Genomic DNA, 127,724 nt, shown 5'->3' with positions numbered 1-127,724 from the left:
TACCAGCCCACATATAATTTATGTATATTTTAGGAAAATCTATACATTTTAATATATTATTCTGTTATAGGACCTTGACAATTTTTGAAAGTGTCAGTAATTATTGTGACAATTGTAGACTTTTTCATCTTTCTTATGCAGAATTCTTCTGCTCTAATTATAAAAAACTCCAAATGCCCACTAGTTATGTCCATAAAAGTGGCATTAGACTAGTTTGGAAGTAGTGATCCAAAGAGATAATATTTAATAATGTTGTTTCATTTAGCCAACATGACATTGATCTGTTTCCATAGCTGAAGGTGCAGCAATCACAAATTCAATTCTTCTTGTTTCCCTTATCGCAGGGAACTTTTGTACTCCACGATTAGTTCATTTGTTCTCAATCCTACATGCACTGAACTTAACAGCAAAGTGCCCACTGACTTTAATGATACAGAGGTATAAACCACAAAGGTTTCCTACTTCTCAAAAGTGAGGCATGCTAGCAAATATCTAACTGCCATGCAATTTTAAATATTTCATCCCATGTCTATAGATTTACTGAAAGTATAGCAATCCCAGTTGGAAATAATTACAGTACTCACTGCAGTGCCCACACTGAGCTCTGCACCACCCTGGCTGTATCTGCAGGCAGTCCACTTGCTGCGCTCCACCACGACATGGCTCCTTCCAGGTTGTGCAAGCCTCTGTAAGAGCCAGGGTTCACTGGACAAAATGGTAATGCAAAAAACATCAGTGACAAATAAATCTTGATGTGCAAGTATTCATAATTTTAATGCTGGCACAATCTAGCTTTGTTTCAGAAATATTTTTATTTTCTGAATAAAGTATGCCCTCTTCCTTGCAGACAATTTTCACTCCAGTGATCATTACTGGATACCTGAAGTTCTTCATCAGAAAGAACAAATACAGAGCAGAGAGATTTGGATCCATTTCAGACTATACAATACCCACCAATAGTTCTCCAGCCAAATTAGCTATGATCAGTGTCAGGCCTGAAGCCAGTGGTGCCAAGACAGACCCAAATCTATTTTTATGTTCTCCTGAGGGCCCCATGTTCAGAGTTGCTGAAATACGGAAACCAGCAGCAGCCATATAATCAATTTATGTGAAATCACTTGGAAATTATTAAATCAGTGATTCAACAAGGTGGTATCAAAAGAAATTACTAAATCTTTCCCTTATTTCTACGGGAGTAAAATTGAATTGGACTACTACATCTAACTACAGTGTTATGGGTCCTTACTAGCATCTTTTTAAGAGACATGCTAACTCAGTGCAGCTTTGGGCTTTAATCATTCCAAACTTGCATTTGCAGCTCCTCATTCATTAACCCCCCTCAAACCTTCTAGATTATGTTTCCACAGACCTCTGCCAGCCTGACTGCCAGAAGAAATGGCAAGTGATCTCATGGGAGACAGCAGGAAAAGAGCACATGGAGGTCACTCTATCCTTGCTGTCTTGGACTAGGGGCAGACTTTGGCCATGGCAATCAAGGATGCACCTTGAATTAACTGTTGCCTCAGTGGTTTGTTTTGCTGCACAGTTAATGAAGTTCATGACACAGAGACCTCCATATCTTTTTGGCTGCGTGGATTCTTAGCTTCTTGAATTTGTCAGTTAACACTTCTTCATTTTTACTTCTTGAACATTTTTTTCTACTCAATATGCAAACTTTACATACTCCAGTTTCATTTAAGGATTTTGCTAGAAATATCTTGAATAAATTTCCTCAGTCAAAAGAACAGGATGTAACATGTTGCGGCACCTGAAGAGTCTGCACAATCCCAACCATCACCAACCCTGCAGGTGCAGTTACAGGGATTCAGGACACCGTTAGTCTTGCACTTTAAATGACATTCTACTAGAAAGCAAAAGAATAAACTTTAGAACACAGCTAATGCAAATACTGGATTTTGGTAGCTTTAAAGTTATTGAAATAATGGCACATTGGTAGCCTGCTTAATTAAGATAACACATCGATGTATATCTATTACATACAAGGTTAACCCAAGCAACCATGAGAAGCCCTGAGTAAAAGAGCACAACCCATACTGCAGGAAAAGCTGTTTATCTGGGTGAGTAACTCTGTTTTTACTGAGCATGATGAGTAAGTTAAAATGTTCATTAAGAACAAACAAAAAAATGCAAAAAAAGGTATAGTTCTGAAAATGAGAACAGAACCAACTTAACATGTTGTCAATTTTTATGTTACTGACAGTAAATATTTATTCTAAGAAAAAGTACTAGTCATATACAAAAATAAACATGCAAAGTTAATTGATAGTTTAGATATTTTTCCAAATATTAAACCGAATCCATAGTAACTAGGAATATTAGAGTATTTTATTTCCAGGCTCTGATATTCTTTTATATACATATACATACACACATACATACATATATAAAAAGTAGAAATATCAAATGAAATTATGAGCATTTATATTATTTGCTCTTACCATAGTTTCAACCATTAAATGTTACTATCGAGAAATATTACTAGGCAAGAACGATTTTAATATATATATTGTACATATTAGAAAGCACATCTGTTTAAAAAAAAAAATCATCCAGAAACAGTATCTACACAACCCCTCTGTCATAAAAAAAATCGCAGTTCAGATAAGGATTTTAAAATACGAGTTGTGGTGAGGCACCATCAGAAGAGCCGAGCACTGAACGGCTCCCGCTGGGAAGGAGGGAAGGGCGACGCACCGACGGCACCGAGGCCCGTTCTCCACTGCCTCACCAGCTGATATTAAAAATACCCCTGTGTATTTCAACCGTAATCGTAACTACGGCTGTCTGAAGGACAGGAGGGACTTAATGCGGCAAGGAACGGACGACGCTCCCTGCTTCCAGCGGCTCAGGCGTTGCCTTTCCAAGGCCGCCCAGCAGCGACGGGCTGTTGGCTTCTCTGTCGCTGCCGAGCGCGCTACGGCCTGGCAGCGGGCTCTCGAGCAAGGCAGTTGCTTTTAGAATAGTTCTTGAAGGGAAAACGAAGGCTACGTACACATAGCAGAGGCTCAGGCAATGTTTTACAGGCACCGTTTATACATCCTTTTGCACGGACACGCGCGCCTGCGCACTCACCCGTGTTCCCTGCGGGTCCCCCTCCACCTGAACCGCACTCGGAACAGGCGTCTCCCTCACGCCGGCTGCACCGGTTTCCAACCGGTATTTCCCCTCCGCAAAAACAGGCTGTAAAAAGCCTCGTTTAAGTATACACGCGTGCTTATTAACCCATTTATTCATATCCTGCTGGAACAGAAATACAAGGTTAAGTTGAAAACGTATTCCCTTGTAATGGCCTCACAGTCTAATAAATCCAAATTGCCAGCGTGGGGGGCGCACGCCCGCGCCGCAACGAGCCCGCCGCCGCGCCGGACGCGGTCGAGGGAGCCTGTGGAGCGCGAGCCGAGCGGAGCAGCGCGGGGAACACCTCCCGAAGGCACCGCTGCCCCACTCCGCTCCTGGTCCTGCCGATCCCAAGACCGCGTGGCTAGAGGATTTAGCCTTTTGGAAGAAAAATCCTCAGCTTTGCTGTGGCCAGGCGCACAGCTGTTAGTTTGGGAGGTAACCGGCTCCCTGCTTGAAGGCTCTGGGGCTTCGCCCCGAACAGCCCACGGCAGCCCACGGAGCCCGCGGAGGCCGCGCTTCGCCTCTTCCTGTTCGCACACAGAGAAACGAAAACTCAGATCTGAGCGGGCCCGTACGCGAGCTGCGGGTCTGGCTGGGTTTCAGGGTTTCACGTCCGTGCTCACCGCCAGCAATGCTCAACCTGCTCGAGCCCGCCGGGGCCGCGGCCAGGAGCCGCGCGACCGCGGTCACGCCTGGGTACGACTGCACGGCACAGGCCGGTTACGAAAATCTCCGGAAAATGATTAGTCACAACAGTTCGGGAGCTGAGGATCTTCTGGAGCAATTCTTGACACTTTTAAGGAGTGTCAGACACCGCATTTTTACGTTTTCACAGTGTTTTTTATATAAAGGCTAAGCTGCTGAGATGTTGCTTTACGCCTGTACGCTCTAACAGCGCCTTGACTGGATCTCAGTAGCTGAATTCTTAAAAATGGGTTAGTTCTGTGCCCACAGTTTGGCTAGAAATCAAGAATGGGTAAAAAGATGGAATCTCATCAGCTGTCTAGTTAGTGTGACAGCTTTTTTAAAACGTACTTACTAGGGCAACTTAAATTTATTACCCTGTAACTCTGTGTAAACACTGCAAATGCTCTGCTCAAGCCAAACAGGGCAGTGCGACGGATGCTCTCCCTGCCTCCAGCGCCCACTTACACACACCGGTCACCAGCCAGCGTCCAGGCTGCGTCGGCTGGACCCCAGCACGGGGCGAACCCGCGGCAGGCTCGGACAGCAAAGCTGCTCTCTGAGCTGAGGCCTCGGAAAAGGCCTTGGCCTCATCCAGAGCTCTGTAAAGCAGTATTAGCTCAAAGTTTAGTTTCCGATCTCAGAAAAAAATACGTATTCTCATTAAGACACATTTGCTGCCGAGGTAGCTGCAAGGAAATCAGTGCTGTTAGACAAGAGCTCTGCCTGACTGTACGCTCACAAGGAAAATACGCTTCCTTTGCTTTTCTTCCTCAGCTCAGTAAATTACCCACCACCGGGGCAAAACACGCAGAGCTGGTCAGACACAAAATCCTATTCTAATTGTATAGATATAGAGAGATAACTCTTATTCATAAAAATATAATGTTTAGCACTCATAAAACCCCCAAACTACGCTCTGTTCTATTCCGACAGAAAGCGCGTTATTAGACGAGTTGAAGCCGGCGCTTTCCGGGCCCGCGAGCCGGTCGCGGGAAGGCCACGGGGCAGGCCCAGGCCGAGCCGCCGGAGCCTCGGCCCGGCTGGCAGCCCGCACGGCTTGCATCTCAGCCCGACGAGAGCGCGACAACGGCAGGCGCAGCACAAGAGAAGGGGATGACATACTTCATTATAAAAACTCTTTCTACATCGTGGTTAAATTACGTGCAGGTAATGCCCACAGAAAGGGCCTGAGCAGTCGCTGCTCTGGAAATAAACCACTTGACTTCATCCCACCAAGGTTTCCAAGGCTGGTGGGGTCGAGCTTCCAGCTTAAACAACGCCACAGCGCCTGGCAGCGGGGCTTGCGTTACGCTGATTTCACCTCCTTACGATTTCAGAGGGTCTTTACAAACCCTTTGAACAGACATGGTTATGCTCTCCACTACGTCTCTTGCCCAGCCACAATCTCGTTTCAGCGTTCTTCTTACCCTACTTAAAAAGGCTGCAATTAGCCCCAATTAACCATTCGAGGGATTCTGCCTCTCTCCCGAGTAGCTCAGTGTCCTGTCTGAGCTCCGGTAGTATGCTTTTAGCTTGCTAAGATCCCGTCTTCCCTGATGTTAATTTGTTCCATGTGAAAGAGGGAATCGTTATGGGAGTGTGTCTTAAGAAACAGAGTATACAACTTTTTTTTATCACAGCCGTTTGAGCTTGCTATCAAGAAAAAGCTATTTTTACTATTAGAAAATTTTTTTTAAGTATTTTCTAAATACTCATCGTAACTACCTGTTATGCTTCCCTCTTCTTAGGCGGTATCAAATACAGTATTTACACAACTTCATATCCCGACAGAGAAATACTGGCCTGTTTTCCATACATTGTATTCCATACATTTCTTTAGATAAGTATAAAAATCTGAATAGTTCATAAGCCTCTCACACAGCAAGACAAACCAGTCTTGTGTACTAAGTTTTCAAGGAACATCTGTAGACAAGCACAACAAAAGCTTTATCCGCAAGCTGATCTTCCCGCCTGCCATCGGATGAAGCCAGTCTGGCCGCTTTTCCCGGGAACAGCCCGCACGCGCCTGCGAGCGCTGCCAGCGCGGCCGCGGAGGCTTGCGGCCAGCACCACCTAACTGCCGAAAGGCCGAGCTTACCGAGAGGGAAAATAGAAAGGCGGCTCTAACCGTATTGATTTATCCAAAGTGCTTCATACCACATTAATTACCTCTACCAGCACCTCTGAGAGCTCCATGACTGTTGTTGTTATCGTCATTTTGCAGATGGCAAAAGAGAGCAGAAGTTTAGCGTGCTGGGTCCAGAGCCAGGTCACAACCGAGGACCCGTCGCAGGTCCTGCGATTGCCTCAACAGGGCATGCTCGAGCGTAGGCTGTTATATTATACAGGCTTACTGCAAATACCAATAAAGTAAGGGTCAGGGGGCTTGCTGTATTGGAGCAGCTCATGATGGGATTATATAAAGTGGACCACCGCCTTATTTCTCCGGTCACGTACACAAGGGGGCAATGTTTGGGTGGGGAGTGGAGAGAAGGTCCACTTCCTCAGCTTCCTGAGACCACAGTAAAAATAAAAATGCAAATATTTATGTGAAAGACAGCTGTTACTGCCTGCTCTCTGGCAAATCATGCATACATTTTAATGCAGTTTTAACATTACTGAAAAATCTGTAACTGCAGTCTTGCTTTAGATGTATGTGGCCTTCACCTGTCACAGAAATTCGGGGTTGTGGGGAGTTGATTAGTGTTGCTGCAGTTTAAGAATATTTCCAAGTTAACCTTGATCTTCTCATGCTTCTGTTCTGTTTGTTGGGCTACTGAAGACCCTGAAAGAAAAAGGGATAGAGAAGACAGAAAATGACAAAGAGTCTATAAATTATAAGCCAAGGAGACTTTTGCAATGTAGGAAATAAATATTCTTACATGTAAATATAAAAGACAAAAAAAGGAGGGAAAATCCCCAATGGCACACACCTAGCATATATGCACATTTAGCTTAAACATCAGTGATTTCTTCAGTGTTTTCAAGTCACCTTCCAAACCTATCTTTGTGGTATTTCACATGATAAATGATACAAAACCTTTTTCGCGTTACTAGTATTGTGACATTTTAACAGAAAATATGTTTTAATCCTATAAATTAAAACACTTCAGATAATGTAATTGCATTAATGAATATTTTCTTGGGTCTCTTGCTCTGCATAGCAGAAGAATAGCTAAGGCCCTTAATCCTGCAAAACCTTTGGCATGGGAGTAGCTTCCCAGCAGTCAGCAGGACTACGCCCGCAAGACGAACGGGAGAGCTGATTTAGTGCTCCGTCAGACGTGAGATATTACAAAGTTGACATAGTACAGTCTGAACGTATTCAAAGCCTCTCTCCAAGGAAAGAGATGGATAGCAAATCTTGGGAATAAACCAAACAGATATATTGCTATTTTCAGTAGAGCACAGGATGAGCACCTCTAAGTGACTTTCACATTGATTCTTGAATTTTTGAGTTTCTTGAATTTGTTGAGTTTACTGAATTTATTTATTTAGTAATGTTGTAACACATCTAAGAAATTTTGACAAGTTGTCCAGCACATCAGGCCCTTCACCTGTAGCCTCTGGAAAGTCAGTGAGCTCACTGCACTGATGCATTTTCTTAACAGGTACTTAAAACATGAGTTAAGCCTAACTCACTAAACTACCTATATGATGTCATTATTTAGCATTAAATCTATGCAAAAAAGGTATGCCACAGTTCATTCCATTTGCCTAAACATATGTTAATTATTTCCCAACTAGTATACAGATCACCCTACAAATCTCTTGCAGAAGCATGCGCGTGATAGCGAAGGCGAGTTTGGAGGTGCTCCCACAGAGCGCGGAGGAACCGGCTCGGCGCTTGGGAACCTCTTCGGATTTTGTCCCACTTCCTCCAAGTAGGCTGCCTGCGTCCTTCCCGTGCCGCGCTGGCTACCCCACCATGCCATCCTCCCTAATGCATCAAAAAAGGGTATTTTCTCATAATTTTGATAGAAACACATAGAAGGCCGTTACCTTAGTTCTCAAACTCGCTCTGGGAAACACGCGTGGATACTGGAATCATGCAAGAGGGTTTTTGTACAGCTGCTGTTTTAGACCGTTGTTGTCTGCACAGCAATCAGAAAAGTGTCTGACAGGTTTGCCCCCCCAACCCCCCCGGCCTTTTCTTTCCTGCCTGCCCCAGAGCGCCGCTTCCCCTGCGCGAGGCAAAGGAGGGAAGGAGCGGAGCGGCGAGGCAGCCCCCACGCGCACGCCGGCAGGCAGGGCAGCGCCGGGACGCGACGCAGCGCGGCGGGCCTGCGCCCGGGCCCTGCGCGCCCACCGCCGCGCTGCGCCCGGCTTCATCCGGCATTAACGCGGCCCAGCTCCCAGCATCTTGGGCTTCGGCTCAAAATCTGCGTTGGGAAGTCCTGTCGTTTCGCATCAACTGCGAAGGTCACAGGACCAGAAACATCCGCACGAGATTTTAATTCTGACGTTCCCGTTTCCTGTGCGACGGTGGCGACGGTGGATCCGAACCGCCGGTGGCTGAAAGCTGCAGAGACGAGTCTGACACGTTGCCTGCAGCTCCCTCTCCCCTGAATACCGATCAGCGAGCCACTGAAGGCGACGGCGAAAACGGCCTGAATTTGCACTCTCTAGTCCTTTCCAATTCTGTTTTTCTGTTTTCTTTTACTCATTGCCACATCTGTGGGAGGCCAGTCCCAAGATATTCATTTTTTTAAATCAGTTTTCAGTCTTGTTTGCAACTTGCAATTATAGTTTGCTTCTATTTATGTCAAATATCATGCATGTCACATTTTACAGTAAATACTACTCAAAGATTCCTGCATGTAGATCTTATAGCCAAAGTCTGTGACCCTGGAAATTTGGCTTGTGCCTTGCATTTGGGGCTACTGCAAGCTCCATCCCATCGTGACCTGGCTGCAGACCTGAAGACGTGGCCCTCCACCCGCGCCTCTGATGAGCTGCCGCGCAGGCTGCAGGGGGGCCTGCAGCCAGGCGGGCTGGGCTGCGCCTTGCCGCTGTTAAGCCTGGCCTACATACGGGGGCCCTCGCCTTTAGCTGCGAGGACAGACCCTGCCTTTGCTTACGCTGATGTAAATTTGGAGTTATTCCACCGAAGCGTAGTTCAGGGGCCTAACAGCGCACATCCGCGGCTTTGATTTTTTAAAGATATCTAGGAAAACTTAATAGAAGCCTGGGGGAGGGGGGAGGGAAGGAGAAGCCTCTGCCGAAAAGCCGCCGCGGCGCGCAGGAGCTGCGCGGGGGCTGCGCGGCGCGCACGGCGGCAGCGCCGCCCCCTGCCGCGCCCGCGGGAGCCGCCGGCAGCACTCGGCCCCGCGGGGAGCGGCGCTAAAAGCGTGTCCGCCCGCGGGGGGAGCAAAAGGCGGGCGCTGCCCCGCAGAGGCACCGCTGGGATTCGAACCCAGGATCTCCTGTTTACTAGACAGGCGCTTTAACCAACTAAGCCACGGCGCCCGGCGATAGGCGCTGCCGCCGCGCAGCCCCACTACACCGGCCCGCGCCCAGCGCCGCGCCCGCCGCCGCCTGCGGCACTGCGGGAATCCGAGCGGGACGCGCGGCTGCCTGCGCGCCGCGCCGCTGCCTGCGCGCCTCGCCGCTGCCTGCGCGCCGCTGCCTGCGCGCGGAATACCCGAGCGCCGGACGAAACACGCGCTCTTACCAGGTGACTGCGGGAAAAAAAAATGTTTTTCTAACTGATTCCTTTTCTCAGTACAGAACTAGGCAGGACGCTGCACGCCGCACTGACGCTGCGGCCAGCGAGGGACCTTCCGCAGGGCCCGGGACGGGGCAGCCTGGGGCCTCCAGGGGCTGCGCCGCGCCGGGAACAGCGGTGCTGCTGAAAGGCGGTAGTAAGCCCTGAACGACCCCATGGTCAGCCAGCGCGCACCAGGGCGAGGATCTTCGTGAAGAGAGCGGAGCTAACGGGGACGCGCAAATGCAGAAGTTACTCTGGCAGCTCAGCAGGTGTCTAAGGCACGCTTAGAGCCCCGTCACGGGTGCTGTTCCTCCAGCACCGGGCAGAGGGGCAGCCACGCTTGTCCTCCTGACTGCTGGGCTGCAGCACCACACTGCCTGGCAACAGCAAGCCTTTTGCTTCCCATAGGAATTCTGAGGTTTAAGGAATTCATTCCTACCCTCGGCCCGGATTTGGGATGTCCAGCGAGGTTCACCCGACGCCGCGCAGGCGGAGCGCCGCGCTGCGGCCCGGGAGCACCTCGCCTCCGCGCGGAGCCGGCGCGCACCCGCGGAAGCCCTGCGGCACCCCGACCCCACGGCCGCCTGCCCACGCGCGAGGCTCGGGCTGCCGCCTTTCGCATAAAATTACAACAGCGCGCTTATGAGAAATTTTTAAAAACGCAAAAATACAAAAAAGCAAAAAATAATAATAATAATAATAATAAAAAGCCCCGAACTGCTGTGCCCGCGTTTCAGTCCCGTGGGAGAAGAGGCAAAGCCGCGGGGCACTGGCCAGCGGCAGCCGCGCCGCTCGGCGCGGGGTGCTGCGCTGCGCGGTGCTGCAGCGCGGAGCGCGGCCGCGGCGCCGGCCCGGGCCCGGCCGCGCAGCCCCGCGCCTCCGCCGCCGCTCGCGCAGCACGTTTTACCCCGAGCCCCGAGCGTTTTGGTTCACACTGTCTTCTGAAATCTGTCTGCACACGGTACGAACACTTCCCGAGCATTAACCTGAGTAAGTGACCTCCTGTGTGCAGAATCTCTGCTTTGCTTTCGTCCCGCTCTAGCAAATTGATCCGGTTACCTAACACTGCTTACTGATTTTATGCAATCAGAACGCAAGAATTCATTTTACCTGTTTTTTTCTTTTTTTTTTTTTCTTTTTTTTTGGTAATTTGGGAAATAATAATAAAAAAAGATTAATTAAAAAAAATTGCCAACCCGTTCACATTACTAATGTAAAATGAACCGATACTCCAGAGGACAGTTGTTTCCCTCCCCTGCTTTCGGTGTCTTTTCATCTGAAAATGAAAGAGGGAGAAACAACATTCTCAATTCCAATATCAAAACATTATTTAACTATTGTAGGGCTAGTAATTCCAAACATACAGAAATAAGTTCAGTATTACTAGCTACATTAAAGACAAATTTCTCCAACAATAAAACATGCATATTTTATGTATTCTATTAAAAAAAAAACATTAAGAGCACATAGATATTTTCTTTAAGTGATATTTAATTAAGGGGAGAGAATGTTGGAAAAATGCAACTTTCCACCTAATGTTTATTCAAAGTTGTAAATATGTGTAAACATACCATTCCTTAGAAATACTTCTCATTTAACCTTAGATTCAAGTGTAATTGTTGCCACACAACTCACTTAATTAAAAACAAAATCTAAGAATTCTACCTACATATAATAAAGTTCTTTCCATTCCACAGCTTAACTGCATTCCAGACTGGCACATGCCAAGTTTCAAGTATTTTCCCCATTGTAAATTCCTTTTAGGAAAAAAAAAATGTTGAAGAGATTGCAATAAGGAATAAGGCTTTCAAACATTTTGAAACACGTAGTATTTTATTAATTGACATTTTCACATATAATAATAGTTATAATCCTCTCAGGGGTGCTGCTAAGAAAGGGTGGTAAAAATGGCATGTTCCTTGTTGGCATGAGCCTTTCTTACACAGAAGTAATTTGTCCTGCATTATGTCAGACCTGAACTACAGCTTACTCTCATGACTGAAAGCTCCTTTACAAAGTTTTCTAAGAGGTATGGCAACAAGTTAGTATGACGTTCACGGTCTTATTCATGGTTTTACTCACAAAACTTTTCCCCATGGGCACTGAGAGCAAAGATACTTTGTGTTCTATAGTTAAAAAAAAAAAAAAAAAAAAAAGCTTTATCTAAGTAAATTGAATTAGTAACTAAAACTAATGTAAATTTGTTTTAAATTTACCATAAGACAAGTTAAAATTTACCATAAGCAAGGTAAATAGATTTCAGCTCCTAGGGGTTTTATTCTTCACGTGTTGTAAGGATATCACAACTATTCCATGGATTAGTACAACATATTTTCTTTATACAGAGCACCAAAGCAAAGCAAGTTCAGAGGAAACCCATAGCTTTATATATGCAGTACGTAAAGATGTTAAATATTTAAATGTGTTAATGTCTCAGGGCTGCTAGATGAGTTTAAAGATCAGGAGAAACAGAAGGTGGCAGTGACAAAATATTTCTCACGGGAGAAGACAGGCGACAGAATACGCACTTGGTTATGGTTTCGGAACCGCTGCAATGCAGGCATAGGAAAGGTTTCTCGCATTCTTCACACTAGTGTAAATATAACAAAAATGATCTTTCAGTTAATCACTTGTGTCAGCTACACATTACTTCACTCGTGGAAGTTGAGCATTTGTACACACATACATGCAGGCCTGGTTTTCCAGGTGCACTCAGCACATACAGCTGTCAAACTTGACACAGAGCTAGTGCTGCTCCGAATTTACTCTTGTGGTGAGTATTTTTTTTCCTAAATAAAGCTGTATTTTGTGTGAACTGTGATACTGATTTAACTAACAGAGTTTCATGCTTTATTTTTTGGGGTAGCTTTATGGGTGTGCAGTTTTAACTGTTCTGCCTTGGTGCTAATGATTGGCGGTCAGGAGGGTGTCTGTGAGGGTGTCTGTGTTTACTTTTCTTTTTTCCTGGCCATTATCTGACCTAACAATTTTGACTAAGAAGATATGTAGTGAGAAAAATACCAGAAAAGGAAACTGCTGTATAATATAATAATATTGAATAAAATATTAACTCATTGTAGTCAGTGGGAAGAAGTTTTGCTGTCGATTACAGGGCTACTCAGGAAAGTTTAATCAATTTCTATTAGAGTCAATATAACATTGGTTGGCAATTCAGTACTCATAGTCCTATTTCCAAAAAAGTTAATGAGACTTTTTTTTTAATTGCTCCATATACTATATGTCTTTTTTTTTTTTGTCCTAAACTGTCTTATCAACTGATACTTTTAGGAATATACATCATATTTTCACTACTGTCACATTTCTGAAACTTATTTAGAAGTCTAAAAAGCTGAATATGGCTTTTGAAAAACTTGATAACCAACAGAAAAGTCTGATAAAAATATTTGATTCATACTAAAAAAAACATAAATGTTATTTCTCATTCAATTTCACTTAATGGCTGTCAACAAGGAGGAAAACATACACAATTATCTTTCAAATCTACTACCAAAACAGTTGAGCGGCTATAACAAAAAGCATGCTTCAGTAGCAGTGAGCTTGTTCCTCTTTCCTAACATTCATCTAGTTATAAATTGTATCTTAGAAGTCAGGACACATGAGCCTGAGTTTTGAGAAGAAGCCTTACAGAATTTGTGTAAGGTGACTTATGTCCATGAGCACATGGACATTACCGCCTTGGGTTTGCAATATTCCTAAAAAGGCATGTTACTTTGCAGAAGCATGAGGTGTAGAAAGCTAAAATGTGTGTCTTTTAAAATTACACATACACAGCTTATTGTGTTTTCTAACAATAAAATCATACTTGTGTATGAAAATTGGTGTCCTTACCAAAATCAGTTTTAAAAAGGAGAAGAACTGTTACTATTACATCCTTTGCCTGATAAAGGATTCAAAGATCTTTGCAAGGAGAGAACAAACAAAATAGATCTGTTTTCAACTTGCAAATCCAATAGCTTTCCTCTAATATTCAAATTTCATTTCTGAATAAAGTATGAGGTATGGTTAGATAATAAAAAGATACAACCTGAGTTATTTTTGAGCCTCTTGCTTTTCTGGTCTCTATCACTGCAGGAACATGATCCATCTTTTCAACATTCCACAATCTCAAAGTAGAATCCTGAGAAAAAGCATCAATTATTTTGATGTGTTTTATATCACCAAAACAATGATTTGCACCATATCATAAAGTCTCATCACCTATAAAACTTGGGTTATTAAACACATGCTTTAGGAAAACTTCTCAGGTGAGAGGGTTTGTTTTTAACTATCATGCTTTTGGAAGCAAATTTAGCATTTTAACATTGTACATACATATTAAAAAAACAAAACCAAACATACTTGTCAATTTTTTTAGGAATTTCTGTAATTACTTGAGATGATCACTGATTACAACAGTTTTATGACCAGCTTAATCACTGTTAATCTTTTTTCTGTCAAAATCTGAAAACAAGGGATGAAATCTCCAAACACATTTATAATTTACCTCCCTAAACCATATAAGGAAATGAGTAAATACCTTTGAGGCAGAAATAATCCATTTCTTGTCTTTGCTAATTGCAACATCTGTCACCCAGTCCAAATGACCCTACAGTAAAGCAAAATTTAACTATGATCCAAAGTAAATGTTTTATTACTTTTATAACAATAAAAACAACTACCTGTACTGTAAATCCACGTTGACATGCAGTGAGAAAATTCTTATCTAAGCTGCTGCATGTCTAGTCATGAAAAAATGTTGCCATGAAGCTCATGCTTTCTTATATATACCTGAAAACAGGGGCTGTTACAAACTCTGGAAAGCAGACTACCGCTTGTAGCAGTCAGAAGCCCTGTATCTGTGCAGTTGCCATGGGATTGAGTACCATTTATGCATACGCTCGTCTACTTTTTTTAGTCTGTTTGCTAAATGATTGCAAAGAGAGGAGTGGTTTCTAGCACTCACCATCTAAAAAATAGAGGTTGTTTATCATGTGCCAGAAGAGAAAAACTCTGAGGATAAACAGCAGCTTCCTCCCATTTCTAAGGAAGGAGACCAATTTAGAAAACAGGCCAAGCTGTTTTGGATGTCCTAGTCCTGACAAATCAGCTGAGCTGATTTAAGGTTAACAGCACTGAGTTACCATAAAAATAGAAACAGGTTACAAAAATGAAGTATCTACAAAGAAAGTATTTACTCCAGCTAATGGAATTAATACATAAACTCCTGGCATTTAAGAAGGCTTAGTACTGTTTTATAGACAAATACTACACCTGAGAAATACTTAATAAAAGACAAACATACCATTTTTCCAACATGGAGAAAAAGGCAAACATGCATACATGAAATGTAAGTGCTTTTTTAGAGCAGATTAAAACATACTTTTAAATTTAGTTATGAGCACAGAATATATTTATACCAAGACACAGATACTGAATAGGAATTCTCCACAGTTACAAAGATACTAGCATTTAAACAGATGCCTTCTCATTTTATGGGAAACCAAGTTACTTATACTGACTGCTGTGAACTGGGAAATTTGAAGTGGTTGTAAAGCACCTATGCTCGTGAAAAACATGTTGTGTGACTGCTCAAAAGGTTTAATCAGTGCAGTTCTAGTTTGGAAGAGCAGGCATGCTGATGTTTAAGGTGACAGCAGTGAGCCCAGGCTTACAGGCTTTCCTATATAAAGATGTTATCTTGGATGCAGACAGGAGTTGAAAGCCATTTTTAAGCTGAAAAACCTTTGAAAGAAAGTGGACTTTTCCAAGATATTCCAGATCTGTTTGCTAGTATTTACAAATTTATGAAAAACAATAGGCTTAGTTTTTGTCTCGTATATATTTGTCTTATTCAGTATATACCAGGACTAGATCATTTGAAAATAACAGATTTGCTAGGGAAACAGAGAGGACAAGACGACTCATCAGACACAGGATTTTCTCTCCCCCTTGTACAGATGGTTACTTAGAGTATTCGTGGTTTGAAACCGATGAGGACAGTTAATTATGAAATCAAGGTGAGTGCTTTCACTAAACCTTAACTACTGTATGCATTAATTCCCACCACCACCACCAAAGTTGTCCATTGAAATTATACTTTCATAGGATAGGAAAGAGCCAAGGTTGCAAATCTGATGCTTTTGACTTCTGTGAAGTTAACATTTGTGAAAAGCATTGCTGTAACTTTAGGAATACTGTAAATCCTCTTCTTTGACCCTAAACTAACTAAACGCTGAATAGGTGCCTCATTCACAGAACTGTCCATCCTGGAAAGGATTATAACATGGTGGACCATGTCCCCATCACTATGAGCGGGAATATAAAACATTCAGCCTAGGGACTAAGTCAAGTCTGACAACCTCAGCACTGATATTTACAATCTTCGGAATATGTCCCTTTTAATATAACATTTTCTGTAGACACAGGCAAGCATGTAAACATATACACATACATAGTGTGACATTGCAAAACTAACCAGGTTCTTGTTTGCTGGAGAAAATAATCACCTAAAACAGGGAACACCTCCATTCAATACAATCATTAATTTGTTCATAAAGAAACATAATAGCATATTAATAACTGGCTTGGCAAAGAAAATATCTTTGCAAGTAATTGTATAAGAATATACTGCTCTAGGAAAGAATATAGGATATATATACAGGATATATACCTGCCTATAACTGAAAGGGATGAGCAAGGGTATACATCAGGTAAGGAAATACACAATGTTCTTATATGACCAGCATATTTTGTAGCTAGTGACTAAGTAGGAATTTAATACCTTTAAGCTTAGGTTTTTACAGCCTGCATCTGTATCCCATATAGCTATAGTTTTGTCATAGGCGCCAGACACAACAAGTGATGCTGAAATACAAAATCAGAACACTGTATTATTTCTTTGCTCTATCGTACAGACGAATAAAAGAGGCTCCTTCCAACAGTGAGTCAGACTTGTTAATAACATTTAAATAATGAACCATTAGTCATGCCTTGACAAGAAGTTAGAAGTTCCTCTCTGCTATTTGTTTTGTTGCTCATTTTTGTGAATATTAAATGTAAGTCTAGTAAAGATACAACTGAGTGGAAAAAACATGCTTAAAAATTTTGTTGACTTACAAAACTAAGGAGATATTTTGCTTAGAAGTTAAAATATATAACAGATTTTTAAAATTGTGAGGTCACCTTTGAATAAAAACAAAAAAGTAGAAAGGATGCATTCAGATTTCAATATTCATAGGCCCCTCTGTATAAAACAGTTTTTGCCAGGCCAATTCATGCCACCCTGTTGGAAGTCTTCAAGTCACAGATACTTCTTTCCCCACAGATCTGCTATTTGTTTATTTGTTTATGTATTTGCAGTGCCTAACTCACAAGGGTAGGACTACAGGTTAACCACGTCAAGAGTCATCCTTACTGCAGCATTCAGATATGAAGCTGCAAAATGAAACAGCACATTGTATTATAATGTATAGAAATTCTTATTGGTCAAACCTAGTAAAGAGAAGCTAGTTCAGTACAACAGCAACTTGCAGTAACACTGATTTAATACTTGTGGAGGGGCCAGCATTTGTCTGTGAATTAGTAAAAGAAAACACACAAGGAATAGCTCCCTGCTACCTCCACTCAGATACAGGTAAACTCTCTTCCTCCTATTCACCCGAGCAGCAAGTAGGCATCGAGTTCCAGGTGACAAATTGTCTTGCTATAACTCATAAATATCCACTAATTTGAATATAGTACATAGACTTTGTTCTCTATCAGCGTACTGGAGAACATAATACGAAGTTTTTCAGAAGTTCCGCATTGCTGCCGAATGTTTGGATTATGCAGTAGCTTTACTTCTGGAGGTGCTATCAAAGATGTATACATTTTCCTGAACAGTGCAGATCAGCACAGCGTTTAGTGAACACAGTGTTTGACTAATCCTCAATGTTAGGAGAACAGCAGCAAGCGCTAAGTTAATCTTGTAACAGAGTATTGCATTTTCAGCCCTTTGTGATCTTTGATTATACCTCTTGATGGGTATATCAATCCAGGCAGAGTTCCAGCTGTCTGATTAGGCAGAACACACACCATCAATTTCAACTTACTTATCACATGGACGTATTTTTTTGTAATTAAAACGTTATCTTGGAAATGAGAAATTAATTACTTATATGAGTTGGAGTGGTCACTTGTTTCATTTGGTATGTCCTAGAGCAGATGAAACGGATGATGTCCACAAGCTAACTCACCATCTTGGCTGAAAAGGCAGGAACTAACAGAACCTTCATGTCCTCGGTTCAAGGAAATAGGTCCGTGACACCGAAACTCCCCTGTCTTTATATCCCATATTTTTAATGTTTTGTCCCAGGATGCTGTGCACAAATAATGACCATCTGAGGTAAAGCAGCAATCAGAGATAGCGTTCGTGTGTCCCCTGAAATACAGACGAAAAACACTGTAATGGTGAGTTTTTGTAATCGTTACAAATCTCTCAGACATCCTCCTGCAAGCGTTGAGCACTCTGTCTCCACCCAGTAAAGCACTCTCAGCACATTCTGAATTTTAACCACATGAATGAAGACTTTAAATAAGTTCTGTTAAGTCTCTGGAGCTGCTAACAACCCCAAAGCCAGCTTTAAATGTTTTATTACCTTAGGTCATTTTGCAGGATTGAATCCTAGTTGTTAAATGAATTTTTTGTTGTCGTTGAATGCAGCTTAACAAAAAAATAGTTTAATATCTGCAGCAGAACCACATTTTATTAAAAACAAGTTACTGAAAAAGTCGCCTATTACTTATTAAATAAACAGTATACATCTATTGCTATACGTAAATTTAAAATTAAACACTCAGAGGAATTAGTTACCACTGATTCTTTCTTTCGTTTTAACTCTATATTAAAGTCTAACTTTGGAAGTGGTGATTTCTGTCAGAAAAGAAATCTAAAAGTTCCAGAAGGGGGTGAGGGTTCTGGCGGTTCCTGAAATCTACAGTGGAGAAAAGATGATGAGCATCTCTTACAGGAAACAGTGCTGTAGTCACTGCAATTTAAAAGAAACATTATTACAATGTTCCAGATTGAATTTCCCATCCAAAGTAATTCCTAATCCTTTAAAAGACAATGTTATTACTTTGTTTAAAGGCAGACTCTTTCTGATTATTATTTTATATTTCAAAGCTAAATTGGTTGAGTTTAAATAAAGTCTTTGCTAATATTTATAACAGCTGATTTGTTATCTCCACTGCTGCATTGTTCCTTCTTAAAACGGTAACAACAGGCTGAATAGACATAATGTTTTAATGACTTCTATGGGAGTTGCAAGGGTGAGGGCTCAGGAGCTCGGATTCACCAAGGCTTTGGTACTGTGTGTGATACATTATCCATAAGCATACAAGGAAAAGTGATCTGAAAAACAATCTTTGCACCCAGAGAGTGGTTATAATTGGTTCACTGTGAAAATGAAAGTACACACTGAACTGGGATCCACAGCATCTGTCCCAAATCCAGTGCTGTTTCATACTTCCATTAACAATGTAGATTGTTAATGCAGATACTTTTCCTCTGTATTATTTTTGCTCCACTCCGTAGTGCTTTAAAAAACTTCTAATTATTCTAAGTAATATTTTATATTCTAATTTGTTAATGATTATGCATTTTTCCTAATTAGTAGAAAATAAAACCAGACATTTACACTTCAGTACCATATTGCATATGCTATCTTTTGCTTTTCTCGCTGCTTGTATGTAAGTAGCATTCTGAAAATTAGCATTACAAATGCTTACAGATAACAAAATACAATTTTCCAATTATTTACAGAAAGAAATATTTTAGTTAAACAATTATGGCTTATTTTCTCTAGTTCAAAACTTATCAGGAATCTCACTGACTGGTGATTGTAAAAGATACAAATAATCCTATGCATAATGAACTACAGTATTGTTCCTTACCCTTTAATTGTAATTGAAGTGGATCGTGTTATCATATCCCATAACTTTATCGTCTTATCATATGATACTGAAGTCACTCTTTGGTTATCAGGATCAAAGCAGCATCTTGTGATTGTACTTTTGTGATGACCTATACAAATAACATCAAATGAAGCTATTACTTGTTTGTAAAGCTACTTCCCCATTTAAATAATTACATCTGGATCTCAGATTATGGGTCTGAAAGGCAGAACTATCCATTGGCTAATATCTAGGCATCAGTCTCTGTTTCCAAGACATTGTCATTGTAAAATTCCATCTTCCACTGCCGAGGGCACCTCCTCACCTTTCAATGGAAAAATAAAGTGCTTCCCTTTTACTGCAGAGAGCAAGAAACAAGAACATGTACTCAGGCAGCTAACATACATAGCTAATACGCAGTAAACTCACATGCTGCTCTGCAGTAACTTATTTATCAGCTACTCTCCCCAAAATAAGTCTTTAAGTGTGGCACCATAATGGCAATGACAGTTAACTACTTAGACTCTTAGGGAGCACTTAAGCAGGTAATTACACTTATACAAATAGCCCTATTATAATAATGTAAACAAAATACCTTCTGGCAGTGACATTTTAAAGAGAAAGTTCTAGTGGAGCTATTATGAGCCATTTGCTGTACATTTTATTTTTAAGCCCCAATGATTTAACTATCAGGCTCTGATTCACAGAAGCATGTAAAGCACATGCTGATCTTACATTCACGATGGCTCTCATATTTAGGGCTGATTCTGCAGGAGTGCCATCTCCCTGGCCTACAGTCCTCTACAGAAGCCTGATGGGACTGAGGTCTCATTAGTGAAATTATCTCCAAAGAGAAATTATGTTTCAAAAAAAGAATCACTGCTGATCCAATTTTGACCCATAATCTATTTTTTATAAATCTATTCTGAAAAATTCTGGGTTTAATGTCTTAAAAAAACAAACAAAAAAAAGTTTCTTTCACCTTTCCTAAGTAAGGATATGTGAATCTGACTTAAATAGATTTTCCAACTTTGTAAAAGCAATCAAAAAATTCAAGAACTGCCCAAATGATGTAAAAGCTTTAAGTGTTACCTTGGACATGTGCCACCACTGCTGCACTTGCTGCATCAATAACATGTATGGCGTTTTCTCTGTCAGAACCAGAAACCACATATTTACCATCCCAAGAAATATCACATGACGTTACAACACCTTCATGTTCTATTGTCCACTAAAGAAGAAGAAACATGCTTGAGGGTTAGAGATAAGGCTGCTTTACAGCAAACATTCTGTTATCTGTAACCAAGCTCGAAGGGAAGGCTTTTGCTATTACTTTATTTTTTGTGAATCCTGGTGGATGCATTTACATCCAATTTTTCAATCAACTTCTATTTCTGCATTAGCAATAATCTTAAAATTAGATAAGGCTTCCCTGTCCAAACTCTAAGATGTTAAATTAAAAAATCTTTAAAAATATTTTCTGAGAAAGGTTATTATTATTATACCCACTTGTTTCTGCAATAACTGAGATAAATTTATTAAGGGTTTTAGTTAAGATCAAGCAATTAATCAGTATCAAATCTAGGACTAGAAATCAAGACTTCCTACCCCAACTACATTATTATTGTGTTAAAAAAAGAATGTTTTGTTACTTATTCATCAATAACAAAGCAACGAATCTTAATTTTATAATTATACTTTCTGCCAAATGTATTCAAAAGGATACATACCAGCATTTTTCCTGTTTCCATATCCCAAGCCTTGACAGTATTATCATATGATGATGTTACTACTCTAAAAATGAAGTACATTAATGAAAATGGCCATCAGTGTTTTCACTCAAAAGAACGCATTTAAAAAACACGACAACATTTAATTCTGACAATGATCTGACATCCTCACACCCACTATTTTAAAATAAATTTTTAAACATTGCAGCAAAAAATACTGGATAGCTTAGTTTAAAAAAGTATTATTTATATTTCATCTATAAACTAGTAAGAATATCAACATCTGTAATTTTAAATGCAAGCACTCAACTCATTTTTATTTCATCCTCTTACAAGATATTTAATTATTCCTAATTTTAGAATAATTTTAAAGCCATTATGATGTCTTTTCTGTAATGAACGTGAAGTGCTCCTGTCACTATGGGGTTTTCTGCATTTTCAGTGGTTTTGTTGCTGGGTAACCCTCTACCACAGACACCGCACTGCACAGACAGAAAGCCACATTATAGAACAAAGCTATTCAAAGTTTACTAGAAACTGGCAGATATCCATGAAACAGAAGGTCAAACTAAATTAGTCTCCTACAGTGTTATTAAAATATTCCCAAATATCTAAAATAACATCTATTTTGAATGTCACATGATACGACAAATATTTTTAGTACCACTGTGGCTTTTTGTTTTCAGGTTTTTGACCAAGTTCATAAAATGTCATTTTTATATACTTTGCCCAAGAAACTATGCATGAATATTCTCACAAATAATAATAATTAAAAAAAAATACATTGTTTAAATGTCTGATTTTCTCTGTGTTTGTATATACTTCCTGCAACCAACACAATCTCTGCTCCTAAATGGGCACACATAACACAGGACGACACTTTCAGTTTATGAATTGGTAGTATTGGTGGTTGGAAAGGAGTTTTCAGAGCACTACAGAATGATATTTTAGTTGCTGTTTAGCAATTTCAAAAACACACACAATGAGCTGCAACAGGCAGCTTAGCGTATGCACTATTCATTGACCAAAAAACTTTCCAACCTGATAAAAATTAATTCAAACTACGACTTTATGATAAAATATGCCAGCTAGTATCCCTGGAGGCACTGCATGACCTACTTAACCAAATGTTAATATATGCTGCAGTCGCTTTAATTATTATGTGCACAGATTGACACCGGATAAAACGCTTTTCTTCTTGAACTGACAGGACAGGCTTAATGGAAAGGCTGTAGAATATTAATACAAAATACAGACAGAAGAGAACTTTTGTGAAGGTGTAAATATCACTGGTGGAAGAACCTCTGACCCTAGGTTAATGCAGTGTTGTTCTTTATAAAAGTGGTATATATTTATATGCCCTTTCAGAACGTATGGTCACATTTCCAGTCCTGTATAACTCACAAGCAGTATTAGACATTTTTTCCCCCAAACAGGCTATAATCCATTAGGCTATCCTAACATACATTTAAGGCAATGAAGATTCTTATTTTCTTCAGTGGACATCAAATGCAAAGCATAAGTAGAAAAGATTTAAGAGCTCCAATACAAATTCTAGGTGAGGGCAAACTGAGATTAATGGCAGCAAAAGTGGGTGAGGGAGTCTGGCAGTCAGTAATAGAACTACTTATAGCAGAGCATAAATGTAAGGAAAAGGAGTTTGAATATGATGTAGTAAAAGTTAGGAAAACAATAAAAGGATTGAAAAAGTAACTGATTTGTTCTGAATTTTGTCCATTGTGTTTCCACATGCGGTAAAATCGCACAAAACACTGCCTCTCCCCTTTTATAAATACAAAATGCGGCAGAAAGGTCACCTTTTGTCATCGGCACTCAAGTTGCACTCAGAAATTGGAGCTGTATGTCCTTCTTCAAAAACTTGAATAGGAAAACCTTTAGCAACATCCTTGAATAAATCCAAAGGAATTTGATTAGGAAATATTTTGCTATTCTGTGAAAAAAAATAATACAAAGCTCCACAAAAATAAGGTAAAGCAAAGCATGTGAAATCTGTAAAGTTGGTCTCATTATTATCATCTAATTTGAAAATATAAATGAGGATTTATTCTTGCAAAAGATACATCTCCCAAAAATCAGTCATAAACATTGTTGTGTTCAGACCACCGCCGGTCATTCTCACCAATGCCATCAAACCATTTGCTTCCTTGTATTTCCTACTCTGCCTGTCCCCACTTGCTTCTGCACCTTGGCTGGGTGCTGAACGGCCTTTTTATTCTGTTTGTACAGAACCAACCAAAAGCCCTTAACTGGACTCCTATGTATTACCACAATACAAATAAAGAATTATACTACAAAGATTACAGAAGTAACGATGAGTTCTAGCTCGTACCCAGCAATGGTCGCCTCTGCTCCCACCCTGATGTTGCAGCTCAAGTGAAACTCCTACGATCAGGTTGGCTGCTTCTACTACAAATCATTCTGCTTTTCTTTACATATGCTGTCTTCCTGGGTAAACTGTATTTCTTGAGAGGAAATGAATCTCTCACCAACAATCAGAATCCCCTGTTGATCATCTTTGATTTACTCTTCCCTTCCTGCCTTTGTTTCCCTCACGTCGTTCACAAGAAAACTGATGTAATCTGTGATCCTCCTCTAGAACAGATTGCCTTTTCCCTTTCATTGCCTACACTGCTCTCTTGCCCAGCAAAAATGCAGAAATTCAGGCGTCCTTCTTTCCACTATCCTCTCATTTGATTCAGTGATCTATCCTCTGATCTTCCTTGTATCCTATCTTCTCGTTTTCCATAATCAAGGTACATTTTACTGCTTTCCATCCTAAAAGCAAGCAAATAAAAAACCCTTGTCTTTAGTCAAGCCCTACTTATCTCTCCAAATGTTGCCCATTTCATCTCTAAGGTCATCAAGCAGGCCAACTACGAGGGCTGTCTGGCGTTCGTTCTTCCAACTTCATCATAAAACCTCTTTAAACTGGCTTGAACCCTTTTGTATTACTGAAACCACTCTCACAAAATCTGGAGCAACTTCTTCCTGCTTGAAACTCAGAAAAATATTTATTGTCATCCTTGTCGTCCATTCCTTTGTACAGTGAAGATGATGTTCCACCTCCTAAAATCTTGATTTGTTTCCAATAACTTTCTCGTCTCCTTTCCTGTCTAACTGTTCTTTAAGAATGCCATTAGAGTGATCCTCTCCTTTAAACTTGTGTGCCTGTTTCACAAAGTCTGTCCCTAATTCTTATTTGCAATGTCTCACTTCTGCATAGTCTTTCAAATACAAACATAAACTTATATACCAGCCCCATACTGACAACGCACAGCCCTACCTCTCTACTTACAGTTCCTTCTCGCTATATAAAAATCTCAGACTGTTCCTTTTCATCATCTCAAGATTGGCATAACTGAAACAGAGTTCTTTATCTATCACACCCAGAGCTCTGTTATCTCTTTCCTGTCACTATCTATCTGTTGTCTGTTATGCAAACAGTTGTAAGTGCTTTCAGGATGGGACCATCTTTTTTTTCTACATAAGTCCTAAGCATCATGCAGTCCTAGCCCATGACTAAAGCCTCAAGATTCTGTGGTAATACACATAAAAATGAATCAAATTTTACAAATGGATCACAGTGCCTGAATGTATACATGAAAAACAAAACAAAACTAACAAAAACAAAAAAGAGGGCTGCCAACATGCAGAGTAACTCAAAGATCAAAAAGATCACAGGACCAGCCATCATATCTTCATCCAGCTAAATAATCCTCTATGATTAATTATTTCAACAGATCTTTGTTAAATACCAAGAGGTTTCAGAATCAGTCTTTAATCAGTTAACATGAACTGCCTTCATTGCATACATATTCTTTCACTTGTTTTTAATCCATGAAGAAAACGTTGTCTCCTCTTCCCATTAATACGAACTGTAAAGTCTAAGATCTAGAGCAGCTGCTTCTTTATGGGGACTTTCATTTGAAGGAGTTATCCTGCTAAGTTGGCAGCTCTCAGTAACACACAAAATTGGAGTGAAAGTGAATTTATTTTTCACTTTTTCACTTACTTTCTGAATGTGTGTCAATGCCCTAGGAGTCTAATACTGACACCAGAATCATTAGGTATGTTTCAAAGATGGAAGGAAAAAAAATGGATTAAACTTACCACAAGTTCTTGTTCTACTTTTCTGAGTAAAAAAAAGCCTTGCAGTCAGAACTGCCCTTCTAGTCTTATCTAGTCTATGTCTAGTGTGCACCTTATTAATCTTTGTTTTCTAAAAGATGTGCGCGCGCTGTCAGTGAGATACTTTCTCTTCTCAAGAGGAACTTCAAATGCTTTCTCAGTACACTAAATCACTTGATACCTATTCATTCAAGGGAAAATAAAAAGAAACTGCCAAGTGAAATCGTCAGGGCTGTTCCAGCCCCCCACGACCAAGTCCGCACTCTCCTGAATTCTGCTTCAGCTGTTTCTGTAGAGGAGGAAAGTAGGCTTGTCGAGACCAAATAAAGCATATCAAGATATATCAAAATAATATTGCCTACAGGTTAGTATCACAAAGTTCACAAGATTCAGGCAAATGCTTTTAGATACATTCTGAAAAATAAGTATCACTCAAGAAACATTGAATAAAACTTTCTTTGATAATAATGACAAAGATGAACAAAACTTAAGAGACAGACTAAGCTACACTTCCAGGAAGCGGCACACTATAGTCATGAAAATATCATGACTAACTTGTTGAGATATATTTATTTATATTTCTCTTATCTACAGTATTTCTGTAGAATCCACTAGAAGAAGAGGTGCTTCAGAAATTATCATTAAAAGACGGATTTGTTCTCTTTCTCATTCTAGCCTTCCTGATCTCCTGGATCAGCTCTCAGATAACACAATGGTACTAACTAGGGAGCTGCCTGGACTTTGTATGCTTTGGAGGTTGTTGCTCTCTCAGTACCTTTTAAAAAAAGGCTTTGATTATGGCAGAAATCTACTACTGCATTGGTAGGAATGCAATACCTTAGATCTTATGAAATTATTTCATCTATCTGTATTCATATGATACTATAGCGTTACCATAACTCATTACCAATTCTTCTATCAAGTCATGACTTTTTAGTATGTGCTAACCTCAATGCCTTCAATCTATTTAGCACAGCTAAACAGTCAGCTGCTTGCATAAAATTCAAGGGCTCACATAACCACATGCCTCCAAGTTATCTTTTAAAATAAACTTAGATTTGATCATCCAGAATCTGTACATTTCTACATTCCAGATCTTGCCATTGCCTTGTGTGTCAGTGTTCTTGGAGTTTTAGGGACACTCTAGCTAGCTTCACAAAACCAACTAGGAGTATTGGAGGAGAAAGGAAACGAAGGGTGCAACTCAAGCTTTAAGTGAAAGGAAAAAGCAAGCAACAGGTGTGGTAGCATTACGGCCAAGTTCACGAGTCTTGTACAATCCCTAACTTCTACTACCTCTCTACAAAAAGACAAACACAAAAATCAGAAAAAGGAACTTCCAGGTGAAAAAGAGTAAGTTTTGTGTATGAAATTGCACTTTTGAAATATTAATAAACTAGAGGTCTGGCCCGGAGTGCGCTGCAGATGCTCACAAGGGTCACCCTTTAATGTTGAAGAAGATTGGAAGTAAAAAATAGAAGTTTTATTACTTATCTGTTAAACATTTGCATTTTTAAACATCTGTAAAGTATCTTTAGAAGGCTCCTAGAAGAGCCAATCAGTCTCCACACCTGTATAATACTACTTGGTTGATTTCAGCTTTAAGATGTTCGGATTTTGGAAATAGTTGTTAGGTTTGTAACGTACCCAGAGCTTCACTGTTCTATCGTAAGAGCTTGAAAGTATTTTTGTGTCTTCAAAGCAGAAGTGGCAGGAGCTCACAGTGTCACTGTGTCCTCTCAGAATTTTAAATTGGATCTGTAAATGAACAGAACAAAATTTAGGAGTATTTGCCCTTGGAACTAGCTTTTGACTGTTTAGTCCACAAGAGGGAGCAGGAAAGCAATAATCCGAGCAGAAGTTTTCAAATTCCGCTTGTCTGAGAGAACTGGCATCCGTTCCGGGTACCAGCTTGGAGCCGACCAGGTAAACTGGCATCTGGTTCGGAATGAAAGGTTTCTAGATTTTGATTTTACTTTTATTTTTCTGGAGGGAAACAAGATTGTGGTTGTTCTGGGCTTTTTGTTTTTTCTTTCCCTCCCAATTCTTACTTCTCTCAGGCAAAGCAAGATTTCCCTTTAAATCTCCAAGTCTCCCAAGAAAACCCCAAGGGCCTGGAGCACGGATGACACCGGGGTCCATCCTGCACGTACAGCGAGGCAGAGCTTTCCAGCCCCTGCTCCCCGCAGCCCCCCACCCCGAAGAAATGCCAGAAACACGGCGCGAGGCGAGGAGGCCGGCGGCGGGGCCGGGACCAGCGCCGGGCTCCCGGCAGGCCCTCGGGGCTCCCGGCTGGCCGCTGCCGCCCCGTGGCTCCCCGCTGACCGTCCCGCGGCCGCCCACCTGCGCCGCCGGCTCCTGGTCGCCCCAGCGGCTCTCGGTGGGGGCGGCCCCGGGCGCCGGCCCCAGGCCCCAGGGGTCCGCGCAGGGGGTGCCCGCCGCCATGGGCCCCGCCGCGGCGCCCCAGGCCGTGGCGCTGCGCCCCCACGCACCCCCCTCACGCTGAACCCAAACCAGCGACCCCCAAGCTATTTCCGGTTCCCCCGCCCTCGCTGCGGTTCGCTTGCTGATGTCCGTCTCGGGCCAGGCGCTTTCCCTCTCCCTGCGCTCACGGGCCGCCACACAGCCGCGGGCGCTGTCAGCGCCGAAGAGCTGCCGCCTGCCCGCGGAGCTTCGGCGACGGCTCCCGCTCAGCTCCGAGCCCAGCCTGCGGGAGGACCGCAGAGGGCCTGCTCCTTCGAACAGCGTCCCCGCGGAGCTCGGGGCTTGCATTAAGTAACTGCAAGGCAACAAGAACCTTTTAAACGCACTGCATAAAACACCAAGGGCATAAGCACCCCGAGATTCCATTCTAACTGCATACACCTGCAACGTAATACAAGTTATAATCATAGTACTAATATTTTAGTATATTAGCCTTACTAATTTAAGTTGTGTCAAAGTAACTGTTTATTTAGATCTGCTATGACAAGTGCTATATAGAATTAGAAGAGAGATTAAAAAATGAAAAAGCTTCACATATATCCAGAGCCTGGGAAATGGCAATATGAATTTCTGCAGTAAAGACACATTCAAAACTGAAAAATATATGCACCCGTGCAAAATTCACATTGTTTTAGTTTTTAATTTCTTAAGTTAATTCAGAATTGAAATCTACTTTACTCATCAGCTTTTTAGCGCTCCTAGTCAATGACTTGCTGCACAAAACAGTGATTGGTAATACTTAGTTTATTAAAATATCTTAAGTTAAATTTAACTTAAAACCGAGCCTGCAGTATTTCAGAGTATACTGCACAAGAGGTCTTTTCAACATTCCATAATCCATAAATTTTGAATTTATATAGCATCACAAAATGAATACACTTGTACTTTCAAACAAATTCAATATGAATACGGTATCTACAGCGCTTCGAAGTATACAATACATTATTGATCTACCATCACGGAGGAGATCGAAAGTTTGATATAGTCACATGCCACTGAGGAAAGCTACTTCTTCAATGCTGAAGTTGTTTCAGTCTAAGAGGGAGACAAAGAGAAAGGTCAATTGAAAAGTTACATACAACATCACAAATACTTAGTTACTTGATCACTCTCCTAAGCCTTAGTCTAAGGTAACCACATTTTATCTCAATGATGCAAAAAAAAGACAAAACACAAAGACGTACAAAATATCATCTTGTAAAAAGAAGTCTAGTGATTTTGTTCAAAATGCAGAAGAACATACCAGCTATTTACGAGCCTTATAATCTGCTAAGTGAAGAAATTTTTGTTTTTGTTTTTCTTTTAAGTAATAAAGCACAAATACATAACAAGTTCAATGAAACAGGAAAACTTGGCCTTCCAGGGGACTCTGCCTCCTATCTGTAACAACCCAATCCACTGAACAGGCAGATCACAGTGATTTTGCAATAATAAGGACAGCCGGATGTGATACCTCAACAAATATGTTGAGACTCCTCCTTCAGCTAGGAAGAGAGGTTCAACAGAAGCAAAGGCAGTGACTGTTCTATTTGGAATGTGTTTTAAGTTGACTGTGGTCTGTACTGCCAATTACTTTTGTTTGTACTTTATTTCAAGCACATGAGCAAAATTAAATGTTCTGATTTTCACATCTGAACTAGAACTATGTTCAAGCCACTAGTTTATCAAAACGTAAGAGAACAGTCTGAATTCAGCAGGAATGCACGTGACTCCAACATTGTTCTGTTTGCTGCATTGCTTCCTGCTCAAGCACAGAATTATTTTAAGCATCAATGCAACATAATGCATCTATCTGAATTAGGTCTTTTGCTCATTATGAACAGTCTGAAGCAGACAATACTGCTTCCAAAAGTTTCCGAGGAGGAGTAGGCAAAGTAATGGAAATATGACCCACTGCACTTGTTCAATTTTTAATTCCCATTCAAAATAGCTTCAAAAATATCAGTCATCTGTAACAATAATCTGTATTAACTCATAGAGTTGTGTATTCAGTGCCTTTTACCGCATAAGCCTATCCTTAAAATTAATTATCACAGAACTTAAGATGCTTAATATTTGCAACCTTTCCTAATCTGATTAAACAAACTGAGCAATACTATACACATAAATGGTTTAGAAGATCCATATTTGTTGCAAATAGGTTCACTAGAATGACAATTCATATAAAACGAAGTCCTAGTTATCCATTGCAAAATTTGCAAGTTTTTTAGTAAATTTTCTGTTTACCTCCTTAGAAGCTCTTTGGGTGACAAGCCTATGGTATCCATATCACTAAGGCTGTCACTGCTGTCTTCAGTGTCTGAGCTGCTATCTTTTTCAGATTTTTTATTCTTATGTTTTCCTTTGGTTTTGTGCTTCTTCTGTTTCTTTTTCTGTAAAAAGAAAAGAATTAATTCCTTATTACATTACTTTTTCATTTTGAAAGATTTGGGTAATTCTGAAAGTCAACAACACCAAAAAGAAGAAACGAATTCTGAAAAGCTGATTTCAGGGTAAACTCCAAGCTTAACCGAGACGAAACACTAACGGTGACACCTCTACCACTACTCGGCCTGAGTTGAAAAATAAAAAATAAAACCACACAGCTCATCCTAAATGCTCATCCGCCAAACAAATATTTGATTATTATTATTTTTATATCTACAAGTCATGAATTACATGCAGTTTTCAGAATATGCTGAAGATGTGAGGCATACAAATTTAACATACAAATACCTTTTCCTTTTTATGTTTGTGGTCTCTTTTAGTCCTGTGTTTTTCTCTGTTCTTTTTATGTTTTTCTTTGCTACTAGGCCCAGGAAAATCTGCTGGCACTAGTGGTCTTTGTTGCTGAATAAGACCTAAAGTACAAAGCAAATGCAGCAACTAAAAACATGATAAAATAAAAGGTAACTATAATATTAAATTTCATACAAATTTGAAAACAATAGGGAGTTTAAAAAAATCTTAGCCTTCAAATAGACGTGGAATGCCTAAATCTCCCAGTTGTAACTTTCACACTCCAATTAAATATCTTTGCAACCTGAATTATAAAAAAAATGAAAAAAAAAAAAGGAAAAAAAAATGCTGGTCCTACAGCATTACAGTTTACTAATAGTGCCACTGCAGAGCTGCATAAAAGTTGCTACTACTAGTAGGGACCTCTGCCTGTGATCCCAGCATGGTAATAAAGCCTTTGTCAGTGCCAGTTTGACATAGCACAGGCATTTAAGAGGTAAATTAAGTATTCATACACATTTTTTATTTATTTTGTTTTTAAAGACAGACAAACAAAATTTATCTTGCATACACCTTCAACATCCAGAAGGTGTACATTATAAGTCTGCAGGACCTACCAGAAGAGAAAGCTGGAGGCAACCTTGGTCCAAATTCCTCTGCCACATCCAGTTCATCCTTCGAAGCAGGCAGCAAAGGAAGGCTAGGCTCAGTTGTAGCAGCCACATTCTCTATCAAGTAACAAAACCTTCTTTATTTAAAAGGAAAATAAGGTAGCACTTCTTCCAAGAAGTGCTGAAGAAAGTTAAAGTGGACTTTTTAAAAAAACTCTAAGAAAACAAATAAATCAAATTCCTTTATTTCTATGCACTTCTTTGGCCATCTTGCTAAGCTAACATCCCCAAGCATTTCAACATATTGCCTTTTCTATTTTTTCCTTAATGAAAATTGACCTTTTTACTCTACAATTACAAATCAGTTAATATTGGTGCATGGGCTTGCTTTCATTTAGTAATGCAGTACTACTACTCTATTACCGCACATTAATGACAAATTCCACAACATCTATGAAGTTAATAAACATTAGAAATTAGATCTTAACAGAACCAAGCATGACAGTAAGTATCAAAGTATTTCCATTGTAATTTAAAAGTATAAAGTATGCTTTGTTAATTCAATGACATCCTGAAAACATGAGAACTTATTACATTCAAAAGATTGGTCTTCTCCCTCTCTTGTAGAGGTATTCTGGCAATTATTATAACTAGAATACTAATAAAATGCACCCTACTGATGACTTATTAAAATTATTTCAACATTATATTTTCCTGGAATGTCATTATTTAGAAAGTGAAATTACTTATCAAATTGAGGCAATTTATTTCTAAACTTCCAAATATCCACAAGGGAGCTGCCATTTATCATTTACCTTATGACTTATTGCAGGTATAAAAATCTCCTTTTCCGTAAAAGATGCTTCAATATTGCGTGTGGTGTTCCCCCTCCTAGTTTAACAAGCAAATTCCATAGGACGGCTTGCTTGTAAAAGCTATGCAAGAGTCATAGCAACATAAATAATGCTGCAACATGCAAGGTGCTATTCAGTGCTGTATTATTCAAAATTTCTACATGTGCAACTCATCTGACATTGGTGGAGCTAGACGACTATCATCCTGATCCCATAATGTCCTGCTAATCTGAGTGTACTCGGACTTCCTAAAAAACTACTACTACACATTAATAAAACTTTTTCAAAGATACTTATGAAAACATTCATTAAGTACTACCTGGTACATTAGATGAGGAACTATCTGGTAGATCAACCTGCTTGGTAGTTTCTGAATCTATCACAGAAGCAGTTGGCTGAGGCTCTTCATCACTCTCTTCCTCAGAGGAAGATGATTTTTCATCTGAGGAACTCACAAAGATGGCTTTAAATAAGTCCATGGATGGTCTGCTTTCTTCTTCCTGATCCTTGTCTTCATTAGCTATCTGCAAAACATCATAAATAATATTTAAACACTAAAGAAACTCTAAAGAATCTCTCTCTGGTAACTTAGGTAATAACATACCTTCAAACCTGCTGTCATGTATTTAGAAAACTATCAAATACCACAATAGACATGAAGTAAACAAGCTTAGAACTGTTAGCCCGAAATAGTAAAACCCTGAGACATCGCTGAACAAAGACATTTTCATGTAAAGAGTACTGCACCTTTTGCTCTATATGAGATTTTATAAATTCTAATTCATTAAAGTCAGGCTTCAATTATACATTGCTAAAGGTGAATTTAAGGAGAAAATTTCCCCGTGCTCCTTCTAGTCATATTTGTTATACTTGTATGCTGTACACCTCAGTTATAAACATCAAAATTCTTAAGCACAAATTCCACCTTCTCTTTGCTCATCCTGAGTTGACCCTTCTGTAAATCAATCTTTATTAACTCTGCTCATACGCTACACAACATTAGTTCAAGATTAACAAAATTTGCAACCATCCCCCTTCAAGTTCAAACACAGCTGTGCACCCACCTCACTGGGAAGAGTTTCATTTGTCTCACTTCCATGTTCTTCTGTCATCGGTACTGGTGGCTGTTGCTGAACATCAGCTTTTGATCTAGCAAGACTAATGAATTCACTGATAGAATCTTTTTTCTCTTTCTCTGTATCTGATACATCCCATCTTGAAGGTTTCTTTGGTTCTAAGAAAAGTTCCAAACATTCAAATCAGTTACGTGCTAAATTATACTGCATTTCATAACCTAAGGATGATTTTAAATTACTCTGCTTCTTCAGTATGGTTTGACACTTTTAAAAGCGTTTTAACTGAATAGCTAATCTATAGAAATATTTTAGGTGGAAGAAATTAGCATAATCTTACAGACTTTTTGTGTCACTGACTGAATTTTTTAAAATCTTTTGCCATTTTTAATGAAAAAAATCAGATAGATGAATTCATTCTCCATGACAAAGACTGCAGTGTTTTCTATAACATTAACTCTTATAGCTACATAAGTAAAATAATGACCAACTTACTGCTGAGATTGTTACTCTGTTGAATAACATTTGTTGCTTGAGTTACAGATGTGGTGGGCTCAGGCAGGGTTAGGAAATTGAATACAGAATACTTGTCTCGTTTCACTTTTGGTAACCCAACAATGGAAGAACTAGAGGGAAAAAGTGTTTGTTGATTATTGTTTTCTACACAGAAAAATAAGGCCTCAATTTATCTACAACAAATGTTAACACTCCTTAAAATGCATACTATTTTGACAGAGGTGATTTCACCACGTTTAATGAGCCCAATTAAAGCATTAGCAGGTACTATGTTACAATTGTTATTAAAAAAAGTAAAAAATAAAATAACGAATCCAAGTTTTCCCACAAACATTAAAACTGTCAGAATGTTCAAGAACGGTTTAAAAATATTTGTATCTTTTTAAAAATTATCTTACTCAGGGTATGGATCAGGAACGTTAAATCTTTTACACAGTAACTTTTCAGGGTGCCATTCAAACTTGTCTCTTGTGAGTTTGCCAAACATCTTCATCTTAACAGCAGATTCCTTGTCATCGAGATCATTCTGAAAAAAAGTCAAACATTTACATCTGCTAGATGAGTAACAACTTACTGAATGGAGTATTACTGTCGTAATACTGAGAAAGGGACAAGCACATACATTTAAGTCTCATTAACAAATCACTGCTTTTGTATGCAATGATTTTTTTCAAAGGTTTACCAGAATAAACATTATTGTCATTACACCTACAAAGAAGCTTTAAAGGAAAAGGATTTTGAAAGTCGTAATTAAAATAGCAACTGCAGTTGCTATGTACTGAAAGATCATAACAGCAAATACCTCTTGGTCCCGAGGAACTTCCACTTTATCAACATCATCTTCATATTTGGCTCGGGTAAACCTGGATGACAGTGCTGAGTTTGAAGATTTGTAGAACATCGCTGCACGGAGGAACTCCTCTTGTTCTCTTCCTCGCTCCCATTCTGTCATACTCGGGTCTAAATAACGCTCCAACGTATCTGCTATAAATGAAAAAGAGATATGCTTAGCAGAGCTAAAAGCTTACTTAAGTCTCAGGCATGTACAAATCACTGAGATTCTTTCAAGCAAAAGAAAAATAAAAAGCAAACATCCCTGCAAGTATGAGTATTTAGTTTAGATACAGCATTAATCTCAGCTGGATTATTCCTTGGTAAGTGGAGGTAATTTTACAATAGAGTAAGAATGACAGTATTTGCCAAAGATAGATATTTTCAAGAAGAGCACTCATATTGAACATAAAATGGAATAGGAAAAAAAAATCAGAATGAAGAAACGAAAAAAAAAAAAAATCAGAGAAGGCTAAAAAGGTGAGGATTCATCTTTTTAGTTACCTTGCTGTCCTTGTTTAAGGCTCTGCACAAAACTTTCGTATCTTTTTTGTTTTTCTGGATTTCTTGCAAATGGTTTGAAGTCACTAGAACCAGCATTTGCTAACTGATCCCCCAAAAACATCTGCCACTTGTGAGGAGCATCATTTGCAGAGGCTGGCTGGAATCTGCTATTTTGTGGCTGTTGAGGCAACATTTTTACTTTCATTTGTTGCTCAGATGCTTGTTTTACTTCTTTCAGTCTTTCTCTATCTTTCTCAGACAGATAGTCCAAAACAGAAGGAGCAGGCCCTAAAACCAAAGAAAGCAATAATAAATAGAAATGAAAAAACACTACAAACATTTCTGCCACTTTCGGGGGGGGGGGGGGGAAGCCTGCCATTGTGCACAGAAATTTGGAGAAAATGCCCCTAAGCAACCATAACATAACCAGTAACATAATTACAAAGATGAATAATTATAAATAAAAATATAGGCAGATATCAATAATTGATGTGTCAAAACAAAACTGGACAACATCAAAGTATTCTAGCTAGACTGATCAGACAGTATTTTTAAATTGGAAAACAGTGGTCAACTCTGGACTAAAATTATAAAATTCTTATACAAAACAAACTGAGGGTCTGAATCATAGAATCAGTAAGGTTGGAAGGGACCTCTGGAGATCATCTAGTCCAAACCCCCCTGCTCAGCAGGGTCACCTAGAGCATGTTAGACAGGGTTGCATCCAGGCGGGCCTTGAAGATCTCCAGAGAAGGAGACTCCACCACCTCTCTGGGCAACCTGGTCCAGTGCTCCGTCACTCTCACAGGGAAGAAATTCCCCCTCACGTTCAGGCAGAACTTCCTGTACTTCAATTTCTGCCCATTGCCTCTTGTCCTGTCACTTGGGACAACTGAAAAGAGTCTGGCCCCGTCCCCTTGACACCCTCCCTTCAGGTACTTATACACATTGATAAGATCCCGCCTCAGTCTTCTCTTCCCCAGGCTGAAGAGGCCCAGCTCTCGCAGCCGTTCCTCACGGGGCAGGTGCTCCAGCCCTCTGATCATCCTCGTAGCCCTATGCTGGACTCTCTCCAGCAGCTCCATGACTCTCTTGTACTGGGGAGCCCAGAACTGGACATGGTACTCGAGATGAGGCCTCCCTAGGGCTGAGTAGAGGGGCAGGATCACCTCCCTCGACCCGCTGGCAACACTCTTCCTAATGCACCCAAGGATACCAGTAGCTTTCTTGGCCACAAAGGCACATTGCTGCTCATAGTCAACTTGTCATCTGAAACACAAGCAAAGACAGGATCACATATATCAGTACCTTTTAGGACAGTTTCTCCTAGTCGTTTCCTCCTCTGAGATGCATTCAGTGTATGCCTGCTTTGTTGTGTTGCGTCATTCTCAAGTTTTCCAGTTGATTCCTCTAACGCCTTCTGTAAACGGTAGTTGTCACGTCCAGCTGCTATCACAGGCCGAAAGTAATGGACTGGCCTGTAATCTCGTGGCAGGTCAGGTGGTCGGTAAATCTTTCCGGGGGAAAAGAAAACAAACAAACAAAAAAATACAAAAATACTAAGAAAGAGACGCAACTTTGGACTTAACTCTTAGACGTTACACTTCATTCTCTGTATGAAGGGATTAGTCTTAGACACATGAATACTGTTTCGTGCTTTCAGAAAAGGTCACCCTATCTAAAAATTCCTCAATTTACATAACTTAGTAACAGAAAATATATTACAAGCTACTGTATCTTTTAGACTGAGTCAATAAGTCAATGGCATTGTAATATAAATTTGAGGAATAAAATGTTAACACATAAAAATTAAGAGAAATAGGAAAAATATGTTCATCAAGCAGCATAAAAAATTAGTAAGTCTCTGAATATGCACTGCTTTTATTTGAGAAAGTTCTGGATATTGCCTATTAATTTTTTTAAAAACAGAATTCACACAAGATTTAGTCAATCAGTTGGACTTAAGTACTTCCTCTATGCTTAATGTACTTTAACATCTTTCAAAATCCTTCGCCTCTGCAACATTCCTCATTCAAGCCATTACTATGAAAGTTATCTCAATGCCTCCCATGCTAGGCATTTTTATACACCATACAAATTTGCTTCCTCTCTTCATTCGAAAAAAACTGTGTCACACAATTCTATGCTATCTCAATTTATGCAAATATATATATGGCATGCAAGATGCAATCCTAAAAATAGGACTAACAACTTATCAAGACAGTGAACTGGATGAAGCATGAGGCCTGACTTACAGAATACTGGATGTTACATTTGAATACCTATAAGCAGAATATGTACATTTTTCATTTCGAAGGTGAAAATCAGAACATTCCTCCAACCTTATGCCAAGTGATAGTGGATAGTGTGGAAATCATTTGCTTAAAGCCAGCACATTGGAAAAATTCAAGTTCATCCACTAGTCTGACAAATTTAATGTTTGTTTTGAATAGCCTGCAACAGGGTTTTTCGAGTATTCAGCAATCTTTATCACTAACAAGCACTTTTATTTCTAAGAACATATAAAAGCATTAAAAACAATAAAATCCGTACAGTTTACATGTCTATTTGCTTTTGAGATTTCTTTCTTGCAGATGTGAGTCTTACTACAAGAACGGCAACATCTGCTTACCTTGCTTGGAGCTGATGACTTTGATGCCAACAAAAAACCATCCAAGATTTTGCCTATGTATTTAACTTCTGTTTCAAGCCCTATAAAACAATTATAAAGCTGGTCATTATTTAAAAGATTTACGTTTGGCAAAAGCTTTCCCTCCTCCCCAGGTATTCATTTCACATTATATTGTAAATGGCTTAATTGTGTGTGTTCGTCTTCATTGCCTTTTATTTACATTCAAGGGATCTGAATTTGGATTAGTATGATACAGCTAAAAACTACTACCACAGAGAATGCTGTAAGATGAACAACAGATAATACTATTATATCTAATATATATTATATTAGACAATAATGTTGCTACTGCACGCAGCTAACATTAGTACCATTAAATGTGCACAACTAATACCAATACTCTCGAAATCACTGAAGTATTTCATGGAAGCTGCATTAAAAAAATAAAATGACATCAAGATAAGATATACAAGTGTTATTGTTTGAAAATATGTAGTTATATCTAAAAATCTCTTTGCAAGTATTGGGACATATTTTGTAGCTACTACTCAAAATCATCTTTCTATTCCTGTCACTAGGGATTGAATCCTCTATATCTCATAAACCAACACACATTGTCCTTTTTAAATATAAATTTGGAATTTAATATAAACTGGAATAAGTGAAGGGCAAAAGTTATTTTCAGGATTTGGACACATAAATATAGAAAGACAACCAGATTAAGTTATCAGATACCAAGGCTAGAAAATACCAGCTGATTTAAAGTTAAAAGGTTTGGAAAACAGATGACAGTTATACGATATTTTTTCAACTCTTTAGATAGAAACAGAATTCTTACTTTTTTGGGATTTATACTGCTTAGGCGCTGTCCAACCATACAAGCCATCTCCAGGTTCCTCATCTTTTAGAACTGTATCATATTTTGACAAAGTTTCAGTTGCATAAATATCATCATCTTCCTCCTCTAAAGCTCCTACACCAAAAGCCTAAAATATATTTCAAATAATGAGAATTCAAAACCTAAAAAAATCACCTTTAAGTCATATGTCATAATCCACCTATACACGTGTATCTCTCTCTCTTGATCTCTCTCTCTATATATACAGATACAGCTATATATACACACATACTGGGAACAATTTACTGCTTCACAGAAAACAAGTGCTACTAACTGGGGAGAGGCAAATGCATTTCACTTCCCAGGCAGTGAGGGACAGTGATCTGATGATGCTGTACACATCAAACACTGATGACAGTGTTTAGTCTGCACAGAATGAGAACAACAGACTAATTTCTTACCATAAAACTTGCATTCTGACTAAGAGCAGGTACATTCTCAAAAAAAGATGGCATGAGAATTAAGTATGATTCCCAAAGTTACATAAATTGACAGTGCTCCTTCTACACACGGAACACAAATATAATGGAGAGCAGCAAAACCTCTCTAATCGATGCATTCAATATTACTGGAAAGATACAATAAAACTGACAGAAACATTTAAATTAAAGGCGTATAGAATATCAACTTTCTGTGAGCAAAATAAGAATTTTCTTGGGCCAATTATTCAATGAGATATTTTTACATTTCCCTTTAATGATATTGATTAAATTAAGACATGTAAGAGTTCTAAGGATTTGCCCACATCTTATTAAGCAAGTTAAACCACAGAAAAAAGGCAGACTCCTAGCCCTGTTCTCAAACCATTTGAAGTTTCCTACAATAACTCTACCATGTCTCAGTGCCTCCCGCAGAAGAAAACAGAAATGTATTGAGATTTATTATGCTAATAATAACATACATCAAATAATCTCTTTACCTGGCCGGTGATACCTAGTTTTCTTCCTTTACTATGTCTCAGATCACCAAGTAGGTCACTTGTTTTTTCAGAACCACCTGTGAAAAGATTAAGGTGTTCTCTTCCAGATACACCAAACAAAGCTTGTGTGGGGTCCAAACCCTTATAGCCAAGTCCATGGACATTCTCTTTTGGAGTCAGATCTACAGGCATTACATCTTTTGGTGCAAATGTCACATTCTCTGGCTGGTATTCATCTTCTTCATCCTTATACAAAACAGAAGTACATAACAATAAATATCGCTATATAAAAGGGTTTTGTATTCTTGTTTCTACAATATTTAGTTAATATTCCCTCAAACATGTATGAAACTATGTATAAACTACATGTATCTACATTTAGCCTTTTGCTAGCTAAGCATATTAACCCTTTTTGACAGTAAGCATCACACATGCTTATGAATACTTTAAAAAAAATCCTAAAGCTGTGTGTTTAAAAATTGTTTAAAAACATCCAAGAAAAAAAAGTTTACTTATGTGCTAACATTTTTTAAGTTTTACGTGAATCAAACTATTTTTGCCTGTACAATACCTCAGACCCCTCAGACAGTCCAGGTGGTAACGCACAACCATATACTTTCACTTGAGGATCTATAAAAGACATAACAGCATTATCCTAAATTACAATTCTTTATTCAATTCCTCTTAGAGTAAAGAAACAGATCAAATAAAAGGAGGTTTGAACAGGAAGTTTTAAAGTGAACCTCTTAACAGGTCTGTGAAAGCACATTGCTTAATTCAGGAAATTTTCTGAACATACCAAGTTTCTGTCTACGAGGTTTTCTTTTTATTCGAGGTCCAATTCCTTGCCCTTCTTTCCAGCCCATTTTTCTCAACAGTTCAACCCCAATTGTTATTCTAAGGAAAAAAAAAGAACAAAAAAAATACCTCAAATATGTATGTTTAATATTCCTTGAGAAATAATGCACATCATTTGAGATTATGCTTTTTTTTTTGCTTTTTGAAATCAGAATTTGAGATTACAGCACACTTTAAAAAAAAGATCACAACATATAAGCATTCTTGTATACACTACATCCCGCTTTGCATGCGTTTCCCTGACAGAAATTTGCTCGTACACAAATGTCCAGGTGGAAGCCACACTGAAAGTGTAATGCTGCAGATTTTCCTTTTCTTTCACTACAGCAAAACACTCCTTTTCTTACCACAACACTTCTAAAGGGGAAAAACTGCTTGATTAGCTTTTATTTTACTTACTTTGATGGTCCTATTAAATCATCAAAAGCAGTTGTTCCTGGAATGGCAGCAACTACTCCTGCAATTTGTCTAGCTTTCTCTTTTATTCTATCTTTGGCTTTGGATGCAAAATCATCTGTGGTTGTAATATCTTTTGGTGCTATCCCAAATTCACTAAGATCCTGGAAAATACATACAAAATGGAAGATTTTTTCATTAAAAATACTTTTTCCTCAAATGCACACTTATAATAATGGTAAAGGAAAGAAAACAGGATATGACCTTCACAGTGGCTAAATATTTCAAGCTACTTACACAGCTGCATTTTCAGCACTTGAAAGGCAGTTGTATTTTAAACAAGTTCAAACATCTCTTTTTGATTTTTATTTCTTGATAGAGAAATTGAGAGGTTTGTTTGCTTGTTTTTAAGACAGAGGTTAGAGAAGCTTCCTAAGTGAATCTAGAAAACACCCCATCAGACCTAGGAGTATAACATGCATACAAGATGTAATATAAAGTTACTTCAGTTTCCACTATTTTAAGTTCTCAGATAGATTTTGTTGCATCAAAAACAGTCAAACTTTAAAGTCAGGGGAACTACTTTCAAAGGATTTGTATTCTTTTTTAAATTTACCTCTTCATCCATGAAGTCTTCTGGCCCAAGAATGGTTTTGTCTGCTCTCTTCTGCCGTGATGATATAAAACTTGAAGGAGTCCATCCTTCAAAAAAAGTAAATACCAAAGTAAGGTATAGTAAGTGTCAATGTAATATTTCAAAGCAACTCAAACATTTCAAGCTTACATTAAGAGAACATTTATAAAACTGCATTCAGAAATCTCAAGGGGAAATAACTTCAACAATACTGCTTCAACTATTTAGAATGTAACAAAGAGCAGAGAAAATTTGCTTCATGACAGTGAATTTATTTTCAGTAATGTTATATTATGCTAATCAAGTAATATTTCCCAGAAGATTCAAAAATACCCAACCTTCCTTTGTGCCAACAGTGTTGAAGTAACCAGCAGAGAAACCACCAGTAAATGCTCCATGAAATCGTTGATATCGTCCCTTGCCATCTTTAACAGTCTGCTCCTGAAGAGGAACTGGCTTTTTAATTCGTTCACCTACAATCAGATAAACAATGTAGAAAGTAAGTCACAAAACGCATAAAGAATGGAATCTCCACTTCTTCCAGAAACCTCTTCTTCCTTGCAGTTAACAATGGGCTCAAATAGTAGCCACCTTGAAATGGAAAGCATCAGCAGTTTGTACTTCTTCCCATCTTGCTTTAAATATTCGTATGCACTATTAGAGCACAGCAAAGGCATGAAGTGTTGAAATTAAATCCTAAATCCTAACTAGTTCTGACAGCACTTTTTTTTTCTGTGGTCAAACAGCCATAAATTATCTGCCTGCTTAACAATCTAGTCATTATATATATTACACCTCTCCATCAGAGGCACTTAAGAACTATTTGCAAAGCACTAGAAAGGTTTAAAATACTAAATACTTGTTAAACAATATTAATGAGAATTTGAGCTGTAAGTTAACTATACAGTTCATATATGTGTGTGTATGTGTACATATATATAAACAGGCATTATATATATTTATATTAAAAACTGTCATTAAGAGCAAAAAAAAAAAATCCTATAACTGGAAAAAATAGCAAAAGTAATACACAATACTACAATTTCTCTGAGCATTAGTCCACTGAAACTGTATACCACTGTTAGATCACTGTTCATCATAACACTTTCCTTAAAGAAGCACCTCTACTAATCTAAACAAAGCTACTCCCAACACTAGACATTAACTCTAGTGGTGGGCAATCCCAGGATCAGGCCCAATGTACAACTCTTGGGAAGTCTTCAGTAGAAGATACAAATAAACACACATAGGAGCTTCAAAGCTCCAAAGTCACAACATGCTTCAAAGTTCCTAATGACAGAAAACTTGTTTACAGCCAGCAAGCATGCCACTTTATGAGTGGGGAAAAAATGTATCTACCCCTTTCAAACAGGAAATAAATTATTATTAAAACGAACAACACCACATTTAATGTTGTGACAGACTGAACTACAAATAGCAGGGGGATTTTTATAAAGTGAGTGTTTAATGACAGCAAAGATTAGATTATGGCTAAGTAATTAGTCTAATGTGCTTTGAAAATAGAACAAGCATTTTTGCTATGTTTTTATTATTTGCTAGGATTAACTATAAAACATTATTTCAAGAAGAAGAAAGGATCGCTGTATCTGAGAAACTCAACAGAAATCTATCTTCATGAGACATTACTATTTTTCTCAAGTCTTATATAAGCAATTAGATCTCTATTCTCAGACGTACAGTTCCCAAAATAACAGTCAGTGTTTGTTTGCTTTTTACACTGGATAATACTAATACAAGCCTGGAGGTTACAGAAACACACCGAGCTAAAAGCTGTCAAAATACAGGAAAGGACAGAGGTAAGAATTCTAGTGAGATTTTGTCGGTTAGTAGTTGTTTGAGAGATTAGACCACACGTACTGAAAGAGGAGCAGAACCCCCCAGTTATCGGTTCTGGCATAAATTTGGCATAAACAGTCGCACTGTTTTAACAGTAACGGCGTGAAACCAGCGGCGGCAGTCCGAGCTGCAGCCCGGTGCGCGGATAACGCCCATTCCCCCTCAGGGCCAGGCTTGCGGGCGGGCTCACACCAGCACAGCCGCCTGCCGGGCGCGGATACACCTGAGCCCAGGCCGCACGGCCAGCGCCGGGCAGGCGGCGCAGCGCCGAGGCCCCCCGGCCGCCAGGCGGGAGGCAAAGCCGAGCAGTGCCGGGCCGCGGCCGCCTTACCCTCATGCAGGGCCGGCAGCGCGCTGCCGTAGCTCACCAGGTCCTCCTCCTCGCTGTCGCTGCTCGCCGCCGCCATCTTGCCGCGACGGCGGCTCCCGCGGGCCAAACCCGCGTCACGTGGGGGCGGGGCCGGCGCCCCCTCCGCTCAGCGCCGGGCCGGACCGGCTCGAGGCGGCCGCGGGCGCCGCCGGTGCGAGCGCTGTGGAGGGAGCGCTCGGCGGGGCTGGGCGGAGTTGCGGCCCGTAGCAGACGTACAGCCCCCTCGGCCGGGTGCGGAGGGCCGCTCGGACAGCCCCGAGCGCAGGGGTTGCTGCGCGAGTCTTTGCTTTCGTTCCCGCTGGATTTTTAGATTCAAATAGTACAACTGCTGTTTTCTCCTCTTGTGTCTACTAAGTGTGTTATTTAGTCACTAAACGCTCAAAAGGCTAACACAGTTTCTCACAGATATATAGTGCAAGGTCTGTGCAGCCCTTTCTGTCACAATTTACATTATTACTGGCTTCTTAGGATTTTTCTTGCTGATCATTTTTTTTAACTTAAAGGTAGCAATCAATGATCGAAGGTAGTACTATATTACTGCCTACCTAATCACAAATTCTGAGAAAGGAAGTAAACAACTACAGAAAACACCATTCTCTCTGCTAAAATACCTGTGAAGTGAGAAACTTGATTCAATTTTCGGACTAATTCTATTTCTCAAATCCGTGCTCATTTCTCTGAATTCTTGTCTAGAATTTCCTTGGGGATCTTGGGAATTTTGTGTTCGAAAAATGGCTCATACAGCAGCTAGCCTTTTTGACCTGTTCGTGCCTTTGCTTTGCTTGTAAGGCCGCTGGTTGCAGGGTCTGGCCGCTTTCTCAAAGTACATTGCTGTGTCGCTCCTGATCGCCAGAACAGCCGTGCTGAGGAGGTCTGGAGGTGGTTCGCGAGCGCCGCGAGGCCTAGCGTGGCACGCCGAAGCGTGGCACGCCGAGCGGACTTTGGTGCGGCGAGTTCAAGGCAATGCGCGCGTACGGGTTGTACAAGGGACTCACAGAGCGTACTGGTAACCATTTTATCCAGCCCTGGTAACCATTTATCATAGTGTTTGTTTACTGAAAAGGGGCAGATCAAGTTGAAGTAAGCACTTCAGGACAAGTGGGAACTGATTATATAGTATTTATTCTTTTCTGTAACCGTACCTTGTCACAGTTGCGTAATCAATTAGAATATAAGTGACCAGCAAAAAAACGCTCTATGCTGCACAGAAGTTTAAGTAGAGATACGCAAACTTCTCTGGATTTGGGTTGCTGTACTGAATTTTATGTTAGGAATATGTTATAATTAATCTATATTCTGAACAGAAATTAATATTTTGCAATTCAAACTCTATAGTGATTATATAAGAACAAGTATACAGCAATAAAGACGTAAGCGTTCAAGATTTGGATTTTAATTTTGCAACTTTCCCCAGTAGTATCCATGAGAACCTCTTATGCCAACTTGATTTCTCAAACTTACATTTTAAGACTCAGATGCATTAAAACCACAATGTATTGTAAGTAAAACACCACAATAACAACAACAAAAGCACTTCATTTTGTGCTGAAGATGAATTCTGGAAGTTTCTATCAGTCCGAAACTTCTGTAAGCTCTATCCCTATGTCCTTGAAATTCTTGAAAATAGATAAATAAACAATTCTGAGAGATTCCTACATTTAACAGATAAGATGTTTTGCAAGTTTAATAGTTTATTCTCTAATCCACCATCTGTGTTTGTTTGTATACACAGAACTGTTTCTTTTTTTCAAACTGAAACTACCTAAGTTTCATGTGGTTTCAGGTTTCAATAGGAAATATTTAAACAAGTCTATGCAAATAGAGAGTAGTCTGTTTAATTTAGTTTTCTAATTCACTTTAAAACAATACTGATGAAGCCACAGACATTTATCCACATGCATTATCTTTTCTAATCATTACTAATTAGTAGGCAGTTAGCTAGAACATAAAGTGACAAAATGAGTCGTTAGCATGGTAGCTGTTTCACTTTGTTTTGGAAATAGTTGCTCCTGAATAGTCAAGTCTAGGTGAATTTGATTTAACACACTGGCTTTTTTTTTTTTCCTCCACAATATTAAGAGAAAATCTTTCAAGTGTGTTGCCTATTGTATTCACGGAGATGATGTAATTAAATCTTGCAGATTTTTTTTCTCTATAAGGCTCACAAGTACATATGAAGTGGAAATAGAGCTAATCAATACATGGATTTCAAGTTTTAGTTTTCTCTAAAGTTTTCAACATATGTTTTCGAATTACCACACGAAGAAGGTGGACCAAAAAGGTTTCTGACTATATCCTCCATTACACTGTGTTCTTTAAAAATAGTTCTTCAAATAGGTAACTTCTAGCTGCATTGCTTTCATCATCCATAAAGTTACAGGTTGTCAGGGATATTGACAAAATCTTTTTTTCCTCCCTATCAGAATTAAAGTCTTATATTCAAAGCCACCAGCAATTAGAAGGGAAATGTAACTGTGTGTCTCATTCAGGATTTGAGAATCTACCCTGAAAAATAGCACAAGTTTGATGCATACTTCTCTCTTTATACAGTATTACTCTGATGGGCTTTTGCTAATAAACCTCTGTCTCTCTCTGGGACAAAAGCTGTCTTTGAAGCCCCTTTTACCATCCTTTGTGTAGCCACAATGTCTGTAAGGTCACAAAAAAGAAACATTCTCTTCCCAGAGAGCAGCAGCTGCCAGTTATTAAGTCAAACCAGATTCATATCTTCAGTATGTAACAGTGCATCAACACAGGTCCTAGCAGGAAATGAACTTCCCAAACCAAGAACATTTCCTATTAGCCAAAGCGAAGAATAAAGACTGGAATTTCATATATTCACATATTTCTCCAGGATGGGGGCAGGAGGATGGGACTGACTGAGCAAATGGAGTGACACAGATAAAATAGAAAGATGGCACATAATGTGTATTTGTGTGCATACATATCATACATACCATCCATACCGCTGTGTGCCTGTGGTGAGGCTGTCCAAATGCCAGTCCCTGTCACCTTGCCTACTGCGGAACAAAGCCTGGGACCACTGCGGTCAAGTTGTGCCATTCTGTGCTGTTTTCGGTGTGATCACAGTTGACATCAGCCGGCTGGTTTGTCTGTGAACACACAGAAAGTTAGCAGAGTTCTGTAAAACAAAGAGAGTGCTTTTCGTTCAGAGAGATTAATTGCTCTCCAGTTTAATATTTTAGGCACAACATACTGATTTTCATCGGATGCAATCCCTTGGGCATCTGAGAAGAGATGCTTTCTCATATTGCCATGTCTAGTATATCAGATCATTTACTCTCTCTTAATAGTCAAGATGAATGCCAACCAAACATCTGCATCTATACACCCCTTTTTCTGAGTTCCAGATTCCTAGTGTATCTATCTTTACAGTGCTCCATCTTTGAAATGTAGCAAACCTTCTGATTAATATAATTTTGAGAAATTGAGAGATTTTGTGGCATGAACCCACCTCTATATATGAATTCTAATAGGAACAAAAAGCTATTGGAGACAAGATATTTAACCATCTAGTTAGAAAGTTAGGAACATGGGTTTTTGAGGATAAATCAGTTTTTGGAACGTTCTAAGCTGCAATTTACATTCCGTGGTCAGGGAGCGCTCCTACCCAGTCATCACACAGCTCAGCTGTAGCTACTGGGATCATACAATCAACATGTCTCTTTTGCAAAAAAAAGTAAATTAACTCAGGACATGAGTCCTCTTCATGCAGACAAAAGTTACACTGACTTAAGAAATACATGACCAATCCCACGTAATCATGGTGAATTACCCTTTCTCAAAGTGAGGGAAAGGCACAATCTAATCTGGCAATCCCAAGAGTTTTGGGAGATATATTCAGGACAGTAAACATGCAGGAGGAAGCCTCTAAGAGCTATGTTAGACTCTTATTTGCTGCAGAAATTTACTGTGTTGCACTGCTGACTTTCTTTTACTCAAAGTATTGACAAGCAACTGAGAAATGTTGCATTTTGGCACCACAATATGCTAAAAAAAAAGTTATCTTTGCTATCAAGCTCTGCAGAAACTCATGCAAATTTGTAATTTACACACACTGTGATAGTAGTCACTTGCCCTGTCATTAACTGTCTGACCCTTTGACTGGACTACAAACTCTTGTATCTTGAACAGAAATAATAGCTGTACCCTCTTAATGAAATCAGTTTTCAATAAATCCAGTTAAAGAAGTGCAAGATGTGTCCAATACGTAGCAGTTTTAATTCCCAGATTGTATCAACATAGCCTATGCTGGCAAATTATTAATTTAACTCTCACTGTAATTTAAACTAATTTTAATGCACTAGATTGGAGATTTGCATTGACTTTGCAAGATTAATTTTGAAGTCTTTGGTGAGGTGAAGTCAGCACTTTTTCTAGTAATAGGAAGATTTAAATTAAAGTATATTTTTTACACCCACTAAATAGAAATTGGAGCAAGCGAAACTCACTTTTGCTTCTATCTATTAACATATATTTGATATATCCACCTAGTATCTTTTTTTTTTTTTTTTTTTTTTTTTTTTTTTTGACGGGGGAGATATTGCAGTTAGAGTAAACAAACTCTGGATAGATACAAGTAAAATATTTAAATCCTAAGAAGAATTAATCTGAGTTCAAGAGAGGCAGCAGCAGATCTTTGTATCCAAACTCCTGAGTTGCTGGCTCTGGTTTCCTTCCTTAACATACAGCAGATAGGCGGGTGAGCCAGACTGCTGTGCTTGACTCGCTGGAGACGTTGGCAATGCCAAAGCAAGTTAAAGATATAATTTCAAAGCTGTTTTTTTCTTGATAACAAGAAGTTGCCTCTGCATTTCCCCCCCGATTACAACTACGTTGTTTTTCTAAGGAAAGAGAAGGAAAGGAAAAGGAGTGGGACGCAGGTACGTTGGGTAACTTCCCGTTAAGTATTTTGCTGTATCTTTAGGTGCTAAACGTCCACACGATGACCACAGCTCTTCAGTTCAGGCCTGAGCAGTAATAGAAACCAATACTGCAATTTCTTTGCCTGAACGTCCGATAGGAACATTTCCAAAACCGGTTACACAACGGAGCGTTTCAGAGATCGTGGCGTTTCCACCGCGAACACCGCGGACCCGCGCGGTTCCGAGGTTCGCGCCGCAGCCGCTCCCCGGCCTCGGGCAGGGATAGGGGTCCCCGGGCTGGGAGCGGGGGCGGCGCCAGCTGCCCGGGCGGGGGGCTCCACCGGGCGCCCGGCAGCGCCGCGGGCCAGGCCCAGGCCCAGGCCCAGGCCGAGGGCAGGGCAGGGCCGAGGGCAGGGCAGGGCGGCTCGCAGCAACCCGCGCCCGGGCGCGGCCTGAGGCGGCGGCGGCGGCGCGCGTGAGGGCGGTGGCCGCGGCGGCGGTGGGGCGGGGCGGGGCGGGGCGGGGCGGGCAGCTCCTCCCCGCGGGCCGCGGCCGGGGCGGAGCCGGGGGCAGCGCCGGGCTCCCCGCAGCCCGCGGCTCCCGCAGCCGCGCTCGCCTCGCCTCGCCTCGCCTCCGCTCGGCTCCGCTGCGCGGCCGCGGCCCGCTCGCGCGGAGATGACGGACGCCCTGCGCGCCCCCGGCCGCCCCCCGGCCGCGGACAGCTACTTCCGCAAGGTGGGAGACGCCGCGGCCCCCGCGGGTGTGCCCGGGTGTCGCTGACCCGTCCTCTCATCCCTCCCCGCTAGAGCAGTCGCTCCGCGCGTGTAAGCCGGGGCCGCCCGCGGAGCCTTCAGCGAGCGTCGCCGCCACGCGTGGGGTTTTCGGCGCGGGATCCGCCTCGCATTTCATGGGGGGGGGGGGGGGGCAGTGCCGCCAGGCGGCCGCTGCCGGGGAAGCGCCGCGCGGGACGCGCGTGTGCGGGCGCGGCGGGGCGCGGGGCTCCCGGCGGCCGAAGGAGCCGGCGCGCCGCGGGGAGCGGGCAGAGCTGCGGCCAAGCCGTGAGATCTCGTGAGTAACCGCTTCGTAGTAGCCCACAGCAGGAAATTAAGTGTGTCAGAGTGCTGCCTGTTTAGTATTTTCCCAGCGATGCAGTACTACGTGCTTGCTCACGGGCTGTCTTGATGTTGGGCACGCTAGTAGAACTTGACAAACTTATGAAGAGTCCCTTTAAAAATAATTACAATAATCTGTTCCACTTTTTTGGTACCGATAAGAGCTATCTGAAGTTAAATAGCCAAGTTGTGCTTCATAAGTCATAAAAGGAAAATACCTTGTGCATTCAGACTTAAAGGACTGGATTTTTTCCTCAGTTACTCTGTTTTATATTAGGGATAAGTTCACTGAAACGGCATTGCATCACTGTAAACTCCATACACTGAAAAGGAATGAAGTTAGTTTCTCATATGCGAAAATACAATGTTTTAAGATCAATTTTATACCTAATTCTGAGCATCTTTCCCACTTTTGAATTACCAGTTCCTTAAACCAGTGCAAAGTGGATACAGACGTCTAGGGCAGGGTCAGCCATGGTCGCAGTGGAGCAAGGAGACTTGTAAGATTTATCTAGCTCAGATGTGTTTTAATGAAGTTGTAAACTTCAGATCAGGCTAGATGCTTAAAGCCTTCCATCCCTGAAAGTAAAATGTGAACAGCAAACACACACACACAAAAAAGTATTCCTTGTTATACATTAGTTATATGGTCTCAAAGATCAGAACTTTCATTCCCAGTAAGTAGTTCCAGGAAAAAAGAAAAAAGAAAAAACTTCTAGAGTCTGGAATAGATTTAAACCGTAAAGTGAACCCAAAGAAATCCTCAGGACAGAATATCTTTAGGCCATACATGTACATTTGAACATGCTGGATGATTTTATGTAACTGAAACTGGTGATTGAACTGCTCATGTGTGTCCAAGGGCTTTTTGTTTTCCTTCGGAAAGGGTTTCTTTGTATGCCTGTCCCCTCCCTCCCTAAATCACACTATTTGTTTCCCCTGAAAGGATCTGAGGGTTGGTTTATCAGTTTTGTTTGTGCAGAATCACATAAGTTCCCAAGGCTATTCCTTGTATTTTGAGATCAAAAGACGCTTAATTAATTGACCTTTTTGTTCTACAGGCTGGGAGCAAGGTGAAAACACTTTGCACTAGTACTGCTCACAAAAGGGCTTCCAAGCATGCTTTATTCAACGAGCTTGTCTTACATACTTTGCAAGAACATTGTGAACAGACAGTGAAATTTAATCCTGACAACATTTAACAGTTTGTATAATATCCACTTGCATTAAACTTTTGACAGTTTCTTGTGATGGATGGGTTGGTATAGGAAGTATGCTCAAAGTTTCTATTGTGCTCTTCTGTGTATTGAGCTCTTTGAATTCTTTAATACAGTGTATCAGAAAACAACCCTCATTATCCCCAAGATGCAATTGCTAAACTACTTATTTATTTATTTATTTTTCTGTAAGGAGAAGATTCTGTAAAACCATGACTAGCTCTAAGTAAAGGGCTGTAGTCAGAAAAGGGGAAACAGGAACATGATCCTGTTTCCTGCTTTTCCTCTGTTGGTGCACTGCAGAGTTGGGCTTGCTACAGGTGAGAGTCTCGGCTGCGATGGGCGGCACCATCCCGCTGACTCCCTCTCCCTGTTCTCTCCCCGCAGCAGCTCTGCAGAAGCTGCTTCCTCTTTCCCTTACCCCATCTCTCTCTATTCTCTCCTTTCTTCCCAGGACAAGGGCCCCTCATCTTTGTATAAGCAGAATGTAATTGTCCTTAAACCTACAAGATGCTTTGAGCTGGCTCTGAAGCCTTCTCCGTTTTGTGTGTTCCCCCCCCCTTTTTTAACCTGTTTTTAAGGAACCTGCATACACAGAGTATATGCATCTCCGTCGATATGGCCCCACTCCTTTCCCCCGTACTCTACCCCCCAAATCCTTTTGAACTTTTTGATTAGCTGCAGCTAAACTTGTGAGAAGGATTTTGTTTTTTTTAAAAAAAAATCCATACAAGTTTTCTGAAAAGGGCATGGTAAGGTGTAAGAAGAATCCTATTTAGGCTTTCTGTCATAGAAAAGATGGAACTTCTTACTTTCTGGGAAAATAATGCCTCAGGAATCTGGTCCTGCTACTGTTCTGTTTATTTCAGCCATCACAGGCTGATAGCTGAATTTGGTCCATTCCCTGGTACAATACCAGGGCAAACTGTACCTGTATTCCCGAGTGGTGTCAGTGCTGTTTGAGCACCAGCCTCTTGCCTCTTCTTCCTCTGGACAGACTTACACGTTTTCCCCACTATTACCGGCTGCTACCTGTGATGACAACACAACAGCTAAGCTTATCCCATAGGCTCATCTGATTTCTGATCACAGTGCCCCCCCAGCGAAAGGGTACATGGCCAGTAAATCGTGACAAGGCTAATGATGAAACCAAAGAATGATTTGTCTTGAAAGTAGAGCAAGGCGTTTAGAAAAGATTTTTTTTTCCAACAGTCTGGTACTGAAGTCTGTAAGTGAAGCAGGTCTCTCCTTGTGTGCTGTTCTGCTTACCTGAGATGCTTCTTCCACCTTTAGGGAAGTTATTCTTTAAGCCTGCAATAGCCTTTGGATTACTTAGGCTGTCTGACTTCTTACTGTTTTTTAGTAACTTTTGAGTTATTATGAAAAAAAGAGAAAAGATTATTTGCAAGCTCTTTTCTCCCCCCTTGTTTTTTTTATTGCTGCACACCACCCCACTAAACAGTATGTTTTCACAGAGTAAACATCTCAAGAAATGAGCCAATATACAGAATTAAGACATTAATAAGCCTGCAGTCATCTAGTCACAAGGTTCAGTGCTTGCATAGCCAGTGATCTGTTAGTCAGGAGGGCTGAGATTTCTGTGGGTGGGTAGGGGCAGAGCAAGGAAGAGACTTCTATCTACTTCTGTCTGGTATGTTTTTCCCGCCTTGGTTTATTGCCTTGTAACTCCTTATGCAGACTGTAACTCTAAGTTCTCAAATCAGTCAGAAAGTTGCAACAGATTATAAGAAAAAGCTTTAGTCCATTTTCCAAGCTCACCCTTTCTGTAGCTCTCCAAGCCTTTGCTGGTGTTTGCTGGCACCAGGTCCTCCATTTGGTTTCGTTGTATAGCAGTGCATTGTGCTACATACAGCCAGAGCAGTAGGGCAGCTACCTTAATAAATCTTTATATTCTGGTTAGCTTAATGAGGATGCTTGTTTTCCTTTTCCCATTCTTAAAATTTTGACTTGATTTATGAGACTAGGTACTTATCCTGTAGACCAAGCCAATGAATGGGCACATGAAGTAAAGAATGCTCTAAATCCTTTAGAAAGAAGGACGGCATATATTAGTCCTCCTTGCCAGGAGGAAAAACTAAAAACAGGCAGTTCTGTGAATAGAGCAGAATCAGGCTCAAAAAGACAGCAATAGGTATTGTAACCTGCCCATGAATCAGCACTTCTTTTCCCCTCCTTAGCTTTTGGGATTTATTCTGCAGGGCTTCCCAAATGTGGTTAATGTATCAGTTTACTAACCTGCTACACCTGTGCTTCCACTGGGGTTTTGCTAATGTGGCTCTTTTTAAGTCATTAGTAGCCAGGCAACTATCAACATTAGCAGTCACAGGAATATTTATTTGCCTATTTGTTTTCTTTCAAATTCTCTAGCTAGCACCAAACAATGTCGTGATGATTCACAGCCCACGTCATGCTTTATCCACTCATTATATACAAATTTAGAAAGTCCTAAAACTGAACGTAGGACTTCATATGAGACTAAGAATCACCTGAAACTCGGTTCATGAAGAAATAGATTCCTCTGACATAATTGTAATTTTGCTTAGCAGTGTGACAAGACTGATTATTGTATATAAAATAATGTATTTGAAATTTAATGTAACAATTAGTTCTAAAAGTTTCTATTAATTTTTATGGCCAGGCACTTAAAACTGTAAAATACTTGTTCATGGCACAGTTAGACCAGCCTCTAGAAGACCAGATCTTCCTCTGAGCGCCCTCCACCCTGTTTTTAGCTTCAGATAAAACATCAACTATTGAAAGACTTGTAGTGTATGTATAGCTACAGTTTCAACACTGAACTGACAGAAACGTACAAGGAGCTTTAACTGTACTAGTAAAAGAAGGTAAGGAAATAAGCAAATTGAATATTTTAGTAGGACTTAGAATAAGTTCTCGAAATATGGCATGAATCATGCTATTTATAATTTCTACTACAGCCAAGGAAGTTACCTCCATAAGTTAAGTTACATGCATTTAAATATTTAGAGGGTATGGCCATTTGCGTACAGTACAGGGCTTGACAAGCAGCACAGGTCGTACTGGCTGGAAAGGAATGTTTTATTTTAAGTAAGAAGGCACACCCAGTTTCAACTCTGTGTCACCTTCAGACAGTGTGTGGCTCATTTTAGAAGTTCAAACCACTGCTTCGTAAATCATACTTACGTTAACTGGAAATACCTCCTGTGATTGCTCATTGCTTGACAAATAGTCATGATTTTTCTGTGCATCACAACAGGATTTCTGATGTTTTCTGACATTAAAAATGCTTCTTTTTTTGAAATAAGATCTTCCTGGCAAAACACTGCCCATCAACAGCTAACTTGCAATCCCAGACTACTGGCTTGCCTGAGCCACCCTTTCTGCCTCCATGTAATCTGCAGAACAAAGTCTTTCCAGATCCCACCTGAGCAGGAGCTGGGGTAGGATGCAGCCAGTCAGCCACTGCCAGCCACCTCCTATTTCTGCTTGGATCCCTGCGGTTAAGCAGACTGTGTCTAGTCCGAGAGACGGCAAGTCATGCTGAAATTCCACAGGATTCATGCTACAACTGTTTGCCAAATAAGTGTGCAGGGGATAACATTTATAGACTTAAAAATAAAATAACAGTGGGATAGCCTGCCACCTGCGCTCAGGCAGTAATTCTAGTCAGAGATGCGCAGGAATCCTATTGGAATTGTTTGCATGCTCCGTTGCTACCAAACATGCTGGCCATGCATAGGTCAGCCTTGATCAGGAGATGCATGTTTATTTTTCTAACATCAGTGTGTTAATTTCTTCCCCAAAGTTATTTAACTATGTACATAAAACATGGTACAAATCTATAACTCATGTCATATGGGTCCTGCCTTTGATAATGATACATAATAAAACATAGCAGCTTCCTGATTCCGTAGTTCAACAATGCTATTCAACAAAACGGGAAGAAATAAAGTAACTAGTTAACCAGACTAGGTTTTTAAGAGCTTTTATTGGTTTCGGACTGAAGAATAATACTATTTACACTTTCAACATTTCCTAAAATACAGCTACATTCTTAGGGGTGAAGAAAGGCTGTAAAACTGGTAGCTCTGAGTTTATTATTTTAATTATCTTCACAGTAAAGTTGCTCAATTTCACTTTTTTCCCCCTTCAGATTACAATATAAGCTTAAGTCACATTCTGTTCTTGGTCATTTTTGCACCTTCATTAGTAACAAAGGTTCTTTTGTTGTAATTTAACATTTTTACTGATAATATATAAGCCAGGCTAAAATCCAGTTTACTCTCCAAATTGTCTTGACTCTGCAGAGAAATCAACAGTAATTAAATGAAACATCTAACACCCTGTTGATGAGAAATGAAGATAGTAGGTGTGGAAGCCACTGTGAAGTCTGGCTGCCTGGTATTGTAATGTACTGAACATTAACATTCTTGGGATTGTCTAAACATGGAAGTGCAAAACGCTGTCTGGGAAAGGGAAGAAAACAAAATCTTCTATACAGAAGAAAGCAAAACTTAGCTCTTATTTGGACCTGTCTCCTAAATAACTTTTAAGTATATGGAATTTATGCTTTACACAAGAAGGGGAATCTTTCCCAGACTGCGTATTTCCCATAGTGTTTCCTGCAGATACTGATTATTTTCACTGGCCTCTACACAGGCTTCTGCCACCATTTTCTTAGCAGCAAGATTACAATAAAGAGTTTAAGTATGCCAGTGAACCCTAACTAGCTGAGTGCCCCCATTCTCTGTGCAGGAGATCTAAAAAGCAAGGATTTCCAAAAGGTCAAACATGAATGCTTTATAGGCCTTGAGAAGTAAATGCAAAGACTTTTGAACTGAATTTTGATCAAAAGTCCACTGAAGTAAACAAAACTATTGAGCTTGGTGATGTGGGAATCAGGTGCCTGATCTTCCTAAAAATTTTCCTAGAAGTGGAACAGTAAGGAAGTATTTGAATGATGTCATGAAGCTTGCTTGGGACACGGGAAGGGCAGGGAGTTCTAGAAAGCAGCAGCAGCTTTACAGAGCAAATGAAGACAACAGCAGGGAGAGGATATGTTTAGGAAGGATGCTTGGTCTAAGCTGTAGGGAAGGAAGTTGAAAGAAAGTATTGCAGACCTATGCAGGGGTATAGAGAATGAAAGGACCAAAGTGAGGATTGAGTATTTGAGCTCAATGCAAAAAGCAAGAGGAAACCATTGGGAAGGTTCAAATAAAAAATGACTCGTAGAGTGGAAGGAGAGACTTCCAACATGAGAGAAAAGTTATACAACACAAAAGGAAAAAAAAAAGCAAAATAAAGGACAGTGGCAGCCCAGAAGAAGAAATGGGCTAAGAGCAGAAAACAATTTGCAGGTATAAAACCATGCTGTACCTTTAGTTATGCCCTGTTGATGTCTCTGAATGTGTATAAAGGAGCATGATTTTTTTTTAATAGTTAAAAGACTTCTTTTAATCTGAGATGAATGAACAAAACGGTAAGAAGAAAAACTAATGGGTGGACAATTGGGTGGACAAATCATTGCACCTGGCATTTGAACATATACAGATGAAATAACTTATTCATGTTTCACATTTCTTGTGCAGCATACAAAGATAATGTTGGGTTAAGGCAGGGTAAATTTAAAGATCTGAGAGCATTCCCTGTGTGTGATAAGAAGAGCTGTGCAGATAAACAGTATTGTGCCAGAAATACGTTTTAGAGAAGTTCTGAGAGGAATCCAGGGAATGAGGGGTGGGAATTAAACTGAAGGTCTGAGTATTAGCAGCAGAAGAAATCCTTAATTTTTAAAAAATCTGTAAGCAGTGGTGTCACCAAAACCTGCTTTCCTGCCTTTTGATGGAACTACGTTTTAAGGCTGTGTATCTCCCAGTATGGAACTCAGATATTTTGCAAAAACTGAGCAGGATTTTGTGCTTTAACATACACTGTTTTTATGAAATCTGTAGGAAGTTAAGAGCACTCTGTTAAATTTGGTTGTAACTGAACAACAGCTTCAAAAGATTGTTTGGGAAGAACAGACTGGCTCATGCATGTACAGTCACACAAGCCTTAAAATAAAGAATTGTTGCTTGGATTTTAATGTAAAAAGTTTTGTTCACACTATCTCTTTTAAATGGCCAAGTTGGAGAAAAGAAATACTACCGAACAATCGTCGTTACTGATGTCAGTGTAGTTAACCTGTGCACAAGCAGAACCCGTGTCTTTAAGTTCATTCAAACTCAGTGTTACTCACTTTTCAGAACCTTCCAACAACAACAACAAATATTTTTCCTTACTTCTAGGGATGTAATCCTCTTGCTGAGACGGGTCGAAGCAAACTACAAAATCAAAGAGCTGTTCTAAACCAACAGATCTTAAAAGCAGTGAGACTGAGAGCTGGTGCTGAAAATCTTTTACGGTATGTGCCTTCACTTACTAGCTGTCTAGCTAAAGCGACAAAATGGGTTTTTTAGTGTCTTAGCAATTGTTTTTTCCTCAGTCTGCCTAACTGCTCCCATAATGTGCCAAATAAATTGCTGCTGGATGCTTTGTGAATATCCCTGAAGCTTTTAAGCCCTAGCTCCATAGAACCATTACCTGCCCTAAAGTGCACTTTCAAAGCCACTGTATTGTAGCAAGCAGGCAGAGCAGACTGTCTTACACTGCCTTGTTTGATCAGTTTTATTGTTAGTGATAATGACAAGTGAACCTTACTGAACATAGTAAGGGGTCTTTTTCACACTTTAAATCAAATAATGGTCTGATCAGTATCTTATTGCCTTTTCCAAGTTTCTTTAGATGTGTGCTCAGCAGTGGAAAGGAGTATCATTTCCCCTATTCCATGTGGTAGTGATATAGGAGTAGCAGGATAGCACAGGTCTAATTTGAGCTGCGTTACAGTTGGCACCAGATTCTCATACAATTTGAGGTATCTGCAAGAGACTTTGCCCTTTTTCTTCAACGGTTTGTCCACAAAAATGTCTTATTTAACATGCATTGTTTCTTACGTAGCTGTCCCCATAGAAATAACCTTATATTGACCTTGTCTTGAGGCTATCACATCTTGTGATTAACTGCTTAGCAAACAGTCATGTAGTTTTCCAACAATCCATCCCCTCTGTTACCCAGAACTGTGAAAATTTCCCAGATCCTCATCTGCAGTAGTCTCCTATGGTCTTTGTGTCTCTGCCACTGGAGAAATACGGTTTTGTGGCGATTTTCAGTCTTCAGAGATGAAAATCCAGTTGATATGCTTTCCTTAGAGAAGTGAAAATTGTTCAAATGAATTTTTATTTTCTTAAGCTTGACATTGATAGGTTGCTTTTTCCCTGTCACCTGGCTTTCTCTCCACTCTTGGCAAGAGAGGTGGTAGATTCAAAGCTTATGTAAATCATTGTAGTTTTAGCCTCTGTGACTGATTTAATTTTGCTTTGTTTTCTGGTAATTGACTGAGGAGTAAAGCTTTAGATCTTTTTGTATTCATGCAAACTTCTTATATGTGCTTTTGAAGGTGAACATTAGTCAATCTGTAGATGATTCTGCATGTCAGCTTGGAGGTGTTCCAGAAAAGCTACAGAGGCCAGCAATAGCTAAATTGAACACTGATTACTCTAACATTCAGCTTAAAGGTGTTCTGAAGTTGGGCTTCTGAAATCAGTATTAACTGCTAAAATACTGAGGTTGCTATTGAATTGAGTGGGAAATACACTAAAGGACCAGACTTATTTCTAAGTTTCTAAAAATCTAAAATGAAATTATACCTGTTAAACTATTAAAATCTGCAAGTTGCAAAGTTTGAAGTTAGCCATTTTAAAAGTAACCTGACCACTAGATGAGATTTCACATGACTAGATATACTTACTGTTTCCTAAAAGAAAGCATAAATAAATGAAACTTTCAGATTCTACTTGGATTTTATCGAGTTTCAAAAGCAGCAAATCAGTCATTGTCTACCAAGAAGCTCCTGCAATAGGACTTGAAGAAAAACTGGAAATGCGGGTTCCTTTACTTTTACCTGAAGTGCAAGTAAATGCGAACAAAATGAGCTAGGCTTGAAACAAACAATCCACATTGTGCAAAGACTTTCTAGAACCTCTGAAACTCACCCAGATGGTAGCACTGCTTAATCTAGCCAGTGTCAGATGTCCAATAAAGTACAGCATAAAAACTCATAGATAACACCTTTATAATATGAAACACCAGCTTAGAGCTGTAGCCTTGAAATAACAACCAGTTCTTCATGAAAACATTCCATAAAACTGGAGGATGTGCCAAGTGCAGACTAGCTGTATGAGAAGTTTATTCCTAAATATTCATAAAGTTTAATTTTAATATGAAATAAAATGAAAGTATATGAAAAAGGCTGTAAACTTAAAAAACAAAAATATTTATTGTCTAATGATTTAGATGCTCTAATAGAAGAATACAGTATCTTATGCCTGGATGCAGATCAATGTTTTTCATCTTCAAATCATATCTGTGACTACAGATAACAGTTTAAATCTCTTGAAACAGCGGTATTTTATGGAGAATCAGGTTAGAATTAGGGAGATATATACATGTCTGTATATATATATGTGTATTATACACATACATACATATATATGCATGAATGTGTGTATGTATATGCAATACACACATTAAAATATGCAAATAAGAAATCACACAGCAATGCTCTGGTGCTGTGTTTAAATACCAGTATCTGCTGTGCTGTAGCAGCAGTCCAAAAAGTTGTCATGTAGATAAACGGCATGTCACATGAATGGCAAAGGAAATAGAACAAAATCTTATTTGATAACCTACATACATGATTGTAGAGTATTCTGGAATAACTTTTTTAGGATTTTTTTTTTCTTAATGGCCCTACCAGCTATCTCAACAGATCATTAAGCTATTCAATTAATAAAACAAGGGACTCTTTTTTTGAAAAAAATACATCCCGAAATCCCCTGCCTTACCCCCATATCTTGTTTGAAGAAAATAACACACAATCCTAAAATAGAGTAGTGACTGCATTTAAGATGCTTTTGTTTTGGCAATTAATGTGTCTTAAAAAAAAAAAAAAAGTTTACCCCTAATATCACACCAAAAGAATCAGCACACAGCAAACCACCTAACTGTCTGCATGCCATTATCTGGAAACTTCACAGGTTCTGTCTTGACAGATTCTGAAACATGAGATCTTGTGTCATCTCTTAAGGGAAAAAATAATCTTAAAAATGCTGAGAATGCTAGCAGGGGGGTCAGCAAAGTTGATGTGCAGCTCCTGTTCTTTGGCACTGAAAAAAGTTGTGTCTCTTTCTCTCTGCAGAGCTACCACCAACAACAAAGTACGAGAACAGGTACTACTGGAACTGAGTTTTGTAAACTCAGACCTGCAGATCTTAAAGGAGGAATTAGAAGGACTTAATATCTCAGTAGAGGTTTATCAAAATACAGAGTAAGTGGAAAGCAAAGTTACTCCATTATCAACAAGTACTCTATTTATCACTGGAAATAAAACTGTTGCTAGGTAAATGTGAATGCTGGACAATAACTAGCTGAAAAACAGAGAACTTGACAGAGAACATGTTTGGTGGTAGATTTGTTGACTAAGGGTTAGTCCGCATATTTGTCTTTCTCTTAGGAAAGGTATGTTGTGCTAATCCTGAGATACTGAGTTCCTTTGTGGAGGTGAGTGCTGTAAGAATTGAAAGCTTGTGAGCTTTGTGGGAGATGCATGGCACCAAGAAGAACTTCCAGGATTAGGCTGGGTAACTAGTTCAGTTCATTTTTACATTAATAAACCTAGCAATATAGTATCTGTTCTCAAATGCAGTGCATGCAACAATCCTCCCTTTAGCTAGAGAATAAAAGCAACAGCACTGCTTTGGAGGTCAAAGCAGACTTTAAGAAATCTTTAAGGTGTGCACTCCAGCGATAGAAGTCCATGAATTAGCTGACTGAAAAAGAGAAATATGTAGTAGATGTAGTTTAAGTTAGGATTGCTCCAAAATGTTATTCTGATTCTAGAGAGCTTGAAATGAATTCCTTAAACATCAAACTTTGAAGTTAAAGATTATTCATTTCCTGAATACTGCTATGATTTCTGCCAGTTAGATGTCTTGATGCACCTAAAACTAAGTATTTAATATTGGATTAACTTTAGCAGCTCAAGACACAAATGTGCTTCATGGGAAGGTGGGTGTAATTTTGGGCCCTTATTGTTGATCTCAGAATGAGGTAAGCTTCTGGCTGGTCAATAAAGAAATTTTAAGACAGAGGGGCTAAACACATCTCCAGTGAAACATCTTTCAGTTTAATGCTGACTTAATCCAAAATAACTACTTTTTTTTTTTTTTTTTTATCAAATGAAACTTATCCCATTTTTTTTTAATGGTAAACTTTGACACCTCTCAATTTTTCTGATGAGAAAATGCTTTTGTTCAGAATTTTACTGGTGTTCACAGATGTGTGTGAACATGGAGAGCAGTATGAAAGGGACAGCTGTGTGAGTGAGAGTGATTAGTACTAGAGTACTAATCCTTGTTCTGCCTAAAGAATATTTGAACCATCTGACTTCTTAACAGAGGATGAGCATCAGGTTAGGCCTCAAGGCTGGTAAAATGTCCTTATGCCTGGACACTAGCATACTTTCCCTTCTCTCCTGATCTTCCTTCCCCAATTTGTTCTGAATTGTTTCTTTTCTTTGTGATGCTGTGCATTCTAAGCTGTAGATGCTTTTTATGTACCACCAGTTAGTGTAGTCCACTCCATCTGTTAACATCTGTCCAGCCTTTATTTTGCTTTAATAGCAAATACCTATTAATAGTTGCTCCCTGAATCTATTGTGCATGTAGTCATCAAGATGAGGTCACATGCACATTACTGGAAGGGTTAACTGTATATTTTCATCACTCTACAGTGTTATATCTACCTGAAGGGCTGTTTTTGTCTTTTTGCACACATCTGAGCTGGGTTGAGTAGCATGACACCATTTCTGTTCTGTCTGGAAAACCAGAGCCTCCTCCCTATCTGCCCAGGGCCTCCATAAAGTATTGCATGCTGACTCCATGGGCGTGACGCTTTAGAAATTTAAAAAATAGAAATTCAGTTTCTTTGAATAACACTGCTGTCTGCAGAAACTGTGAAGTGTACGAAAGACTAAATCAGTACAGATTCTGGGTTTCTTTTGCGTGTTTCATTTCCTTTCGGAAAAGAAATTCTTGCTATAAACTACTATGAAAGTGCTATGGTTTATTCTGAAAGTCTTGCCAGAAATCAGATTATTTGCACTTTCCTGCAGTGGTATTTGTGCTCTATTCCCTGGAAGCCTTTCTTGAGCAAGTACAGCTGCTTTCAGATTGTGCCAGCCTGTTTTAGGACTCTTCCTTTAATGAGGAAGCTGCACTGCTACTCCCACCTTCCCCACATGGAATTTTCAGCAATGAGAAAGTGATTTTGCTGCCTTTGCTGATAAGATTATAAATGAAACACACCCATGGTATTTTGTAGTTGCTAAAGGAACACTCTAAACAATGCTTAGAGACTGAATCAGTTGTTTGGAGGAAAAAGGAAAGTATCACATAAATCTAATAATTGCTAGATACTAATCCATTAAATCTACTAAACAAACTATATGCCTGTAAGCAATTCTGATCTTTCTTTTTTAAATTGGGTAATATGTTTAGAGGAAGAGCAATATAAGTAGCTTTTGTGTTGAAGAATAAATGGTGCTTTTTTCTTTTTCTTTTTTTTAAATTCATAATAGCCCCGTTAGAGTTTTTTGCTAATATGATCATGATACAAATGTGTATTCTCTTGAGGATCTTTTTTATTTTTTTTTTCTTTCGAACGTCACCATTTCCATCCTTTGATATTTTAGAGGTTGACGCCAGGAATTGTTTAGAAGCTAAGTAGTTCTCAGACATCCTAATCTTAGATTTTTTTTTCATTTTTAAAGTTGATGTACCTTGGCCCTGCTTTTCCCTGTACTACACATGTATCTTTTCTACACATGAAACCATTGATAGGATGTAAAATACTATTGATAATTACTGATAATTACCTTAGCTTTTAACAAGAGAGATCTCATAGCAGCTGTGAAGCTGTTTTCTGTCTATGTAATTTGTGCAGGTGTAGAAAAGTTGAGTTCCATTGCAATAAACAGGCTTTGAGAGTCTCCTTTCCTTGGAAGAAAAATAGGCTCAAATTAAAAAGGTGCATGCAAGTAGCCTTCCTCACTCTACCCTCCAGGAGTCACAGACCATTAAGCAGACTGGCTTTGGCTTTAAGAGGTTGTTATAAGCTATGTAAAAACACCTATCAGCATACTAACTTTCTTTCATCACAGGGAACAAAACTAAATCTCTTATCTATGAACAAATAGAAAACAATGATTTCTGTGGGGTGTGTGTGTGTTTTTCTTCTTACAGAGAGACTTTCAGCATTCCCTTGATACCTCTTGGCCTGAAGGAAACCAAAGAAATAGACTTTACAGTCTCTCTCAAGGTAAATTTCAGAATAAATAGTTAAAATGAAGAGAAATAACTTGCATTTCAGATTTTTTTTTTTTTTTAGGAAGTAAGCATAATTTACATACAAAATGTTTTTTGTTTTACTTACCATCATAAAGGGCTTGAGATAGCAATGTATTTGAATATTATCCAGCAATTATTTGAGTTCTTAAGCTGCTTTGTGTTTTGTATTTGTCTGAATAGAAAACTGTGTGCGCTTTCTGCTGGTGCACTTGGTGGAAATGAGGGCTTTATCATTGGTACTGTGCTTGATATATACTAAGTGCTACAAGTGCAAATGAAGTAAATCTTTCTTGTTGAGAAGCTCTTACAGTTTAAAAAATATGTTGACTACTCTGGTGTAGTTTTGTTCTCTTTAACCTGCAGTGGAGCTTGGGCACCCTTTGGTGTCTGTAGGGTTATCTGGATTTTCTATCCTTGTTTTTTAGAATTTTCTGTCAAGGGAGAAGGCCTAGCTAAAATATGCTGAATGAAGGAGCTTCAGTTAAAAGAAATTGTGTCTGATAAATCTGATCACGTTATGCTCAGATTTTGTATTTTTGAACAATATGGCTTGTTCAAAATCTGCCATATTTAAGGTAAATTGGGTTCATGCTGTACTTACGTAAACAGCTGACCACAGCTGAGTCCATTTATCAGCTGCAGGGGCAGGCGAATGAGGCAGTTGGCAGCGATGCTCTATGGTTAAGTGCTGCAGCATTATCAAGCCAAGTGGCACTTTGATTTGGAGCTTCACAAAGAAATTTTAAGCTGCGCTTGGTATCCCTTGGTGTTTTTTTCTGTGGAGGAAAAAAATGGCTTTAGACTTTGAGAGAATTATCTTTGGGCTTTCACTGAAAGCTGCAATTAACATTGGAATTAGTTATATAATATGTCACTCAAATTTCAATAAGATTCTTCCTTACCAATTCTTCACACTTCTTTCTGGATTTGGTAAATGCAAAGATTGAATACAATATCTAGACTATTCCATTTAACATTTATTATCAACCCCCAAGTGCAGCTTCCCTTCATCACGTATATCCCTGTTTCCTGCTTGTAACAAAGACTAAATGAATGTACTTAGCTAGGACAAGGAGTCTGAAGATGTTATAAGAGATCCCACTGCAGAGACAGTAGAGTTAAACCAATAGAAAATGAGTAAAAATAGGAAGAGAATAAAAATTCCTTTTTCAGTCTTGACTATTCATTGCTACTTATTAATTATTAATTCAGATGTCTTTTTGTAGCCTCACTACTTTATATTTTCATTGACAGGAATAAAGTAGGAAATATGCAGCTCATGACCGAAACAATTTTTTATTGTCTGTAACTAATGGTTTAAGTTAGTTTTAGGTTAATTTTGTCTATTACTTTTTTTAGGACTTTATTCTGGAACATTATAGCAAAGATGGTTCTGAGTATGAAGATGAAATAGCAGATCTCATGGATCTAAGACAAGTAAGTTCAAGTATGGCATAATGAGAATTGTTAGATCAAGTTTTAATCTCCAATAAAATTGTAAATAACAGCATTTGTATGTAATCAGATTATACCACTTTTACTCATAACTGACCATATTTGTACTGACTTTACTTCCGAGATACGGAACATGAATCTCCATCATCAAACAGCTGTACAATCTGAATAAAGAAGAAGTAAAGAAAAGGATGAATAGAAAAGTTATGCAAAATTATTGAGCTGTTGAGAAAACTTTGTAAACCCAGAGTCATCTTATTTTTCAGTTTATAGTGTTTTAAAATCAGCAGGATGAATGTTGAAGTGAATGCACCTGGTAAAGGGCTGTTACAGAATGACGGTTATTTCTAATTACTGATTATTTCCAGTGTTATACTGGAAACATAAGATTTCCTTCTAGCTTTCATAAAACACCTACAGTCTTTGTTTTATTAACTCTGAAGCTTGCCAAATACACCTCCCATGTACTTCCTTAAAGGTTATGGGCTTCTGTACAGCTGGAAAACTCATATTTGGAGTGCATCCATAAGGCCTTAAGCTTACTGTTTCACATTCCACACATTTCTGTGATATGCAGAAGTCCAAAGGAAGCAGGGCTTTATTCTTGGTGTTTCAGTATTCATCTGGTAACTCAACAGGTGTACTTTGCTTTAATCTATCTATTGTATTTTAAGGCCTGCCGTACTCCCAGCCGAGATGAAGCTGGTATTGAGATGCTGATCAGCTATTTTCTTCAACTTGGTTATGTAGAAAGCAGATTTTTTCCACCCACCAGGTATATGGGGATCTTATTTACATGGTAAGTGCGGAGTTCATGTTTGTCCTTTGTTTTGTTTTGCAGAATGTTGTTAATATTTACCTGTCTTCTATTTGATTTGAAGAATGTCAGTGTCATGTTCCCCACCCTCACCCTCAGTGTATGTGGTCAATGCTTTCTTAGTATTAAGAGTAAACCTGAATACAATAAAGCCTTTTCCGTGCTTAGGGTGAAGTCATTGGCTAGATTATGACCTGAGCTACAGGTTTGCATAAGGGAAAGAGAGAAAAAAAAATCTTCATGTTAGACAACTGTAGATGTTTCCTGGACTCTGAACCTTGGTACATGGAGCAGACTGGGAATGGATTAGACCTTAATTCACCGCCTTCAATTTGCTGAGGAAAGCACTGGGGCCAGAAAATGGGAGTAACATAATTTGTTACTGCAGTGGTAGGTTTACTACAACTATTAGCAAGGCTGGACTGTGAATTCAAAACCTTGATTTTTATGATGAGAAAAGGAGATGACTACCATGCAGTGAAGAAGAATTGCTAAATTTTTAGTCATAACTGCAAGAACTTTAAAGTATGAGCTATAGGTGATCTGACCAGGCCAATAGCTGATGTTTTGCAGCATCTAGTAGTGCATGCCTAATAAGAAGTATGAGAACATGGCAAGCACACATGGATACTTCCCCAGTGTATTGTCGGCCTCTGGTATCTGTTTTATAAGGACTTTGAGTTAGATACAATGTGCTTGCAGAGGTGTTGCTTTAAAACCCCCTCAAAAGTAAGCCTCAAATAAAACCATCCTCTAGTTTGGTCTAGTTTGTGGCATGGCAAATGGATTGTACACAGAATACATAAAGGTTATTAGAAATACCATTATTTTCACTGTATCAGAACAATCATTAAGAATTCTGCTGCTCTTTTGAAAAAAACAGAACGAAAACATCTGTTGTTTCCGTGAACTTTGCTTATCTTAACACTTCTTGTTTCATTTCGAAAGGTACGATTCCTTCACAGGCGTCCCGGTGTGCCAGCAAAACCTGCTGCTTGAGAAAGCAAGTATTTTATTTAATATTGGAGCCCTCTATACCCAGATTGGCACAAGATGCAACCGTCAGACCAAGACTGGGCTTGAAAATGCAGTTGACGCTTTTCAGAGAGCAGCAGGTACAAATCTAGATGTATTGGGAAAGTCTTAATGCAAATGTTCCAAATCTCGGTCTGACTTCCTGCGGATCTCTGAATTTCCCACTGACTTCCTCACACAAAAAAGGAGGAATGGGGAAGCCTAGTGAAGAGCTGACACAAAGTTTTAACTGAAAACCTGGAGCTGCAGTCTGTATATGCTGATAAAGACAGTGAATGCTGCGGTTAATGATTAATCAGCTGTCGTTCAAAGGTCTGAGCAATAGCTGTAGTGTTAACTGTTTCATTCTTCATTTTGCCAGCATAGCTGCTTTGCCCTCCATGATATTACATTGGTGTAAAATCTATACAAGAAATAATTTTAAGGGTTGATAAAGGGTTTAAAACACAATTTTTCATATGATGTCTTCAAAATGAATCTTACTGTGTTCTCATATTAAATTACCATTTTTTGACACTGTCTACCTGTTCTCCATAGATTTCAAAGGCAAACAGATTCAAAATATTCAATGACTTAAACTAAGAAAAAAACAAATTCTTGTAAAGGGAATTATATCCCTTAAACAAACATGTCATAGAAGATTTTGTTTTCCTTCAAGCATATTTTCTAAATTTTTGTATATGTCACCAGTGCTACAAATACAGCTTTACAGATATTATCTATGTAATCAATATGTACCTTTTTGTTGCTGCATTAACAGTCTGTGACTATTGGTTTCCACTGTATGTATGGCTTTAACAGCTGCAAACCATGTACCACAGAGTAGGATTGTCATAAAACCCCTCTTTTGAATACACAAAGGTATCCAGAAACCTTGATAATATTTCTTCGTGCATTTTAAAATACGTTTTTATTTTTCTACATTTATATTTTATCTGAAATAAATTTCAGTACCTGAGAAAATTCTTTCTGCTTCTACTTTTTCCATTTTACAAATAAAATCACTACTTTTCAGTTCAACAAACTGTATTAATTCACAAGCTGAAATATATAATCTATTACTACAGTACCTTTGCAGGGCCCCAAACCAATGTGCTCAGGAGGCATTTCTTTGTACCTGTGCATGGTTCCATAACATTGTTCATTATGTTGCTTAAGACATGATGCAGATCATGTATTAGCTGTTTCTTAGCCCTGAATGGAAATTGCTGCATGGAGTTTATCTTCAACAAAGTTCTTGGTTTATATGTGCCTGCTAGATAAGCAGAAATACGTTCAGGCCTTAAAAAAAGAAAATTATTTTTCTGTACTTTCAGTTCCTTTCATAAGACAGTATAGTCCATTGGTACCTTGGATGTCTCTGACAAGTTTTTGTACAGTGCAAAGGTGCATAGAGATGGATATAATTAAAGTTTGTGTAAGAGCATTTTTATAAAGTAAAAAATATTAATATAGATGGTGAAAGATCTCAAAACCTGGTAGTAAGGAAATATAGCACAGTCAGGCCAGAACAGAAAGTAGCAATAAGAAATAAGATTGCAGAAGGTGGGACACTTGTAAAGCAGAGGTCTTATTGTTGTGCAGTATTATCAGCAATTATCAGGCTAGTAGAACTCATTAAACCAGTTGGATGACATGCATGCTGAAGGTTACATTTCCGTCTGTGCAGCTGTTACTTAATGTTTGCACTACAGTTAGTGTTTGTTTTTAATTTGATAAGTGATAGAAAGAATTAATATACTGGTAGCAGAATATAGTGCTACCCTATTAAGTATATTCTTCTAGTTTACTTACAGGATGGAACCGAACTTTCATTGGGACACTCAATGTACTTAGCAACATCTGAAAAGAAGATTCGTAATTAATAAGTTTGTAGGTTTATTTTTTCCCTTCATCCAAAGGATCTACCTTTGCCTTCTTACAGTGGTGTAGATCTTTATTTTTTGTCCTACGTACAAGCCTTCTCCTAACGCCCCCGTATAGAAGTCACATTCAGTTGGACATAGCTCTTAAAATGAAGAAAAAAAAACCGTTATGAGCAAATCTGAAGGTACTGCCCTTAAAACCTGCAGCTTCTGTTGCTCCTCTAAATTATAATTTTAAGGATTTTGCCCAAGAACATTTAGAATGCAAAGAAAAACTAGGAGGTCAATTTAATTTCACGTTCACCAAGAATGCCTTCAGGTAGATAAGGTTAATTTGGATAATTCCTAGAAAGTATGTTTTCAAATTTCTTATTCTATGTGCTAACTTTAATTAAAAATGAACTTTATTGTTAATGAATTAAGTTCACTTATTTCTCTATTAGTAATACATACTAAATTATTTGATAATTTCAGGAGTCCTGAGCTACTTAAAGGATACTTTTACTCACACACCAAGTTATGACATGAGCCCAGCTATGCTGAATGTACTAGTCAAAATGATGCTTGCTCAAGCTCAAGAGTGTGTCTTCGAGCAGATCTGTCTCCCTGGAATATGCAATGAGTTTTTCACACTAGTGAAAATGACACAGGAAGTTGCAAAGGTAAAATGAAAGACTTTAATCTTTAAAATAACTGTTTCCAGTGCTGTGTTACTAGCTAAAGCTAACAGGTTTTATTAAACCTAAGTGCCAACAACAATTACGGAAAACAAAAAGTAACAAATCACAGCTGACAAGTTACAACAGAGGGTGAAAATGTGAATACTACAATATGAACATTGTTATATTAGAATGTTATTAGATTTTTTTTTTAATTGAACTTCAATAGAAACATGCTGGAACACTTGGGCAGCGAACTTTTCCAAGTTGTTTTACAATGAATTTAGCATACTGCTTTTTCAAACAGTACAGTTCTTATTCATGGATTAACATATAAAAGGACAGAGTTGTTTGTGTGGTTCTCTGTAACTGCTGAACACTTAACCTGGCTGCACTTTCCCAGCAGCTGGAGGGTATGCAAATCTAAAGAGCTGAAGTCCGAAAGAATAACTAAATGGTAAGGCGGAGGGGGGCTGTCCAGATGAACAGAATCAGCTGGGGTTTCAGATGGATAGCTAAGTACTAGCTTAAGAGTTGCATTAAAGAAATGGAGAGATGGACTATGCCCCAGAAGGTAGTGTTCATATTTGGTGGAGGTTATGACATCAAAAATACATGATACGAAGATGCTTTCTGAGCCATTTCAGAATAGTGGGTATTTAATTGTTTCCATACTAATTGAAGTAGGCAAAGCCGTTCCTACCAACTTTGCGAAGCCACCCTGACTTAGTTGTAAGCAGTCATCAGCTGCTTTTCAAGACTTTTTGATTCTGCCAGGTGAAGTTGTTTGATCCATTAAAGCAGTGTTCACTGCATGAAAAGCTGCTTTATTCCCTTTGAATAAAAGATAGTAGCCCAGATTTAGCTAGACCACACCAACTTAGAGCTAGATAAGACTCCATAGTTTCAGAAGCTAAAGGCAAATCTAAAGCGATAGGCTTAACCCTCTTTATCAGCTGAATTGATATGACAAAATTAATTTTCAAATTAAAGAATTTTTTATTATATGTTATTTTTATTGAACTCTCTAAAGCCATATAAATAGATTGACTGACTTAGTTCATCTATTCTCCTATAGAATTATTTTTCTGTGACTAGGGCAAGAAGAAAGTCAGCTATGGAATTTCACATTTTCCCCAAGCTTAGTTTCACCTTTTTACCTGCCCTTATAGCACTCTCTTTCCCCCCGCCCCTTTGACACGATGCACATTACATTATCTTAAGGCTGAATGTAATACATTGTACTCGAGTAACTGAGCTCGTAATCACAAATACATGTTCTTGTACTTTAATTCTCTTTTTTTTTTGTTTTTGGTTTTTTTTTTTTTTTAGGTCGGAGAGGTTTACATGCTGGTTAATGCTGCAATGAATCAGGAACCAGTCAAGGAGAATATCCCTTATTCCTGGTCTAAACTGGCACAAATAAAATCAGACCATTACAGAGCTCTAGCGCATTACTTCATTGCCACCATCCTGTGTGACCATGAGTGTGAGACTAATAAGTTTTTCTGTATACTCATATAAACAGCTATTGGTTCAATGGAACTTTGGAGTTTCAATATATGTTATTTTGTAGCCATTTTCCCATTCAGATATGAGGCAATGTTTTGTTATGTCCTGTACAAAAGAATGGGAAAGTACAATACACTAACTTTTGCAGAAACACATGAAATGCTGTATCTGTTGTATGCTATTAAGTTGTTCAATTCTTACATATATGTTTTGGCATGTAAGCATTACTTACATATTGAAGATGATAAAACTGATACAAGTCCTTGATACAAAACTTGAAATTCCCATCCATACGTACTTGTAATTAAAGACTCTCTCCACATTTGAATAGAAAATAGCAACTATTGCACAATATACCTAAAGGATTTGGGCATCAAGAAACATGTAATCGCTAATGTTCTATATCAATCATTATAGTGCAGTCCAGTGATGATGAAGATCAGCAGGAGAAAGCCTTGTCCCAGTTGTATGACCACATGCCAGAAGGGCTGATGGTTCTCACCATTTTAAAGGACAAAGTTCAGAGAAAGCAATTAGGTAACTGTCACTTTCATCCAGCTAATGGATGATGCTTGAGAACTAATTTGTATTTATTGTGTTCTTGGACGACAGCTAACAGTTTCTGATTTATTCAGGGAAAGCTCATTTACGCAAATCCATTGTTTACCATGAAGAAGCTCTAAGAGTCTGTAGTTTGTGCAAAAAACTTCGAAACATTGATATACTTCAAGAGGTCCTGACAGCTGCACACAAGCGCTCACTTCTCAAATATTCTCAGCAGGAGAAGGAAGATGACTTCCTCAGTCTAATGCAAGCTCCAGATATACTTCGTAAGTATTCACAGCTAGAAATCAAGGGTCTCTAACTAATAATCAGGTGCCCAAGCTCAGTCAGTAATGTTTCATTTTCAGAAAGTCTTGAGCCAAGCTCAGTCAGTAATGTTTCATTTTCAGAAAGTCTTGAGCTATCCTTCCTTCTCTTCCTGTCTGAGAGATGCAGCCTTTTAATAGAGTTTAAAGTTAAGCAATTCAGCATTTATGGCTAAACAAAGAAGCTTTTTCTGTGCATCTGAAACTACTTTTTTCTTCCTACCTTAACCAGCATTAGTATTTTTATGAAATAATATTTATATAATTTGCAAATGTCTCATGATTCTTTTTAAGGGATTGATAGAGGAAAGAATCTTTGGATCATGCTAAGAAATCAGTTTGAGGCATACATTTTGTAAAATATGTAAGGAATCCGATCTCAAATGTTTTCCCAATCACATTTTAATTAATTTTGTTATAGCTGCTTTACAGTGTGCATCTCTGGCCACCTCTTAGATGGCCTCCATTTTGGAGTAGATAACAGTGAGATACTACTTAGAATTCAGTTTAGTGTTTGGGTGACTTTAGGTTTTTTTAGGTTACTATCTCATGAGCTAATCTCTACATGCACCCACCCCTGAGAAACTTGAAAGCTAAAATCATAAGAGGAAAGACTAATAACTGTTTAGTGTAGCAAAGGTTTTAACTTGGTTTAAGTTGTTAATTCAGTTCTACTACTGTTGGTTTTTCCTACCTTAGTCCAGTTGATAACAACTATTTCCTCTTTGGGAGTTGTGAGAAAGAGACAGGATTTTCTTAATTATTTTTCAAAGAAAAAAAGTGTTCAAGTGGAGAATAGTATAGTTTTGTTTGTTTTAGAGTATTTTAAGCTTTCTATATCGATAATGTGAGCTCTGAAGATATATTTAGGTTATTTAGAAATTTGTCTTATATATTTCTACTTAATGACTTTTTTATAGTCTAGTAAGAATTAAGGAGAAACTTCCATCTAGCTGGAATTTAAGCAAAAAAAAAGTCTGTATCCTTATTCTTTCTTTGTTAGGATAGTTATATCATTAACACTTGAGAGAAAATTAATTTCTTTTTCCTTTTGTTTTAGCTAAAACAGAGCATAAAGTAGAAACAGTTGCTCCTCAGTTTTCCAAAGTGAAAGTTAAAGACTTCTTTCACAAGCTGGTATGTAATATACTGATGCTTTGTCACTTTGCTAATGAGTGTATGTTCAGTCTAATGTGAGAGAAATGACCCAAGTATCTTAGCCCCAAACCATTATAACTGTTTTTTTTTTCAGAAGTTATTTTACAGACCACTCCTAGCTTCAGATATGTAAGTTAGCTTGAGATGCAAAGAATAAAAATATTGATTGTATGTGGCACTGCACAACATTCATTCTTGATGAGCTTCATTAAGAGTCCTATCAAGAATCAGTGGATATCCCATTTACCTCATTGGCGGGGAGAAACAGGGGTACTAGGAGACAAGGAAAGCCTGTTTTTCAGGTGGCTTCCTGTGTATCACTGGGAAATAGGAATTCTAGTTAGGATCCAAATATCTGGTGTTTCATGAATCAATTTATCTTCTTCAAAATGAAGTGATACAGGATTTCGGAACCCGCTGCAGGCTTTAACATAGATTTCAGAACAGGTTGGCTGTGTTGCTGTTACCCTACTCCCTTTGAAGTACCCCACAAAGAGACATCTTAAACTTCTGGGATAAATCCCACTGTTCTACATCTATGGAAGTAGCTGGGAGTTAACCTGAATAAAACCTACATAAGATGAACTCAAGAGCATTATAACTTAAAAATGCTTACTTACAAATGAGAATAAACCATCATGTGCCTGCTGCTATGTAACCCACAGGGCCCGCTGTCCGTGTTCTCAGCCAAGCAGAGGTGGACAGCGCCGTGTGCCATTCGCTTCCGCTGTGAAGCAGGGGAGCTAGGATTCAGTCTTAAAGGAGGCTCGCCAGTACAGACTTACTGTCTTGATCCAGTTTGTTCTGCAGCAGTAAGTAAATCGGTACAATATGAACATTTATCTCCAGATTTTTAAATATAATTTTAATTTGCTTATGTTGGTGTATAGAGGATTTCTTGACTTCTAGTATATATCAGTACAGTCCATTCATATCATCTGTACAGTTTTTTCATTGATATATATGCCTCTGCAGACTCTGCATCCTTGACATAACATTAAACTAGAACAGATTTCTTCCTCTGTTCACACTCCATAGATACAATCCCAAATAATACAAGCAAATATGTTATTCCCCTTCTAATTCAGGAAGTTGGAAGGGATAAAGACTCTGGAAGGTAGTGACAACAAAAAGGATAAGGATCAGGAAGGGCAGGTGGGATGTGCCCACAGGAAAAGAGGGGAAAAACGTATTAATGGCTTCTAATATATTGTTCTTCTGGGAAATAAACAAAGGGATAAAGCAATATGCAGAAAATAGTAAATCTTAAATAGTGCAAAGGCAGAAACAATTAAGTACAAATAAAAATACTGAAGAAACAGAAATAAGAACTGGAGAAAATGTCTCATGGAAGATGACAGAGTAGCTAAAACTAGGTTTCACTTATTTTAGGAGAAAGGTGAAAAGGATGTAAAAAGAGCTGATACCTGAGTATTTAGGCCAAAATCACATTTATCAACAGTAATTCAAAAAAGATTATTTGTGTGATTGAAAAAGTTGTATTTGTTGCTTTTATGCTATTTATACACTTCTGTTCCACCTGTCTGGCTACACAGTGGTTTTATGTCTTCTAAGAGGGAAATGCCTTTAGGGCAGATATTGTATGATGACAAAAACATCTTATACATCTTTGTAATTCCAGATAATAATCTGTGCAAAATTTTTTGACAGTTGATGGGCCTAAAAGAAGGTGACTACATTGTTTCAGTTGGTGGTGTGGATTGCAAATGGCTTGGAGTGAATGAGGTGCTGGAAAAATTCAAAAGCATGGGAGAGCAGCACATTGAGATTGAGGTTATCAGTTCTCAAGATACAACAGCTTCTATGGTATGTAATGGGGCAAATCTATTTTGCAGATTTGAAGGGTCAGAAAAGTGGAAAAAACTCTCACTTCAGTCCCTGATTACTGTTTTCTCTAATGTAGTCAGATATACCATTTCACCAATGAAAATAAAACTTTCAGTCATATATTCAGTTTTAAACTATTGATTTAAATGGATGGAACTTGCATTATTATTTATCAAGGTAAAACGCAGCCTGTATGCGTAAGAATTACAGCTTTTTGGTTTTGTTTTTTTTTGGTAGTGGAACTACTTAGATTAATTACATTATAGGTTCCAGGACATACCTTATTTTCCCCTAACTTGTCCCAGAGGGTGAAAACATTAGTCCTTTTAGCCTAGAAAAAGTCGCAATGAAACAATAATCAGCATCCAAGACTATGTGCTCATCTTCTATTCACCATTAACATAATCATCCTTGACTTTTGCAGTCTGCATTCAGAGATTAATGTAACATTTATTATTTTGCTGGACTCTTTATTGTACTAAGCTGCTTTAGTCTAAGGGAAAAGTGAGCAAAAGATTAAAAAATGTTAAACTCTACATAATTTAAACTTATCTGTAGTGTGAGAGAACCTGTAGTTCAGCTAAATCCAGTACTTCATGGTTCTAGCATACCCTGCAAGCTTACACTTAAACAGTGTCACCTTAGAAGTGATCGTGGCTCTTACTGACTTAAAAAAAAAAAAAATTAATTTGCATTACTGAAAACCAGGAATTGCATTCCTACCCTTCTGACACAAAAGGCCCTTTCTGGGCACAAAAGGTTAGAATATAAACAAATTGCTTCAGTGCATAGCTTAGACAAGACAGAGAAAGCCCTGCCTTCCAAGTATCCCTGCAGAACGCCCTACAGTAGCTCTTGTAATCGTTGCAACTAACATGAAACCTGCTTGCTGGGCATTCAACAAAACACTTTCTGGACACTGAAGACAACAAAGACTCCCCTTCAGGCAAGGTCTGCATACTTGAGCTTTGCAGAAGTTATTGTGTATACTTGACAGCACTGACTAGCTTCTAGAACAGCTAGCTGGAACAACATGTCTAAATTCACAAATACCTTTACAGTTTGCCTATCATATCCCTTAATTCTGCATGGGCAAAATACCAAAATCTCAGTACTCTGAAGGGCCTTGTGTTCAATTAGTGTGTAACTAGCACAAAAAGTTTTCTGTAGTCTGTCTGGAAAGTTACTCATATAATAATCTTCTTTTGCTTTCTGTTGTTGCATTTTTGATCCCTTTTAGGTAACTGATATATATATATGTATGTATGTACGTATGTATGTATTTTTTCTTTTTGCAGCATAGTAAGAGTGCAACTTACTCTGTGGGAATGCAGAAGACTTACTCCCTAATCTGTTTAGCCATGGAAGAAGATAAGATTGATCAGACCAAGAAAGCCCCACCAAAACTGCCTTTTCTAAGTTGGGGAACTAAAAATAGACAGAAAGCTGCAAGTACTCTCTGCCTTCCTTCAGCTGTGGCTGGAAGTTCTCAGATAAAGAAAAAGCTTTCTCCCTTCACACTCCTGAATACAGAAAGTTCATTATACTGAATCTTCCAGAAGGATCCGTTTAACATGAAGTTATTCATAAAATGTATATAAAAAAAAAAATACATTGATGTCATCTTTATATACACATTTGTAAATTCAGACAAATGTTGCCTTCGCTTACTGAGTATTTGAACCACTATAAAGGTCAGATGCTGCCAAAAACTCTAAACCTCACATTTAAAGTTTTAAGATCTAAACAAAGTGGTTTGGGAGGTATTATATAAGTTACTTAGATGGGGACTGGATTCCTTTGAATTTCAACATATTCTATAATAACTAATTTTATGGCTATTATAGATGGGAGTTATTTATTACAAACTTTGATGCTGCATGCAGAATAAGGTACACTTTGAAGGATAATTTCACTGTAAAAGTTTAGAATTTATAATAAATCACTTAAACTACTTTAAATAATGATCTTAAGGACAAACAGCACTGGAGAAATGTTATTCAGAGACTAGCCTTGTGCCAAGGGGAGCGTAATGCAACTCTTTTTATGCGTAGACATGGTCTTTGGGACTACTAAATGGATTCTGTTAAATAGTTGTTAATTTCACTCTGCTAAAGAATTAGAAGGCTTAAAAGTCAGAAGATCTTTTCAACTACAAAAGGCTTTGACTCTGCTCTCTCTCTGATCTGGTTACATTTTTAATGCCTGCTTATTCCATTGTTAAAAACAGGCTTTATTCCAAACTTGAAATTATTTAGCCTGCTTAATTAAAGATTTGTATTTCATTAGTCTGGCTAAAATTGATAATGTAGAACAAATCTCAAAACTGAAGTATTCCAATTCTGAAATATTAATCCAAAGTACATAAACTGTGGTGATACTCTTAAAACATGAGAAAACAGTGCCTGGAAGTCTTAAGTGGTAGAGTATTTATTAGAGGGCCAAGTACAAACCTTAAGAGACACAAAATTCTCCCCTTGGAACAATTTATGAGGAATTATTGGCTACATCTATTAAAAATAATTAAAAGAAGGCATCAAAAGGTTGTTCATACAGTTGCTCCTTTTTTGAGATTCTATTTTCTGATTAATTGAAAATTGCTAACACTGTAGTGTTAGTTAAAGATGCTATCTACAGAGTAGATACATGCTGTTTGATACTCAAAACTTAAATAATGGGAAAGTTTGTGCCTGGGTATAAACTTTTAAGTTACCATTTAGTTTCTTATATAACAGGTATAAATGTGTTAATGACACTTATTTAAGAATAAAATCAGATGTTGCCATTTAGTAGTGGCTTCTTGATTCTGTTCTAGCTTCGATGATACAGTACAGTTTACAGGTTTTCACTGCTTACTGTTGGCAAGCATCTTAACTGTCCTTTGCCTGTTTCTGTAGTCTTCCTTAAAAGGCCTAAAGAAACTGCCTCATTTGCAAGTTTATATTGTGTAATACAGGAATTTATACTATAAAATAAGCTTCTTACAAGGAGTGTTAACACATGTTTCTGGAGTGTCCCTATTAAGTTACCCCAAAATGCTGTAAATGAGTTCTCTCACTTATTCTTAGTAGTAATGTCTTTCCATGCATATTTGTGTTAGCACTTTATATTATATGCACAAGCAGCAGTCAGATAGTGGTCTGATGCAAGAGCCTGCAGTCTGATATTCTGTGCAGCAGAGATCTACTTTGCATCTATGGTTAAAATTATTATTCAGCTAATGAAATCCTTAGCAAGGTCACACGAAACTCCTTCCAGTTCTTAATTTCTCTTAGCCTACCAGGACACTTTTCCCCCTTAGGTTTCTAGCTGCATAGTTAACTGCCTTTCCATTCCCCTTACACTTACTTGTCTTTGAGGAGTGGTTTGGGGGGGGGGGTAGGGAGTACCTTTTTTTTTTTTTTTTCCCAAGTCCACTTGGACTTCCCAAATAATGTATAAATACAAGCATACTTAGTATTTTCTGTGAGCTCACTGAAGACATTCTACAATGAATGTTAGCCAAAATAATCATGATTTAACACAAATACTAATTTCACAGCAAGTTATACTGCTGAAAAGTTTTCTGAAAGTCCAGGCATTTGTAACAAGTTTCTATCCACAACAAATGTCTAGGGCTATAAAACTCTGAAAACACAGGTTTAAAGTAGATTAGCAGATGAAGAAATAGCCACATACCTTTTCAATGTGAAATCTGGTCTCCATAGCAAAATGGTGAGGGGGCAAAGCAAACCAAAACCCAAGCAAAAAAACCCAGAACACTAAAGCAAGAAACAGATTTATATGAAGCTTAATCATTCCCTACAGTAAGATGATAACACCTTGTTCTGTAGTTCTGAAAATTTTAGTGTTTACTATTTAATAAGTTAAATATTTAAGGCCAAATCATAAGTATATTTTCAGCCTAAGTAATGAATTGGTATAAATAGCATTTGTTATCTGCACTAAGTAATGGGTTAGGTTGGTTATGGAGGTGCCAAGATTTTGTATATTCTTTTTCTTTTCTCTGGATTACAAAACGGAATTAAAAACCCTGCTCAGCTGCTTTACTGCTGTACTGTGATCTAAAATCCAATAGGCAGGCGCATTTTAGACTGCCTTCTTAAGAGGTATAAAACAAAAGACAGTTTTACCCATATTAAATAGGATAAGAACATCATTTAAAATAAAGTGCAGGATGTCAAGAAAATACACCAATAATTTGCTTGCCAGATAACTCTTAGAAGGATTAATATTGGAAGAACATCATGAATTTTTATGAGAACCTCTCACATTATTTCATGTATAACTATCCCAACCTATATTAAAAAGAGAATGAAACATGAATTAACCAATATTTTGAATATTATACACAAAGGAATAAACTTGATAACACCCCGTGAACTGAAAAAGGATCTAGAGAAACAGTGTAAAGTCAAATACATATTCAGCCAACACTTTCTGAAGAACCTCCAAAAGTAATAAACCAAAAGTACTCTGAAACATTCTGTGAACAAAGTGATTGCACTGGGCATCACATGAAACTTAAAAAGCCCTCTCACAAAGACATTTAGAAATAAGTACAGCATAAGCAGAGCTGATATAACTTCAGTAGCAAGTACTGTGTTATCTTTTCAATCATGCAACAGGAAGTAATTGCCATACTTGTCTGTGCTTGTCCACAGGTGTAGAGTGCAGTAGATCTATCCTTTACTTAAAAGTTCCTGAAACAGTAACCTGTAGAGTATATTCTTAAGAAACATCACCTACATATTAACAAAGTGTTTACTTTTGGAAGACAAATAAATATAGAAATTGTTTTTTTTCTGTGATCACTGAAAAACAGACAGCTTTCTCTCACTTTTTCACACAGGACAGATGCAAAACCCTTTACAGCCCTTATTCTAAGGCAAGATTACAGCTCTATCTACAAGAGCAGAGTAGCTATAAAGAGAAAGCAAAACAGTAATCCCTACACAATTACTCAACACCCTTCAGTTTTTACCAGGATTATTAAAAACAAAATCTTAAGAGTTCACAAGGAACATAAATAAAGTCTCTATGTTCCAAAAGAGAAAATGTCAACACATGCATGTCAAGAACTTAAGGCAAAGAAAGTATAAATTTGTTGTGCTACTGTTTGTCCAACTACCAGCTCGAGCTCTTTAACAGATGCATTACAAAGTCTGTGGATGCTTCCAAATTGTTGCAGCAGAAGCAGAGCTTTTGTTTTTCCAACTCCTGGAATTTGCTGCACCGTCCGGAATACTGATGCTTCTGCTAGCTGAGAACATTGTTTACGAAGAAAGGGGTTACTATTGCGATCCTTACTTTGTTCACGGACCTGAAGTAAAACAAAATCGTAAGTGATACTGAGTGCCCTCTACTGGAGCTTTTTAAATGGTTTCATGTATCTCAAAGAGTTCAAGGATATCACTACAGTTTTAAAAACTGGTCCCTTCCCATTAACTGTGTGCCCTTATTAGGAGTTTTCTTAATACCAACTACGAATTAAAATAATGATTTTTGTCATCTGTTTGATGCAATTACAAACAGAATAAAGGTAAAGAGATAGGGCATAAAGAATATAGTTTTCCCAGCAAAGCAGAATCACAAATCAGTTTTGACAGAGAACTGAAGATAGCTGAATGTTATCCAGTGATAATCAGTGCAAGAGAACAACAACAAAATCTGCATCAAGTTCTTTACATTTTGTCTCTGCTCTCAGATTGATTGGGGGAAAACAGGTAATTCTCCTTGCCTCCTATAGGATCACAGAATCACAGAATGGTTGAGGTTGGAAGGGACCTTTGGAGATCATCTAGCGCAACCCCCTGCTCAAGCAGGGTCACCCAGAGCACGTTAGACAGGATCATGTCCAGGCGGGTTTTGAGTATCTCCCAAGAAGGAGGCTCCACAACCTCTCCGGGCAACCTGTTCCAAACCAGTTCTTTATTTTGATAAATACTTGTCTACTAACATAGAAACTTACTAGCTGAATAATAAGTTGAGAAGCTTCTCCTTGATTTGCCACAGGAAACAACACCATGCCAAGTTCTAGCACCACAAGCTTTTGTACTGCTAAGAAGTACTGATCACTTATCTGAGTTCTCTCGACAATTACAATTCCACCAAGACTGCTAGCCTTTATTGAAAAAAAAAAAAAGAAAAAAAAAGACACTGTCAATGATGAGAAGATTCAGTGCAACTAAGAGCACACTTCTGAGTTGCCTGGGAAAAAAACAGAACAGAAAGTGGCAACAGTTCTGAAGTTTAATACAGCATTATTACACAGATTTATTATTCATTTTTACTGTTTTTTCAGGTGGAATACCTCATGCAAGCTTAGTTCCACTAGGATCTCAAAAGCATGCAAGACGAACGTTTTCAGGAACAGGCAGAACAAATTGCAATTAGAAACTTTTCTTTCTCTTCCCTTTACACAATACTTACATTCCTAAACCGAACCAATCTTCGCTTGAATTCATCCCCTGCAACCAAATCTGCTTCAGAAATATATAAGATGCAAGTTTTGTTTGAAAGACAGAAATCCACAAGTCCCAAGCCATCTTCAAAAATGAGCTTAATTTTCCCTTAAGAGATTATTAGAAGAATAGTCATTAGAAGTATAGTAACAATTAAGATTTCAACGTGTCAATAGTTATAGTGATTTAAAACTTTGACAGTCAATTTCATACTCCTGAAAAGCCTTTATTCTTTTTTTATTATTTTTTTAAAAAATAAAGGAAAACTGGTATAAGCAATCCAGAGCACTGCACAGTGCCTTAACCAATGCCGATTAATAACACTTTCAAACTACAAATTCAGGGTAGTTTCTGCGTAAATTCTGGGCCTGAACAAACATCATCATATCAATCACATCATGTAGCATTCTGAAAGTATCTTCTTGATTTAGTTTGCTGAGCCAACAGGAGACAGCATGGTCCCAGTGTCCATGTAAACTGAAGGGATTTCAGTAGAGGTTCATACTTGTAATAGCCTCACTGCTGCGGTTCCCAAGAAGCAGATAGTTCTGCTTCTTCTCTATACTACAGAAGGAGTATGAAGATATGATACTACTGACCATAGATACATAGCAGACACACAGGAACTTTCAGTCTACTAACGTAGGATTCATCTCAAATACAAGACCAGTCAGGCACAGAGTAAACACATATTCTAGCCAATCTAACAATACTAGGAGATAGAATGCTTTGCTTGATTTTTTTTTTTTCCTTCTCCCAATTTGTTTGTACTCACCTTGTAGCCTTTGGGATATTTCTGACCCTCTCCATTTCTCATTTCCAATCACATGTCCATAAGGGACAACTATAGACCCTACTGTGAGAAGGGAGTGCGCTTTTGTTGTCATTGGACCTCCTTTAACTCATTACTTCAGTGGCAGCCACAGCCTAAAAGTAAATGTGAAAAAGATACTAACATATTTTGTAAACTTGTTCCAATCTGGAATAGATCATATCTCATCCCCCAAATAAACATATAAAAATTGGTAAGAAATCTTTCTTGCTTAAATATAGACTAGAGCTTTGTTAATTCCACTCCCAAGTTTGCCAGTCAACTTGAAAAATACCTGAATTTACAAAAATATCTGAGTTTAGATGCAAAAGTGGTAAACACTCACCCCTGAGAAATTCAACTTCAATTACTGAGCTGACTTCAGAGGCATCTCCAGCCCTCAGCTGAAAAAACTCTAGAGCCAGATACGTCAACTGTTGGGCAAGGCCCTTTTCTGAGCTGCCAGTTTTATGCTTTCTTCTGATTTTCGGGAAAAAACGAGAGTCTCCGAGGCTACGCCGTCATTTCAGGAGAAAAAGGCAGAGAGGAGCGGGTACGCCCGCAGACCCCGTCACGCCAGCCGCCGCCCAGCACCCACCTGCCCGGGAAAGGCGAGCGGCCCGAAAGGAGGGAACGAGACCCGCCGCCGCGCCTGCTGCCGCTGCCCCTCAGGCGAGGCACCGCCTTTCCCGCCGAGCAGCCACGGGCCCGCCTCCGCGCCTGCGAGCACGATTGACAGCGGCAGCCGCAAATGGAGAGCGAGCGCTCTGCCAGCCGCAAGCCAATGAAAAGGTAGGGCGGGCAGCACCCCGCCGCTGGTAGGTTGCTAAGGCCGGAGGAGGGGTGAGTAAGGCGCGTGCTGATTGGAGGAGCGCAATCCCGCAGCAAATCCGCGGTGCTGTCGTTGGCAGGCTGTTGGCGACGGCGGAGGCGTCGCGCGGGCGCAGGGGCCTTTGGGCGCCTTCCCGCGCCGGTGGCCATGGCGTTCAGCCTCAGGAGAGGCCGGGGCGGCCCCTTTGTGAGTCTCGCCCGGCCGAGGGGGCCCCGCTCCCTGCGCAGGAGGGCCGGGAGGGGCGGCAGGGCCGTGTCCGGGCTGGGAGCGCGGTTAGAAAACGCTGAGTAAAAGGGAAGTCTGTAACGCTGCGTTTAGTTAATTAGCACAGTTATTTGGTGAAGCTTCCTGTAAAGTCAGCAGCCTTCCCCAGTTTGTATTCTCCAACGGGATAGCGATGAGGCGTTTAAAGAATGATTACGGAAAAATTATCTAGAGCAGCCATACCTGAAATGCAGCCTCTGTTCTGCTCCATGAAGGCAATAACGGCTGCGTGGAGGTGGTGGGCCTCAGCGCGACCTAGTGTTTCTGGTTCCCAGAGAGAGGGCAAGAGGCGCAAACTCAAATGCAGGCAATTCAAGACATCTTTACTGTGAGGGTTGTCCAACACTGGATTTGGTTGCCCGCAGGGTCTGTGGAGACTCAACCCTTGGAGATGCTAAAAATGTGAATGGAAAAGATCTAGAACAACCTTCTCTAGCTGAGCCTGCTTTGCGCAGGGAGGCTGGACTAGACGATCTCAGAGGTCCCCCCAGCCTCCACTGTTCTGTGGTTCCACTTGAAATACTCTTTGTAGAGTATAGTAATCAAAGTTCTTCTGAGCTGGTACTTAACGCTGTCCTTTTAACAAATTTCATGGAGTTTTATGATTAAAAAATCATTTATTCCCCCCTCCCCCGACTAAATCCTTGTGATTTTAGGATGTGTTTAGTGACAGGCTTTTCTTCCATCTCATATTACTTTGAGAGTTACTTCTGATTGAATGATTCTTTTGGGGGTTGTATTGTTACTATGATGCAGAGTTCAAGTGTTTAGAAAAAAGTTATTTTCTACTACTTTTTTCCTTGTGTATATATAAGCAAAAAACCCAAACTTGGATTCATAAGTTAAAACTATATTCGCAGATTGTGATACAGTGGGTGGAGAACCTATGGTCATAGGTTTTAAGTAAATTGCGTTTCTAACCTTCATTAGCAATTGTTAATACATATTAAGAAGTTATACTTGGAACCATTTCATGTCATTTGTTTACATTAATTGCATGAAATTTGTTTCTCTTTTATATTATTTTGCATGGTTATTTTTTGTGCATGTTCATTTCTGTTTTTTTTTTTTAGTTGTTAACCTTAAAGTCGTTGTCAACTAATTTTATTTTAAATTGTTTAGAAACATATAGCTCATGGCCTGGTCCCTGCTGCTACCATAGCTCCTAAACCTGCAGTTCCCCGTACCCCTCCCCCTCGTAGTCCAAACCCTTCTCCAGAAAGGCCCAGGTAGGTTTTGAGTTTTGAAAAATTTTTACTTAATTTAATTTCACTTTATTACAATAACATAGTAGAAAAGCATGATTAGAAAACTTGAGTCCTAACTGTAGTACTTACCTAAGTCTTTTCATAAATAGAATATATTTTTTAATTGGGGAAGTTCCCTTCTTTGAACTGTAAAGATACATCTTTTTCTCCCTTTCCTAAGAATGCTTAATAATTAGTACAATGACCTTTCTGAATATGAAAGTTATTACAAATCTGGGTCAGTTGGACCCAGTTGGACTGGGTCGTTGGGGACATTTTTATTTGGCTACTAGAGTAGACTAGAGGACTGTAGCAGTACTAGCGCTTTGAGTGAGGAAACTTAACTTAATTTGTGCTTTTGTAATGGGTTAATAAACAGGTCACTTTATTGCATATTAAAAAAGCAGAGACTCAAAAGTTTTCATTTAGGAATGTGTTTGATTAGACTTTTAAAATCTATATTAGCTGATTAGCTGTCAAGGTACATAAGGGGAAAAAAAATTTATCTTCCCTTTTATTTTTAGTTTCTTACGGTTTTTGCTTTATGCTTTCTCTATGTTTAAGTTGATTCTGGTTGCTTTCTAATGTCTGTAACATTCCTGCTTGATCATAGTTCACTACTTTTTTTGATCCCAGTTGCTATCATTTCTGTTACGGTCCTCACCATTTATTTTCTTTACTCTTCAGTCCCATTTGTTTTTTCCTCTTTATTTTACCCTTCTGCAGTATCCCTCAAATAGGCACTTCTATGCATTTCTGCTTGTCCTAGTTTGCAACACTGGCATTTATTAGCAGCTTCAGAGGCATAAATAGAAGAATCAGAGTGAGGAATAATGGAATCTAATGTACAAAATAGCAGAATATGGATCAGCGTTTTTCAACACCACTCTTACTGTTATGACTAAACTGAATGCTAAGTACTGTAAAATATCAATGTCAGTTTCAGGCATGTAACTCAGTTATTTTCATGCTTTTAATTTGGGGAAAAACTGATAGGTATTGTATTTTACTCTTAGATATCTACGTTATGAAAGCACACCCAGTTTTGTGCTTTGCTTTGGGAGTTAATTTAAAATCAGTCTTTTAATACCTTCAGTGTTCCTGATGACTGTTAATTTTGAATGTGTTACTTTGCTTAAATAGTGAAGATATTCTGCAAAAATATATATATAAAATATGAAGCACAGAAGACATCAGTTTTGTTTCACTGTTTTATTCTATTTTCTTCCAGATCTGCTCTGGCAGCAGCTATCCTTGCAACAACACTAACAGGGCGTACTGTTGCTATTCCTCAGCCTCGTCAACGATCACTTTCTGAAAGTGATTCCACCTATGTGGAACAAGAATGCTTTGAACCATATGCGACAGTTGCAGAGCTCAGAATGGGGTAGTGTATACTCTTTATTTTGGTGTCTTATACTGAAAATAAAATATGGTAGTGATAAAATTTTACCCAAGAATTACAGCAAATTAATTCAAGTCCTGGTGTTATTGCCATTTACATAAACTTAATTTTTTCTCTCCGAATCATAAATTGAGTCTGAAGTCTCTACAATCCTTCTTCCATTTCCCATAAACTGATGTCATGCATGCAGCCATCAGAGGGAGAGATTTGGATTGTACACGGTGTGTGGCATCTGTTATTTCTTCCAAACAGTTATCAGTGATATAAGCAGTTTATCACTGAGAAATCATCTGAATTACACATTAGGTAATTCCTTTTTGCTAAATTATTATTTCACACTACTTTGTGTTGTAGAATTAGCAGCCGTCTATCTCCAAGTCTGGCATTCTCTTTATACTAGACATGAAAATGTAGCTCAAGTGTTAATTCTCTAATTTAAAGCATATATAAGATTCCTTGTTTGCAGCTAAAGAATCTTAGATGCCTGTTCATGTCTGCTGTTAATCTGTTGTGTATATTTTCAGACTGATGGTTCTACTTACTACCATGTACTTTTTTTTTTTTAAGAATAAGTGACACTGAAACGTGCTTTTAATTGCTTGCAGGCCCAACTGGAAGCTTGATGGTAGTGAAAGATCTCCTGTACATTCCCTGGAAATATCAGGCAATTATTGTGAGGATGAGGAGGACATGGATACTTATCTTTCAGATGCAGATAAAGAGGCAGAGTCTAGCTGTCAAAGTAATGAGAAGAGAGGAGAAAGCTTTAGCACTAATGCTATTTATGCCGTTCCTTGCAAAAATAAGAAGGTAGGGTTTTCAGGTTGGTTAATTTCTTTACATTATTATATTAAAATACAGTAAACATTAAATATTTTTAAAGCTTTACATTTTTTTTCTTAGTATTCAAACATCTGTTCAATTTTTACTTTTCATAATTAATTTACTCCTGAATGAGTTAGGTTTGTTTATTGATCTTCACAGATTCCTTATCTCTGCTATTAGGGGCTTTTTTTTTTGTTATGAATACACTGGTATTGTGGTTCTTACTAGGCAAGACTACAATATATACTATGTATATATTGTAAAATATGCAATATTTTATGCTGAGGGTGATATAGTGGCAGCTCAGCTAGAGGCCGTTCGCTGGTGGTGTACCTTAGGGAACAATATCGGGGTCAATACTGTTTAACTTTATTAATGACCTGGATGGGACAGAGTGCACTCTCAGGAAGTTTGCAGATGATACAAAATGGGGATTGGTTGATGCGCTAGATCATTCAGAGGGACCTCGGCAGGCTGGAGAAATGGGCTAACAGGAATCTCTTGAAATTCAAACAAAGGGAAATACAAAGCAGCTTTGGGGAAGGTGGAGTTTTCTTAGTGGAAAATAAATTGCATTGAGCAAGCAAGCAATAGCATCATAGACTGCATTAGGAAGAGCACTGCCAGCACGGTGAGGGAGGTGATTCTTCCCTTCCACTCAGTACTGGAGAAACTGGAGTTTCTGGAGTACTGTGTCCAGTTCTGGACTCTGCAGTACAAGAAGGACAGAGGCCTACTGGAATGAGTCCAATGAAGGGCCACTAAGGTAACTGGAGGTAATGGGGTTTGGAGCGTCTGACGTACAAGGAGAGGCTGAGATGGCTGGAATTGTTTAGCCTGGAGAAGAGAAGGCTTACAGGGGATCTTATCAATCAGTATAAATACCTGATTGGGGAGATTAAAGTATATGGGATCAGTGAATACTTTTCTCAGTGGGGCTCGGTGAGAGGATGGCAATGGGCACAAGTTCAAATACAGGAAATTCAACTTAAATATAAGAGAAGACTTCTCTACTATGAGAGCAGTCAAACATTGGAACAAGTTGCCCAGAGAGTTTGTGGAGTCTCTACTTGTGGAGATGCTCAAAACCTGACCAGAAAAGATCTGGAACAACCTTCTGTAGCCAACCCTGCTTTGAGCAGGGGGAAGTTGGACTAGACTAGGCAATCTCCAGTGGTCCTGCAAACCTCAGCTACCCTGGGATCCTAAACAGGACGCAAATTATATGTCAAGGGTATCTCACAGAAGTAGAATATTAATATAATTTACATCTTATTTGAATCATTATTTCATGGGCAAATAGCTGCTTATTTATTTTACTGAATAAAAATAATGGTGGTTAAGGCCTGAGTAACTCTATCAAGGTGCAACAGTTGTGTGGAGTGGATGGTTAATGCATTCAGTATATGCTGAGTTTCTATTTTAGTCACTCAGCTACCTGATTATAATTAATTTACAGAGTAGTATGAAGATTATTAGGACTTGTTAAAAGCAGTAGGAATTTTACTTGGGTGAAAATGTGCAGTGCTTACATTTGGTAAAAACTTAGTTACTGAGTTACTATCATGCTAATGAGCAGAGACCTATCTAGAAACAGGAAGACTCAGAATCGCACAGAAAAAGTGACCTTGTATCTTGAAGACTAGTGAATTTTTCCATGTTATGGGTTTGGATTGTCTTAACTAGGAATGAGCAGCTTAAGACTCCTAGGACACATTTAAAGTTTAGTTTGGGGCTCTGTCAAAAATGATACAAAACTTTAATGACTAGGAAGAAGGAATTGGGTAGTAGAGAGGCAATACAATGCTATGTATGTGAAAGGAATCAGAAAACATCCCTAGCTGAAGATGGAGTGGTCAGTAAGAAAAAGATGAGGAAGAAAAGGGACTGGATGTGAAGTATGTAGAGCACTGACACATGACTAATACAGAAAAACAGCTAAGGTAAACAATATTAAGAATTACATCTGAATTCCTCAGTCCTATGAGTAAGTTTAGATATAGAACAAGTGAATGTAGGATGATTCCAGACTCTGTGCCTGAAGAAAGTGACAAAAACTATTGCCCAGTGAACTGTATGACTAGCATAGGTCCCTATCTCCTGTTATTTATGGTAAGGATTGAAGTACTATTCTGAATGCAACTAGGACATTATTGTACTAAAGGTTTCATACAGATGTCAAGACACTTTACCATGGTCTATTTTAACAAAGTGGTAATTATTTAGAAGTTGTGTCCTATTTTTATGTAGGAAGAGTTTCCACTATCCCGTAGCACTAAAGTTGACAAGAAAGAGGCATCTTCTCATGAAACTGAGTTTCAGGTGCTGGTGAACAAGTCAAATGTGCAAATAGAAGGTAAATAAATTTATTTTAAGCTAAAGAGTCTTACTTTATAGGCTGGGGAAATAAATAATTTTTAGATAAATTAAATTTAATAGTACCACAAGATAATGATATGTCCTTTTCTTAAGAAAAAGAAATGCTGCTAAATACTCAGCCATTTCTAATAGTTACAGGAAATTCAAACTCTGCATAAACAGGGGAAATTAGTCTATATTCACTCTGTAACTGATGCTCTACTCCCCAACATCTGTTATCAGACAGTGTAAAAAAGAGAATAAAAGGTTTTGTGAACTGTCTTGCATAATAAAGCTGTTTTCTACTGTGTTTCTGTTGGTATATGTGCCAAAATAAATCCAGTTTAAACTCTGCAAACTATTGGAGTGTTACCATGTTCACAACACAATAAAAACAGAAATGACCAACATTTAAAATAAATGAGGAAATAAAACATTTTCATTCCACTGTTTTCTTTGAATAAGAAAATGTCACATCTGAAAGTCAGTACAAGCATTTTTTTTTTGATATGTATATGGCATGATACTGGGATTATTTACTTTTATATTATAATTAAAGTTACATTGAATTTGATATAACTTCTTAAACCAGGAATATTTTAAAAATAATAATTAATTTTGATATTTTTATTACTTCTGTTTATTTATGTCCTTGTTATTACCAGTACCTCTGCTACAAAATATGCTTGCTATCAGAAAACCTATTTTTGAGTTGAAAGATAAACTTTTGTGGCTTATGTGCTTTTCTTTTTTTCTTTTCATGCCTTGAGAATTTAATAGATTAAAGTTTAAAACCATTAAGTATCCAATAAACATGGAATACCATATTCTGTACATCTTATCTGGAAGGTTTAAACTATTTAAATAAAGCTGTTTGGTATGAAGGACTTTTCTACTAGGTGCTGTTTGGTCAGTGTCTGTTAGCTGGCAATAACAAAAGGGATACTGTATTAAGTGCTAAGGAGCCAAGTTCTGCTGGTTCTGCTTTTTGAACCTTCAATTCAGTTGACATAGATATTATGTTCTTCTAAGGACATAATCTTCCACAGCTCCGATTTAAGATGCAATTAGATCCTGTTTTTTTAATTATATCGCTGAATACATTGCACTGGGGCTCCAACTGTTCTCTTACATGTACTAAGCACTTATTTATAATACAAAAGAGTTCCATCACTCCCTCACCATGCTTCTGAATGGAAGGGATCATTGTATTTTTCTTACCTGTCATAGGCAGTGGGTTAGGTATACTCTCAATGTAATGTAGGAATAGGTTAGCAGAACAGTATTTCTTTGTAGGATTGCAAATGACTTGGAAGTGACGTGGATGCTGAACTGCTCAGCCCTGCAAAGTTGGCAACAATTTTCAGCATGCTCTGAAAGCAGATAATGAAAAAATTTGCAATCACAGAGAAATGTTCTGACTGAATTTCTATTGAACCTCAGGTTCACCTCACCTTCAGAATCACTAAGCTTCTCAAATGAGTTTTATGCAATGGTTAGTTTTATTAGATCAGAGAGCTTTTGGTACATGATTAGATCCTGTCACTGAGCTATTTTCTCTTAACAACAGCAAGAATAGAATACAGTGGAAGAAAAAGCCATGATGAGTAAGCCAGACCAATCTAACTGCACAGGAGTTTTATTGCATAACAGTCTTGTCTGCTATTATTTCAAAACTGGGAAAAGGAGAAGTCATAACATTTATCCTAGAGCTGCAATATGCAGTTTTTACAGAGGATGGCAACACCATAATAGCTATTGGAAAGAAAGAAGCAGCATAACTAACCCATTTTTGAAAATCTTTGCTTTACTAACTTGTATACATGTTGGAGCCCAGTGTTATTTCAGTGGAGTTATTTCAAAAGCTTTATAGTAAACAATACCAATAATAGATTGCTTTGATTAAATCATTTGGGAATGGGCTGCATTAAACAAATGAAAATAGGGTATAGAAGCCATTTCTGATTCCTCTTTTTCCTATGGCTGCAGGTCTTGGAAACTGTCAGATTTGCAATTGTCTTTGTTCAGAGATGCAATAGAGCCTAAGCCCAGTAAAATTAATGAAAATCTTCCATTTTTTTCCTCATCCCAAATTCTAAAAGAATAGCAGAGTACATGACAGGAAGACAGCAATACAACTTAATTTCTTCCACAACTCTTTTTATCATGTAAGGTAAAGTAAAGCTCTCACATCAGTATCATCATAGGCTATGAAAGATATAAGTGAAAGCTAGTTATCTAATTTGTCCTTTCTGGAGGAAATTTTTATAATTATTTACAATTGGTAATATGTATCCTTACATATCCATATATATCCTTGTAATTTATGGACTTACGCAAAGATCTGTTTTTCTTTAACAGAAAATGAACGTCTTGGCTTGAATTTAAAGGTAAGACTGAGATGAAAATTTATTTATGATGCATTTTTTTGGGGGGAAAAAAGGCATTATAAAGAGCAGTCTACAATCACTTAGAAGAAAATTAATTTGTTGCCACCAAGGAATCTTCTTCATTTGGAGTATAAGAACAGCTAATCATTCATTTTGAAAATCCCACTACATAGGTATATAAAGGATTATATTATATCTTCTGTTCTTCCTTATGTGGGAAAGAAACTAGGTGAAAGTGTTACAGCATGTTACAGCAAAAGAGAGCTCTTGGTGGTAATTCCCAATTTCTGATCCCAACTTTACGAGATTTCTATCTATGTTTCCTGTTGGACCTATCTGACTACTGTCACCTTTACTAAGCTTGGAAAAAAAATACAAGTTTACTTTATCAGATAAACTTGCTGGAACATTACTTACAAAAATGGACAGTTATTCTATTGCTAACGTTGCTTTTTCTTCAGATTCTTGACCACATATATTTTGCTTCTGAAATGTTCCTGAGTTTGGAGTCATTTGGTCATCAGTGTCTCAGTGTGTGAAATCACATGGCATTATATCTTTGCTGAACTTCAGTCTGTTTTACAAAAATGTGGAGAAAGTTATGATCACTTCAAGTAAATACATTAGTATATATTCTACCTGTAATTCTTTTCTGATGAAAGAACTTTTTAGAATTTAGAAAAAAGTACTTTGTATTAGCAAAGAAATTACAGCAGGAACTTATTTAATCAATTTTCAAACTCAAAGAACAAAACTCTTCAAAGGGGTTTTACATTTTTATTCATTAGGATACAATTTTCTCCTAATTATGGACTGACAGTTCATACCATAATTGACTATTCCAGACTCATATGTTATACAAACTAGAAAGAGGGAGCAAGATCCATCCTGTTAGGCTGTGAAGCTTTATGTCTATGTAACATTTACATTAGCCATTAAATTATTTTGAGAACTGTACATCTACGACAACTACAGAAAATACTGAAAGATTTCCCCAGAAAAAAAATTCTGATTGACTGGTAAGTGACAACATAATGTCAAGATGGGTGAATGACCAGTCATGTATCTTCAGTTTGTAATCCAACCTTAAACTTTACTGACCTAAAAGAAGAAAATTGTTTCAAAAGTTGTATTTCATAAGTTCTCCAACAGTTCATGTGCATTTCAGAAAGGATAATTGTTAAAGCAACTTTTCTCATGGTTTGTTTCTCTGTTAGAAAGAAAAATCATCAGCTGAAAAACTGCTATGTGAAAAGCCTCCACCATCCCCAGGTACTTCTGATATCTCTGTGATGTTACTGTAAATTCTACACTTAAAGGAATGCACATGTGTATAAAAATACATTGTCCTGGTTTTACTCACTAAACCTAATTTGGGGAAAAAAATCTCTCTCTCCTGTACAGGAGGTGAAAAAATGCTGAATACTCTGTGATACGTGTAAAAGCAATAGTTTCATTTTTTTTTAATATATATATTAGGTGTTTAGGTTGTTTATAGTTTCCAATATGAATGAATTTTGAAGTCTTAAGTAAACAACTGAAATTAAAGCCATTATGGAACTTTTGAACCCTTCAAGTTCAAAAATGCATCTATGCTAGAGAATGTTACCATTGTAAAGTATCCCATTGCAACTGAAATGGTAACTATGTGGTGATACGTGATGCATGGTCTACCTTCAGCTAGTGCCATATTTCTGTTATTGCATCCATGCAACAAATTGAAGCACAGCGCCTTTGAACTTTTCCCAAGGTTACATGTATCACATGGATGAGATACGGGTTTTTGAACCCTTTGTGCTGCTTAGATATCTGGTGCCTTCTCACAGGAAATTAACAGTGCTCATAAGTGCCTGTAATATAATATGTTTCATATGTTTAATATTAATATTAAATGTCCTCTATAAGAGAGAACTCTATTTTAGAACTTGTTCTTGGTTTTCACGTATATTGCTATACTAAGGAACTGTTCTGTAGGAAGTCATATTCATGCTTATGTGCTATTAAGTTATGCTAGCTTGCAGAGTTTGAGGGTAAGGGGAAAATCTCAGCTTTTATTTTAAAAGATAAGCTTACAAGCCCATACAGATGTAAAGAAAAATTTGAAATTGTTTTCTAGTATTACTGATGCAATAGCATATCCCTGATTTTGCAGGTGATCTTAAATTTAATTTTTGTGAGGACTGTTAAGTAACTTTTATTCAAGCTTCATGAGGTTTCACTTGAATCCTGCTCAGCGGGGAGGAGAGCAAGGCATTCATTGCAGAGGTGATTAAAATAAAAGGGGATAGAACTGACCAGCCCATACAGACACATACACTTTGGTTACTGCAGTGAGTATTCCTGTCTCACCTCTCCAGTTACCCATGCTAGGGAGCGGGAAGTGTGCTGATATTTTCTTTGCTCTTAAAGGAAGGAATGTCTTCAGTGTTTGAGAAGATGGAAACTTGCAGACACTTTTCATTTGGAAGCTGCCCTCCCAAATCCACATTTTTCATTCTCTCTGGCCTTGATCTTCTGGGAAACATGAGTTGCTTTATAGCCTGCATAGTCTCACTCATGCAGAGTGCTAATATTAGAAAAAAAAATGGATTATAATTTGCTGAAAATATTGATGTATTCAAGTCTGTGTACCATATAAACTCATTGTGTTGTGACATCTACAGATATATCTATTCGGTCAAGGCAAGCATGGGAGACTATGAAAAAAGAGAAGTTTAGAGAACTAAAACAAGAAAATCAGTCTCTAAACAATGCATACCAGGCTATAGCCCAAAAATTTGAGGAAACAAAACAGCAAATGGAAGAACTGCAGTTAAAACTGAACAGACTAGAAGAAGAAAACATAAGGCTTAAAGAAGCTGCAGAGAGATCACACAGAGAAGGTAAGGCAGGAGAAACATTCTTCTTTCCAGATAAGCTCTTATGAAGCTCTGTTTTATTTTTCTAATCTCTGACAATCTGTTCCTGTAGTAGTAGGTTTCCACTTCATGGATTTGAGTGGGTAACTATGCAGAAGGCATTTTTGAAGAGTAAATATTTTCTATATATGTAGAAATTTTACTGCAGAAAACTTAAGTGATTATGAAAGAAAAGTTATTTCATAAACTACATGTGATAGAGCTGCCATTACTTACTTGATTGTTTCATAATATAATGACTTTTTTGTATTAGTAATGTTCTATGCATTTATTCCATTACAGTATTTTGAGAAACGTTCTCTTTTTATGGTTCTAGCTATTGAGAATTCTTTTCTTTAGAATTCTTTTCTTTTTCTTTTGTTTCCTGAATTTTGGTTGAGCTCTTTCTTATTTTTTTTTATTATTATTAGAGGAAGCTTCAGAATTACTTTCTTTAAGACAACAAGCACAAGAACTAATAGATGAGAATGATGCTTTGAAAATGACTGTCCATCGTTTGAATGTAGAGCTAAGTCGCTATCAAACAAAATTCAGGCCATTGTCCCAAGAAGAGGTGAGAACGTTGACTATGAGGTTTGTAGTCAAATGTCCTATGTCCTTTCATTCACCTTTGAGTTCTTAAGATTATTTTCTCTGGTTTTACCCCACAGTCTCCAAATATTTTAGACTTTTTTTCTGAAATTCAGAAGAAGCATTTATCTTAAACTTGTATTAAGATAGGCCTTTTCCTGTATTAGTAAAATGATGAAATTTTATTTTTGTTGGCTTTGTGAGCGTGTGTGTTGCATACACCACCCATGTAGTTAGAAACATAAGCTTGACTGGGGTAATAGCTGTGAGCTGCCCACTTTTGCAGTAGGCAGTGCTTCAAAAGTGGAAAATAATTTCAAATTCTTAAAAAATCTCTTTTAGCATCCAAAACTAAAAAGTTTACCCATGAAGGGACCACCACCCCCATGGCTGGTAAGTAAACTACTATTTTCACTTGTGTTGATTCCATTTTAAGTAAAGAAACAAATTTCTTTAAAGGAACCAAGATACCAATGTTTACAGGATATTATTTATTTACACTGAAATATTACACCCTGATAGTATATGGTAAGCATTTGTTTGTTCTGTAATGGTTAAACTAGATGCAAGACAAAACTTTACAATGAATGTATGTAGCTCACATCTGAGTTTATGGCAAGTTACAGGCAGCCTATAGTGATCAAGTGTGAACAATTAAATGTGAAATAAGTAGAAATATAGTTATGCTAAGAATCATAAAGAACATCTTCACTTTTAATATTGCCTGGCATATAATCTGTTTCAAGGTCTATTGCTTAATTGTTAATTTTATATCATTATAATTTATATTATGTCTGTATAGATAATATGGTATCACAGTCTGTGAAATGGAATGCCTTTGTAACATGTGGAACAACTTCTCCTTCATGTGATAATCCAGTCTTAAATTTTCCTTTACTATTGTTAGTCAGATCTTAAAAACCATACAGAAATAGGAAAGTCCTCTCTCTGCTCCATCTTGTTAGCTATAATATCCAAGGCTTGCATACATATTTCCTTAGCTTTAAGTATGTAGGTTTAATGTTAAGAAAAGTGTACCAACGTAATGATAATTAAGTACTGAAATAGGTAGCAAACTGAGAATGTGGAATCTCTTCATTACAGGTTCAGGGGCCCAGTTTTCCATGGTGACCTGGACAGACACCTGAATTTAAATCTAGGAAACAAGAGGTTAAGACTAAAGCTACAGAAACTTTGTATATGATAATATCAGATCTCATAAACTAGGGAGGGTGAATTAGAATTAGTATTTGGAAGTTTATTTGAAAACTCCCAAAGCAAATTTTTTGAATATGTTACCTGCAGCATGAAATAACTTAAGTTTCTAACTCTTGAGACTGTAAAAACTCCTTTCCCACTTACTAATTCATCTTGACTATGTTTGGTTATTATTAATTGCATTCACTGTGATGTTTTAGTTTGGTTTCATATTTATTAGCATCCACATTCTGCTGTGTTACATACACTTACAAATAATAACTGCTTTTTAGTGAAAGCTGTAAGCGTAAGTTCCATCTTTGTCCTTTCCAATGGTTGCTCCTGAAACAGTGCTCTTAAATGCTTCTGCAGCATCGTTTTGCATAAGTATTTTAGGTGATCTGAGTGCATGCACAGACAAAGAAGGCAAATTTATATATCAAGAACACAAGTAATTTAAGTGAAGAGAAGAATGATTAATTTAGTTGATATCCATGAAATTGCATCATACCTCCATATAATGCATCTGCATGCACGTGAAGATAACTTTTTCAGGTTGAAATGACATGTTATATTAGCTAATTCCCTTTTAGATGTAGATTTTCTGTGTGCATTTCCCGTGAGACGTGAATTTGGTTTCTAGGTTGAGCCTGTGTAGTACTAAATGATCTCCTAAAACATACTAAGCACTTTTGTGCCTCTTTGAAAGTAATGATATTTTGAATTGTGAGCCTACTGAAATTATCCTGTCTATGTTTGTCTATGTCTATGTTGTTGAAATTATCCTGTCTATGTCTATGTTGTGAGCTAGTGATTTCACCTTCATCTATACTTGGAGTTAATAGCAACTGAAAGTCCTTAATACCTCATAAAACTAGCAATGTATAGCAGAAGATGACATATAAAATATGGACATTAATATTGTTTGTAATTGATTTTTGTGGGTTGAAGTGTATCTTTTTTTCAGTTGGATATGAGGTATTTGTCACCTCTCCTGTTGGCGTATGAAGACAGGATTAGAGAAAAGGATGATTTAAATCTTGCACATGAGGCAAGTTACCATTTAAAAACGTGTACTTTTACAATGAAGCAGAAATAAATCTGTTGAAATTTCTTAAAGGGTTTTGCTCAAAGTTGTTTTGTGCCTACGAGTAGAATTGACTTTGTGTTGCTTTTGCATATGTGCTTAACTGAGCTGTCTTAGCTTCTCTGACTGCTTTTTGTCATCCTTCTCAGATGTACCAGAAAGCACAACGCTAAAATGTACAAGAAATGTGCTCTCACAGCACAACAGAGTGAACATAACAGTCAGTGATAGAATAGAGATGCAGCATTCCTGTATAGCTGCTCTTCCAAATACAGGCCTGTAGATTTTTGTGATCAGAAAATACTTATTTCTAATTATTTAAGTAATAACTGCCACTTCTTGTTGTTCTTTATAAGTACTTTTGCCACTGAATCTGAAAATAGCCATCAGTTTCTTCAGAATGAACACAGTGACCAAATTTGAGGAACTACCTAAGCTTCAGAGCAGAATCTTTTCAAAGTATTTTATTTACTTGGAAAAAATTAAGCCATAAAATAAATGGAAAGTACTAAGAGTTTTATTGCTGTAAATCCGTTGTATTGTCCTAATGTATTAAAACATATTTCATTCTGAAAATGTAGAGTATCACTTGGTAATTTCTTCAACTTACTTTCCTGAATTTCTTGAATCCATATTTTAGGGATCTATAACTTGCTTAACTCAAATGACATGTATCAAAAATATAACAAAATTCAAATAATTATAGTATTTTTAACCAAATGTTACTACATTAGTGAAGCAATTTAGAAATTAACTATGCATATCTGGATTAAAGATGAGTAGTAAGACAACACTCTGTTGCATGGGAATTAGAAAGGCGACTAGGCAGGTGTATATATTTATAAAAGTATTTTTGTTGATATAAAAACGAAATATTTACCTTTAAAGATTTCTGTGGATTCCTTTGTCTTCCAGGAGGATATGAAGAACTTTAAAGCACGCGTTGAAGAATTGGTGAAGGAGAATGAAGACCTGCATGAGCAATTAAATAAAAATAGCTCTGTTACCGCTATGGAATGGCAAGTCATTATCAAAAACATTATTAGTTATAGTTTGCTGTATGCAAACTTTTAAGACTACAGATATTAAGGAAAAAATCTGTTTCCTTTAAGTGAATTAAATTTTTCTGAAGAATTAATAGGGTTAGGATTTTGTCTTGTTGAAACAATGACAATTTACAATGCCTGAAATAATTTTGGAGTAAAGGTAAAATTCTGAAAGTGCAGATTAGCATCTGAAGTCCATGTAATTCTGTCTGAAACCTTACAGGTTACATACTTAGCTCTTAAACTTCTACTCCTGGTAGGAGCATGCCAATAACGTAAGTTTTACATTAGTACAAAATGGTATATGACATTAGAATAATTTGATAGGCTTAAGAATTAAAACAATGAAAACCTAATGAAATTAAATAATATAATGTACATAAGAGGATTAATAACAATTTACCTTTTCCAAGCATTCATTAGTTGCGAACTAAGATGTGTAAGAGACTGGTTTTAGTGATTTATCACAAGATGATTATGAGTTCTTAGAAGAAAAGCTGTAAAACAACAACAACAAAACAAAAAAAAGCAATATAGGTCTGTGGTACGCTAGGATGCAGGTGGGAGACATTCCTTATGCTTAACTCTGTTGATGAAATATGATCTCAATTATATATCCACTTGAAAATTGCAGTTTCATGTGGAAAATACACTTTGTTCTTTGATTAAGTGTTATACTTCAGAGACTTGTTTAGTAAAATTCATGATCCATTTTCAACCTTAACTTCAGGCTATATATTTTTGTTTGAGAAAAAATACATTATTTCTTCCAGTTTGTAATGTTCAGCATCTTACATCAGCCCTGATCTTCCTGTCATGAATAATGAGTGGATATTGAAACTCAGTTTTCACTTCACGTTTATCCATTCAGATGAGAAGATGCAGCCTCAGGTGGTTGAATAACATAACCTCTAACTTAAATTTTTATTGATTTGTTAGTAGCTGATGCGCATTTGTTCTCCCTCCTATGCCTATTGCAGAAAATTTCACAGTAAGTGAAATAGGTTAGTTAAACTTACAAGCTCAAAATCTCTGCAGAGATTTTCAAGGAAACTGTATTTATGCTTGCATTCTGAGTAATACTTCTCAACTTTTCTAGCTATCATTAAAACAGCAAATAGTTTCTTAAGCTTTCATTATTGTCAAAAAGACTAGTTATTAGCTTCTTTGAAAGCAGAGTTAATGCTAATTATAAAGCATTATTTTCTTTGCTCAAGAGAGTTCTGTTTAAAAAGTCTTTTTTTTACAGGCTGATAGAACACTGGCAGTATTTTTCTGGCTATCAAAGCCAAATAGATCCAAATCCTATGCAAAGATTCATCACAGGTTTTGAAAACTGTAATACAGTTGAGGTGCCTAGTTGCATAGCTGTCTCCAAGTCATCTGGCACAAGTGAACTAAGTAGCTTTCCCTCTTTCTATAGTGTTCTTGCTTTAGTTAGTTGAAAGATTAAAACATTATTTCAAATAGATATTTACAATGGGGGTTGTGAGTTCACGTGTCTAATAAGCTTATCATGGGTTTCAGTGAGGTTTTCAATGAGGACTTTTGTTTTTTAACAGAGTTTTAAGGATATTTTTATAAATTCTGACTGTTAGAGATCGGTTGTGTTTTTTTTTTCCTTGGGGTGTAAGTTCATATTTGAATGATATTTCATTTACAAACCAATCACCATTGCAGGCACCAGCTGCAAACTCAGGCCAAGTTAGTCTTGGAAGAAAACAGATTGTTGATGGAGCAACTTGAAATTCAACAAGCTAAAGCAAAAGATAATCACAAACAACATGTTCAAGAAGGTAAGATGCTCGAGTTGCTAGTCGCTTGAACTAAGTCAGAGATGGTACTGCAGGGTTTTTGCATCTGAATATGTGTTTACAAAGCACCAACGAATACAACTAACACTGTTATGAAATCAAGCCCTGGATATCAACTGATACTAACAATGTATGTCAGTATCACTTATTGACACTATGTAGCATATTCCATTTTGAGTTGTTCTGGAAAAAGTAACCAGAACTGTTAATAATAGACATAACTACATTTATTTTTATAATTTAAGAGTACTTTAAGGTTAATATTTGTGAAGTAGTATTTTGCTTAAGTGACTAATTTAGAACTTGCATTTTCTACTTTGTAATCTGTTTATTGCTTATAGTTAATTATAGATAATAGCATTTAATTTTACTCCTTTATAGTCTGATATTGCTTAAAATTACATGTATCTGTCAAATATGTAATCTGTTATCTGTTGCTGTTTTATTAGAGGTTTGTATTTACTGAGCACAGCTTGAATTTGGAACATTTAACAGAGAAGATCATTTCTTGATTAAGATTCATTTTACTACTATTACTTTTTTAAAAAACTAGTTACTTCTAATATCACTTGAGTAAATTGCTTGATGGCAAAATCTAAACTGTTAAAATACAAAATTTAAACTGACAATTGTTACATAACACTATGAGCAACTGTGAAATAACATCTTACTAGTTTAGCTGGAATTCTACTAGATAATTGAGTTAGTCATGCTGTGCCTGTGGTTTATTGTTTTTCCCCAAAAAAGTTTCAAAATTGACTAAACAGATGATAATCTTAGAAGACAAAAAACAGAGTCAAGACAAAGAAATAGCAGAGTACCAGAAGCAGTTGGAAGCTTTGCATTCTACCTGTGAAGAGCTGAAAGCCAAACTGGATAGCAAAGTAGGAGCAGAGGAGCACTTTGCTTTGGTGAATGATTTAAAAAGGTATTGAGTCTGCCTATGATTTATAGAGGCATAATTCTGCAAAATAATCAGATTCTTACATGTGTACACATTGCTTTGTAGATAGATGGGAAGTGACCACAAACTTTTTCTAGTGATTTTTATTTATGGCAATTTATTGGCAAAGTACAAAGAAAAAAGAAGTATTTCAAAAAATGTTACCTTGCTTTTAAAAAGTTACAATTATAGAAAGAAATTCCACCTCTAGAGGTATCTGTAGAATTTTTTCTACCATAGATTACATGTTGCTATACATGCTCTTTAAAACCTAAAAGAGGAGGCATTAAAAACATCATTTTTATTAAAACTAATTTTGTCGACACTGATGCACATTTTTTGATGCATCTGAAAAAAAATCTCATTCTTTTGCTCCCATCTTTGGAAAACATCTGAAGGATCCTGCAGTTTTCAAGTAAAAATACTGAGTTTCTCCAGTCTTTACAATATGGAAAAAAAGACACTAAGTGCTGTCAGGTAGTATATTCTATAAAGCAAAGGTTTTTAAAGCATTCAATAAATTTATTTGATCTCAAGTCTAGGATAGCAGAAATTGCTTCTTTCTTGGTACTGTACCTTCCTGAAAAATTCTCAGATGTTCTTTTTTGGCATTGCTAATAATTTATTTGGAAAAAAAAAGATAGGAAGGGAGTACATTTGGACTATACAGAATATCTTTATAATTAAATTCTGTTCAGAATTTAGTCAAATAAGTTATTTGAATAATTTTGTTTATATTATGCTTCATTCACTATTTGCTGTGTAATCATATTGTGTTATCTCTTTTTGACACCACCAAATATTAAAAATTACCAACCTTTTTCATATCTTCAGATGACCACCTTGTCTTTCTAGTGAGGTAGATATCTATTTAACATCTGTTCTACACTGTTGGTTTTGGCAGTCATTTACAACAGGAACAGGAGAAAAAGCGTTGTGAAATGGAAGATCTAATAGAAAAGATAGCATCATTGCAAGCTCAAAACAAGAAACTGCTTTTAGAGAAAAATAAGTTCATAGCTGACAAGAAGATCCTGGAAACTGAGCTGGAAATGAAGCAAAGGACAAACAGGTTTATCTCTTTCTTTTCCATTTCATATTAATATCTCATTGTCTCAATGCTTATATTTCTAAAAACATAGCAAAAGAATCTGTAAAAATATTGTCTCACATCCTACAGTGTGTAATTTCTACCTTTTGCAGAGTAACTGCATTTCCTTAAACACATCTTTGTTACATCTAGCAGCCCTGGTGGTTAAGGAACTTTGCTAAATTTTATATACTCTCATACACCCCTCCTTCTCTGTCTTCAGATGGAAATTAAGACTATATCTGTAATGACAGTAATTACAGTAATTAATCATTTGCATACTGATCTGAAAAATGGCATTCCAGCACTTGCAGACCTTCTAATGCACCTGAGTGGTTCAGAGGTAGACATAAAGTATTTGAAAACTAAACCCAGTATTGTTACAATATTTAAGAAATATGAGCTTGTAACTATTGCACAAATTGTTCTTATGAATCATTGTTACTGTTGTTATTCACACAGCATATAACAAACAGTCAAAAAAGCCCAGTTATGCACAGCAATACTTTCAGGATCACAAATACTTTGAGCCCATATATCTGTGACAGTGTGTTTTATTTGACAATATATTACATGACAGTATTTAAATTCTTTTGAGACTTGTGCAAGTTGATTTGCACACATAATGGAATTCTGATGGTTTTCCTTTTTATATTAATTTTGTAGGCAACTAAAGAAGAAAATAGGGTTTTTGAAACAACAGTTGGAAGAAGCAATAGAAAAAGAAGTTGCAGCCCATCACTATCTAAGCAGCCTTATTGGTTTGGTGGAGAAGACAGCTCAGGAACGTGACCATCTTATATTTTTGGTAATTACCTTTAAATAATAAATGTGGCTGCATTTCCATTCCCAAACAGTCACTAGGTTTTTTTCTGATCTGTATTTTAATAATCTCCTTATCTGGATGCTTATTTTTTGAAATGTAATCAGTCTCCATGTACTAGAATTACCTAGCAGAATTCTCCCAGAGTCCATAGATGCTACTGAGTTGTGTTTTTGATGGAGAAAAGATCATTCATCCGTACTCCAAGTTCCTCCATTTTATGGTCTAAATAGACCATAAAATGACAGACTTTTCCACTGAAATGTTTCAGTGTCAATAAAACTTTTGTTTATACAGTTTCCCTTATTACCTGCTAGAGTTGAACCAGAACCACCTGTCCCTAATTTCGATCACTGAATTTAAAACCTACCTAGGCAGAAAGTTAGACTTCTTTAGATATCTTATAGTCAGGTAATCAGTTAAGGTTGCTTAAGAGGAAGACCTAGAAAGTACAAAGAAAGAACTTGATTACTTGAAATAGATCCTAATGGTCATTAAGAGCCACTACTGAGCTTGACATGTAAAGGTATGTTTTCACCCCTTACACACCTCAAAATGCAGTAATCTTATGTGTATTTACTCCATTCAACTATTGCTATTACCTTAGCCTTACTCCTTTTTAATTCAGTAGCTGAATTTCTGAAATAGCGTATTGAAGAGCTGAAATTCATTTTATGCAGATTTAATCCAGGGAAGCTAGGAGAGCAGGAAGGGTACAGCACTCTTAAGGAGTAGCTTATATTCCTGTTTAACGAGTGCTTAAGAAAAAAGAAAAGAACACCAGAAAACGGAACCCTGTAATAACCAAACACTCACAAAAATATATGGATATTCTTAAGTTTACTGTTTGCAGGAATAATGACAACCTAATGATAATCCAGTAAGAGTGAAACATGGGAGCAACAGAATACTTTAAAGCAATTTTGGTAGTGATATAGTGTCAAACTGTAATCCAGACTTCGCAGCTATCAAAGTTATTCTTTTATTATATGATTCAGCTGCCACACAATATATCAAAATGTCACTGACTTAGCACCAAGCTTAAAGATATCAGTGATGCTATCTAATTTTGATTTTCTGTGAAAGGAGATACGTCTCTGGAATAGACAGGAATGATCTGAATAGTTCACAGTAGTCAGGTATTGCTGATTCTAAAACCTGGTTCTTTTTCTTGAATGCTGTCAGTGGATTTAATCCTCAGGGTTTAAACCTCTTACAGTTTTAAAATTACTTCATTGTTTACAGCCTATGCAGTCTTTGGTTCTCTTTTTAAATCAGAGAGACAGTGTAGTGGTTATAAAGTGATGGAAACAGTCATATAAGGCAGCAGCATTTCATAAGCTACATGCCAAATTCCTATCATGAAACCCTGCTAATTTCAAGGGCTCCTTTGAGAGAACGTTACTAATACAGTTTCTGGATGGCTCTCTCTGATACAGATGGAAAATTATATAGATTTGTAATATGGATTACAACTTGAGTAGCTATGATCCTTTCAAAACAAAGCTGCTCTAAGGTATAATTGTGTTGGCCAGTTAGCATTCAGTCTGTTGATAAATTATTAATTAGCCATTATAAGAATCATTTTCAGGATTTTCTCTATTTTCATTCTAAAGACTACTGGAGCTCAAAACAGAGCTTTGTCTTTCTCCACGTCTGTATTTGTCTGCCCTAAGTAATGACTGCACTTAGCTATGTATGCTGTATATTTGCAGGCCAAGTGTTTGGAAAATGAGAATCACAGTGTTCTCAACAAAATAGTGGAAGGCAGTGTGCGCCTAGGAAGGTTAGAAGAAAAAGTTAAGGTAAGCAGTATTTTTAAGTTAAGTATTATATAAAACACTTTTTATGCTTGAAGTAGAAAAATCAATAACCTGTGTCAGTGTTTTTATCTGTTAACAAATCAACAGTAAAGCAAAATTAGTTCAGACTTTTTCCCATTTGAATTGTTTGTCTCAGTATATAGCTTCCTCTAACAGAAGCAAAGATTACCAGGAAGGATTTTTGAAGTTAAATTATGAAGACTTCTAACAGTCCATAATGGTTAAAGTATGTGATTGATTAAGCTGTTTTAAGGTTCAGTTAAAAATCTACCAATGGATAGAATAACACATAGCAAGAGCAGTTACAAATTCCATGGCAGAGGCATTGGCAGAAGCCATACAAAAGACATAGAGTTAGACTTAGTGGGACAAAACTCATAATAATATCTAAGGTCACGTCTTGTATCAGTAGTAAGAAGATTCCAAGAGTAAACCAAAGTGTTTTTTTTTTTTTTGTTTTGTTTTTTTTTAAATCTAATCAGCCATACCAGTGTTCTGGGTACATTCTTCCATAGCTTTGAAAAGGGATCTTGCTCTAGTTGAGTATGAGAATTTACAGATACTGACTCAAAGCTATACTCCGCATCATGAGCTGAGACAATACTTCGACTGGAAGTCCTTGTGGAGTCTCTTTGTACTTCCATAACTGTAATTGCTAAGCAGTTTGATCCGTGGGAATGACTTGAACCAGGCAAGTTTTTTGATGTTAAAACTACTCTTACTCTTAGAATTCCCTGCTCTTTTGTCTTTTAATGAAAGCTTGGACATAACATTTGCATCATTAGAAAGTCAACTTTGCCTTCATGCAGCTTTGTCTCACAGCAGCAAAAAAGACAGTTAACGCAGGGTGATCCATCTCCTCCATGAAGTATTTTAGTTAAATATTAGCACGAGATCTGCAAATACAATCCAAAATTTTGGGTGTACAACTGTGAATGTTAAATCTTTGAAAGCATATTTTGCAATCCACTTCACTGGGTATCCTTTCGTATCCTTCAGTCTGGGAGTAACTCATCTTTAAATTAGGCACACTTGTCAAAAAAAAGTCAGATTATAACAAGTTGTTTCATGGACTTTAAATCTTCACTTGATGTTATTTCTGCCAATAAAAAAAACAAGTCTTATAAAAATAAGCAACCTTTACTGTCAGGGTACCAAGCACTTACCATTTTATTGCCCATCATCATTTTCATGTAGCTTTACCAATTAGGCTGGCCTTAATTTTCTTCTGTCATCCTGCTATAGACTGCATTTAAAGCATAGAAAATTGTTACTAGTGCACAGAAAACATGTAGGAATTGTGTGTTTCAGAAATGCCCATAACCATTGCACATATCACTCTCTGTATTCTTGTAAAGCAGCTGTGGAGAGCAAGGTATGTGGATGAAACGAGTGCTTCTTCACCATGTTCCTATCATCATTACTTTGGAGCTAGGCAAAGGTGCTTTGAATCTAACAAGGAGACTATAGATTTAAGTCTCACTGTATGTATAGTGGTTCTGTCCACAGAATATTCCTGCTTCGTTAGAACTGTTTTGTTTTTTTCCCCTGTTAGGGTCCCTGAAGATTCAAGGGACAGAGTAGTTGTTATTTTTTCCCTCCCCCCTGTGGACTAAAACTTCTTGTGTGGCCTTGTGAATCCTAAGGATGGTCCTTAACCACACACAATTTGCTCCTTAGTTTCAGATCAAATAGAAATGAATAAACCTCAAGGGAGAAATGTTAAGTGCATTTGAGTCTTCCTTTGTACTCTACTTAACTGATGAAAAGTCTGAACACCTCTGGGGTGCTTAGCTGACTTGCTTTCTTTCCCTTAGGTAGAAGCAAAAATATTCTTTAAAAATCTAGAAAAAAGTATCTGGCAAAACAGTATTTCATAGAACATGAACCTGCATTTCTATCCCAAATTTATCAGTAGAGAAATGTGAGAGCCCAGGTAGTACAACACATGGTACTGCAACTGCCCATTTTCCCATTGTTCCAGGATACGTTCAACTATTGATCTTTTAGACTTCGCGATATTAGCTGAAGTATACAAAGAATCCCTAACTGAATCTTGTAAGTATAGATGACAATATTTTGTTCTCCAAGTTAACAGTAGTTGCATAGAAAACAAGAATTACAACCAGAAATGAAAGGAAATGCATTTATTTTACTGATAAGAAAACATTAAATATTCTATCCCTCTTTCTTACAACTGAGACTGTCTATATGTGTATTAGAGAGACATACAAGGGTATGTATGTGCTGGATTTTACCGATTTTTGTCTGAAAATGCATATGCAAGATGGGATCTCCCTTTAATTTAGAAAAGAATAAAAGCTGTCTAAATCATGATACGACATGTAAGTTAGCATGCTAAGTTGACAGCACACACATTATCCAGTGAAGCTAATATAAACAAGATACAAAAAAGCTTCAATGACATCCATTTACAGTTACATATCACAGTAGTAATGTTTATTTAAACATTTAAACAGGTAACATTTAATCTGTATTTTATAATTAACTATGTAAACACTTTTCAGAATAATTCATACAGTGCTATTCAGTCATAAATTACATGATTTTACTAGTCTTCCTTATTACCACTGGGATTTAAAATAGGGCTATAACATGTATGAGACAACAAACCGAATGCTGTCAGAGGGCAGACAAGCCCACAATATGCATTTATTTCAGTCTTACACTTTGTCAAGAACATCTTTTGCACTGATGGCGTGAAAGTATTTTTTGCGTACAATCTTGATAGATTTTAACACAAAGCACACATAAAGGGTTGCCTTATTTTCCTGCAGCATTTTCTATGGTAAAAGAGGATGTCCTCCAGTTCTCTGAAACAGTTACAGCTAGCTCTAAGTGACTTTCTGCTCTGGAGGAACATGCTTACCTTCACCTATAACATTGCAAGTATATAAGTTTCTAACTCTGGGTTTTGAAGACTTCTCTGTGAGCCTAAAAGCTAAGTGATGCAATTGGTTAGCTTGTGTGCTTCTAATTTTTTCCAATTCTAATGGTTCAAAATCTCTATATAGCCTACATGCCTACATCAAACATCATATTCTACAGATATGAGAATAGTTTAAGCAGTTTATAAACACAGGAGGAAAAAAAGCTGATACTGGATAGTATCTGTTCTTTTTCCTGAAGAGAAGCATGTAGAAATGTGTAATATGTTAACAAGCCATGTTTTTCAGTTGCACATGTTCTTATGTAATTTAATTGAAAAGTTAGTTCAAAGTTACTTTGTACAGAAAGTATTTTTTCCTCATTTTTAAGATGAGATGAATGCATTCGATTACTATGCCAATTAAAAAAAGAATCACTTGTGCATCACTGAAGGAACAACTACATGAAGCAGCAAAAATATTTTAAAATGTGAAACTCATCTCTTTTTAGTACTAAAATTAGAGAATTTATAGAACACAAATGGTATTAACTACTTTTTCATGGTCTACATCAATAAATCTGATTGTTGGACAAGTAAGTGGTAAGCAACATGTGCTGTAAAGTGTACCTTTACATCTTGGAAAATAAGGTTTTATTTTTGTAGCTAATTCTTTTCATTGAGAAGACAAACTGTATGGTAATCACTTTACACCTTATCTATGCAGGACAAAGTACAAGCATAATACTTTTAAATTAACAATTAGGTTAAAAAAGACTGTATTGATGCAACCTACATGACATATTTAAGCAAGGAATCACTGATGGGAAGATCTAAATGCAAATGAGATCTTTATCTACTACTACTGTTTGTGGCAATTGTCCTTATTTTTGCCATAATCATACTTTTCCTACGGTCTTTAACTCTTAAAGGTATATAAAAAGAAAGCAGCTGAAAAGCTTGGAGATATCAGTTTCAAAATGACTGAGCAGAAGAGAGAGTTCGCTGGAAAGACCATTCAGTACCAGCAAGAAATGAAGCAGCTCCAGCATCTGTTGCAAGATAAACAGGAAACGCTTGATGAAGTGCTGCAGCAGAAAAGGTAAGTCAGGCACAGGCAGAAACAATCCAATTAGATCCGATGGATAAAAGGGGTTGGAGAAGGCAAATGCCTATTTAAAAATTAACCCTCAAAGAAGAGCTCAGCTATACCACTCCTCCACAGGCATGTTTCCTTGCTACAGAAGTCATTTTCAACCATACAGATATTTTAAAGCTGTTCTCCTTAACCCTTTTTTCCAAAATTAGTAAAATTGATAAAAATTGCTACTGAACTGAACAATTTGTAGCATGAAAAGAAACATAAGTTAAACTCTGATACCTATCCCATTTGTCAGGCATGTTGACAGCATTAAACTAATATTCAGAATTCAGGGATCTCTAGTTTCATCTTCTCAATTCAAATTTTCTTTGTCCCAGGTTCATACAAGCATTAACAAGGCAACACATTAAAAAAAAAATGTAGTCTTGCTCTTAGAAATTAGCAGTTGAAATCAGCATAGTGTTTTGCACTGCTGTAAGGATAAGCCAGATTTAGCACTTGCATGCTCATAGAACATGAGTACTGGGCATGTTGCATGCAGACTCCAGTTAGAGCGAAGTGGCAGCAAAGAACAGAAGCTTGTCCCTATCAAAATATGAAAGTTATTTTAAGAAACAAATCAAAACAGTGTAAGTGTTCCAACACAAAAGGTCAGAGTGAACCAATAGGTGAAACTCAGGATGGCTTGTTAGTGGAATTCAGTCATGTCATTTTGCTCCTTGTGCCTTACATCCCACACAATGTAAGCTCAGAATACTAATGGTCTTTGTAAAGTATTTTGAAACATATACTGAGTAACTGGTAGTTCTAGTCATTCTTATCGCTGTCTCGAGGAGACATACTATATTCATAGGAACAAAGTCTTTTCATCTACAGTTTTGGCTTTTCAAAAATGCAAGGCATCTTCACAACTGCTTTTTGGTTAGCAGAATGATTAAGGTCAAACTCATTAATGTGGCTTCATATTCTTGGGCAGAGTCCTGGGGTACTTCTATCAACTGTACAGCCTTCACTTGTTGTCTTTTGCTCTAATTCCATTCTTAAAGGTTAATATTTAATGATTTCCTCCTCTACCAAAAGCTCATTCCAACCAGTAAATACAAGAATGATCTTAAGGCTAAGAAAGAAGAGTATTTTCTTCTCTTGCACCTGCATATCCAATCATAAGGTTAAACATAAAATGAGCTAATGTTAGTTTTCTGGGTCAGGGTTGCTTTTCACCACTTCTTTCTCAACAGAAAGTGTTATTGATCACAACCAACCAAAAAGTGCTGGTTATGTATTTCCTAGTACCCACTTTTTGCCATAAGTCTGATAATACTTAATCTGAAAACATTTATGCTTTGCATTGATTTATCTCCCATTTTTAGAATGTGGAATTCAGAAGAATTTGTATAAAGGGCCAGCTCAAAAGGTGCTTCCAGTCATGCCTTGAAATGACTTAGATAAATCTATAGCATAAAGATTTTTGTATGTGCTCACTTTGCTTTCCACTTCAAATGATTATTTTTCTGATTATTTTGCTGTATACTAGAAATGAGTTAGAGAAAACCCAAGAGTTTAACCTTGATGAAATAGTTTTACTAAGAAGTGGGCTGCTGGACTACACTGCATCATGAAAGAGTGTTAACTGCCATGTTTGAAAAATAACCTGTTTCTTGAAACAAAGAAAAGCAATGAATTCAGGCAGTCAAAGAGACATCAGCCCATGAAATAAGTTAAAATGCATTTAGGGCTGTCCATCATCTTGCCCCCCATCCCAAAATTTGTATCACTTCTCAGTTTGGCCTCAGCCCTCCACAAAGAGGCACTAGCTGAGTACAGCGAAGACCTGTGTTCAGTTTGGCCACACCTTTTCAGCTGCTCAGGGGACAGGTGTCAAGCTCTTGGCATCTGGCACAAGGGAGAACAGGAGACATGCCTTACAGAGACCTACCTGTGACAGGAAGCAAAACTGCAGTCATGACAGATCCAGATTCAGTGGGCTGTGGCATTCACAATATTTAGAGCTCATGTGCACTGTTCTTTTGTGCAGACTCAGTCCAACTTTTATTACATGGGTCCAAGTTTTCTCTTTTCTCATTCTTTCTGACATAGCCTTTAGTAGGATTTTTAAAACATAATAAGAACTATTAATATTTCAGTCAGAACTTTACAAGCATTTGAATACATATATTGTATAATTTATGTAGGAACATACTGTAATTACATACTGCTGAAAAGTTTTTAAAATTAGCATTTCTGTTTTTTTCCTAGGAAAGTGGAAGGTGAACTTGAAGTTATTTGGGAATCCACATCCAAAGAAAATAGAAGAATGAGAGAAATCTTACATAAATCTCTGGAGAAAAACAACATGTGGAGTACTATCAGAATTCATGATTCATACTTAAGTGAAAACTCACAAAAGGACTTAGTTTATGGACATGATTTTAGCTATTGTGATGTGAAACCTTCATCACCTAAAAATGAAATTCAACAAGAATCTCAGGGATAAAGATGCCTTTTGTATTTCATCTGAGAAAAGATTTTCTCAGAGAAATCAAAAGTTCTGTGGCTGAATTTGACTTTCTCAGCAACACAAGATGCAACAGAAGGGTGTGTATCCTCTTCAGAAACTCTCATGTATTTTAATTCAAAAGCCTAATTTCAAGAAATGCAAGAAAATTACCAAATAAAGTATGAACAAAATATGATCAACTTTGAAAAAAAAAAAAAAAATCTGTAGTCTGTTTTCATTGCTAGTGATGAAGCATCTTGACATCTGGAGTTGCAAGAACATCCTTACACTGGATTGCCTGCCAAAAATCTCTTCTTACCATCTTAAGGACAGAGAAAATATTTGACTGTGTAACAAACAAGACAAAAGCATTTTGGTTTCATCTTCCCTGAAACTAAGTGTCCTAAAGACAAGTGGTAGTGCCTGAATGCACAACTGTCTACCAAGTAGGCTGAGCCCAGGATTCAACATGTTCTCTACCATAGCTTTGCCAAGAGGACAAGATGTCAGCAGAAGATACAATCCTCGTCAGGACTGAGTGGGCCTTCCCTCTTTAAAGTCTCCCTCTTGAGATTCAGTAGCTTTGCAGGAAGCCACAAAATGCATAGCTGGCATAATCACTGACTTTTCACAGTATTGCATATCAATTTCAGGGTAGTATGTATTAGTATAAAATAAAATGCTTTTATTTTAGAATTTACATTTAATTTTGGGGATCATCTTTTTGCTTGTTGCTTTGTTTTCACAACAAGAATTAAATGGTAAGAAAAAACTATATCGTTATAGTATCTGTAACAGTACAGCAGTTGTATAATATTAGAAATAATGAAGAATCTCCTTGGTTTTGATTAAATTCAACAAGAACTACAGAAAATACAAGTTAAATTCCAAAATACACTCTGATGGGGATTAGAAGCTTACTGCTTTCCTGACTAGCAAATTTTACTGCTTTTCTGCTTCACAAAAAGGTTAGACTCAGCAAAACAGTATTACATAGGTGAGGGTGTGGAGAGTACCTTTTATAGCACTACCATTTTTAATAAGTCTGTGCGCAAGTACTTCTTTTAAAGCAAACTTCCTCAATAAACTGGAAGGTAAAAAAATCTATACAATCTCATAGCAGTTACAAGATCACTAGTGATTTACCTCGACTGTGCTGAGATGTGACCCTGATGGGAGACAAAACTAAGATAGCTAAGTCATAAATACATGTGAATTGTGAAATCAGTGGAAGTTTAACATGTACTTTAACTGCTTTCCATGAGCTGAGAATAAGCACATCAAAACATAAAAAAGGTAAGCTATTTCAAAATACCAATTCAAAGCCAGAGAAACCTTCAGGAAATAAAATAATTCATCATACTACATGTGCTAGAAAACAGATGGAGAGGTTTTTTTCTTGTTATTACAAACGTTCTCTCTCTGATACACAAGCTGTAAAATAAATAAATAAATAAAATAAAATAAAAACACTCAAAGCTGAAGAAACCCCTACCCACTCAAAATAAACTTTCCTGTCCATACTGGAGCAAAACTAGTATTTTTAGGATGTTGAAGTGGTTGGGCAATGAGTCATGAAAGCAAGAGAAAGCCATCTTTGATGGCTAGTTGCACAGTGCATAAAATAAATCTACAGTTACTAGGGATCATTACAGTGATCATAACTCAATAAATAAGACCAAACCCATCAGTTTCTAGCACACTGAGATTCTCTTTAAAACATAAGCTTAGAAGATCCGAACAGTTTCTAAACTGAGTATTGTTATTAAAAAAAAGTATGAGAAAACATGGAAAATGAGCAAGAGTTACAATATTTAAGAAGTAGCTGCTCTCAATCTGATTTTACCATCTTTGCTGGTTTGGCTGCAAGAGGATGTGCTTCTACTTAGGGAAAACATGCTCACTAGGTAACAGAGTACTTGGCATCTGCTGGTTGTCTCTTTTGCATTGACATTATTTATCAGGCCACAACTGATACATGGTAAAAATCCTGCTAGCACCTGTAAAAGACTATTCAACTAACCTGTACCAGCAATACAGAAAGCTCTGCATTCATCTTGTTTCAGCAGTGTAAGTAGTTAAACAAGTAGATAGCAGTGAAAGCAAACAAAAGAAGCAAATAAAGAGGGAGATAATGCAGTGCACTGTATTATACGTAATTCTTAAAGAATTATGACATTAGAAGAGATTATTATTAGACCTGACTGTAGTCTGATTTCCAAGCAAATACCAGTATCTGGTTATCTTATCTTTTTCCTCCAGAGTGAAAGAGGATTTCCAACTTGACAATGTATTACTTTTTAAAACACGCTACCCTTAATATTACACAATACTAACTACTGATAAATACAAATTTTTCCACTCCCAATATTACTTGCAAAGATGCAATAGTGCTAAACCACAAGCAAGTGATTATCTGGCAATATTCAGGATAGATTCAGCTTTGGGGAGAGGCTGAGGAAAATACAAAGTCACAGATTTCTTCTCTAATTAGTATATGAAAACAAAAATACAAAACTTCTAATGACTCTTCACATTTCTGTTAACATTATGAAAATAAGTTACTTCACGTAACCTTTGAATTAAGGTATTTTAAGTAATGGGATGAAGTTCATGAAAGGAAATAGCACTGGGAAAAAGTATTGAAGGCAAAATGTTTTAAACTGTGAAACCACCACCCAAGGAAAGTCAAAAAACCTGAAGCTGATAGGAAGCTATAGAGCCTCTATCAAACACTGATATTTATTCCATTTCCTAAATTCCAAATATTACCATATACTTTATGGACACTATACGGATATTATAAGCCATTGAGAACTCTAGCTCCTGCAGTAATCAAACAAACTAAAGTCTGTTTTTCTCTCTAGCTGACAATTTGCATAGAAATCACTTGGTACATACCAGAGCACATACTGTGAATCCTGCTCAATATTCACAAGCCTGAACTCAAATCTTTCAAGATCTTTTCTACACACAGTAACTCAACAACCAAGTAAACTTTTCCTGATTCAGTCTATTATGCCTTTGAAGCTTTATCAGTACTGTACTGACAAAGTATTAGTTCTGATTTCTCTCATGTTTGTTGTAGTTTTCAATAAAGAATCTAGAATCACTGAAAAATGCCTCTGGAAGGATTGGAGGATTAACTGGATCACTACCAACAGATGTTGGTTTAATCTCACTAAACATGTTCAGCAAAGGAATCCTTTTAACATCTTTGGGCAACATAGTCTAGCCCCTTGCAATCCCTACAATTAGAATGATTCTTATAGTGTTTAACCTAAATCTTTCTTGCTTCAGTTTAGGTGCAAGAACTCTAGAACTATCCACCACAGACAGGGAGAAGTTTGTCCCATTCCAATTTATGTTCTACCAAGCACCCACTCAGTGTGCTCTTTTAAGCTAAAACACTTAAATTTAACAAATTCTGTATGACAAGCTTTCCAGACCAGGGAACATTCTTACTACCCCAGCAGACTACTCCCAATTAGAAGTTTCAAACCGCTAAAATAAAGACAACTCAAGTCCAAAACTAGACCCAGTTTGCCAGCAGAAACCCTAACACTGCAAAAAATAAAGATTTTTTTTGCCTGTTTTGCAGACTCCATTCCTATTCACACATACTAGCATATTTTTCACAAAGCACAATCATGACAATCATTCATTTTTGGTGAAATATTAAATCTCTCTTCTACAATCATGCCTCTGAATTCTCTGAAGAGCTGCAACATAACCAGTTGTTCCCATCCCCAACTTTAATGGTTGGTCTTGTCTACACACTGCACCTTGCAGTCATCCTAATCACACCTTCTTCCATGCTCTCAAAATAATCTGAATTATCATTTTGTATTACATGATCCTTCCTATTTGCTCCAAATCTACATATTCACAATATTTAAAATTTGCACATTCACAGTATTTTCTGTCAGCTGCAAGATAAACAAGACCACTGAACAGGGCAAACCCCTGTAGAACAGGCCTTTTCTAGAGTGAAGAGTGAGCCACTGATGCTTTCCTCCCAAGTTTTTCAATTAGTTCTTCATCTATGCTATTACAGAACTTTTTTTTTTTAATATATATATTTAGACCTCCTCAGCTTACTGAGGAGACTGTCACAGTAGAGCCCTGCTAAAATTGATATACACTTCACTGCCTCTTCTCTATCCACTTGGCTTATTACTTTTGAGAAATAAAACTAGATATACTTTGAGAAATAAAACTAGATATACTTTAAAAGGCTTACTGATAAATTCATACTGGCTGCAACTCTTTCCTCTGCAGTCCAGGGTCATAGTTATGACTGCTATGCACTACAGTACTACCAAGAAATAAACAAAATATGCTTCCTATTTGCATAGGAAACAATTTATGCATCTTTCAAGTGCTGAAATGAATAAACTATCGTATTCTGAGTAAATTATCAGCTTGTAAACAGACATGAGTTCCAAACACCCTAACGTGAAAATGCTTAGGGCACTTGTGTTGGAATTTTGTATAATCAAGCCAACAAATGAACTGGGTTAGTATCCAGGCACTTAAGAAAACTATACCTAAAATACTCACCCCTCAGTTACTTTATTCATATTAACTGTTTCATAGATCCTATACTTCAAAATAATTTCACTGTTTTATTCTACTACAAAAATTTTACCCATGCCAATTTGTCTTTTTCCTGTTATCCATCTGTAAGCTGAACCAATTAAGTTCTTTTAGAGCTTTCTTCCACAAAACTACCTAGAAATAGAGAAAGGGTTTCAACTTCTATCCAGAAACTGAAAAAACAAAACAATTTAGGATTTGTAGAACTGTACTCACATTAAAGTTTTGTCACTCAATTTACAGAGCATAGTCAGAGTATGCGATGATACTGAAAAGTGATAGATGATAGATGATAAACTGAAAAACAGAAAAAAAGAAAAAATTAAAATAAAGGGAAGTCTGGAATAAACTCAGTAATTCAGATGCATCTTTCAACTACTGCTAGAATACCCTCGCACTTCCTCTTACTTGGTTGTCAGAGCAGAATACCACATACTTTGTGCTTCAGTTATTGTGTAGACACCAGGGAGAATCTGTTACTCAGACACACCAAGATACGTATGCCTTACAATGTGTTGTGAATTGAGGGTCAGTTTTCTCTAATTCTAGCCTAACATAAAATTCGAGATAAGAGCAGTATTATCTACAGAGCTGACTGCAGGTTCTCTGAAATGCTTATCATACAATCAAGGTGAAACAGAAGGCACGCATATTTTGTGTGTTTTTGTAATGATTACCAGGAAGCATCTTGTAAATTACATACAATAGCAAGGAAATCCATGCCATTTAAAAGTCACTTAAAAACAGCTATTTTCTTTTTCCCTCCCTCCATGTTTAAGCTAGGAAGATGCTGCATCTTTCTAACCAGAACATTCTTCATCAGTTCAAAAGAGAAAGCCTCCTAAGATTTTTAACCATGAAAAATTAATGCTACTACATTGGCAAAGTGCATCTGGAGTTCTAAAAGCTTTTCCTCTGGGACTACAACACCCTGTTGAGACAGACAACTCTTCCATTTAGAAGAGCTCTGAGCATTCATCCTACTCTGCAAATCTAACGGAATTAAATACAGTCAAAATTCTACAGTGTCAGTGAGCTTAAATCTAAAAGAGCAGACGCACTTTGAAGGCCTCACTTTTAAAACTGCAGTTTCTCAAAAGTGGGCATCTCTACATCTCCTGATTTTCTTTCTCCAGCTAAATTAGCTCCAAAGAAATAAACTAAATCAATTAAATACCTACCACGAGTTATAGACACTTGCTTTGACTTTCAGACTGAAGGAATTTGAGAATATACAAGCAATACACTGCCTGACAAAATCCACCATCTCATTATGCAATGCGTATTTTCAAATTGAAATTGGAAAACAGAAAGGTATCTAAAAATGCTTTGCCATGTAAAAGCAGAAGTATCAAATTTCTCTGAATAAAATGATCCATTGATTTAGCTAAACATTAGTTTACAATATAAACACTGAAAAGGTTCAGAGGGTCTTACTCTAACATGGATGAGTATACGTAGGAAGAAGCATCTCTCTACAGGCTACTTAGTGTTGAAGATACAGTTAGCCTTTGTTTTTACTCCTGATTAAAGTTGATTATTCAATAAGAAACTGAGTTTCTGCATTAATCCTTGCATACAGAAGTTTAATTGTGCCTCGATCAAGTAAAGATTTCTTGAAAGGTTTGGAAAAACTCTAGAATTAAGCCAGCTCCCTTACCTACATATATTTAGCAGGCTAAAAACTTGAACGTCATTCCACAGAATCACATTCAACAAACGCATCTGAGCAAGCTCATTCATACAGACAGAATTCCTTGGAAAGTTTAAAAAAAAAAAAAAAATCAAAAAAAAAAAAAAAACACACATTAAGATTATGCCACACAGTGAAGTGGCACATCCTGCTGTAAGAAGTCTTCATGAAATAAGTCTCTGAAAAAAAGATACAGGTCATGAAGGAAACAAATGATCTAAATACGGTAGACATAATCAGTCTCAAACGTCTGCGTATCAAACACCTGCTGAATTATTAGGTCTTCCTCAAGACCATCAGGGAGGTCATTGATAGAGGAGAAATGGGTATGATCCTTGGGCCAAGCAGTACTCATCATATAGACAGAAGTGTGAGGGGCATTCTTTGCACTCTGCTGATTAGTATATTCTAATGACTCAACTCAAAGACACTGAAAATTTTCTCAAGGTATCAGCAGGATTAGAAGAGTTTGTAGGAGCGATTGTGGTTTGCCACACACCACTCAATGCCTAAATGATGAACTTAGGGTGAACTGTTAAAACTATGAGCAATGTTGCCCTCTCCTTTCAGAAATACTGTTTTGCCGTAACTGCAAGGATTTTAGTGCCACAAAATCTCCTCCCGTGCTAGAGCTCTCAAAAATCTGAGATTTCAGAAGTAGCACAGAGCGTTATAAGCACTACTGAAACTTCAGCGCCCACTACATCCACTCTCCGAAGAAATGGGCACCCTGAAGATAACTACTGGCTTTAGCAGACTGTATTTAATAATTCTTCACTGTCAATATACCAGTGAAATGCAACCTGAATTTTAGGTTCTCTTTCTTCAAAGAACAGAAAAAGCTGTGTATTAAGGATGTTTTTAATTTTGAATAGGTTCTGAAAACATGTTAACACTTCAGCTTTCTGAATGCTCTACAATACCTTCATATAGCTAGGCACAATTTTCTTCAGAGGCCATCAGAATTTCTTTAAATATCCTTGAAAAGGGACTCCTTGAATTTTCATGTTCTTCTGGATACAGATTGATTTGGATACTTTGCTTTTACAGCTTTATGAAGAGTCTCAACTCCTGTGCTTAAGTACCTTATAGAAAAAAAAAACTTCATCCTAATCAAAAAAATGTGTACTACCAAGGCAGATCTAAAGCAAAATCTTTACCAACCTTTGAGACCTCTTCTATGGATTTATTCCTTTCCTCACTTTTTTTTTGGGGGGGTTTTATCAGCACAATAAAACATCTACATTTTAACCAGAAATTAACCAGGAAAATAAATGCAGGTATTTGAAAAACATGTACTATGGACATTAATAACTATATTGTTATCCCATCTTTCCTACTGAACAGCCACAGGATGTCAAAGATCTTGCAACCCGTAAGCAGTGGATACAGCTATTCAAGAAGATTACGTTCTTATATTCCACTTGCAGCTGGGCTGCAGTTACTCAAAAAAAATAACCGAAAAACATCTAAAGGTGACCTCAGCAGAGGAACAATTTCTTAAAGTATGTTTATTAATGTTAGGATTCAGAGTAGAGTAAGTATAAAAATTATAAAAATATTCCCAGTTAAAATTAAGTAATCTGTTAAGTGGCAAGATTAGGATGGAAAGTACCAATTCTGAGACACCATTCACACTGTAACTAAAGGTTCTACTACTAAAGTTCCACAGCTAAAAGTCTACAAGTTAGAAAAGTTGTTACAATTGCTGAGGTATTGTTTTCAATTCAAAGTAGAATACGTGTATTACAGCAAGCAATAAATACCAATCTTAAACATTAACCTTTATTATTAGTGACTAATGATAATAAAGCTATATTTATATACTCTGTCTTAGCTATTTCCTGAATTAAAGTTGAAAATTACTTTTTATGATTTAATTGGTGAAGAGCATTTGAAAAAGTTCGACAGGACCAACCCACAGAATGTTTGCTTCTGCAGCCCCTTGGAATTTGAACTGCTTGATCTCTTCATCTATCTATACACTTGAGAGGAAAGAATTCTTCTTCCACAGCTGTGAAACATGATTCCTCTTGTCCACGAAGAGCTCAGCAGTGGAATCCTTGAACTTATTGTTTACATTCTCCTTAAGTGGCTCATAAAAGGATGGATTGCTGGTAGAAGTGCAAATCCTTTAACAAGCTTACAGCATCCCAACAAGATTAACCCCTAAAACAAAACTAGACAATAAATGAATACACTTTTCCGTTTCTGTAAGAAAACAGGCTAGTTAAGGTCAAGTCACTAGCAGAGATCTAACACCTACATTCAACAGATGAAAACTCTCCAAATACATGTTCTAAGTTGACTCAAGAAATTGGTTGCTTTTTCAAAAAAAATTAAATAATTTTCAGTGTTGCATTTTCTGTATCTTAAGAAACAAAGTAGAATGTAGATCTGATGCAGAAGAAAATCTGAAAACATCATTAGAAGTGCAGGACATGAACCTGCACACACCACCCTAAAGATTCCCTACCCAACACTCAGAAGACTCCCCACACTAATCACTGTAGGTTGCCCAGATTACATGAAACCTCATCTCTACACATCTTATATTTTTGCTCTTAATCTAAACAGAAAATTCCCAAGCAATATCTTCATTAATATGGAATTGAAGATGACATATTCCATTATTTTTCCACCAAAGTAATCTAAGAATTTGTACTTCTGATTTTTTTTTTTCTTCCTAGAAATTCCAGGCTATGGATTAAGTGAAAGCTTTATTTTCCTCCATTTTCTTTTCACATTAGCTATTTCAATGGGCTCTGTAGCACTTCAGTAAAATCACAGAAGTAATTACAAGATCGTAACTCTTTAATTTCAAAATAATCAGGCCTAGAGAATGTAAGATATATAGCATTTACAATACCAAACTCTTAATAGTTACAGTTGATGGACAGAGAAAGAGTTTACTTAATCTATCAGAATTGTCATGAAAAAAAAATAAAGCCCTTGTAAAGATGCAGAAAAAAAGGAGGAAACTCAGTATTTCACTTTTTAATATGCTTTAAATAAAATTGTCATTTTAGCACCCTGTATTTTCTTTTCCTTTATCTGTAGAAAAATACAAATTTTCAATTAACTTTTCTTGTACAAAAGTTATTGCCATCTGAGTGATGGTTAATGAGATGGATTTTTTTTAAAGGCTGTTTAAAATTTATGTGAGTACTAATATCAAACAATGTTTACATGCATACTTTCAGATGTCTGCTGAACAGCGGAGGCTAAATCTGGAGTTTCAGGCTACAACTTCTATTTTGCAAGTATTTTAGGGGTGACTACCAGGAACAAATGCCACTATTATATTCAGCATTCAGGGTAACTAATTTTTCCTAGATATACAACACCATAAAAATAGGGTGACATATTTCACTGAAGCAAGATTTTAAACATTTACAAAAATGCAAAATTAATTGGAACTGCAAGTGAAGGGAACACAGCCTGCCTACTCAGCTGCCTTCAGGTTAATGAAAAACAAAGCAAGGATTTCTGCTCACACTTCTCTACATTCTCAAGATAAAAACAAACCAGCTATTTCTAAGGGATGCAGCTAACATCTGGACAGTTTCTGTAATGCACACACAGTACTGCAATAATTACTTCAGGGGCATCTTCCCACAGTGTTTCTGAATGAGAAATAACTTGATATAAGATCATCAGAACGGATTCTTCAAATTATGGTTCACTCTCACTATGTAATAGAATACTTAGGTACTGGACAAACATTCTCACAAATGGAACAAAGATTTTTTTTCTTTTTAAAGATAAACTAATTGGACTATTGGTTTACCTGTGGTTCCTATCTCAAAGCTTCTTGGCTGAGAATGGGTTTAATAATTACCTTTTACAACCTCTGTACTTAACCTGCTGCTGCTCCTGCGTATTCTGGCTTCAGACATGGATATGTCTTGCTGTTCAACTGCCTGGTAAATCTGGACAGAGAAATAAAGAAATACACTGTACAACAATTCCTAGAGCCTGATTTGCATCAAACAAAAATAAACAAAACAGGTAAGCAAAAGTATGAACTGCTGACAGATAATGATTAAAACATTCTAAATCCAAAACTTTCAAGAGAGAAGATGGGCATCAAGCTTTAACAGAATTCAGTGACCCAAGCTCTGCATTCCTTACATGCACAATTTTCTATTGTAGTTTGAATCTTAATTTGAATTCATGATAGAACTTGCTTTTCATCTTTAATTTAAACATAAACCAGTTACGTTTATAGACTAAATATTTTCGAAGATCAATACCAAAATAAGTGTTCTGTTAATTTAAAATGCTACACAAAAGCTAAGAATTTTTAAATGCTATCTAAGTTGCTTAAATATGAAGCATTCTTGAATTACTATCTATATAACTGCAAATGATCTTCAATATTCTCATTCTAGGAAATACAGATACAGAGTCTGAGGAGATAAGAGACTTGTGACTGAATCAGCTGTTCAGAACTAGGAACTAACCTGAACCAAATTCAATTTCCCTCGCTATCTCAAGTTGTACTTTATTCAGTATTGTAGGAAACAAACAACATTCTGGTGAAAAAAAAAAAAACGGAATTCAGAAGCGTGAATTTAAATTCAAAATAACCGTCTGCATTCTAATTCTAATTAGAATGTAAAGTGGAGTAGATATTCACCTTGAGTCAACACTGAGAAGAGCAATATCCTTTTCTGAGACAAGGAGCTGTTAATTAGTCAACTACAGGAGATGACACTTCGTCTAACAGATACTTGCATCTCCAAAGAATTTAGATGACGCCTATTTTAAGCAAGATCAGACAAGATGTCTCCTGGTTAAGAAAACAAACTAGCTTCTGAGAGAAAAATTAAATCTGCCTGCCCCCACCCCTGTGGGATTCAAAGGCAGCCCGGCTAGACAAGCCTAGCTGGTTCCAATGACTTTTTCTGCAATGCAGGCAACCTGACACTCAGATACAGCAAATCACTACTAGGTGTGTGTCAGGAATATCTACACTTAAGTCTGATAGAAGAAGTAAAGGAGTTGTACCTCCTCATCAAATTAAACTCCAAGTAAGTAGGTTAGGTGTAAGTGCTCTGCAATTTAGTTTTCAACTTTCTGGTAATACTTCACTATGCTGTCCATTATGGGCCTTCTATAATCAGCAAAACTCCAAAAACACCAACAAAATAAGCTGAAAATTTGTTTCCATTTCCTTAGAGATTTCAACAAATTACCCAAATGGGTGAAGAAAACTTGAGGAAAAGAAAAGGCAAGGAGAACAGAGAAGAGGACAGTCAATCCATCCAGAGTGATGAACACCAAACTACAAACCTACAGAAAGAGGCAAGGCTTTCCCCCCTCCCCTTCCCTCTTTCCTTCCCCCCCAGTACATGTGCATGCATGGGGCTGGCTGAGGGGGGCAGTAGGGGCATACCTGTGCACATGTATCATCTTACAAAAATTGCAGTTGTGTCCCATTTAGCACTAATGTATCATCATGACACTGCGGTTGGTTCTCACATTAGGGAACTACTTACTACTAGTTAAGCAGCTCTGATATATATATATAATGTTTCCTTTATATATATATATATATATTTAAAGTCTTTGAATTATCTTTGTATCCAATAACTTCAAATTTGGTCAAATGGAAAAAATGCTATCATTTCTTACAACTTATACTTCTCAGAGGCTGAACTGTGGTCTTCAGCTCACTGCTCCATAAAATATCCACTAGGCAGCACTAGATATTCATACATCTGGTACAGAAATACAAAGGGCAATGCTCCAAATTACAGAAAACATTTTGGAAAAAAGAATGATGCCCCCTTTAAACACAAATTTATACTTTACAGAGACTGGCAAAATATTAAATTATTAGACTATCCGTAACAAGAAAATCCAAGTATCCTACATCATTGCATATTTAGCAGGAGATGCCTGAAAGTTTCAGTAGTTCCATGTCACTCAGGTCACCCCAAAGTCAGGAGGAAAACAAGATACATTCACCACTTATCAGCACCAGCGTAATTCCTACATAAAAATACCTGAAGCAAGAAGAGGAACTGATAAGAAAGAAAGATTATATACTCCATCCAAGAAAGCAAATATGTGAAATTCCTAAAATTCAAAAATTCACAAGTGCTTAATAAAGATTGTTAGATTCTAGTCAAAAAGTAGGAAGGAGATTTTCAACTGTACAAACTTAGATTTGAGATCCCCCATAATCCAAAGGATAATTTTATAAAACTAAACATTCAGGCAGGCAAAATCCAAGTAATTGTGCTTTGAGAAATAGGGAGATTATGCCACAGAATAGGTATCTTGGAAGAAAAAAAAAGAAAAGAAAAACACAAAAAACCCAAGACAGACTAGTTTCACACAGTTGATTATATTACTCAGTAAAGCTGTATGTGAAAAGCTGAAAGAGTAATGACAACTACTCACATTGTATTAAACTGAAAATAATTATTAAATTATTACAAATTACCAGTATGTCTCCTTTTATTTAAAGGTGGGCCTGATCAGTGGAATCTGTATGATTGTTGGTACAATTATTGGTTCAGGTATCTTTGTTTCTCCAAAATCAGTACTTGCCAATGTTGAAGCTGTGGGTCCTTGTTTAATCATCTGGGCAACCTGTGGAATTCTTGCAACATTAGGTAAACAAAACAAATCAACAAAAGACTTCGAATCTTTGATTGAATCTTTGTTTTTACCATTTTTATATACCATTCTCATTTCACATATTACGTAATGGCACCTAGAACCCAAAACCATCATACCCTGATAAGTGCAACATATAGGCAAAAGTTTAACACACATAATGCTCTTTATAAAAGTCAATTCAACTTTAAAACTCTAAAGCACATTTGCATTTGATTTGGAAAACAGGTATTAGTTTTGCTTACTCCATCCCTTAACCATAATAAACGATGTATTTCTACTTAAATCAACGGCAAAATAATAGGTGAAGTCCACTGGCAGTGGGCTAGACTTCTGCTGCTTTTCTACCTATGTAATTGCATAAATCTTTTCAAGTACAACTCAATCTTTCATCTGAAAAATTAGTGCTAAATAGCTTCTTAAAGTACTTCAACAAATAACACAAAGTTCTTAATGCATTGTGTCAGCTACATAACACTTTGACAAAATGCCAGCTACAGTAATAAATTTCAAAACATCACTGCACTTTAAAGCAGACCTTAATAGATATTTTACTCTGATTATTGTGCAGCCCCGTACACTTCCAAGTGTTAGGTCACCCAGAGTAGGTGTCATTTGGATGTTTCTTTGCAAAAGTTTAATAGGGAACTGTAGCTTAAGCTATCTTATGTTATTTTAAAATCTTTTTTAAAAAATCGTGTGAGAAAAATTCGCCTTCACTTCAAAACTGAATTCTGATACATTTAAAAATGAATTCATTGTACAGCATTTACAACATAACACAATATATAGAGCACATAATTAGAAAAAGAGGTGCTAGAAGTAACTACCCCTTAAATATTTCATTTATTTGTATGCACTTCCAAACAGACAAACCTGCAGGGTATGCACTTCATTTGCTAACGTCTTAAATTAAACACAAACAATAATAAATTCTGGACTGTAACTTAATAGTTTTGGTGTATTTTTCCCCAAACTCACACAACTATTTATCACAACTCTAAAATTTCATTTAGCATATACAGTAACGCTGAAAAATGTCATGAAACACAGCATTATGTATATTCAGTTCCTTAACTTTGTGTAATCTATAAAAAAGCTGTTCAAAGTAGTTTAATTTATACACTTCTATTAAACTATAACAGTAATAAGTGCATTTCTTGTTGTTCAGGTGCACTTTGTTTTGCTGAGCTTGGCACAATGATCACAAAATCAGGGGGAGAATATCCTTACCTTATGGAGGCATTTGGCCCAATTCCAGCATACCTGTTTTCTTGGATAAGCTTACTCGTCACAAAACCCAGTTCTTTTGCAATCATTTGTCTCAGCTTTGCGGAATATGTATCAGCTCCTTTTTATCCAGGCTGTGATCCACCTGAAGTTGTCATCAAATGTCTTGCAGCAGCAGCCATTGGTAAGATTTACACCTTTTTTTTTTTTTTAAAAAAAAAGAAAAAGAAAAAAAAAAAAGGGACAAGCTTTCTAACTGTACAGCAATTTTGGTTTATCCCCATCAGCAGATGTTTTTCAGTAAAGTAGGACTTCTGTGCATTAATGATTACAATGACATCAGGAAGCAACGTTACACTGAAAGGGACAGAAAACTTAAAAACACAATACAGTGAGTCTTCCCCATAACAGCTATTTCAGCAACATATAAAAAGTATAGATTTACTTAGTATATCTAGTATTATAAGCTGTATTTAGCTTTACTAAGAATAATACAGACACATAATGAATGCTTACCTCTAGTAGAAAAGAAAAATTGCAAAAGTGGAGATGTTATTTCAGTAATTTTTGTATTTATTAAAAAAAATGGCAATTTTCTTTTTCTTTCTTTTTTTTGCTAAAGGTATTTTCAAAATATGCCTATCTTTTTCTGAAAGACTTTTCCTCGCTATTTTTTGAAGTCCTCAAAACACAGGACATTAAAAAATTGTAAGAATAATATATTATAAAACTAATATTGACAAGCAGAGAAAAGAATGTAGTAAATAAGAAAAAAGGTTTTAAAATGCAACTTTTGCTTAAATTATGACAAACAATGTGAGAAATATGAATTTATTTCTTCTAGTGGTAATTACAACAGTGAATTCACTGAGCGTGAAGCTAGGAAGCTATCTCCAGAATTTTCTCACAGCTGCTAAAATGATCATTGTCACAATCATTATTGTAAGTGGAATTGTTCTTCTTGCACAAGGTAATTAAATACACATTAAGTTGCAACAGTTATTTTAGTTTCTGCTGTGATCATTTTTAAATCTTTCACTGACGGGAATGACCTAACAATAATGTTCTTTATTTATCTGTGTTTTAGTACTGGATTTAGTAATAGAACCATTGTATTTTCTTTTACCAAGGGCATTCAGTTCTCAGGAAGAGAATGAAACACAATTTAAGTTACAAAGCATTCTCTCTGTGTGTGTACAGACATGCATATGTGCACATGCAGCAGGATTCAACACTAAATCAGTTCATAAAAATGCAATTGATGTTGGAATATTTTTTCAGCTAGTGGGGAAAAGAGCAATTAATTTCAACATCAATCAATAACTAGTCTGTTTTACTTGCAGGAAAAACTGAGAATTTTAAAGATTCTTTCAAGGACAGTAAAATTTCCCTTAGTTCTATCAGTCTGGCATTTTATAATGGACTCTGGGCATACGATGGATGGTAAGGTATCTTTACAAGTGTTATCAGTTACACTTTAACAGTCCTTAACTGGCTTGGTCTCTCCCTGTAGTACTTAAAAGATGTACTGAAGATCTGAAAAAAAAATGAACATCGACTTGTTATTGGCAATCCCTTAATGAATCCTGGAAAAAAGAACACTACTTCCTTAAACAAAACAAAACAAACACACAAAACACACGCAGATCCTCAAATTATTGTTTATTAGGGAAAAAAAAAAAAAAAAAAAAAACACATTAGCTCCTAAAAGGGCTGCTGATTTGCTGCTGAGGATACTTAGATTCTGTGGGAATGAGATAAATATAAAACAAAGTTTAATTTTATGCACATTATGAGAAACAGTGTTCCTGGAGCCTCTACATGTTATACAAATTCTAGTTTGTGAACTATGTATTGATGTTTGATTTGTGATATTCGATCAACACAGGAGAACATATAAAAATACATTTCATGTTAGTCTGTCCATATAGTTCAATTTTTTGTATCTTTTTTTTGTTCACTTTCATTTGATAGTAATACAAAAAAGACTGGAGTCACCTTCCCCAAGAAGCCTTCCATTAAATCCCCACATCCATTTATCCATTATTTTCTATGGCCTTAGTTCAAAGTAAATATTTACATGTAAAAATAATCACAAATACAAAAGCATTTATTTTATACATAAAACATTTACATTCTCTATATAATAGGACACTAAGAAGCATGCTTTCAGGGTATTATTTTCATAATACTAAGCTTATTATTTGCTGACAGGAATATATAACTTATCTTCGCTAAACTCCAGAAAATACTTTACGCATTTCAGAACCTGAAACCAAAGTGAATGTCACCTGCACTAGGGTTCTGTTGGCACAAACCTATTAGTGAGATTAAGGTTTTAGTATGGTCTGTCTTTGCTTAAGGCACTTTGCAAAAGGCAAGTTCACATTTTATTCAATAATTCCTGATGCATTAAAGCTATTTTTAGTGTTCAAACTTTGAAAACTTTCAAAGAGATATGTATTCCAAAAGGAAGTAAGTTTTAACTTATCATTAAACAAGCCTCACTTACATGCTTAGAACTGATTTTAAACCAATTATTCTTTCAGGTTCTCTTTCTAACCTTGAGTACCTCAAGTCAGGCATTTTACATCTACTGTTCAGACATTTATCTAGATTTTTGGCAGTGTAGAAGAGGTGATGCCTGAATAATGATTTAAATATTTATCAGGACTGAAATTTGGAAACTAGCCTGTTGAACAGTAAATACCTAATATCCACATTTCAGGAAGTGA

General features: G+C 37.4%; 6 protein-coding genes, 1 long non-coding RNA gene and 1 other non-coding gene across 13 annotated transcripts in view; 3 read left to right on the top strand and 5 right to left on the bottom strand.

Annotated features, from left to right (window-relative positions):
- Positions 1-9,223: 9,223 nt before the first annotated feature.
- TRNAT-AGU (transfer RNA threonine (anticodon AGU)) lies at positions 9,224-9,297 on the bottom strand. The gene has a single exon. It is a non-coding gene; the product is annotated as a tRNA-Thr (tRNA).
- A 2,509-nt stretch (positions 9,298-11,806) lies between these two features.
- On the bottom strand, positions 11,807-28,777 carry WDR88 (WD repeat domain 88). Its single transcript, XM_062586853.1, has 12 exons — positions 28,745-28,777; positions 27,872-27,952; positions 26,998-27,108; positions 23,019-23,107; positions 21,202-21,265; positions 20,564-20,702; positions 19,472-19,601; positions 17,773-17,957; positions 16,320-16,402; positions 14,076-14,144; positions 13,584-13,676; positions 11,807-12,128 (listed from the first exon to the last, which is right to left on the bottom strand). Exons 1-12 carry the CDS (start codon positions 28,775-28,777, stop codon positions 11,991-11,993), a joined length of 1,215 nt encoding a protein of 404 aa, XP_062442837.1. The 3' UTR covers positions 11,807-11,990.
- On the bottom strand, positions 28,561-46,472 carry GPATCH1 (G-patch domain containing 1). 4 transcript variants are annotated; one of them, XM_062586230.1, is made up of 20 exons: positions 46,463-46,472; positions 41,617-41,751; positions 41,261-41,346; positions 40,648-40,808; positions 40,190-40,287; positions 39,962-40,020; positions 39,391-39,636; positions 38,412-38,559; positions 37,574-37,653; positions 36,250-36,454; positions 34,942-35,229; positions 34,409-34,590; positions 34,005-34,132; positions 33,586-33,716; positions 33,082-33,251; positions 32,337-32,541; positions 31,170-31,280; positions 30,550-30,674; positions 30,061-30,206; positions 28,561-28,869 (listed from the first exon to the last, which is right to left on the bottom strand). In XM_062586230.1, the coding sequence occupies exons 1-20, from the start codon at positions 46,467-46,469 to the stop codon at positions 28,848-28,850; spliced, it is 2,733 nt and encodes a 910-aa protein (XP_062442214.1). In that variant the 5' UTR covers positions 46,470-46,472; the 3' UTR covers positions 28,561-28,847. The 4 variants fall into 4 exon arrangements, with proteins under 4 accessions (XP_062442214.1, XP_062442212.1, XP_062442213.1 ...); XM_062586228.1 differs by lacking the exon at positions 46,463-46,472 and adding an exon at positions 43,467-43,554; XM_062586229.1 differs by lacking the exon at positions 46,463-46,472 and adding an exon at positions 43,467-43,554 and having other exon boundaries at positions 34,409-34,587.
- A 2,559-nt stretch (positions 46,473-49,031) lies between these two features.
- On the top strand, positions 49,032-77,219 carry RHPN2 (rhophilin Rho GTPase binding protein 2). Its single transcript, XM_062586103.1, has 15 exons — positions 49,032-49,126; positions 57,008-57,123; positions 60,016-60,144; positions 63,119-63,194; positions 64,583-64,660; positions 65,353-65,477; positions 66,444-66,610; positions 68,870-69,057; positions 70,387-70,543; positions 70,984-71,103; positions 71,202-71,396; positions 72,496-72,572; positions 73,259-73,405; positions 74,265-74,420; positions 75,740-77,219. The coding sequence occupies exons 1-15, from the start codon at positions 49,067-49,069 to the stop codon at positions 75,989-75,991; spliced, it is 2,043 nt and encodes a 680-aa protein (XP_062442087.1). The 5' UTR covers positions 49,032-49,066; the 3' UTR covers positions 75,992-77,219.
- Positions 68,324-76,347, bottom strand: LOC134146008 (uncharacterized). The gene is made up of 3 exons (XR_009959758.1): positions 74,722-76,347; positions 73,214-73,397; positions 68,324-68,372 (listed from the first exon to the last, which is right to left on the bottom strand). It is a non-coding gene; the product is annotated as an uncharacterized LOC134146008 (long non-coding RNA).
- Positions 77,220-78,763: 1,544 nt separating the features above from the next.
- Positions 78,764-82,376, bottom strand: FAAP24 (FA core complex associated protein 24). 2 transcript variants are annotated; one of them, XM_062586104.1, is made up of 5 exons: positions 82,063-82,376; positions 81,681-81,832; positions 80,874-81,013; positions 80,413-80,565; positions 78,764-79,764 (listed from the first exon to the last, which is right to left on the bottom strand). In XM_062586104.1, exons 2-5 carry the CDS (start codon positions 81,790-81,792, stop codon positions 79,516-79,518), a joined length of 654 nt encoding a protein of 217 aa, XP_062442088.1. In that variant the 5' UTR covers positions 81,793-81,832; positions 82,063-82,376; the 3' UTR covers positions 78,764-79,515. The 2 variants fall into 2 exon arrangements, with proteins under 2 accessions (XP_062442088.1, XP_062442089.1); XM_062586105.1 differs by having other exon boundaries at positions 82,315-82,369.
- Positions 82,377-82,643: 267 nt separating this feature from the next.
- Positions 82,644-111,541, top strand: CEP89 (centrosomal protein 89). Of its 2 annotated transcripts, XM_062586764.1 has the most exons (19): positions 82,644-82,734; positions 83,935-84,041; positions 85,291-85,446; positions 86,070-86,274; positions 88,540-88,645; positions 91,009-91,037; positions 92,255-92,309; positions 93,701-93,919; positions 94,366-94,508; positions 94,868-94,918; positions 96,690-96,773; positions 97,725-97,828; positions 99,536-99,651; positions 100,417-100,597; positions 101,517-101,684; positions 102,369-102,510; positions 104,241-104,330; positions 108,168-108,337; positions 110,594-111,541. In XM_062586764.1, the coding sequence occupies exons 1-19, from the start codon at positions 82,696-82,698 to the stop codon at positions 110,829-110,831; spliced, it is 2,403 nt and encodes an 800-aa protein (XP_062442748.1). In that variant the 5' UTR covers positions 82,644-82,695; the 3' UTR covers positions 110,832-111,541. The 2 variants fall into 2 exon arrangements, with proteins under 2 accessions (XP_062442748.1, XP_062442749.1); XM_062586765.1 differs by lacking the exons at positions 82,644-82,734; positions 83,935-84,041; positions 85,291-85,446 and adding an exon at positions 85,605-85,770.
- Positions 111,542-122,331: 10,790 nt separating this feature from the next.
- Positions 122,332-127,724, top strand: part of SLC7A9 (solute carrier family 7 member 9) — an 11,880-nt gene continuing 6,487 nt past the window's right edge. The window contains exons 1-5 of the mRNA XM_062586528.1: positions 122,332-122,436; positions 123,608-123,755; positions 124,931-125,173; positions 125,834-125,959; positions 126,333-126,432. Of these exons, the coding sequence (XP_062442512.1) occupies positions 122,332-122,436; positions 123,608-123,755; positions 124,931-125,173; positions 125,834-125,959; positions 126,333-126,432 (722 nt within the window). The remainder of the gene's footprint in view (positions 122,437-123,607; positions 123,756-124,930; positions 125,174-125,833; positions 125,960-126,332; positions 126,433-127,724) is intronic.

This window comes from Rhea pennata, chromosome 13 (genome assembly GCF_028389875.1).
Source record: "Rhea pennata isolate bPtePen1 chromosome 13, bPtePen1.pri, whole genome shotgun sequence".
In the NCBI taxonomy this organism is placed as follows: domain Eukaryota; kingdom Metazoa; phylum Chordata; class Aves; order Rheiformes; family Rheidae; genus Rhea; species Rhea pennata.
The sequence above is the reverse complement of the archived record's forward strand: the minus strand, read 5'-3'. Positions and strand labels throughout refer to the sequence as shown.

Bases quoted from the DNA above. Each gene is read 5' to 3' on its own strand.
- WDR88 (XM_062586853.1), bottom strand. From the start codon at position 28,777: ATGTATTGTATACTTCGAAGCGCTGTAGATACC. The intron at 23,108-26,997 runs GTACGTTACAAA...GATTTATTCAAG, and splicing joins ATAGAACAGTGAAGCTCTGG to GATGTTGCTAAAGGTTTTCC. The intron at 19,602-20,563 runs GTAACACTTAAA...TTATTTGTATAG, and splicing joins AGTGGTGGCACATGTCCAAG to GTCATCACAAAAGTACAATC.
- GPATCH1 (XM_062586228.1), bottom strand. From the start codon at position 43,542: ATGGCGGCGGCGAGCAGCGACAGCGAGGAGGAGGACCTGGTGAGCTAC. The intron at 40,809-41,260 runs GTAAATTTAAAA...TGTATTTTCCAG, and splicing joins AAGACTTCATGGATGAAGAG to GATCTTAGTGAATTTGGGAT. The intron at 34,133-34,408 runs GTATTTGCTGTT...ACTTTTTTTCAG, and splicing joins AAGTTCCTCGGGACCAAGAG to AATGATCTCGATGACAAGGA.
- RHPN2 (XM_062586103.1), top strand. From the start codon at position 49,067: ATGACGGACGCCCTGCGCGCCCCCGGCCGCCCCCCGGCCGCGGACAGC. The intron at 64,661-65,352 runs GTAAGTTCAAGT...TTGTATTTTAAG, and splicing joins ATCTCATGGATCTAAGACAA to GCCTGCCGTACTCCCAGCCG. The intron at 74,421-75,739 runs GTATGTAATGGG...TTCTTTTTGCAG, and splicing joins AAGATACAACAGCTTCTATG to CATAGTAAGAGTGCAACTTA.
- FAAP24 (XM_062586104.1), bottom strand. From the start codon at position 81,792: ATGACAACAAAAGCGCACTCCCTTCTCACAGTAGGGTCTATAGTTGTC. The intron at 80,566-80,873 runs GTAAGTATTGTG...TTTTCAATAAAG, and splicing joins GATTGGTTCGGTTTAGGAAT to GCTAGCAGTCTTGGTGGAAT. The intron at 79,765-80,412 runs GTAAGTTTCTAT...GTTTTACTTCAG, and splicing joins CTCAACTTATTATTCAGCTA to GTCCGTGAACAAAGTAAGGA.
- CEP89 (XM_062586764.1), top strand. From the start codon at position 82,696: ATGGCGTTCAGCCTCAGGAGAGGCCGGGGCGGCCCCTTT. The intron at 85,447-86,069 runs GTAGTGTATACT...AATTGCTTGCAG, and splicing joins GTTGCAGAGCTCAGAATGGG to GCCCAACTGGAAGCTTGATG. The intron at 91,038-92,254 runs GTAAGACTGAGA...TTTCTCTGTTAG, and splicing joins GTCTTGGCTTGAATTTAAAG to AAAGAAAAATCATCAGCTGA.